The 144,179-nt window shown below is 43.3% G+C and overlaps 1 protein-coding gene across 2 annotated transcripts; it reads right to left on the bottom strand.

The window, feature by feature from the left end:
* Positions 1-25,640: 25,640 nt before the first annotated feature.
* LOC139259842 (integrin alpha-6-like) lies at positions 25,641-136,395 on the bottom strand. 2 transcript variants are annotated; one of them, XM_070875719.1, is made up of 26 exons: positions 136,154-136,395; positions 87,860-87,987; positions 77,056-77,135; positions 76,062-76,317; positions 72,726-72,848; positions 69,821-70,031; positions 65,430-65,623; positions 63,332-63,420; positions 54,882-55,009; positions 52,127-52,222; positions 49,801-49,862; positions 49,551-49,717; positions 42,183-42,323; positions 40,472-40,590; positions 39,929-40,118; positions 39,311-39,391; positions 39,060-39,139; positions 38,409-38,483; positions 38,180-38,282; positions 37,794-37,967; positions 36,985-37,095; positions 36,787-36,903; positions 36,587-36,685; positions 33,488-33,613; positions 31,994-32,131; positions 30,178-30,266 (listed from the first exon to the last, which is right to left on the bottom strand). In XM_070875719.1, exons 1-25 carry the CDS (start codon positions 136,327-136,329, stop codon positions 32,021-32,023), a joined length of 3,237 nt encoding a protein of 1,078 aa, XP_070731820.1. In that variant the 5' UTR covers positions 136,330-136,395; the 3' UTR covers positions 30,178-30,266; positions 31,994-32,020. The 2 variants fall into 2 exon arrangements, with proteins under 2 accessions (XP_070731819.1, XP_070731820.1); XM_070875718.1 differs by lacking the exon at positions 31,994-32,131 and having other exon boundaries at positions 25,641-30,266.
* Between the last annotated feature and the right edge of the window lie 7,784 nt (positions 136,396-144,179).

Raw genomic sequence — 144,179 nt, 5'->3', positions numbered from 1 at the left:
ATAACTATCTCATGCGGTGACAGGCCTGTTGTTCTGTTGGTTGTAGATCACATTACCATCAAAGATAAGGGCAGCAGTTCTGTACATTTCAGTCCAGTGTCATTGCATAGTTTTGCCAGCTTATTTTTAAGCATTCCATTATATCTTTCAACAAGTCCAGCTGATTGTGGATGATAACTGCAATGAAAACGTTGATTAATCTGCAAAGTTTTACACATTTCTCTTATAACAATTCCCGTGAAATGTGACCCGTTATCACTAGAAAGCTTAGCAGGGATTCCGAAGCACGGTACGATTTCTTTTAACAAACATTTAGCAACAGTAGTGGCATCGGCCTTTTTACATGGAAAGGCTTCAATCCATCTAGAGAACACATCTACAATAACTAATAAATACTTGAATCCCATACACATAGGTAATTCAATAAAATCCATTTGTAAATGTACAAAAGGCCCGACTGGATTTGGGTGGGAGGCAGATTCTACTTTTTCCGTCTTACCCAGATTCATTGTCTGACAGGTAACACAATTTTCACACATTTGTTTTGCAATTGCCGAAATACCTGGTGCATACCAAGTTGCCAAAATATAATCTGCCACCCCCCTTTGCCTGCATGTGTGAATGTATGAACACATCGGGCAATCCATGGAAGTAAGGATCTGGGGGCCACCACACGGCCGTCGTGGTGAACCCATATTCCTTCTGGATTTTTATAACATTGATCCTTTGTCCAGGTCACCACCTCCTCCGTACTGGCCTGTGTCTGAAAAGTCAGCACGTCATTAATAGGTGGCGGGTCTGAGCAATTATTGTTCCTTAGTGGGAACAATGACACCTGCATCCCCCCTTTTGACAGAGCTGCTGACTTAGCTGCATTATCAGCTCTGGCGTTCCCAAGTGACATCTCATTCGACTGGCCTGTATGTGCTTGGCATTTGATAATGGCAAGTTTCAAGGGGCATTGAATGGCTCGCAGAAGATTTTCCACTTGTTCTGCATTTTTGATAGGGGTTCCTGAAGAAGTCAGGTACCCGCGAATCTTCCAAATTTGTCCATAGTCATGTGATACCCCAAAAGCATACCTGGAGTCCGTGTAGATATTAACTGTTTGTCCTTCAGCCAGAATACAGGCTCGAGTTAACGCAAACAATTCGGCTTGTTGGGCTGAAAAGGAGTCTGGAAGAGAGGCTGTTTCGACAACATTAAACTGGGTTACAATTGCATAAGCCGCTCTAGGTTGGCCCCTATCATTTCGTAGGGCTGATCCGTCAACATAGTACACTAGATCAGGGTTACACATTGGTACATCTGTTAGATTGATACGTGGTTTAGTCACTAATTCGGTTACCATTTCACATGAATGGGGTTCGCCGTCGTCTTCCGTGGGGAGTAGAGTGGCTCGATTTAAGGTAGTGCATCTTTTGATGATAAGGTTCGGATTTGATAACAGTTCGACCTCATATTCAGTGGTTCTTGCGGAGGTTAGGTGTTGGGTGGCACATTTAGTAAGTAAAATCTCGACAGAGTGTGGGATATACAAAATGGTCTGATGATTTAGAGTCATTGTCTGAGCCTGTTGCATAGCATAATAAGCTGCTGCCAACGAAGGAAGACATCCTGGTAGTCCGCGTGCCACTGGGTCTAGTTGGGTACTGAAATACGCTACCGGTCGCTGCCTGTCCCCATGTAACTGAGTCAAAACAGATTGTGCAAAACCCGACTTGTGATGCACAAATAAGTTGAATAGCTTAGTGTAATCTGGTAATCCCAAGGCTGGTGCTGAAGTGAGGGGCTGCTTAAGACTCTGGAAAGCATTCCGGGATACTTCATTCCAAATCCTTCTTTAAGCATTGTGAGAATATAGTAGATTCATTCACAGCTCGTAGGTCATGGACACACCTCCATTTGTCACTATTGGGCTTCTGAACCGGAAGAATCGGTGTGTTACACGGACTTCTCATTTATGCTTATAGTGATTCACAGATCACAGAATGTAAAGTACTTGTTTTCTAATTTTATTAAAAGGCTTCCAAACCCAAGATTTTTCCAATACACCCAAAATGTTGATCAAGGAGATCACCTGAAATATCTCAAAATCCCAATTCAAATATTGTACTGCCACTCTTTATCAAAAAAAAATCCTCTTACTGAGCTAGAAGCTTTTGTACCAAGATTTTACACCAAGGACAATGAGAGTGTACTCCCCCAGCCTGCACCTCGAGAGACCCACAAGGGCTTTTTTTTAAAAAAGGCATTACAACTTCCCAAGGCATTACAACTTTTAACCACCGGGACCATGTCTCAACAAACCTATCTTTTGTGCATTTCCTAGCTCCGTAACTTCTCATCCGAATAAATCCACACCTGTGCTTCTAACTTAAAATGTCTTAAACTTCCCACATACAGGACAACACTATGAAGGGTTAAAAAACTTCACTTTGTTTGAAAAAGTGGGTGGAGCTAAAACAAACAGGCAGCTCCACAACCTTTCCAAACAGGTTTCCAGACACAAGGAAAAAACACAGAAGCACTCTCATTCAAAGACAAGACATTCACGCACTCTCATTCAAAGACAAGACATTCACAAAAGTCTCTCTCCATTCAATAAAGCTTTTTTTTTGCTAGCTTTATTTTTTTTTGAATCCATAAGTCACTTTCAGCTTCTCTTTTTTTTAAATTTTACATTTAATTTACTTCCTCTGTTAATTTTACATGGGCTTCAAGAATCGGAACCCAGGCCTTTTCTATTACTTTCCTTTTTTTTTCCTCTTCTACCTGGATCTCTGTTTATAAGACACTCCTCTAGACATGTTGTTCTCTCTAAATTAAATGAACCATCGGATGGAAATGGCCTGTTTTCACCCTTAGTCCACTTTACCGTTTTTGTTTCTTTGGTCAATTGAAGACTGACCACAATTCTGGAGCATGACATAGGCTGGTGTGCCTTTTGTGGTGTTTTAACTTGCTCCGGCACCCATTCTGGATGATTAAGATTTTCCAGTTTCTGATCTCACAATCCTTTCGGCCAACCAAGTTCTCTACGCCCACTTCTCCTAGCCGTTACGTGGCCTGAAAAGGCTCTTAATTCGGGCTCAGTCTGGGTGTGTGAGATATGTTGGCACGAACCAACCGTAGTTGATCAATCAGTTACTGTTTCTTTTCTTAATCAATCCTTGTGGGTTTTTTTTTCCGGATCACAATTTTCCCTAGTGACTCTTCCCGTTTCTCTAATGGCAATCTCTCACAAAGGTATTGCACACAACAGTATAACAAGGACAACAAACAATATTCTCAGTTTGCGTTGTACGCCACTACAGACCGAGTCCTTAACTTATCCTAATAAAAAAACTGATAAAACTTATGGTTCCATACCCAAACTCTTATCACATAAGAACCTTTGATCGATTGCGCTTTCTTTTCTTTTCTCTACTCTTATCACATAAGAACCCCTTCCGAATTAAAAACAATAAAAATCTTATCACATAAGAACCTTCGATCGATTAGCGCTTTTCCTTTAAAACAATAAAAATCTTATCATATAAGAATCTTCAGGAACCTTTTTCGATCGACTAGCGCTCCCTTACCAACTGAAACCTTCCCCGGGCTGTTTCGAGATTTTTTCCAGAACCTGTTCTCTTCTGCTGGCGAGCTGAGAAAGAAATGGTTATAAAAAAAATAACTTCGCTTTTAAATGTCGAGTCTTGTAGATTGCAGTACCTCCCCTGTGGACAACAGATTACATATGCGATTCAACAGTGAAGAAACCTCTTGTGAGCAAAAGGCTCACCTTGTTTGGCCACTGAAGCCTTTCACTGGAGAGGCACTATGCCTGCATCCGTTTTACTCACAGGACAGAGAGTATGCAATCTCGGTGGAACCTCCAAGAAGTAACTGTCGAAATCTTGCCCTCCGAAAAGAATGACTCCGATACTTACAGCTCCGGCAGAAGTTTCTTTAATTTACTTGCTAGCAAGGGGCAGGTCACACTCAGTCAAGGGCTAAGTGAACACCCCCGCAATGGTACAGTTTCACGATATTTATACAGTAAAACCCAAGTTATGGCCTCTCCCTGTGTATTGCTCTGTCTCACAGTCAGTGAATACAGATAAAGAGTTAATTACTATATCCTGGTCGTGACATGGTTTACAGATATTTCCTTTTGTCAGGGTTATCAGTTGGCCAGCCGGCCATTACTCCATGAGAATGAGGTAATGGGCTATCACCTGTCTTGTATTGTGTCAGGATTGTTCAATTTCCTGGTCAGTTTATCGTTTACATCAAAAGGATGAGGTCTCTACAAGAGATAGTGGCTTGTGGTTTGAGTACATAGAAAAGGGTGGGGTGACATGGAACTCTTGTCATGTAGACAATAGGAGAGCACCATGGGGGATACTTGTCTCAGCATGACTTGTCTCCTAGCTGTCTGATGGCCATCAGCCATCTCAAACCAGGTTTAGCTGTTTACGCAAGCTGACTGATTTTATGCAGAAAGTTCTGGAAGGACCAGGACTCCCTCTTGTAATATATTGCAAGGGGCATACAAATACCGTATGGTATCAGCTTAGATGCAAATACATTTCCACAGGTCCCAGCACTGAGCCCTGTGGCACTCCACGAGTCACTGCCTGCCATTCTGCCCGTTTATCCTGACTCTCTGCTTCCTGTCTGACAACCAGTTCTCTCTCCATGTCAGTATATTACCTCCAATATCATATGCTTTGATTTTGCACACCAATTTCTTGTGTGGGACCTTGTCAAAAGCCTTTTGAAAGTCCAAATACACCACATCCACTGGTTCTCCCTTATCCACTCTACTAGTTACATCCTCAAAAAATTCCAGAAGACTTGTCAAGCATGATTTCCCTTTCATAAATCCATGCTGACTTGGACTGATCCTGTCACTGCTTTCCAAATGCGCTGTTATTTCATCTTTAATAATTGATTCCAACATTTTCCCCACTACTGATGTCAGGCTAACTGGTCTATAATTAGCTGCTTTCTCTGTCCCTCCCTTTTTAAAAAGTGGTGTTACATTAGCTACCCTCCAGTCCATAGGAACTGATCCAGAGTCGATAAACTGTTGGAAAATAATCACCAATGCATCGACTATTTTTAGGTCCACTTCCTTAAGTACTCTGGGATGTAGACTATCAGGCCTCGGGGATTTATCAGCCTTCAATCCCATCAATTTCCCTAACATAATTTCCTGCCTAATAAGGATATCCTTCAGTTCCTCCTTCTCACTAGACCCTCGGTCCCCTAGTACTTCCGGAAGATTATTTGTGTCTTGCTTCGTGAAGAAAGAACCAAAGTATTTGTTCAATTGGTCTGCCATTTCTTTGTTCCCCATTATAAATTCACCTGAATCCGACTGCAAAGGACCTACGTTTGTCTTCACCAATCTTTTTCTCTTCACATAACTATAGAAGCTTTTGCAGTCAGTTTTTATGTTCCCGGCAAGCTTCTTCTCGTACTCTATTTTTCCCCCTCTTAATTAAACCCTTTGTCCTCCTCTGCTGAATTCTAAATTTCTCCCAGTCCTCAGGTTTGCTGCTTTTTCTGGCCAATCTTTATATGCCTCTTCCTTGGATTTAACACTATCCTTAATTTCTCTTGTTAGCCACGGTTGAGCCACCTTCCCCCGATTTATTTTTATTCCAGACAGGGATGTACAATTGCTGAAGTTCATCCATGTGATCTTTAAATGTTTGCCATTGCCTATCCACCGTCAACCCTTTAAGTATCATTCGCCAGTCTATTCTAGCCAATTCACGTCTCATACCATCGAAGTTACCTTTCCTTAAGTTCAGGACTCTAATTTCTGAATTAACTGTGTCACTCTCCATCCTAATAAAGAATTCTACCATGTTATGGTCACTCTTCCCCAAGGGGCCTCGCACAAAAAGATTGCTAATTAGTCCTTTCTCATTACACATCACCCAGTCTAGGATGGCCAGCTCCCTGGTTGGTTCCTCAACATATTGGTCTAGAAAACCATCCCTAATACATTCCAGGAAATCCTCCTCCACCGCATTGCTACCAGTTTGGTTAGCCCAAACAATATGTCAATTGAAGTCACCCATGATAACTGTTGTACCTTTATTGCATGCATCCCTTATTTCTTGTTTGATGCTGTCCCCAACCTTACTACTACTGTTTGGTGGTCTGTACACAACTCCCACTAGCGTTTTCTGCCCCTTGGTATTCCGCAGCTCCATCCATACCAATTCCACATCATCCAAGCTAATGTCCTGTCTTGCTATTGCATTAATTTCCTCTTTAACCAGCAATGCCACCCCATCTCCTTTTCCTTTCTGTCTATCCTTCCTAAATGTTAAATACCCCTGGATGTTGAGTTCCCAGCCTTGGTCACCCTGGAGCCATATCTCCGTGATGCCAATTACATCATACCTGTTAACTGCTATCTGCGCAGTTAATTCGTCCACCTTATTCCATCATCATATGGCATCAGTTGTGTATTGCAACAAGCTAATGATTTCGGGAAACTGCAACCGGTTGCTTATGCATCCAGGAGTCTGTCGAAGGCTAGAGAGCCGACAGCACAATTGAGAAAGAAGCGTTAGCGTGTGTCTATGAGGTAAAGAAAATGCATCAATATCTTATTTGGGCTAAAATTCGAATTGGAAACTGACCATAAGCCACTTATATCCCTGTTCTCCGAGAGTAAAGGGATAAATACCAGCACATCGGTTGCATCCAGAGATGGGCGCTCACGTTGTCCGCATACAACTACGCCATCCGCCACAGGCCAGGCACAGAAAACTGTGCTGATGCTCTCAGTAGGCTGCCATTGCCCACCACGGGTGGAAATCACACAGCCCGCAGATCTCACCATGGTTATGGAAGCATTTGAGAGTGAGGAATCACCCGTCACTGCCCGGCAGATCAAAACCTGGACAAGCCAGGACTCCTTATTATTCTAGTCAAAAGCTGTGTGCTTCACGGGAGCTGGTCCAGTGTCCCAGTGGAAATGCAGGAAGAGATAAAGCCGTTCCAGCGGCGCAAAGGTGAAATGTCTATACAGGCAGACTGCCTTCTGTGGGGCAATCGAGTAGTGGCCCTCAAGAAGGACAGAGACACCTTCATCAATGACCTCCACAGTACTCACCCAGGCATTGTAATAATGAAAGTGATAGCCAGATCCCACGTGTGGTGGCCCAGTATTGATGCGGACTTAGAATCCTGCGTGCACAGATGTAATACATGCTCGCAGTTAAGCAATGCACCCAGGGAGGCGCCACTAAGTTTATGGTCTTGGCCCTCCAAACCGTGGTCTAGGGTACACGTCGACTATGCAGGCCTGTACTTGGGTAAAATGTTCCTTGTGGTTGTAGATGCGTACTCCAAGTGGATTGAATATGGCCCTTACGGCTAAGGGGATCAAGGGATATGGAGAGAAAGCAGGAAAGGGGTACTGAGGGAATGATCAGCCATGATTTTATTGAATGGCGGTGCAGGCTCGAAGGGCCGAATGGCCTACTCCTGCACCTATTTTCTATGTTTCTATAATGTCGGCTAGCACATCCGCTACCACTATTGAAAGCGTGTGGGCCATGTTTGCCGCACACGGCCTACTCGATGTCCTGGTGAGCGACAACGGGCCATGTTTTACCAGTGTTGAGTTCAAAGAATTCATGACCTGTAACGGGATCAAACATGTCACATCTGCCCTGTTTAAACCAGCTTCCAATGGTCAGGCAGAGAGAGCAGTGCAAACCATCAAGCAAGGCTTGAAGAGGGTAACTGAAGGCTCACTGCAGACTCGCCTATCCCGAGTCCTGCTTAGCTGCCACACTAGACCCTACTCACTCACTGGGATCCCACCTGCTGAACTGCTCATGAAAAGAGGACTTAAGACAAGGCTCTCTCTTGTCCACCCTGATCTCCATGATCACATGGAGGGCTTGTGGCATCAACAAAGCATGTACCATGACCACGCAAATTTGTCACGCGATATTGAGATCAATGATCCTGTGTTTGTGCTCAATTATGGACATGGTCCAAAATGGCTCACTGGCACGGTCACAGCCAAAGAAGGGAGTAGGGTGTTTCAGGTCAAACTGACCAATGGACAAATGCACAGAAAACACTTGGACCAAATCAAATTGCGGTTCACCAACAGCTACGAACAACCCTAAGAGGACACCAACAACTTTGGCCTTCCTACACACGCACATAAGTGGCAGCTGACATCATCGTTGACCACAAAACCAAACTCATCATCCCCAGCAGCCCGGCAAGGCTGGCTGCCCAACAGCCCAGTGAAGAACTGACCAACCCACCCACACCCGCATTTATACCGAGATGATCGACAAGGGAGCGCAAAGCCCCAGATCGCCTCACCTTGTAAATAAGTGTACTGTTGACTTCACAGGGGAGTGATGTTATGTATTTCACCCTTTGTAACATGCATCACACCTGACCACCAGAGGGCCCACCTGTTGGAGTCCCAAGGGATCCCAGCATCCCTTGGGAGCACAGTATATAAGCAGGCCGCCCACGAGGTACCTGCACTCTGGAATTGTAATAAAGGAGCTAAGGTCACACTTGCTCATTACACACAGTACTCAGTCTCACCATTTATTGTGAGTGTAACAGATTTATTCCAGTGAGAAATAAAGACGCCAAGAGAATGAACCAACCCTGGCTAACTAAGGAAGTAAAGGATGGTATAAAATTGAAAACAAAGGCATACAATGTTGCAAAGAACAGTGGAAAGCCAGCGGGATTGGGAAATTTTGAGAAACCAGCAAAGGATGACTAAAAAAATGATAAAGACAAAGAAGATAGCATATGAGAGTAAATTAGCAAGAAATATAAAAACAAACAGTAAGAGCTTCTACAGGTATATAAAAAGGAAGCGAACACCTAAAGTAAACGTTGGTCCCTTAGAAGATGGAACTGGAGAATTAATAATGGGAAACAGGGAAATGGCAGAGACTTTGAACAAATATTTTATATCGGTCTTCATGGTAGAAGACACTAAAAACATCCCAATAATTGATAATCAAGGAGTTATTGGGGGGGGGGGGGGAACTTAAAACAATCACTATCACTAGAGATAAAGTACTAGGCAAACTAATGGGACTAAAGGTGGACAAGTTCCCTGGACCTGAAGGCCTGCATCCTAGGGTCTTAAAAGAAGTGGCTGCAGAGATAGTGGATGCTTTGGTTGTAATCTACCAAAATTCCATGGATTCTGGGGAGGTCCCAGCGGATTGGAAAATCGCAAATGTAACACCCCTATTTAAGAAAGGAGGGAGACAGAAAGCAGGAAACTATAGACCGGTTAGCCTAACATTTGTCATTGGTAAAATGATAGAGTCCATTATTAAGGAAGTGGTAGCAGGACATTTAGAAAATCATAATACAGTCAAGCAGATTCAGCATGGTTTTATGAAAGGGGAATCATGTTTGACAAATTTGCTGGAGTTCTTTGAGGATGTAATGAGCAAGGTGGAAAAAGGGGAACCAGTAGATGTCGTGTATTTGGATTTCCAGGAAGCATTCGATAAGGTGCCTTATAAAAGGTTACTGCACAAGATAAAAACTCATGGGGTTGGGGGTAATATGGATAGAGGATTGGCTAACTAACAGAAAACAGAGTCGGGATAAATGGGTCATTTTCAGGTTGGCAAATTGTAACTAGTAGTGTGCCGCAGGGATCAGTGCTGGCGCCTCAACTCCTTACAATATATATTAATGACTTGGATGAAGAGACTGAGTGTAATGTAGCCAAATTTGTTGATGATACAAAGAAAAGTTAGTTTGAGGACAAAAAGTTAGTTTGCAGGTGCAGCAGGTAATCAGGAAGGCGAATGGAATGTTGGCCTTCATTGCGAGAGGGATGGAGTACAAAAGCAGGGAGGTCCTGCTGCAACTATATAGGGTATTGGTGAGGCCGCACCTGGAGTACTGCATGCAATTTTGGTCACCTTACTTAAGGAAGGATATACTAGCTTTGGAGGGGGTACAGAGACGATTCACTAGGCTGATTTCGGAGATGAGGGGGTTACCTTATGATGATAGATTGAGTAGACTGGGTCTTTATTTGTTGGAGTTCAGAAGGATGAGGGGTGATCTTATAGAAACATTTAAAATAATGAAAGGGATAGACAAGATAGAGGCAGAGAGGTTGTTTCCACTGGTCGGGGAGACTAGAACTAGGGGGCACAGCCTCAAAATACGGGGGAGCCAATTTAAAACTGAGTTGAGAAGGAATTTCTTCTCCCAGAGGGTTGTGAATCTGTGGAATTCTCTGCCCAAGGAAGCAGTTGAGGCTAGCTCATTGAATGTATTCAAATCACAGATAGATAGATTTTTAACCAATAAGGGATTTAAGGGTTACGGGGAGCGGGCGGGTAAGTGGAGCTGAGTCCACGGCCAGATCAGCCATGATCTTGTTGAATGGCGGAGCAGGCTCGAAGGGCTAGATGGCCTACTCCTGTTCCTAATTCTTATGTTCTTATGTTCTAGGTGGGAAAGCAAGTTGTGAGGATGATGCAAAGAATCTACAAAGGGATATAGACAGGCTCAGTGAGTGGGCAAAAATTTGGCAAATGGAGTATAATGTGGGAAAATGTGAGGTTATACAGTTTGGTAGGAACAATAAAAAAGCAAATTATTATTTAAATGGGGAGGAATTACAAAATGCTGCATTCCAGAGGGATCTGTACATGAAAATCAAAAAGTTAGTATGCACGTACAGCAAGTAATCAGCAAGGCAAATGGAATGTTGGCCTTTATTGCAAGGGGGATAGAGTAGAAAAGTAGGGAAGTCCTGCTCCAATTGTACAGGGTGATGGTAAGACCACATATGGAGTACTGTGTACAGTTTTGGTTTCCTTATTTAAGGAAGGATATACTTGAATTGGAGGCAGTTCAGAGAAGGTTGATTCTTGAGATGAAGGGGTTGTCATCTAAGATAGGTTGAGCAGCTTGGGCCTATACTCATTAGAGTATAGAAAAATGAGAGGTGACCTTGTTGAAACATATAAGATTCTGAGGGGGTTTGACAGGGTAGATGCAGAGAGGATGTTTCCCCTCATGGGGGAATCTAGAACTAGGGGGCATAGTTTCAGAATAAGGGCTCGCACAATTAAAACTGAAATGAGGAGGAATTTCTTCTCCCAAAGGGTCGTGAATCTTTGGAGGTTGTGAAAGCTGGGTCATTGAATATATTTTAAGGTGGAGATAGACAGATTTATGAATAAGGGAGCCAAGGGTTATGGAGAGTGGGTGGGGAAGTGGAGTTGAGGCCAGGATCAGATCAGCCATGATCTTATTGAATGGTGGAGCAGGCTTCCGGTGCCAAATGACCTATTCCTGGTCCCATTTCTTGTGTTCTTATGTCACTGACTAGAACTGGGCAGAGTATGCAAGGTACAGTGTGACAAGAGCATTATCCCACTTACATATAAATGCATAGAATGGCTTGCATTTCTATAGCGCGTTTCACGATCACCAGACGTTTCAAAGCACTTTACAGCCAATGAAGTACTTTTTGGAGTGTAGTCACTGTTGTAATGTAGGAAACACGGTAGCCAATTTGCACACAGCAAGCTGCCATGAACAGCAATGTGACAATGACCAGATAATCTGTTTTTGTTATGTTGATTGAGGGATAAATATTGGCCAGGACACTTGGGATAACTCCCCTGCTCTTCTTTGAAATAATGCCATGGGATATTTTACGTCCACCTGAGAGCAGACGGACTCGGATAGAGGTTACATCAGCCCAACCAGTCCTTGTCAGTAGTTAACTTTCAAGCAAATAGTTCTAATCACATTTACCCACCCTGTTCTCATAATCCTTCAAGCCCTTTTCCTTCATCTATCCAGTGTAATCTTGAATGTTGACAGTTGATGCCTCAACCACTAACCCTGGAAGTGAATTCCACAGCCTCACAACTCTGTTCTAAATGTCTTGCATTGCATTGTGTACCTATGGCTCCTTGTTCTTAACTCGCAACTACTGAAAACAGTCTGGTTCTAGCTATCCTATCCCACTAGAGTCATAGAGTCATTACTGCACAGGAGGCCGCCATTCGGCCTGTCGAGTCCAATTCGGCTCTCTATAGAGCAATCCGGTCAGTTCTATTCCCCCGCTCTATCCCCGTAGCCTTGCAAGTTTATTTGCCTCAAGTACCTATCCAATTTCTTTTTGAAATCATTGATCATCTCCGCTTCCACCATCTTCATCGGCAGCGAGTTCCAGGTCATTACCACTTGCTACATAAAAAAAGTTCTTCCTCACATCCCCCCTGTATCTCTTGCCCAAAACCGTAAATCTATATCCCCTAGTCTTTGTACATCAGCTGATGGGAACAGCCTTTCTCTGTCTATCTTACCAAACCCATCATAATGTTGTAATAATTCAAAATTTAAAAAACTTCTATTACATCGACTCGTAATCTGTGTTTTCAAATGAAAAATGACACCTTTTTCAAGTTAATCTTCCTACTTGCATTTTATCATACCGGACAGGATCCTAGTGAATCTGTGCTTTACCCTCTCTAAAGCTCCCTGCACAGTTACATCTGGACTTCTCCAAGGAGCTATCCTTGGTCATCTCCTCTTCTTCAACTATATTCTGTCCGTTGACAATACCACCTGCAGACCTGGGATCAGCTTCCGTATGTATGTTGATGACATCCAGCTTTACCTCTCACTGCCTTTGTAGTGTCAAATTGTTTGTCTGACATCCAGTCTTGGATGAGTTTCTCCAGTTAAGCACTGAAAAACTGAAGCCATCGTTTTCAGCCCTTCTACAAACTCTGTACCCTTGCCACTGTTTTCATTCCCCTCTTCAGCCACTGTGTCAAGCTGACCCAGATTATTCACAATCTTGGCATCCTATTTGATCCCATATCCTCTCCATCACTAGACCTCCTACTTCCACTTCTCTAACATCACCTGTCTCCACCCCTATCTTAGCCCATCTACTGCTGAAACCCTCCTTTGTCACTTAACTATTCCACTACTGTCCTGCCCAGCCTCCCATCCTCCACCCTCCTTAAATTTCAGAAATTTTAATCCCTGTCTGTTGGAATTGGGGTGGGGTGGGGTGGGGGCAGGAAAATATAGCCTAATCTACTCTTTATCCTTTTTGTAGCATCATTCCACCATTTGGATCATCATTCCACCAAGTTCCCAATTTTTGATTAACATAATGTAGAAATGATGATTACCTTGTGAATTATTCAAAAACAAATTGTTTATTTATGCAGTCTCTAAGTTTGAATACAAACAATTTACTTTTATGCCATGAAAATGGTTCTCTCTCAAAAGTAACTCGGGTGGGGCTGGTCATGATTGACACACATAGCAGCTAATAAGGAGAAACCCAATCATTTTAATTTATCCGCCAGTTACCATGTAAATCACTTGAAAAAACAAACCAACATACTATTCAACATTTGATATTTAGAGAAAGATATATTCTTGATAAACAATCTTTATTTTGTGTTGTCAATGCTTAGAAATCCTCCCCCCACCCACAGGTGCTATTAATCATGGGTGTTGCCTGACTAATATAACATTTAAGAAGTTCGTAATAGAAACAGGACCATTTGTTAATATTTAAACGTGAAACTTGCCTAAAATAAAGCTGGAGAAAATATTTGTAATTAGAAAACTTCAGGTTTAATCAGTAAAAGAATTTTAGATTGAACAAAGAAAATGTTTTAAATAAACTCTGACATGGTCTTCACAAAGTGTAGTGCTAAAAGGAATTGACATGCAGCATTAACTTTGTGCCTTTTCCACCATGAAGCTACCTGTAGCTGACACAGACAAGTGAAAGTGCATTCCAGGGTGGTGTTACCTGGTGATACAGGGAAAATGAAGTCCGACCTGCACCAAACCAGGAAGATAATTAGCCATATGTTAAAGTTAACATTTCCAGGATTTATTTGGTTTAAATCTAATTTTAAAATGTATCTAACATTTAATTACCCAGTTTAATCCAGTTTAACCCTAGAATAAGGCAAATTCTGTAAAATGGACAGGTAATGATATTTGAAAAGTGTTCTCAAACAAAGCTATTTAGGGTGTGATGTAATTTCAGGAGAGTGATTTCATTAGAGAGGGTTTGAGTATCTCTAATGAGGGTGGAACACGGAGCTCTGAAAAGCTTCCTGAAGTCTGATATCGGTTCCCAGGCAGTTGAACAGAAGCTGTTCTTGGCATGTTATCTGGCAAAAGCTTTTCTTTTGTGACATTTGCCAACCTCATAGGCAATCCTGAACATAAAGAAATCCTTTCAAAGGCATTTTCAAAAGCCACAATACAGTAGTTGTACTTTCTTTCACACAAACACACACAATGAGGTCCTCTGCATAAAACCTCCCTGCGGAGGGAATCGATAGTGTTCAAGTTATTCAAAAAGCCACAATTTTATAACAAGTATGGACATGCAGACATCACTGTAAACGAGATGCCCCTAATTTTCACAAATAGTGTGATTATTTTAACAGACGCCATCTGTTTAAACTTGTCATCTATATTATCTTTTCCTCACAAATCGATCAAAATGCATTAAATACATTTTTATCTGTCTTTTTTTAAGGATTTAAACAACATTTTAAAAATACATATTTTACGGTGACATGATTAAACTTATCCATTCAATTGTCTTTTAATGTCTTCATTGAAGTCTTTACTTGAGACTTTACTCATCTCAAAAGCTAGGATATGGCCCTGAGATTCCCAGAGTTGTGGTGCTGTGGGTTAAGTTTAGATTGCAGTCTGTGCATGTACAGTGTGGCTAGTTTTCCAGGATGCATTGGTGTCATCTAGTTAGCTGTACTGGTGGGATAGTTTTCTTTATACTCTAGCAAAATAATTTGAAAAGCTAGAGGATTCATTTAAAAAGTTTTATCAAGTAAAGTTTGTAGAGAGCATTTTTAAACAGAGATTGTGTATGTGAAGAAGAATAAGAGAGAAAAAATGTCACTGATTATAGAACTTTGTGTATTGAAATCAATGGAATGAATTTCAGGTCAGTTGTACATGCAATCCGTTTTGCCAGATTACTATCCAGGTGAAGATGAAAATGTATCCCAACGAGCTAATGATAGCGTGTTTATCTCTAGATCAGATTTGTATCCATATTAATAATGAGAAATGCTGAACTTTAAAAAAAAAATTATGTAGAATCCAGATAAACTCATAAATTAATTATGGAAAATTTAAAAGTAATTTGTAAGTTGCACATCACAACCAGGCTTCAGATATTTGTGTCACTATACATTATATCTTCCAGAAGTTTCACCAAGTGGCATATTTGAATTTCCTTGAAATTCAATTACTCCATGTGCAGCATGTTTGATCATTTACAATTCATGGACAAACCCATTCTAAATCTATTGTAACTGTGTCATGACCAGCAAGTGAACATTCAGGTAATTGTAGCAGGAGACTATAATTACCAGTAAAGATAGTAATCCCTTATTTGCCTCCTCTACATACCTCTGAATGGAGAAACTGCTGAAAACATGTTTTAATAACACAAACACCTGAAGCCTGGTTGTTGTGACAGCTCATGAACATAAGAAATAGGAGCAGGAGTAAGCCATTTGACCCCTTGAGCCTGCTCCACCATTCAATAGGATCATGGCTGATCTGATCCTGGCCTCAACTCAACTTCCCCGCCTGCTCCCCATAATCCTTATCATTCAAAAATCTGTCTATTTCCACCTTAAATATATTCAAAGACCCAGCCTCCACAGCTCTCTGGAGTAGAGAGTTCCAAAGATTCACGACCCTCTGAGAGAAGAAATTCCTCATTTCTGTTTTAAATGTGCGACCCCTTATTCTGAAGCTATGCCCCCTAGTTCTAGATTCCCCCATGAGGGGAAACATCCTCTCTGCATCTACCCCATCAAGCCCCCTCAGAATCTTATGTTTCAATAAGATCACCTCTCAGTCTTCTAAACTCCAATGAGTATTGTTATATATGTAAACTTGTATTTACTCTGTACAGCGACCAGAGGGTTCATCCCCTGGAGTCCCAAGGATTCCATAATCCCTTAGGAGCACGGGTATTTAAGGAGGCCTCACAGGTTGGAGAGGCACTCTGGAGACCTGCAATAAAAGACTAAGGTCACACGTTACTTTGAGCTCACAGTGTTCAGTCTGACTTTTTCTCCATACATAACAACTGGCAAAGCGATACAGATAGCGAACCCAAAGATGCAGAGAACAGTGGGCATCCTGGAAAAGTTCTCGGAGGGAGATGATTGAGAAACTTTTGTGGAGCGACTCGACCAATACTTCGTGGCCAACGAGCTAGATGGGGAAGAGAATGCTGCCAAACGATGGAATTTGATGGGATTGAAGGCCGATAAATCCCCAGGCCCTGATGGACTGCATCCCAGAGTTCTTAAGGAGGTGGCCTTGGAAATAGCGGATGCATTGACAGTCATTTTCCAACATTACATAGACTCTGGATCAGTTCCTATGGAGTGGAGGGTAGCCAATGTAACCCCCCTTTTTAAAAAAGGAGGGAGAGAGAAAACAGGGAATTATAGACTGGTCAGCCTGACATCAGTAGTGGGTAAAATGATGGAATCAATTATTAAGGATGTCATAGCAGCGCATTTGGAAAGAGGTGACATGATAGGTCCAAGTCAGCATGGATTTGTGAAAGGGAAATCATGCTTGACAAATCTTCTGGAATTTTTTGAGGATGTTTCCAGTAGAGTGGACAAGGGAGAACCAGTTGATGTGGTGTATTTGGACTTTCAGAAGGCTTTCGACAAGGTCCCACGCAAGAGATTAATGTGCAAAGTTAAAGCACATGAGATTGGGGGTAGTGTGCTGATGTGGATTGAGAACTGGTTGGCAGACAGGAAGCAAAGAGTAGGAGTAAATGGGTACTTTTCAGAATGGCAGGCAGTGACTAGTGGGGTACCGCAAGGTTCTGTGCTGGGGCCCCAGCTGTTTACACTGTACATTAATGATTTAGACGAGGGGATTAAATGTAGTATCTCCAAATTTGCGGATGACATTAAGTTGGGTGGCAGTGTGAGCTGCAAGGAGGATGCTATGAGGCTGCAGAGTGACTTGGATAGGTTAGGTGAGTGGGCAAATGCATGGCAGATGAAGTATAATGTGGATAAATGTGAGGTTATCCACTTTGGTGGTAAAAACAGAGAGACAGACTATTATCTGAATGGTGACAGATTAGGAAAAGAGGAGGTGCAACGAGACCTGGGTGTCATGGTACATCAGTCATTGAAGGTTGGCATGCAGGTACAGCAGGCGGTGAAGGCAAATGGCTTGTTGGTCTTCATAGCTAGGGGATTTGAGTACAGGGGCAGGGAGGTGTTACTACAGTTGTACAGGGCCTTGGTGAGGCCACACCTGGAGTATTGTGTACAGCTTTGGTCTCTTAACTTGAGGAAGGACATTCTTGCTATTGAGGGAGTGCAGTGAAGGTTCACCAGACTGATTCCCAGGATGGCGGGACTGACATATCAAGAAAGACTGGATCAACTGAGCTTGTATTCACTGGAGTTCAGAAGAATGAGAGGGGATCTCATAGAAACGTTTAAAATTCTGACGGGTTTAGACAGGTTAGATGCAGGAAGAATGTTCCCAATGTTGAGGAAGTCCAGAACCAGGGGTCACAGTCTAAGGATAAGGGGTAAGCCATTTAGGACCGAAATGTGGAGAAACATCTTCACCCAGAGAGTGGTGAACCTGTGGAATTCTCTACCACAGAATGTTGTTGAGGCCAATTCACTAAATATATTCAAAAAGGAGTTAGATGTAGTCCTTACTACTAGGGGGATCAAGGGGTATGGCGAGAAAGCAGGAATGGGGTACTGAAGTTGCATGTTCAGCCATGAACTCATTGAATGGCGGTGCAGGCTCGAAGGGCCGAATGGCCTATTCCTGCACCTATTTTCTATGTTTCTATGTTTCTATGAAGGGCGATCCTCCTCACCGTCTGTGGGGCACGAACGTATGGCCTCATGAAGAATCTGCTCACTCCAGCGAAACCCACGGAGAAATCGAATGATGATTTGTGCACACTGGTCCGAGAGCATTTGAACCCGAAGGAAAGCTTTCTGATGGCGAGGTACCGGTTCTACACCTACAAAAGATCTGAAGACCAGGAAGTGGCGAGTTATGGCGCCGAGCTAAGATGCCTTGCAGGACATTGCGAATTTGAAGGACATTTGGAGCACATGATCAGAGATTTTTTTCGTTCTTGGCATTGGTCACACAACCATACTTCGCAAACATTTGACTGTAGAGACCCCAACCTTGAGTAAGGCCATAGCGATAGCCCAGGCGTTCATTGCCACCAATGACAATACGAAGCAAATCTCTCAGCACAAGTGCTGCTACAAGTACTGTGAACAAAGTGATGTTATTTTCGAATTGTAACATACAGGGCAGGTCACACATGCCTGCAGCTGCATGTCCGCAGATGTCTCAGAGTCCACCATCAAGGGTGATGAATGCAAGGCCATTAACACCTTGTTGGCGCTGCGGGGGTGATCATCATTTCCATTCATGCCGATTCAAAGTGTATGTTTGCAAGGGCTGTGGACACCTCCAACATATGTGCAGGCGAGCTGCAAATCCTGCAAACCACTATGTTGCAGAGGAGGACAGATCCACGGAGGATCACGACGAACCAGAGCCTCAAACCAAGGAGGCAGAGGTACATGGGGTGCACACATTCACCATGAATTGTCCCCCAATAATGCTGAATGTTGAACTAAATGGACTCCTGGTGTCAATGGAGCTTGACACAGCATGAGCCAGTCCACCATGGGCAAAAAGACTTTCGAAAGATTGTGGTGCAACAAGGCCTCAAGGCCAGTCTTAACTCCAGTTCGCACGAAACTAAGAACTTACACGAAAGAACTGATTCCCATAATTGGCAGTGCTACCGTCAAGGTCTCCTACGATGGAGCAGCGCACAAGCTACCACTCTGGGTGGTACCAGGTGATGGTCCCACGCTGCTCGGCAGGAGCTGGCTGAGAAAGATATGTTGGAACTGAGACAACGTCCGAGCGCTATCGCCCGCTGACGACACTTCGTATGCCGAGGTCTTAAACAAATTTCCTTCGCTGTTCGAACCAGGCATTGGGAAATTCAAAGGAGCTAAAGTGCAGATCCACCTAATTTCGGGGGCGCGACACATCCCATCAGAAGGCGAGAGCAGTACTGTACATGATGAGAGAAAGAGTAGATATCGAGTTAGACCGGCTGCAAAGAGAGGGCATCATTTCACCGGTCGAGTTCAATGAGTGGGCCAGTCCTATTGTCCCAGTCCTCAAGGTAGACTGCACTGTCAGAATCTGTGGCAATTACAAAGTAACTATCAATCGTTTCTCCCTGCAGGACCAATACCCACTGCCAAAAACCGACGACCTTTTTGCAAATGCTGGCGGGAGGAAAGGCGTTCACGAAGCTGGAACTGACTTCGGCCACCATGATGCAGGAACTGGAGGAATCATCGAAGCGGCTCACCTGCATCAACACGCACAAAGGTCTTTTTATTTATAACAGATGCCCGTTTGCAATTCGATCGGCAGTGGCGATATTCCAGAGAAACATGGAAAGCTTACTGAAGTTGGTCCCGCACACCATGGTCTTCCAGGACGACATCTTGGTCACAGATCGGAACACAGTCAAGCAGCTGCAGAACCTGGAGGAGGTACATAGTCGACTCAACCGTGTGGGGCTCAGGTTAAAACGCTTGAAGTGCAATTTCCTGGCACCTGAAGTGGAGTTCTTGGGAAGGAGGATTGCGGCGCACGGCATCAGGCCCACCAACGCGAAGACAGACGCAATCGAGAATGCACCAAGGCCACAATGCGGTCGTTTCTGGGACTCCTGAACTACTTTGGTAACTTCTTACTGGGTCTCAGCACACTCTTAGAACCACTGCATGTCTTACTATGAAAAGGGGACGAATGGGTTTGGGGCAAAAACCAAGAAAATGCCTTTGTAAAAGCGAGAAAATGGTTATGTTCAAACAAATTGTTTGTGTTGTATGATCCATGTAAGCGTTTGGTACTAGCATGTGATGTGTCGTCATATGGTGTCGGGTGTGTATTGCAACAAGCTAATGATTTCGGGAAACTGCAACCGGTTGCTTATGCATCCAGGAGTCTAAGGCCGAGAGAGCCTACAGCATGATTGAAAAAGAAGCGTTAGCGTATGTCTGTGGGGTAAAGAAAATGAATCAATACCTGTTTGGGTTAAAATTCGAATTGGAAACTGACCATAAGCCACTAATATCCATGTTTTCCGAGAGTAAAGGGATAAATACCATCGCATCGGCTCGCATTCAGAGATGGGCGCTCACGTTGTCCGCATACAACTACGCCATCCGCCACAGGTCAGGCACAGAAAACTGTGCCGATGCTCTCAGTAGGCTGCCATTGCCCACCACGGGGATGGAAATGGCGCAGCCCGCGGATTTAGCCATGGTTATGGAAGCATTTGAGAGTGAGCAATCACCCGTCACTGCCCGGGAGATCAAAACCTGGACGAACCAGGACCCCTTATTATTCCTCGTCAAAAGCTGTGTGCTTCATGGGAGCTGGTCCAGTGTCCCAGTGGAAATGCAGGAAGAGATAAAGCCATTCCAGCGGCGCAAAGATGAAATGTCTATACAGGCAGACTGCCTTCTGTGAGGCAATCGAGTAGTGGTTCACAAGAAGGGCAGAGGAACCTTCATCAATGACCTCCACAATACCCACCCAGGCATCGTTATGATGAAAGTGATAGCCAGATCCCACGTGTGGTGGCCTGGTATCGATGCGGACTTAGAATCCTGCGTGCACAGATGTAATACATGCTCGCAGTTAAGCAATGCACCCAGGGAGGCGCCGCTAAGTTTATGGTCTTGGTCCTCCAAACCGTGGTCTAGGGTACACGTCGACTATGCAGGCCCGTTCTTGGGTAAAATGTTCCTTGTGGTTGTAGACGCGTACTTCAAGTGGATTGAATGTGAGTTAATGTCGGCTAGCACGTCCGCTGCCACTATTGAAAGCCTGTGGGTCATGTTTGCCACACACGGCCTACCTGATGTCCTGGTGAGCGACAGCGGGCCATGTTTTACCAGTGCTGAGTTCAAAGAATTTATGACCCGTAATGGGATCAAACAAGTCACATCTGTTCCATTTAAACCAGTGTACAATGGTCAGGCAGAGAGAGCAGTGCAAACCATCAAGCAAGGCTTGAAGAGGGTAACTGAAGGCTCACTGCAGACTCGCCTATTCCGAATCCTGCTTAGCTACCGCACGAGACCCCACGAGACTCGGATCCCACCTGCTGAACTGCTCATGAAAAGAGCAGTTAAGACAAGGCTCTCGTTAGTTCACCCTGATCTACATGAACAGGTAGCGAGCAGGCGGCTTCAACAAAGTACATACCATGATAGCGCAACTGTGTCATGCGAGATTGAAATCAATGATCCTGTATTTGTATTAAATTATGGACAAGGTCCCAAGTGGCTTCCTGGCACTGTCGTGGCCAAAGAGGGGAGCAGGGTGTTTCGGGTCAAACTTTCAAATGGACTCATTCACTGAAAACGCTTGGACCAAATCAAACTCAAATTTACAGACTATCCTAAGCAACCCATCTTGGACCCTATCTTTTTTGATCCCCCAACATACACACCAGTGGCAACCGGCACCACGGTTGACCATGAAGCAGAACCCATCATCCACAGCAGCCCAGCCGGACCCAACACACCAGGCAGCCTAGCAAGGCCACCTGCACAGCAGCCCAGCGAGAGCCCAACAAATGATTCAACAATACCAGCTTTCACACCGAGACGATCAACCAGGCTAAGAAGGGTCCTAGATCGATTCACATTGTAAATAGTTACACTATTGACTTTGAGGCGGAGATGGGGGGGGGGGGAAGAGTGTTATCCCTTGGGAGCACAGATATTTAAGGAGGCCTCACAGGTTGGAGAGGCACTCTGGAGACCTGCAATAAAAGACTAAGGTCACACGTTACTTTGAGCTCACAGTGTTCAGTCTGACTCTTTCTCCGTACATAACAAGTAGAGGCTCAACCTTTCTTCATATGACAACCCCTTCATCTCAGGAATCAACCTCGTGAACCTGCTCCAAAATGCCGCCAGTGCACTTATATCCTTCCTTCGATAAGGGGACCAAAACTGTCGCAGTACTCCAGGTACCAACGCCCTGTACAGTTGGACCAGAAAGTCCCTACTTTAATACTTCATCCTCTTTGCAATAAATGGCAACATTCCATTTGCCTTCCTGATTACTTGTTGTACCTGCATGCTAACCTTTTGCGTTTCATGCACAAGAACCCTCAGATCCTTATGTACTACAGCATTTTGTAATCACTCCCCATTTAAAAAATAATGTGCTTTTTTATTTTTCCTACCAAAGCGGATAACTTCACATTTTCCGACATTATACTCCATCTGCCAAATATTTGCCCACTCACTGAGCCTATCTATATCCTTTTTGTAAATTCTTTGCATCATCCTCACAACTTGCTTTCCTACCTATCTTTGTATCATCAGCAAATTTGGCTGCTTTACACTCGGTCCCTTCATCCAAGTCATTAATATCAATTGTAAAAAGTTGAGGCCCCAACACTGATCCCTGCGGTACCCTACTAGTTACAATTTGCCAACCTGAAAATGACCCATTTATCCCGACTCTCTGCTTTCTGTTAGCCAAATCTCCATCCACAATAATATATCCCGTGAGCTTTTATCATGTGCAGTAACCTTTTATGTGACATCTTATTGAATGCTTTCTGGAAATCCAAATACACATCCACTCTTCTCATTACGTCCTCAAAGAACTCCAGCAGATTTGTCAAACATGATTTCCCTTGCTGACTCTGCTTGATTGAATCATGCTTTTCCAAATGTCCCGCTACTACTTCCTTAATGATGGGCTCCAGCATTTTCCCAATGACAGATGTTAGGCTAACTGGTCTATAGTTTCATGCTTTCTGTCTCCCTCATTTCTTAAATAGAGCTGTTATATTTGTGGTTTTCCAGTCCGCTGGGACCTCTCCAAAATTCAGGGAATTTTGGTAGATTGCAACCAATACATTCACTATCTCTGCAGCCACTTCTTTTAAGACCCTGGGATGCCGGCCATCAGGTCCAGGGGACTTGTCCACCTTTAATCCCATTAGTTCACCTAGTATTTTATCTCTAGTGATAGTTTTAAGTACCCCCCCCCCCAATTATTGGGATGGTTTTAGTGTCCTCTACCATGAAGATTGATACAAAATATTTGTTCAAAGTCTCTGCCATTTCTGTTTCCCATTATTAATTCTCCAATCCCATCCTCTAAGGGACCAACATTTACTTTAGCTACTCACTTCCTTTGTATGTACCTGTAGAAGCTCTGACTGTCTGTTTTTATATTTCTTGCCAGTTTACTCTCATATGGTATTTTCTCAGTCTTTATCATTTTGTAGTCGTCCTTTGCTGGTCTCTAAAAATGTCCCAATCCTCTGGCCTTCCACTGTCCTTTGCAACATTGTATGCCTTTGTTTTCAATTTTATACCATCCTTTATTTCCTTAGTTAGCCAGGGATGGTTCATCCTTCTCTTAGCATCTTTATTTCTCACTGGAATAAATCTTGCTGAGTTATGAAATATTTCCTTAAATGTTTGCCACTGTATTTCTAGTCTTACCCTGTAATATATTTTCCCAGTCCACTTTACCCAACTCTGCCTTCATACCTTTGTAGTTACCTTTATTTACATTTGGAGCTCTAGTTTGAGACCTAGCTTTCTCACCCTCAAACTGAATTTGAAATTCTACCATGTTATGATCACTCTTCCCAAGAGGATCCTACACTACACGATCAATAATTAATCCAGACTCATTACACATGACCAAATTTAAAATAGTTTGCTCCCTGGTTGGTTCCACAATGTATTGCTCCAAGAAACCATGCCACATATACTCTATGAGCTCTTCCTCAAGGCTACCTTGGCCAATTTGATTTGTCCAATCAATATGAAGATTAAAATCGCCCATGATTATTGCTGTACCTTTCTTACAAGCCTCCATTATTTCTTGATTTATACTCTGTGCCACAGAGTGGCTACTGTTTGGGGGCCTGTAGACCATTCCCACCAGTAACTTCTTATCTCCACCCAAACTGATTCTACATCGTCATCTTCATCGCCAGTATCATTTCTCACTACTGCACTGATCTCAACCTTTATTAACAGAGCTACCCCATCTCCTTTTCCTTTCTGCCTATCCTTACGAAATGGCAAATACCCCATAATATTTAGTTCTCAGCCTTGGTCACCTTGCAACCACGTCTCTGCAATGGCAATCAGATCTTACCCACTTATTTCTATTTGTGCTGTCAACTCATCTGTCTTTTTACGAATACTTCATGCGTTCAGATATAGAGCATTTCATTTTGGCTTATGTGTATACGCTCTGGGCCTACTTGTCCCGCTCTGGTTATCATTACCCCTATCACTACCCTGCACTTTTGCCTTCTCCTTTCTCTTTGACTTTCAAAATTTCCGCTCACCAGATCCCTCCTGGGGGATATCTGGGGTATCTCTTCAAAAACAAAAGTGGATCATTTCGAAATGAATTGTCACATCAACTTTTAACTATTAATTAGTTCTCAGTTCATTGACTTATTGACCATTTCAGTGTTGATGAGCTTAAGAAGCTGAAAGCACTTAAATCATTTCACATTTCATCTGGAATTCTTCCTAGATTTCCAGAAATTTAAATTGTGAAGAGACTGCTCTAAACAAATCTCCAAATGTTTTTAAACAAAAAAAAAATACTGGGGACTATAACAAAAGAGATATTCAGCTATCATCAAATTGCAGAATGAAAGTCAGTTTGAACCAAGACTCATTACTGATTGAAGCACTCCTATTGCATGTTCTTTTTATTCATGCTTTGCATACTAATTAGTTTTTAAAATCCAAAACATTTCTAATGATAGGTAAACATGTAAAAAATATGAATAATGTTAATGACAATGGAATACTAATAAATCACACTTTTATTTGAGACCAGGAAATGCAATGTATAATTGTCTCTGCCATATTGTATGTTTGTGGTATTGTGCTGAAGCCTAATGATGTATGTTGATAGATCTGTGGTCAGACTGTTGAACAATTTTGATCCTATTTCCCACTTCCAAAGTGTCAACCTTTGTTCAGTGGTAGCACTCTTACCTCTGAGTCAGAAGGTTGTGGGTTCAGTCCAACTTGAGCCTGGAGCGTGTAATCTAGGCCGACACTGCCACACAGTACTGAGGAAGTGTTGCATTGTTAGAGGTGTCGTCTTTCAGATGAGGCGTTAAAGCAAGGCTGCATCTATGCTCTCAGTTATCTCTCAAGCAACATCACAGATTATGTGGTCATGCATCTCATTGCTTTTTGTGCGATCTTGCTGTGTGCAATTGGCTACCGCATTTCCCTGCATTACAACAGTGACAACACTTCAAAAGTACGTCATTGGCTGTAATGCACTTTAGGACGTCCTGAGGTTGTGAACGGCATTATATAAATGCAAGCCTTATCCTTTCCATGCGGAATAGATTTTCTATCCAATGCGTCTTTAAGAAATGCACAAAATGCAGTGAATGGATTTACAAAACTTTATTTCAAATTTGAAAAAAACAGGCCAATCTAACATTTTTTGGAAGTCTGTTGAAGTAATCGTCGGAGTGAGTTGAACGTTGGGTTAATCCACAAATCAAACTGATGACTTGAAAGATCATCATAACACTGCATCTACTAATATTGTTCCTCAATGGCAATGTTGTATTAGTGTGCTGTAAGCAGCAAGTCCATGTTAATTAAAAAAATTGGTAAGCCTAACATGCAAAACTGCCCTGCAATAATACTATACCATGTACAGAGCAAATTTTGTCCTGTTCGATTTAAGAGGTTGTAGAGAACTGTACCAGCTACAAATCGAACGTACAGTTGTGAAAAGATTGGCTTTTTGAGGAAGAAAAGAAATGATTAACAAAATATTCATAAGTTATTGCAAAAGAATAGCAGTGCCCGTGATTTTCAGAAATCACAGGAATTACTTTTTTTAAGAAAAAGAGAAAATGCTGTTTTAAAAAAATGTAACTTCATCAAAATTATTTAAAAAAACATTTCTAATTCAGTTTGTCATACAGCTCCCTGTCCAATTCCCAGTCTGTGCCCAGTTTGGGTGACAATTGGTCTTAGCGTCCCAGGGTTAGGAAAGGGAAAATCATCCAGGGTTCACACTCAATTGCTATCCAGTGACCCATGCTGGAAAGTGCATATGTATGGACGTCAGGTGAGAATAGACCAGGCTTAGCTGTGCCCATTGGGTAATTTATTTCATGGAAGATGACTAGCAATCATGGAACCACACCTCAGCAACAGTCAGTATCTTATAGAGGGGAAAACCAGGGGCAAACAAAAATTGCAACTTGCATTGTGGAGTGGCATAAAATATTAATTCACAAATAAAACTGGAAAAGAGCTTGAATTTCTTATAAAGTCATGTTTTGCACTGTAAAAGCAGATTTATGAAATAAGATATGTGCACAGCTTCTCCCAAAATTATAGTAGTCAACATCTGCACCTAAAAATCAGTGCTTCTTTAAACATAAATCAGCGCCATAAACCAACTTTTAAAATGTTACCCTTTGTCAATAAGTCAGTGTGCTGAACTAAATCAGTGCCGTCTTATCATGCTTATACTAGTTAAATAACATATATGGGGCTATATGTTTCTTTGCTTGGGAAAAATAAAATATCCATATTTAATTGGGGAGAGGGAAGGTATCAGCCAATAATACAAATATTGAAAAGTTTATTTTTACTGCAATGGCGTGTGCAATATTTTTAGTTATTAAAAACATTTAAAAAGTTATTTTTGTAATAAACTGCCCCTGAATGCACTGATCACCACTGCAATGCAGAAATGGATGCACATTTATGGAAGGAAGTCTCCAGTCCCAACTATGCAAAATGAGGCAACAGACAAGGCTATATGTCATGGAAAAAAACAACACGTATCATGTTGCAAACGTATAAAAATAGGCATGAATATTGCAGAAAAGTATGAGCACAGAGCACATAAAGGAATGCAGCAGTAATTAAAGATGTATTCAAAAAATATTACTGACAGAAATGTTAATAAGGATCCTGGAATAGTTCGGCAAATAGTTATTTGTGCCGCAGCTTGCCATTAGGCACATGACATGCCAGTGGTACCTGCACTGGTGACAGCAGTTATGCAGGCCACACCTTACTACAGTGGAGTAGTGCTCAAGGAGGATCATTCATGAACATTTTCACTGCTGCTTTGGAAGCTGTGTGATCCAAAGTCCAAGATACAATCATAGCTAGCTTCAATTCTTTGGAGATGAATTACAAGCAATCATGACAGAAATCCTGAGACCTCATAAATCCCCACTGCTCACACATCACAGTATCCATCGTGTCTTCCAGCAGTGGCACATATGGAGCACTCAAGTCATTAGCAGCTCTGTGCCACAATGATTCTGTTACACTAGCCCCATTGCCTGGGTTAGTACCTGCTGCGAGTTAGCATGAAAGAAATAGGCCCACAGCAAAAGAGACTCCTAGTACTAATGCAAAACCATCAGCGTTAGTCATAGATATGGATAACAGTCCTTCTGTATTTCATGCAGATCACCAGTTGGCTATGCAGGCACCCACCTGTGCTGTGCCATCAGCTAGGGGAGGGCTTTGCAGTGGTGCAAATGTACAAGCAATGCGGAGAAGTTCAAAGCACAAGGGACAAAACCAGCAAAGCAGATTACACAAGTACTGAAAACTTCAAAACTAATAATTCACTTTAAATTGGTTTTGCATTCTGTGACTGTTTAATTGTCCAAGAAAAAAATAGCAATTGTCTGAAAGACAAACAAAGTGGCTGACTTCTACACTGTCCTTAGTCGGTGCCTGGAAGGTCCTTGCAATATAAAAGTGGAGGGCAGTGGTGGTCTTCTCTGCTACTAGTAGAGCCTGGTAGATGTTTAACAATCCTCACAGTTCTTTATGGCAGAGGTGTGCCCTTCTGAGCCTGCGTTTCCTCCAATATTCCTCCATCATACCCACATATTTGACTCTACTGCAGTGGACCCTACTATCTGGGTTGGTACCTCCTGTTTGTCAGGCACTTCCAATGCCCTTTGCAATCTCATGCCATCCCCCTTCCTCGTCCAATGTGATGTATGCACGAGCAGTCACTACATCCATGCTCGCAGGCAGGAAACACCTCTATACTATTCACTTTTTTCTCTGCTGTGGTGATGCTTCAAAATTGTACCTTTCCTCAAACTTACTAACTCTGTGTACATAAGTTCCTCTGCATATAAAATTGAAGATAAAGACACAGAAGAATGCTTATCTTCAGGTCTAGAAAGGAACAAATTACTCACTTTTTGATTTGATTGTGCAACTACAGAATGCTGCAGATGGTCAACTTTAACAAGCTCAACAAGTTCATTAAAAGTGTTTTTTCTCCTTTCCTTTTCAGTAGCATATGGAGTGTAAAGCTAACTCAGAGTAAAACTACACATAGGCAAATAGTCAGATAGCACTTTCTCCCGATATTAAACATTTCTTAGTCAAGTCTACATCTTCACTAAAAATATTGGAGCGAAATGTAGTCCATTTTTACATCCAGAATTTTTTTTTCTCCCTGAAGGGAAACCTAGCCATCTATGGCTACACTAATGATGACTAAAAGGACACAATTTATGACAAAATAAATACCAGGATGTTCTAAAATATATATAACTATTTACAAAAATGTACAGGGTTTTCTTTCAATCCCAGTTCAAAATGTTGACTATTTTTCTGACTACTCAAACTGGGCCCTGGCAATACTGAAACACATTCATTATTTGAAAATCAATAGTCAGTTGCACAGTTGACTATTGCACATTACTTCAGATTAGAAAAGACTAACACCAAAATGTTACTGAATGGAATTAGAAGTTTTTTTCCACTTATATTCTGGTGCAAATAATGGCCCTGAAATCCTGGCCTCCCCAGGAAGGCATCACAAAAGCCAGTTGTCAGCGCGCGATGCGCATGTGCCGAAAACTGGCTTTTCCGATCTGTCAAGTTCTGGCTTGACAGATCCAACGCATCTCGGCAGCCAGGACATTCGCAAGAGCAAGATTACGGTATTTGCCCATCTCTTGCCCTGCGAATGTCCTTAAAACTCTTGCGCCTGGTAAAAGCAGGTGCACAGCCTACTTTTTACCAGCGTAAGAGTTTTAAAACATACAAAAACATATAAAAATAAAAAGTTTTAAAACACATTTTAATGTTAAAAACCCTGCCCACTAAGGTAAGTTTATTTTAAACCATAATTAAAAACCTTAGAAAAAATATATATTTTTCCGATTTTTTTTTAAAGACATTTATTAACTTTAATTTAAATTAATGTTAAATATGTAATGTTTGTTTTCTATTTTTTACTGGTGTTTTGGTGTTGGGGGGGGGGGGGCGGTGTTTCTCAATCATAATAATGGGCACTCCTGCTTACGGAGTTCCCATTATTATGAATGAGAAAATACTTTATCTGGATTGGCTGCCCAGTGCCACGTGACTCCAGCTCCAGCTCTATCTCCGTCCAGTCATGCACACGCTCTGATGCGCAGGGAGGAGGTGGTATCAGGACCGGGAGCTCTGGTGGGCGCAGCAGCAAAAGGTAAGTGCGTATCTTTTCTCTAGAACTGAGTCGAACGCCCGCGGGAAGGAGGAACCGGGATTTCAGGGCCACTTATTCAATCACATACTGTTGGCCACTCGGTTTGCAAGGCACATCTCATGCACCAAAACATGTCCAGCATGAACAGTCTAAAACCATACACTCCAAAAGGCATTCAGGATGTACTTAAAGGAGGGTAGGCACATTAAGATATGTGCTGTGCAAAACAGAAAATCTCTACATAACCAAGAGCCATTCTCAGACAGTCGAAGAGAAATCAATGCAAAGTAATGCAGTATCAACATAGCATAGGTTACTTTGGAGTCCTAAATTCAATAATTTCAAGAATACAAAGAGAATGTTTCTCAGGAGTAACTCTCATTTTCCTGCCATGTTGTCATCCATTGTTTCTTGTCATGTTTCTTGTTCAATTTTCCATCCTCAAAGGGTTGTCGCTCTTCTTTCCGGATTCGGACTGCATGGTACCGTGGAACACTGTCCTCATAGCGGGAACGTTTAAAAAATCCACACTATGAACAGGGGGAAAGATAGGAATTAGAAGGATCAGTTTATTGTATTGTACCCTCAGACAGGAAACACTGCAATCTTCCAAGACATATTCTATTTGAGAAGCATACCACACAGAAATGAAAAACTTGTGTTAAAGTCACTTATGGGTACTTGTCATCCTGCTGGGAAATAATGGAATAGAATAGCTCAAGTTATTATAACCAGCAATTTATTTTTAGGTTATTTTTAAGTTTAGTACTAAACCATACAGGCCAGAAGGTCTGTGGTGAGTTAACTGGTCTCAGTCAGGGTCGCAATTAGAGGGCTACAACTGATATCACTCCCCAGGATAAAGCAATTAAAAAAGTCAGGTTATTGTTCACTGATCAGTGACTTCTGCTAGAAGTGCATATCTGTGGACACTGGGTGAAGATAACATCGGATTCAGCTACAAAGACTTCCTTAGTCAAATAGCCTGCCAACACATTGTGGTGGCTCATAAACAATCAACGTCGACTTCAATGAGGTAGCAGAAGGCCATCACTGCCCATTAACCCATAGCCCTGTAAAACTCAGGCGAAGGGGAAAAAAATTGGCCATAAAAACTAAACGATAGTTTTCATGACAAAAAGATCACTGTTAACCTCCTCTAAAAACACTCTAGAAAATTCTGCCCTGAGGCCAGTTTGTTAATCAGATTTGTTTTCAGCAGAAATTTCTCATGTTCACAGGTGAAAAAAATAACTATCTAATTTATTCTAAACTAGACTTTATGCAGCAGTGTAGTTATATGAAATTTAAGGGATGAACTGTTTCTTGATTAAATAAATCTAACTCCATCAAATACTATGTTTGCAACAGAACATCCTGCAGGGTCACTCTTTCCCACACTGGAAAGGTTTTGGTTCAGTATTGACTCTAGAAAACTAGCTTCATTTTAAAAATACTATATTTTGGATCACAAAAGAAAAGAAATACAGACTATAAATACCTCACCAATAATATCAATTAGTAAACAGATAGCTAACAGTAATTCAAGACCTAAAAGGTGGTTCAATAATGGCCACTACAAAAAGTACAATGTAGACATGCAACAAATCTATCAATTCTATACAGAGTATTTCAAACAACAAGTGAAGCTATAGAAGGATCTTTCAATTCTGAAAGCTGGAACCTGCAAAAGAACTGAAGAGTGAAAGTTCCCATTTCCAGTAGCTTAAAAGAGTAAGCGCCATTTCCCACGCAAGAAGCTTCCATGCAAAGACCACCATTAAAAGGCTGCAGTGAAGTTGTAAGAGAACCGAAAATTCCAATTAACGTAATAGCAGTTTTGTGTTAGAGTATCTAGTGTAGAACAGAGGTGCTATTTATTTTTGACTATTCTTCTTGGTGAAGAGTGATATTATAAATTCAGGTATTGTTAATAATTGCACGTTGAAACCAGACCCTAAACTAACCGAATAATTGTACAACTTTGAATAGGGTAAGTGATGCTAACTCATCTATTCAAAATTATTTTCTCTTTTTTTTTAACATCAGAATAATCGGTCTATTTGTATTGTCCCCCTGATCCCCGATCCAAGATAATAAAGTAACTAAATGATCAAAAAACGGGATTTGGTTAGGTGTTAATTATGTCAATGTATGAGATTGTGTCTCCTTTTGAATAAAAGGAGGATTAAAAGATGCCAAGCTCCACAAACCATGCCTCTCCAAGCCAAGAATCGGAGACTAACGAACTATTTACCAAATCAATGAGTGATGTGAGTCAACATTATGCATCAGTAGTAAGTCTTTCTTTGTCAGATGGCTGAACATGGATCTCAGCCTTGTGATACCTGGCGTCATAGTGGGAATCTTTTCTGCTTTTCCTGAAGAAACCAAACTACAAGGAAACAAGTTGTGTAATAATCAAGATTTTTTTTAAGCTACTTATCAGTACACGCCATAGTTAAAAGCTTCATAATTAACGGTAACGTGTGCAATTTTACAGAATATATGTTGATCCAATACATAATCCTCAAATGTTTTTAAAATGCAATTAAAAAAAATTGAGAATAGAGGAAATGTCTACTTTGCACTGACCAATAAATGACAAGTTCATCATATTCTGACTCATCACACAGTTTATTAAACTTACTGTATTCAGATCATCCTTTAAACCCTGACACGTGACCTGAAAAGCAGTGGTTTGTGTACAATGGTACACCTTTCTGCATTTCAACAAGGTCTAATCAATTACAGTAACGTTTTCATTATCTCTCAGTACCAAGCACCGTGATGTAAAGGTGCACAACAGAACGCAATGAAGTATGTAAAAAGTCAAAGGCATCACTCAGCAATTATAACCAGAAAGGTTCCAGCTCTGTGCTGAATTATTTGAACTCAGCTGAAGAAAATTATGTAAAACTTCTGAGTTAGGGAGGTTGAAAAAAATAAATCAGCCAAGGATCTTCCTGGAGTGAGCATGTGTGGACGTAGGGTGAGGGCAGGATTGGGCTCAGTTGTGAATTCCCCCTCAGTTGAATAGTCTGCTGCCAATAACTGTCTAGGCTCACAAATGAAGAATGGCCATTTAAGTGAGCTACCTAAAAGCTGCCAGCATTCTTAGAACTGTACTCTAGTGAACAGTCAGCACCTTAAGAGGAAGGAAAAACAAGGGAGAATTTAAAATGTCAAACTAGGCCATGCACACCACAAAGATCCCAGGTTCGATTCTCAGTCTGTGCAAAGTTGGCTTCTCTCCGTCGCAATAACTGGCTCTTGAGTCTCCTGGGCTTGGAAAGAAACAAACCAGCCAGGGTTCATGCTTCCGACTGCCATCTAGTGACCCCTTTGGGAAAGTGCATGTTTATGGAAGTTTGAGTGAGAACAGAATCAAACTCATCTGGGACTGGATGAATGTAATTCCAGTACTCAGCGCCAGGGCTCACACATAAAGAATGACCACATGGGTAGAAGGCTGCGAGCACCTATAGAACAGATCCCAACAAGAGTCAGGTCTGTCAAGGAAATGGGGAGAAAAGGGAGGGAAAAAACCTAGATCCTGTTGTGTACTCTTTATATAGAAATACAATCTACTTAACCAGATGTTTGGTGCGCTGGAATCTTTTCATACTTTATAAGTTCAAGCTGTACCTCATCCCAACCACCACATGTGGTATGCTGCATGAGGAACAGGTTGAGATTTTCTAATTTCTTTGAATTTAGCTCCACTTAAATCATCCCCAATGTCACTCACCTTCCATAATAAAAATACTAGAAGTGCCAACATCAAAATTCCAGCCAGGATAGCAACAAAAATGATCCACCAAGGAACTCCAAAATAATGACTCACAGTTTTTTCAGGGAACACTGTGACTCGCACCTGAAGGAACATTTAACAAAGTTAAACAACAGTAAAAAAATGCTCCTGTTTTACACATGGTTAGCATTTGTAATGGCACAAATCAAACACATGGGACAACAATATAGCATTTAGATCTATTGAAGACAGATCATTAATAAACATGAAAGAACCAGCCAATTCCCTATGAACCATCTCCCAGCAAAGCCAGTAACTCCACAGAAGCTACCACTAAACCACTTCCACAGTTTCAGATTACAACTTCAAATCACAAATATATACAAATTATACAAGACACTCTTTTTGCTGTCAGTGTCCATTTGAGTAAGTAGTACTCATGTTTGAAATGATCAAAATCTTGTGTCATGAACCTTTAGCTGAAGGCCTCAGAGGAATTACTTTTTGTAAGCTTTTTCCCTTCATTTTCAATGCTCTGCTGACTATAAAGACGGGGCACAAGTTTGCTTTTAACTAAGTTAAAAAAATATTCATTAAACTCTATTTAAAATTTATTGGAAATTCTTTATAACTAGATTAAAATATATACTGAATGTGGGAGGCTCCCTTTTAAGGACACTTACAGGAATCAAAGTGCAACTTTCTGAAGTTTTAAAGATTCTTAAAAATGAAAATGAAATATAGTTCAATGCTAAATGTAATAAATGAGAACATTATTAGATTGATATTAAACAGCAACATCTGATAATCATTTAACAGCCATTTTATAACTTAAAATTGTAGTGCTGGGATCACATCCGATATGCTGGGATTTAAATCGGCAATGTCACATAGAAATTGCAGCATAGAAGGAGGCCAATCAACACATATGCTAGCTGTTCAACCAGAGTTATCTACACAAATCTTACTTCCTGCCTTTTCCACACAGCCATTTATATTATTTTTTTCCAATTGTTTACATAATTCCCTTTAAATGAGGTTATAGAGGTTAATAACAAGTATGTGTTGGCAGCGCATATTGGAAAACTGCAGGCCCACGATTTTTCAGTGTGTTGGCTGTGTATGTTCCCCCTGCTGCCAATGCGTACATGGCAAATTTTCCCAATAGCCTCTGCCTCAACAGTTACTGGTGATGAAAAATTTACACCTGGAATTTCTGCAAGGGTTCTTCAGCAAGAGATCAGCAGAACCGGAGAAACAGCTAAAAATGGCTGTCTATGCCGTTTCTTCAGGGTACTGTTGAATTTTTGCCAAAATTACAGCAGATGATTGAAAGAACTCCGTGGAAATTCAGGGCCTCTATATCTGAATATTCTCTTGTTGTTTTTCCTATTCCATTGGGAAAGTGATAAAGGGGTTTTCGCTGGTAAACATGACATCAGTTACTTGTTTTATACAAGAATGATCAGTAGACTGGCTTATCAGACAGATGACCGTGCAATTATCTGGAAAGATCTTGTTTAGTAGTTTAATACCACAGTGATCTTCAAAGCTATAACAGGATCCGCCTCTGTCCTTGAAGTTGCCTTTAAATCAGTTACTTTTCTAACTTTCCCCATCATTCTCCTAGTCCATGTCCCCTCAAAAGAGAGTTAGATGTGGCCCTTATGGCTAAAGGGATCAAGGGGTATGGAGAGAAAGCAGAAATGGGGTACTAAAGTTGCAAAGATGATCAGCCATGATCATATTGAATGGTGGTGCAGGCTCGAATGGCCTACTCCTGCACCTATTTTCTATGTTTCTATGTTATCAATTTACCAGCTAATGGCAATAATCTTTCACTATTTATGTTTTAAAAATCTTTCATAATCTTGAAAACTGCTGCTCTTTGATCATCCTTGAACCTTGTCTTTTCCTGTGGAATAAAAAGCCCAATATTTTGAGCTTTCCTTGATAACTGCTGTTTTTCTGGTGCATCTTCTTTGTATCCTTTACATGGCTTTAATGTCCCTCCTATAATGGGGAGCTCAGAACTGCACACCATACTCCAACTGTTGTCTAACCAATATCTTATAAAATTCAACACCACCTCCTTGCTTTTATATTCAATATGCATATGTATAAAATGCAGTCTCTCATTTGCCTTTTTATGGTTCTTTCTACCTGCTCTCCCAATCTTTAAAAATATGTGCATTTAAACCCCCAGATCTCTGATCCTACACTTTTAAGAATCTGTACTGGGCGAAATTACGTATCACCCCATTTGGGGGCGGTAACCTTGATGAGGCGGGACTTCCTGCGGTCAGCACGGAAGTCCTGCTCCCCCGACCTAAATTCGGGTTACAAAGCTACACAGATTGATATTAGCTTGGCCAAAGAGATAGGTTTTACGGAGCATCTTAAAAAGGAGAGAGAGAGAGTTAGAGAAGCAGAGCAGTTTGGGGAGGGAATTCCAGAAATTAGGGCAGCTGATTCTTTGCACCTACACTTTGCTCTCTGTATCCTAGCCACCTCTCTAACCATATGGTTACATTCTATCAATAGCATGTGCCTTAATTTATGTAACACGTCTTTTATATAGCACTTTACATACACATGCATACACACACACACACACAAAAAAAAAATCCACCTCATTCTCTTTAACTAAACACATCTCTGCTTTCCTCAAAAAAAATCAATTAGTAAAGCACATCCTGCCCATTACAAATCCATGCTGACTGTCCTTTGTTAGCCCATTACTCCAAGTGTCTACTAATTTCAACCTATATTATGCACTCTTAGACGATTACCCACAACAAGATTTTTGCCAAATTATGATTAATACGTCTGTTGTCTACTCGCCAACCTTCTGCAGTGTTCTGGTATGCATAACATCTAGGTCTGGTGACATCTTTCATACAGTTCAAATACTCTTTTATAATAAGTAGATATTACTCAGTAATGACATGTTAATATTAATTTTACTTTTTCATACAACATTGCATTTAAATTAATTGGAGAAAATACTTTTCAAAAGTTGTCGATTAACAGCTTTTCTCTATAATCTGAATTACATACTTCATTATTTCTTAATCACTACAATGAGTAAATTACCTCAGTTTCAGCATTTTTAATCACTATGTTTTTGGCCTCGGATTCAACAGTTATCATGGCTTTAACAATGATATCAAGATAGTTCAGTTTGGAAAATTCCTGTAAGACAAGGCATATTTAAAAACAAGTTTAATAATCAATTTCAAAAAAGCTCACATTTACAAAAGATTAGCGCACACAATTCAGAGAATCATATTTACCTCGAGGAAAGTGGTGTTCCATAGCCGTGAATGTAGAACCAAGAATGCATTGCTATCAAGCCCTCGAAGGGGACACTTTATATTAACGCATCTAGTATTTTTGTGCTGGCCACACTCCTGCAGAATGCAAAAGTAAACGGTCAGTTTTGAAACAAAAGGAATTAGTCCAAGTTCAGGTCTTGAAACAACTGCACTTACCAAAGTTGTATATTTTCTTTTATCGGAGAAGAAAGAGGAAATCACTCCTGGATTATTTTTGGATTCATTGTCCTCAAGCTCCCTTCTTTTTCTTGTTTGACTAGAAACTCCCTGAAATAAAATAACTACATGTAGATTATATGGAGGTCACAAATTGCTCCACGGATGTCTGTAAATAGGGAAAGAATGTCAATAGAAACTTAGATATAAGAGCTAAACAGACAAAGAAGATAGAGATTTTGATTCCCAAAGTGTGCCAAGTTAACTGATCTCCGCCAGTGCAGCATTTGGGTTGCTACAACTGCCTTCACTTACTTCCCAGCTAGGGAATGGGAAAAAAAATACATCGTGGGTTCCACCCTTGATCACTATCAGGTGATCAACATGCATGTATGGGCCTTGGAAAGAATGTCTACTTGGGCGAGGTAGTAGAAAGCTGCTGGCCTCAAAGATGTGAGAATAAATAATTTGTGTTGGGTGAAGGGAACTAAATACACACATTTCACAGCCAATATGACAAAACACTCATTTTTCATTTTTTTCCCCTGTGTTACTAAGATGTGGTTTTAAAAAAGAAAGGACAAAATAAAGTAGCACAATATTTATTTACTTAAAATCATTTTTAAACAAAGAAAAGTTAAATGCTGGCTGCTGTAAATAACCAAATAGACATTTTAGGCTGTTTCTATGTCAAACACACAACTTAATGTCGTTGACAACACAACTCACCTAGAAAGCAATGCATTAATTACAGGACAAGACCTTTTAAGTCAATCTCGGCTTTGAGTAAATAGTCAATTATTAACTACCTTTAATTGTAGAATGTTAATTTCATTATCAGGCTGGCAGGATACATGATCGATGCCTTTTGAGTCAATTTTCATCAAATAGAGCAGTCGTTTTCCATTGGCTATTTCCTTTGGCCACATGATTTGTAGCCAAGCAGTGCCCAGAGTTTTCAGTGATCTGCCCAGATTAATCATCTGTGCGGAAACAGAACATTCCAAAGTATAAATCAATATAATGCCCTCTTGCTAACTTAATCAATTGCAGTCAATCTCTGCATTATGAACAGAATTATATTAATCTAGACAGTGTTTTAAAATAACAGCACTTTACACATTATTTGGAATTGCTTGAAATAGGAAGCCAAGTTCAATTATATTTTTTAAATAAAAGATGTTGCCACACTTACCCTGAACTCATACTGAATCAAACTTCCCACATCCTCTTCAGTCTTCATAGCACTCTCACCTACCTTTGAACCACCAAAATACACCTGAGATGGTTTTGCAGCACTGTTCAAACAGAATGACCATTACTTATGTTTCCATTTTTCTAATATTTCTTTCCCTCTACCCACCACACACAAATACAATATTTAGAATATATCCACATCAAAACCACTAGCAAATTTTACTTACCCAACTATAGACAAAAGCAGTTCAATCACCACTTGAGCAGTAGCAATAGATGACCGATTAACCTGTTCACTGGTCCTATAAATGGAAATTAAAGCCTCAATCACAAAATAACAGATTAATCAAAATGGTTCCCTGACAGCTCAGCTGGTCAAGGCAGTAAGTAGCTAAGCCAGACAGATCAGGAAGATCACAAGTTCAGTTTTGAGATAGTTGATGTTAGCTAGAGCTAATAGGCCATAGCATTTGATCTTTGTAACCACTGTTAGGGAGAAAAAAAAAAGATCAGCCATAGTTCCTACTCCTGATCACTATCCAGTACTCACTATTAGAAGCACATATATGTGGCCATGAGGTAAGAGCATGGAGTAATGAGCAACTCAGGGAATTAATGTCGGTTCCTCTTTAAGCTAAATGTGCTGGAAGTAACAGCTACCACTTCAGTTACAGTGGCACTGCTTATTTTACTAATTTGTTAACAGAGGTTATCTTGTGGATAAAATGCTTTCTATTTCTAGATACAAATGCTCAGAATATGGAATTGTGTTTTGGTAGATCTTTGGAAATAAAAGTCCTGATCTTATTGCATCTTCAATGGATGTAATTTTTAATCTATATTTATATAAATAAAGTAGAAATGTTAAGTTGGCTTACGTTTCCAGCTGTAAATTGATACTAAGGTTTCTGGTATCCAATGTAATTCCAGCAGTACTCATGATCAAGTGGAAAGTAACCTAGAAACCAAAATATTAGATTTATACTCGGCACACATCAGAGCCATGTACAAATTATACTTGCTCAACTCAGGAAACAGACAAATATTAATTGTTAGATTTTACACTGAGAAGCATAAACAAGTGAAATATACATATTAGAATAACACATTGAAATAGAGAATAGCTTACCTCTGATCCTCTCTTTAAGGGATTTCCCAGTTCACATTCTACTTGAGACCCATTCTGATTTGCTGTACACAACATTTTGTCCTAGTTTAAAAAGAGCACAACATACATCAAGGTAAAATATCTGTGTTTGTGGCATTAAATAATCAATCAAAGAAAATGTTAACAAAAGTCGGCGCCAAATAAAATTAAGCAATCAGCTCCCCTAATGGGTTATTGGGTGCTGTTCTGTGTAGCACTAACTGGTCTAGACTAGAATGTCCTAGGTCCAATTCCAAGTCTGTGATGAGCTAGCTGCTTTCACTTGGAGCGTAACAATATGCTGGGATCTTTTTGGAGCAGCAGGCTGGAGGGAGGGAATGTCATAATTCCCACTGATTGCTATCAAACATCCCTTGCTCAGAATTACATCCATGTGGATATTAGATAAGGACAATACTGAACTCCTACAATGCTAAGTTGAATAACCTATGTACACTTGCTGTCTAGCTCACACGTGCTAACTTGGATACGGCAATGTAGGACAACTGGTATCCATGCAACCACTTATCAACAAGAGTCAGCACCTTTAGGACAGGAATGGAACAAAAAAAGATCAGGAAAAAAAATGTAAGCACTTACCTGATTTAGTGTCAAGACTCGATACGCAGAGTAGGTCAAAGTGTCTGGAAAAGTTGCAATCAGGCGAGCTTCATGTGCATCATCCCCGTTTTTTTCTGGCCTTTCTGGGTCTGACTCCTTATTAGTAACAGTTATTTCCAGTACTATGTCCTTCTGGTCACTTAATTTAAATACTGGAAATCTATTCTCCCTAAAGAAACAGAACAGCACAAATAATTTACCGAATTGATAACTTCAACCAATGAACAAAGTAAAAGCTTCTCAGTTATGCATGTCTAAGGGAACACTTTTCTGGAATGCCTATGTTAAGCATAACTTTTTTTTCATTAGTTCTTGTAAAACTTTTTTTTTTAAATGAGCTTCAATTTACTTGATTGGACTATCATATTTGAACTATTTCTGAGCTCACACAGGTGCTGAAGGGGAAAGGGTTCCTATCCTACAACTACATAATTCTAGATCTAACCAAATAGGTCTACAGTGCTACTCCATGCTTAACGTTGATTGAAAAAACAACAATAGGTCAAATAAAAACAGACTTACACAGGTAAAGGAACAAACTTATCCTGCTGGTTTTCAACCCTGGAGCCAAATTGGTATTTTAATTCAAGGTTACTCTGACAAATGTGGTCATCCCCACAACCTTCCTTCAAAAATTGGACCTGTATCAAAATATTAATAAAAATTAAAACAAAAGAAAGACTTGGATTTATATTGCGCCTTTCACGACCTCAGGATGTTCCAAAGCACTTTACAGCCAATGAAGTACTTTTTGAAGTGTAGTCACTGTTGTAATGTAGGAAACGCAGCAGCCAATTTGTGCACATGAAGCTCCCACAAACAGCAATGTGATAATGACCAGATAATTTGTTTTTGTGATGTTGATTGAGGGATTAAATATTGGCCAAGACAATCCGTGACAATATTATCCAGTAACATTTGCATGAAACAAGCCTAATGAAGCTACATGGTGAGCACCCAGAGACCTCAGCCTTGTCCATGGTTGATTAAATTAAATATCGGGAAGACCGAAGCCATTGCCTTTGGTCCCCACCACAAACTGTGTTCCCTAACCACTGACTCCATCCCTTTCCCGAGCATCTATCTGAGGTTAACCCAGACTGTTCACAACCCAAGCGTTATATTTGACCCTGAAATGAGCTTCCGGCCACATATCCACAGCATAACTAAAACCACCTATTTCTGCCTCGGTAACATTGCCCATCATCCTTGCCTTAGCTCATCTGCTGCTGAAACCCCCATCCATGTCTTTGTTACCTCTAAACTTGACTACTCCAACGTACTCCTGGCACATTCTACACTACGTAAACTTGAGGTCATCCAAAACTCGGCAGCCCATGTCCTAACTATCACCAAGTCCTGATCACCCATCACATCTGTGCTCGCTGACCTACATTGGCTCCTGGTTAAGTAATGCCTCGATTTCAAAATTCTCATCCTTGTTTACAAATCCCTCCATGACCTTAACCCTCCCTATCTCTGTAATCTCTTTAAGCCTCACAACCCCACGAGATGTCTGCGCTCCTCAAATTCTGCCCTGTTGAGCATTCCTGATTATAACTGCTTAACCATCGGTGCCCGTGCCTTCAGCTGCTTGGGCCCTAAGCTCTGGAACTCCCTCCCTAAACCTCTCCGCCTCTCTTTCCTCCTTTAAGATCCTCCTTAAAACCTACCTCTTTAACCAAGCTTTTGGTCATCTGCCATAATTTCTTCTTATGTGGCTCGGTGTCAAATGTATCTGTTTTATCTTATACCACTGCTGTAAAGCGCCTTGGGATGTTAAAGACGCTATATAAATAACATTTTTTGTTGTTGTTGATTGGGAAGCTGAATCTAATGGAGTTCAAATGTGAACATTTCTTGCAGCCAAGACAAAATGAATATACAGGAATACCAAAGTATTTTGCCTGTGGAACTGGCATTTTCAGTTCAAATTATGGGGAGTATCACACCTGTCGAATTGTTGTATGTAAATTTGATTTGCTACACACTTGCTATTAAGAATAAAATTCAACTGAGGAATATACCATCAATGCTTTGTAAGATATATTTTTGTTTAGAATATGGAAAGATTCACACAGAAGACAATACTTTTTGATTGCTTCTTAAGACTGCTGGTTACACAGGCAAAATAAGATTGAATTGTGATTCCAGTTCACAGTGCTGAGTACATTGAAGGAAACAACAAATCCTTCTGCTTTATAAACGAGATAAAAACAAATCGAACCCTAACCTCTGTACGCTGAGGCTCACTTTCACGGAGAACAGGAAGCAAGTCGATTAAGTTAGGATGCTGCCTTTTCTTGCGCCGAGACTGTTTGATCTCGACTCCAACCGATACCAGAATAGGACGCAGCTTATCTTTGAAACTGTCCTGAAAATACAAAATAAAATGGATTAATTTAGATTTGGATCCTTATCGCCACCTTTCTAGAATTTCATAGTCTAGTGCTGATAAGGTACACAGATTGACTGACCACTGTCGTACATGTGGAAACAGTTAGCTGGTTATGATATATGTGGGAGCGTAAGCCCACATTTCTGAAATGCTTTGCTTCAGTCGCGGTCTGGAGATATCGAAAGGGTTAAAAGTTGGACGATTCAAGATCGGATTAAAACAGGCTGTTATATGATAGGATGCCATTTAGCCATTGAAATCTATATGTTGAGTATTTGAGTGTACCTTGTTACTATGCGAATAATAATCTAATGACATTGTCTGTATGTTAAACGATCTGGTTTGTGTATAGTAATTCAGAAAACAGTAAGCCGTGATTTCAGGACAATGCCATTTGAGTCTACATCCTCTGCATGTTAATTGTCTGTATGTACTATGCAAGGAAACAAGAGTTCAAAGGCTTTTTTGGTATAAAGATGAGATTGACACACAGACATGAGACACTAGACACTGGAATCTCAGAAAGTGTGTGTCACAAGCAGCCATGGAAATTGGAAGAGCTGCCTTTGTGAAGTGTCTCAGTAACTTTCATTATTGGTTTGTATAGTATGTCTGAATAAAAGACCTGATCCTGCCTTTACTACAATTGAGTGTGTGTGTAATTCAATGTTTAAAGCAACAAAGTGAAAAGAGCAAGAAAGCTGTACAACAATATACACCACAATGTGCCAATCAACCTGCAGACAGTTTATATCTTATATTTTGAAGACTGGTACAAGGATCATAACCTGCCATTATGTGACTGAGTATTCAAAACTCTACAGGGATGTATAAAGTGAAGGAACATCAAATGGCTAAAATGTAGACTCGAGAGACTTATGCCCCAACAGCACAAATACGAGAACTCCATGAGTTTAAGAAAGGGGCATCAGATGAATGACTGTTGCTCAATGAGGAGAAGTAAGTGGAGGTGGCATGAGAGAAAGAACTGTTTTAATGCAGCCCAGCACTGAAAGGTCCTATAAGGCAGCATTCTCTCAAGGAGTCTATGGTCCAGCCAGGAATCTCAGAAGATTGAAGAACTGCTGAAGAGTGAGCAAGCACTGGGAGTCACTGTGTTGTCAGACATGGCTTCAACTGTTGCATCATTTCTGATTCAGAGGTTATAAGTCACAACCAATAAGTCATGCCAATACGTCACACACTGAATAGTAACCTGTCACCATAGTTACTCCTCCCACTCGGGGTATTTCAACACACTCAGGTTAAGGACTGGAACAAACACGTTATGTTGTCACCCAGCAAAAGCATAGGACTTGGAGCACATATTCACCGTTAACAGCTCTAAATAAAAATAGTTCTTTTATTTATCCTTTTCTGAACAGTGTCTGTAAGGTAGGGAGCAGTTCTGGGATGGACCTCAAAGACTGAAGGTCAGCATGAGTGGAGGAAATATGTGGTATGTTTGTTGAACTGTACATGTATGGGAGTTCATGGAGAAAACCAAAAGTTGACCAATAACAGGAAGTGTGCAATACTGTAAGTAGTTGTCCACCTCCCTGCCAGGGCATCATCTTCATTGCCCTCCTCCATCTCTATTGCATGTTCACTCCTTTTTGCATCGCAGAATTGTGCAACGGGAAGCAGACAGTAAATATTTTTGAGACTTTGGCTGAACTGCAGAGCAGCACCCTGCAAGAATGACCTAAGCATCAGAATTGTTGTTTCAGCTTCCAACTGTACGTTCCCCGGATGGTGGCACGGGCCTCAATACTTCTGTGTGAAGATTTCGGATTGAGGTCTTCAGCCATCTGTTCATTCTCTTAGGACCATTAAAAATTGAAGGCATTCTGGCCTGTTGCAAAAGGGTGGTTGCTACCTGGGTAATGGGCATCAACATACAGGATCATATATGAAAGCACTATGTCTGGAATGGTATCCCTTCCAGTTGTTTCATGCTTTTGTTGATGCCTGAAGTTCTGCTGGCAACATGGGTTCCATCTATAATGTCCTGGACACTCCGAGGCAATAAAAATTCTGTGCCTTCGCCAATTGTTTTCTCCATTCCTTGGCCTTTATTGCAAAGGGGGTGGAGTATAAAAGCAGGGAAGTCTTGCTACAGCTATACAAGGTTTTGGTGAGGCCACACCTGGAATACTGCGTGCAGTTTTGGTTTCCATATTTACGAAAGGATATACTTGCCTGCCTTGGAGGCAGTTCAGAGAAGGTTCACAAGGTTGATTCCAGAGATGAGGGGGTTGACTTATGAGGAAAGGTTGAGTAGGTTGGGCCTCTACTCATTGGAATTCAGAAGAATGAGAGGTGATCTAATCAAAATGTATAAGATTATGAGGGGGGTTGACAAGGTGGATGCAGAGAGGATGTTTCCACTGATTGGGGAGACTAGAACTAGAGGGCATAATCTTAGAATAAGAGGCCGCCCATTTAAAACTGAGACGAGGAGAAATTTCTTCTCTCAGAGGGTTGTAAATCTGTGGAATTCACTGCCACAGAGAGCTGTGGAAGCTGGGACATTGAATAAATTTAAGACAGAAATAGATAGTTTCTTAAACGATAAGGGAATAAGGGGTTATGGAGAGCGGGCAGGGAAATGGACCTGAGTCCATGATCGGATCAGCCATGATCGTATTAAATGGCGGAGCAGGCTCGAGGGGCTGTATGGCTTTCTCCTGCTCCTATTTCTTATGTTCTTATGTTCCACTGGAAAAGTGATAATGGTGTTTTCCACTGGCAAGCATGGCATCAGCTACTGTGTCATACAGGAATGATCAGTAGACTGGCCCTGCAGTGATCTGGAAGGATCTTGTTTAGTAGTTTAATGCCACAGTGACCTTCAAAGCTATAGCAGGAGCCGTGCTTGCCCTTGACGTTGCCTTTAAGTCAGCCTGCATCAGATGGTAGGTCTCGGTCACAGCTCCTACAGTGGAGTGAGGTAGGTTTCCTCTGACATACTCACGTACGCATTTTGTGAAAACACAGGTCTTTGGATATTGCCTGGAGTGACCATGCTGTCTTAGGTGTTGACCGAGCAGAAGAATTGTGCCCTTATGAATTGATCCTCTTCATGCAATTCATACAGCACAATGGAACAGCCAAAGGGATTCCCACCCTCCCAACTTTGTTAGCTGCAACTCATGCTGTAGCAGTAATTATCCAAACTCCAGAAATGTCCACCATCAAGAGTGGCTCAGTACTACCATCATGACTGTCAAGATTATAGCCTGGATGATCCTACTGTACCTCCTCCAGTGGACCCTACCATCATAGATGCCAGTGTCCAGCCAATTTAGTTCACTCCATGTGAGATTAAAAATCAACTGAACGCATTGGACACAAGAAAGGCTATGGGACCTGACAACATCTCAGCTGTAATGCTAAAGACCTGTGCACCAATATTAGGAACGTCCTTAAACAAGCTGTTCCAGTACAACTAGGACACTGGTATCTACGCAACAATGTGGAAAATTGCCCAGGTATGTTCTATCCACAAAAAGAATAAATCTAACTTGGCATATTGCCACCATTTCAGCTTCCTCACAATCATCAGTAAAAAGTGATGGAGGGAGTCATCTATAGTGCCATCACTGATGCAAGAGCCACTCAACCTCCAGCCTCACCACAACTTTGAACTAGACATGGATGCAAGAATTGAATGCAGTTGCTTCATTAATGACCTTCCCCCCATTATAAGGTCAACTGTAGGCCTGTTTGCTGATGATTCTAGTGTTCAGCTCTATTCACAACTCCTCAGATAAAGAAGCTGCCTATGCCAGCCTACAGCATGACAGGTACAATATTCAAGCTTTGGCTTGGCAGGTAACATTCACACCACATCGGTGCCAGGTAATGATCATCTCGAACAAGAGAAAGCCCAGTCATCTTCTAACAACGTACAAAAGTACCATCATCGCTAAGTCCCCCACCATCAACATCCGGCGGGGGGGGGGGGAATGGGGGAGCGAGCAATCACTGGCCAAAAGCTTAAATGGACAAGTCATTTAAATACTGTGGCTATGGAGAGAAGGGCAGAGGCTGGGTACTCTGATGCTCTGACAGGTAGCTCACCACCTGACCCCTCAAAGCCTCTCCACCACCTACAACACCTAAGGCTAGTGTGTGATGGAATATTTACTGCTCACCGGATGAGTGAAACCGAAACAACACCCGAAGCTCGATACCATTCAGGACAGCTAACGTTGCTCAAACAGCCCCTGTGCCACTGGACTCAGTATTAACCCCCTCCATCACTATAGATGCAGTATGTACTAATTACAAAATGCACTGCAGCAACTCACCAAGGTTAAGAACGTAAGAACATAAGAAATAGGAACAGGAGTAGGGCATATGACCCCTTGAGCCTGCTCCGCCATTCAATAAGATCATCGCTGATCTGATCATGGACTCAGGTCTACTTCCTCGCCTGCTCCCCATAACCCCTTATCGTTTAAAAAACTGTCTATTTCTGTCTTAAATTTATTCAATGTCCCAGCTTCACAGCTCTCTGAGGCAGCGAATTCCACAGATTTACAATCCTCAGAGAAGAAATTTCTTCTCATCTTTGTTTTAAATGGGCGGCCCCTTATTCTAAGATCATGCCCTCTAGGTCTAGTCTCCCCCAACAGTGGAAACATCCTCTCTGCATCCACCTTGTCAAGCCCCCTCATAATCTTATTATGTTTCATAGAAAACATAGAAAATAGGTGCAGGAGTAGGCCATTCGGCCCTTCGAGCCTGATAAGATCACCTTTCATTCTTCTGAACTCCAATGAGTAGAGGCCCAATCTACTCATAAGTCAACCCCCTCATCCCCAGAATCAACCTTGTGAACCTTCTCTGAACTCCAAGGCAAGTATATCCTTTCGTAAATATGGAAACCAAAACTGCACGCAGTATTCCAGGTGTGGCCTCACCAAAACCTTGTATAGCTGTAGCAAGACTTCCCTGCTTTTATACTCCATCCCCTTTGCAATAAAGACCAAGATACCATTGGCCTTCCTGATCACTTGCTGTACCTGCATACTATCCTTTTGTGTTTCATGCACAAGTACCCCCAGGTCCCACTGTACTGCGGTACTTTGCAATCTTTCTCCATTTAAATAATAACTTGCTCTTTTATTTTTTTTCTGCCAAAGTACATGATCTCACATGATCTTTCCAACATTATGCTCCATCTGCCAAATTTGTGCCCACTCACTTAGCCTGTCTATGTCCTTTTGCAGATTTTTTGTGTCCTCCTCACACGTTGCTTTTCCTCCCATCTTTGTATCATCAACCAACGTGGCTGCGTTACACTCAGTCTCTTCTTCCAAGTAGTTAATATAGATTGTAAATAGTTGGGGTCCCAGCACTGATCCCTGCGGCACCCCACTAGTTACTGGTTGCCAGAGAATGAACCATTTATCCCGACTCTCTGTTTTCTGTTAGTTAGCCAATCCTCTATCCATGCTAATTTATTACCCCCAACCCCGTGAACTTTTATCTTGTGCAGTAACCTTTTATGTGGCACCTTGTCAAATACCTTCTGGAAGTCCAAATACACCACATCCTCTGGTTCCCCTTTATTCACCCTGTTTGTTATATCCTCAAAGAACTCCATTAAATTGGTCAAACATGACTTCCCCTTCACAAATCCATGCTGACTCTGTCTGACCGAATTTTGCTTATCCAAATGTCCTGCTACTGCTTCTTTAATAATGGACTCCAACATTTTCCCAACCACAGATGTTAGACTAACTGGTCTATAGTTTCCTGTTTTTTGTCTGCCTCCTTTTTTAAATAGGGGCGTTACATTTGCAGTTTTCCAATCTGCTGGGACCTCCCCAGAATCCAGGGAATTTTGGTAAATTACAACCAATGAGTCCACAATCCCTGCCGCTACTTCTCTTAAGACCCTAGGATGCAAGCCATCAGGTCCACGGGATTTATCTGCCTTTAGTCCCATTATCTTACTGAGTACCTCCTCCTTAGTGATTGTGATTGTGATTCCTCCCCCCTATAGCCCCTCGACTATCCACTGTTGGAATATTGTTAGTGTCCTCTACCATAAAGACTGATGCAAAATATTTGTTCAGAGTTATTACAGCAATTCTCTCCACATGACCTCGACCACTGAGAATGACTAAGGCAGAATATCGTGGGAACATCACCTCCAAGTCAGGCGCCATTCTGACTTGGAGATGCATCACCGTTCCTTCATCGTCGCTCGGTCAATATCCTGGAATCCTCTTCCCAACACCATTATGACAGCACCATCACCACCTGTACTGCAGAGGTTCAAGGTTAAGGCTCAACACCACATCGTCGGGGCAACTAGGGATGGGCAATAAATATCACCCACATCCCAGGAACAAATTTTCAAGAAACTTGCTTTAAAAGGCACTGCAAGGGCAGTTTCCTGGTTATGGGCCAGCTTTATAAAGATGAGCTGCGTGCAGCAATGGAGTCTCGTTCAAAGATGTAAAATTAAGTTTGGGATCTCACTTCCCTAAAAATTTCATATTGAGGTTCCTGCATGCCTGTAGCACATCCTCTGATTCTCTCAAAACATGTATGGGAATATTCGGCTCACTGTGAATCAATTGGACGAGGTCACAAGTTCCAATTGTATGACCAACGCCCACCACCAGCAAGGATCCACATTGCCAGCAGAGCCTTGGTAAATCAAGGCCCTCAAGCATCAAATACACACAGATCAAGTATAGCATAGGCCAGAGAGCGAATAATGCTCCCTCTGTTTTCCCAACACCATCACCGAACCTCAGAAGAGGACCCACTATTGCACCAGTGCTGGTTTTTCTCAATTTCCTATACCAGCCACCCTCGAAGTCAGACTGCCCATTTGAGTAGTTTGGATCAATAGACGCAGATGCATTCAAGACTGAGTTAACACTACAGAAATACAATTCAGATAGATCCTTTACAGCTGAAAGCCGGGTCACAGAAATGAAAAGGCAGTGTATTTGTTCAGTGCATCACAGAGCCTCCAGTATTTGTGGTCTTTCATTCATTAACTGAAGATCTAACAAATATACTGGATGAAAAGCTTACTTTGAATGTGCTGCAGTTCATTTCTAGGATGGTTTAACACATTTAAGGTGTATGTTAAGGTTATTATAATATGGCTGTAGCCCAGTCACTAATATAAAAAGATTGACTAAAAATGTAATGTTAAAAAGTTCTCACGTGTAGCTTCAGTATCCCGATGATACACTTCTCTTTGTTTTGCATGTCTAATACGATATTGCCAGAGAGCTGATAATCATGATCAAGGGTTTGATTAATAAATGAAACTCTTGATTGCAGACCCATTTTTTTTCTTTCAGTGTCAGCTTCAAGCAGGTAGCCTACAGCTAAATAGGGAAACAGTCATATTAATAACAAGAACTAAAAATAAAAATACAAAAAAGGTGTGGAAGATTTTTCTTTCACTTACTTATCCTGGGATTGAAATCACTGGGATGAGCGGTGTACTGAAAGCATGCCGTGACAGTCACACTGCAAAGAAAAACATATTATATAGGAAACAAAGAAACCGAGAATAATGCATCAGTAAATTACTACTGGAATGGGGAGTTAAAGACAACACATCAACACATTAGAAAACAATCTAGATTCTGGAGTCACAGTATGGATCTAACTTCATATTTGGCAAATGGGGAATATATGGGATGAAAGAAGTGCCTTTTTTAGACTTTTATTTAGACTGGTAGAACAAATATTCAATTTCTACCCATTTTCCAAATATGAATCTATCCATAAAAACTTTGCGAGAGCGTGCCTGTAACATAGTAATATTGCAGTTAGCCTTGAACATCCAGCTTTACTGATTACTCCATGCTAACCACACAACATCAGAGAACATTCAGATCCTCAGCAGAGCATACAAAACAGCCATTTTTTTTAAAATTTAATTATTTTTTTCAGTTTTTCCCCCAAGTTTAATTGATCTCTTCCAATTGCTCAGTCCCAATCCACACAATCTCTGCTCTGCCCGGCTTGAATCTTGATTTGAAGCATGGCTGCATCTCGAAGTATTGATCTGCTGAGCTTCTATGTCTGTTCCAGTCTTTCTGGCCTACCAAACTGGATCCCGATCCAGCCTCTCTGCTTAATCCATCCCCAACTCTATAACTGTTGCTAGCCAATCTCCCTACTATCACACTCTGTCTGACAGTTTCCAGTCTGATTTTCATTTTTTCTCCTCATTTGGTATTCACAATCTTTCAAGTACCAGGGAGTGTGACACTTGGTAACATTTCAGTTTCCATTGTGTGTCTTCCTTGATTTGACAGGTGAAATCAACAATCAAGTCATGAAGGACCTACGACAGAAATTCATGCACGTCCTTGAGTTTAGTGAAGTGGATTGCAAAAGGTAAGGGCTAATCTCTTTTCAGTTACCAAAGTACAAATATGCTGAAAAAAACTTATTAAAAAAAACGTGACATTGAGTATGTTGTAATGGATGGAAGATCTGTCTTCTTTCAAATATATTTTAAAATATTTTCTCAGTATATTTTGGGAGTTGGTCAGTTTGTCGCCACTTTAATTTGATTAAAGGGAAGCAACCTGCTTGTATATAAAATAAATATTATCTGTCTCACAAGCCTGTGTAACTTCAGAAACAGATGAATCACCTCTAAAGGATCCTGTAATGCAAGGTTCACTCAAATGTTAGAAACAGTAAATATTGGTCACCAGGCCATACATTTCAGTCCATGACCTTTGCAACTATACTATCAAGGGGTCCTGCAAGCAAGACTCTCACAGTCTAGCTATACCTGAAGGATTGTGATTTATTGGTTGATATCTTGTCATGCAGTGACACCTACTTGTGATAGGCAGGTGTGGAAGCAGCCTTTTGATCTTTCTTTGTCTCAGTTCAAACTTCAAAGTATATAACTTGCCTATAATCAAGCAGCTTCAGCTATCACTCTGGGAACGCTCTAGAAACTAGAAACTGGTTGATGCCGTGTCCGTTTTACAGGTGTAAACTGGGCACCAAAGCATCCAATATGGCGGATGGCGTGCGTGTGCACATTCCTCATTGAAATTAGCCGACTGCCATATTGGTAAAGGCAAGAAAAGATATTAAACAGAGATTCCATACATCCTGCATCTGCCAGGCACCACCTGCAGCCTGAAAGCCATCTGTGGACAGCCAATCTGTAGCCACTCCCCACCCCCCCACCCCCCCACCCCGCCACCCCTCCCCCTCCTCCTCCCCCCGCGACTAGCTGCTGCTCCTCACCTCGATTCTGTACCACCCCAGTGTATTACACAACAGTGCGCAACACGAGGGGAGTTCAGAAGAATGAGAGGGGATCTCATAGAAACGTTTAAAATTCTGATGGGTTCAGACAGGTTAGATGCAGGAAGAATGTTCCCAATGTTGGGGAAGTCCAGAACCAGGGGTCACAGTCTAAGGATAAGGGGTAAGCCATAAAGGACCCAGATGAGGAGAAACTTCTTCACCCAGAGAGTGGTGAACCTGTGGAATTCTCTACCACAGAAAGTTGTTAAGGCCAATTCACTAAATATATTCAAAAAGGAGTTCGATGTAGTCCTTACTACTAGGGGGATCAAGGGGTATGGCGAGAAAGCAGGAATGGGGTACTGAAGTTGGATGTTCAGCCATGAACTCATTGAATGGCGGTGCAGGCTCGAAGGGCCGAATGGCCTACTCCTGCACCTATTTAAAATAAATAAATAAATAAATAAATGTAGATAAGGTGCTTTTTGTTGTTTTTAATTACTTACCAAAATCCTTGGCGATTCGGGCAATTTTTTTCATTAATATCAATATTCTGGGGTGAAGTAGTGACTGTCTTCATGATTTCTATTACAGGCCGTGACCTAAGTAAGAAGAAAAGAACAAATTAAATGCTGAAGTAAAATCAACAACTTTTATATAAAATGAGATGGAAGTCCTATACAGGCTAAAAGGGCTCAAAAATAAATCACCAGGGATAGATGGTATTTATCCCAGAGTGCTGAGAGAGACTTGGGAGGAGATTTATGAGGCATTGATGATCATTATGATTGAGTCAACAGACACTGGAAAGGTCCTAGTAGATTGGAAACAGGCTAGCATGGTGCCAATATTCAGAAAAGGTGTGACAAAATAAACTCAGACAACTGCAGACCCATTATGCTCACTTCACATCTGTGTAAAATAATGAAATTGATTATCAGGAGTGAACCTGAGGGTTATCTGTACAATAATAATCTAGCAACCAGTCACCAACATGGATTCAAAAGAGGAAGATTCTGCCAGACCAACATCGGTGACTGCTTTGAAAAAGTAACATTCGAAGTGGACTGTGGAAAGCCCTACGATGTAACTCAATTTCCAAAAAGTGTTTGGTAAAGTTCCACATGAAAGGCTATTAGTGAAAATAAAAGCAGTACAGGTTGTACCTCTCCAGTCCTGGTCTGGCATTAGTCCTGGCGTGGACTGCCCCTTTAAGCGGTGTTACAGCGTGCGGGCTGGGGTGGTGCTGCGGGGTATGTGTGCAGCGATTGGCTGGAGCGGCTGTCAGTCAGCAAGTGTGTGCGGCGATTGGCTGGAGCGGCTGTCAGTCAGTGCGGATTCTGCTGGTGCTGGGGACTACGCCCACAGGCTGCAAGCGGGAGCCACAGACACAGAGCGCGCGCGCACAATAGCGCTGTTTGCAGCTCGCTGTCTCTCTCGGGAGTGGAGGCCTCTGACCTGCCCTGGGGTGGGCTGGGGGTCGGTGAGGGAGGCAGGCTCAGATTCTCAGGATCCATCACACACTCCACGTTGCAAGAACCGCTGTGTGTGTGGACCGCCGCGGTCTCGGGGACGGGGTGGATGGGTGGTGTGTGTGTGTGTGTGTCTCTCGGTGCAAGGAGGCTGCCGCTTCCACCAATCAGGCTCTGTTCGTGGCTTACACACGGACTGGCACCGGGAGTAGAATTGTGGGTAAGGGTCGGCGTCTCTCCTTGACTTTATCCTCCACTTTATCTCTGAACTCTAGTTTTTTTTGTGTGTATGTTTGTGGTTTTGTTGAGGTATTGGTGTACATTGAGGTAAGCGGGCCGGGCAAGAAAAGGGAAGGGCAGGCGGCTGACTGAGGTGCCGAAGCTGGGCCTGAGGATTTAAACAAAGAGTGATTCTGGACGACTAAATGCTGCGCAGTAGGCTTCCGGGTCGTTGTCAGCAGCGTTGTCACCAGTTGACCTCCCATGTTTTGGAAAATTCTCTGGTCTGGCATCGGTCAAGGGTGCCGGACCAGAGAGGTCCAACCGGTACTCGTTAGAGACGTTATATCAGAGTACGGGGGAAGTACTGAGCGAGGTGGCCTATGGATCAGTGCTAGAACCACTGCTGTTTCTAATTTATATAAATGACCTGGGTTCAGAAACTCAATGCAAAATAGTCAGATTTGCAGATGATATCAAATTTGGAGGAGCATTGGAAGTGGATGGGGCAGCCCAGGAGTTGCAGAATGAGCAGGATAAAATATGTATGTGAGCAGAACAATGGTAGATGAAATTTTAAAGTACTGCAAAAAGGAAGGAAAAATAAGTGAAATATGAACTCCATGAATGCTGTTGAATTAGCTATGGATGAACCGAAAGTGAACTTAGTAGTCTCAATGCTTAAGATGTCCAACTAATGCAGAACAGCAATCAACTAGGCTCACACAATATTGAACTAAATAGCCAAAACAGTAGACTATGAAAGTCAGAGGAAGTCATGAGCAGACTTAATAATACTCTGGTCAGACTGCACCTCGAGCACTGTCCAATTCTGTTCACTGAGATACAAGAGTTCTGGTGGCAGTACAGACAAGAGCTATGAGGTTGATCTCTAGGGTTGAATTATATCCTCCCATTGATAGGTTAGCTGTGGAGTGGGACTAACTCCCACCCATGAGATTCCGCTGCTAACCCAGTACAATTTCCGACTGGGGCTCTCATTATGTATGCAGGGCAGTTTTGTAGTAATATTGCTCCCAATACATTTATTGCCACAGGGAGAGAGGGAAATTCAGGAGGTATAGTATTTAAAACATTGCAGCCATTTATAGGGACACAGGTGTTCCTGGAGGGCAGAAGACAGCATAAGATACCACTGATCACCAATCAACCATGCTGATGTCTGGCTGTCATGAGGGCTCATACGGTGGATTGTTGTGTAATGAAGGAATCATGTTAGCTTTCTGGGTATCTGGCATTCATGTGCAGGGAAAAGGCAATTGGCATTGCACACCAGCTGAACATGGATAGAATGAAAGTGTTTGATCTCGTGAGTTGTTTTGGGCTGGACAGAAGTTCTACATGCTCCAGGCCCATCTGGAACTGCTAGCAGAGGATCTTCTGGGCAGAGATTTAACATTTCCGGGTCTTGCCCGAATCTCCACCCTGTTAGCCGGCTAGTGTCCAAATTCTGCCCCAGTATACCAGAAGCTGAAGGTTTTTCAAAACCAATATTTTTTTAGAATTGCAGATATTATACTCTTAACAAAGCTACTGCAAAATATCTCACCTGTACATAAAGACTGCATCACTAAGTGATCCAACAGCCAGGTCAGGATAGTGGTTTTCATCTAGATCCAGGTTGCCCGCAAGAGAGTAGCCGAAATGAGTGACAGGAAATTTGTTTCCATCAAGAACCTGGAAGGAAGGAGGAAAGGAACCGAAGAAAGGGACGGAAGGTAAGAAAGAAGAGAAAAGTAAGTACGATTGATTACATTTTACTTTTAAGGTTGTCAACTAATGAAATAAACAATGGGCTCAATTTTCCCCAGTGATTTGCGCCGTTTTTTTGGAGCAGGCTGCTTTTATTGGCCTAAGTTTAAAAAAAACACAGTTTCCCCAATCAATTTGCACCAGCTTTAGTTACGATTTTTTTTTAAGTTCGTTTTTTTTTCAGCTAAAGGTGGCATAACCAGCCACCCGTGCCAATTCTGGCCATTTAGGCAAGTTTGGCCAGCTGAGAGTTACTCCAGTTCTGCTTAGGCCAGCGTATGTGGCCTCTGCAGAAAAACCTTCTGGAGAGTTAAATTGGCGCAGGTACGGAAATCGGCACAGGTAAGTGCAGCAGATGCCCGGCCAGCAGCAGCAGGAAATGTAAGAGAGAGGTGGGGGGGCGGGTAGAGAGTGGGTGAGGGGATGTGGGGAAGCCTTTCGGGTGTAGTTAGGTGCAGTGACTGGGAGAGAGGAGGCCATTCGGCCTAGGATAGGGGCGGGGGATCGGACTGGCAAGCCCTTCGGCTTGGACTAGGAACGGAGGACCGGGACCTGAAAGGCACTCGGGGCCAGGGTCGGGATCGGACTGGCAAGCCCTTCGGCTTGGACTAGGAACGGAGGACTGGGACCTGTAAGGCACTCGGGGCCAGGGTCGGGCGGGGGATCGGACTGGCAAGCCCTTCAGCCAGGGCTGGGAGTGGACCGGCAAGCCCGTCGGCCAGGGCTAGGGGCAAGGGACTGCCAAGGCACTCGGGGCTGCGCGGGACCGGCATGCCCTTCGGCCAGGACTAGGGTGTGGGACTGCCAAGTCACTCGGGGCTGGGGGTGGGGGGGAGCGAGCTGGAGCTGGACCGGCACAGACAAGGGGCTTGGGGCGGGCTAGGCAAGCAGACCTGCAAGCCCTTCGGCCAGGGCTAGGGGCGGGGAGCGGGAGCAGCTTTAATAATTGGAGAGAAGTTGCTGCAATATATTTTAATGTGTTTTTAAGTTGATGCAATATGTTTTAATGTGTTGGGAGCTGGCTGTATGTTTCACTTTGCAGCCTCAGCTCGCATTGTATCCCTGGTTACCGTGGCAACCCAATCTTTTTGGTGCAGATCAAGGCTTCACCCCCAAAACTAAAGGACAGGTTAAGCCATGCCAAAATGAAGAAATCCAACGGGGAAACTTAGAACATTTTTTTTGGCATACTTGAGTGCCATAAAAACGGGCCTAACTCTTGAAGTACGCCAAAAGCAAGCTTTGGGGAAAAGTGAACCCTATATATCTAGAACAGCAATAGCTGGCAAGACTCAAAAAATACCGTGAGCTGGACATCTAAAGCTGAACAGCACTTGGATATAACAGTATCGTCGCAATCCAAATGTGTTAGCAAATGCAACATGTAAACCTTACACTGCAAAAGGATTATCATTCAAACATTCTGCCTTTTTTTGCTGCAAAAGCCGTCTAAACTGTGCATAAATCCAGAAAATAACACAGCAACTAATGTTCCTCATCTGCCATTTCCAAATAGTTTTTAAGTTCAAAATTGAAATTACCAGCAAACTAGCAATATATAGTTATGATTTTTGACAAAAACAAACATTTCAATCTGTATTATGAGAATATAATTTAGCTGTAATATCTAGTATCTATTTGTCATGTTTCTGGGCTGTTACACTAGTTTTTTTTTCAACATCATGAGAGAGGATACAGGGGAGATTTACGAGGATGTTGCCTGGACTGGAGAATTTTAGCTATGAGGAAAGATTGGATAGGCTGGAGTTGTTTTCTTTGGAACAGAGGAGGCTGAGGGGAGACCTAACTGAGGTGTATAAAATTATGAGGGGCCTAGATAGAGTAGATAGGAAAGACCTATTTCCCTTAGCAGGGGGATCAATAATCAGGTGGCATAGATTTAAAGTAATTGGTAGGATGTTTAGAGGAGAGTTGAAAATTTTTTTCATCCAGAGGGTGGTGGGAATCTGGAACTCACTGCCTAAAAGGGTGGTAGAGGCAGAAACCCTCACCACATTTAAAAAGTACTTGGATATGCACCTGAAATGCCATAACCTACAAAGCTACGGACCAAGAGCTGGAAAGTGGGATTAAGCTGGATAGCTCTTTGTTGGCTGGCACGGACACAATGGGCCGAATGGCCTCCTGAGCTGTAAATTTCTATGATTCTATGATCATTAGTCACTCCAGTAAGCAAACCTTGTATCCCTTACCATCAGGAGCATAGCTTTTACTGCCCAGTATCTAGGTAAGCATTAGTGAGACCCAGAGATCATAACAGAATCCTTAATCTGCACACTGCTTACTAAAATGTAACACATGCAGCCACAGGATTCTCCTCTCTTTAAAAATGGACAATATATATTCTTCCCAGACTGAGAGTCAGGTTTTGAACCAAGAATTGGTTTTATTTGCACAAGACAAATGATCAGTAAAAAAATGCAAGTGCAACGTATATTACGCGATGCATAAAATAATAAAGCCGCCACTCACGTACAGCAGATTGGAAAACTGCAAATGTAACGTCCCTATTTAAAAAAGGAGGCAGACAAAAAGCAGGAAACTATAGACCAATTAGCCTAACATCTATGGATGGGAAGATGTTGGAGTCCATTATTAAAGAAGCAATAGCAGGACATTTGGAAAAGCAAAATTCGGTCAGTCAGAGTCGACACGGATTTATGAAAAGGAAGTCATGTTTGACAAACTTGCTAGAATGCTTTGAGGATGTAATGAACAGGGGAACCAGTGGATGTGGTGTATTTGGACTTCCAGAAGGCATTTGACAAGGTGCCACATAAAAGGTTACTGCACAAGATAAAAGTTCACAGGGTTGGGGGTAATATATTAGCACGGATAGAGGATTGGCTAATGAAAAGAAAACAGAGAGTAGGGATAAATGGTTCATTCTCGGGTTGGCAATCAGTAACCAGTGGGGTGCCGCAGGGATCAGTGCTGGGACCCCAACTATTTACAATCTATATTAACGACTTGGAGGAAGGGACTGACTAAGTGTAACATAGCCAAGTTTGCCGATGAAACAAAGATGGGAGGAAAAGCAAATGTGTGAGGACACACAAAATCTGCAAAATGACATAGACAGGCTGAGTGGGCAAAAATTTGACATGGAGTATAATGTTGGAAAGTGTGAGGTCATGCACTTCGGCAGAAAAAAATCAAAGAGCAAGTTATTATTTAAATGGAGAAAGATTGCAGTGTGCTGCAGTACAGTGGGACCTGGGGTACTTGTACATGAAACACAAAAGGATAGTATGCAGGTACAGCAAGTGATCAGGAAGGCCAATGGAATCTTGGCCTTTATTGCAAAGGGGATGGAGTATAAAAACAGGGAAGTCTTGCTACAGTTGTACAGGGTATTGGTGAGGCCACATCTGGAATACTGCATGCAGTTTTGATTTCCATATTTACGAAAGGATATACTTGCTTTGGAGGCAGTTCAGAGAAGGTTCACAAGGTTGATTCCGGAGATGAGGGGGTTGACTTATGAGGAAAGGTTGAGTAGGTTGGGCCTCTACTCATTGGAATTCAGAAGAATGAGGTATAAGATTATGAGGGGACTTGACAAGGTGGATGCAGAGAGGATCTTTCCACTGATAGGGGAGACTAGAACTAGAGGGCATGATCTTAGAATAAGGGGCTGCCCATTTAAAACTGAGATGAGGAGAAATTTCTTCTCTGAGGGTTGTGGATCTGTGGAATTTGCTGCCTCAGAGAGCTGTGGAAGCTGGGAAACTGAATAAATTTAAGACAGAAATAGACAGTTTCTTAAACAATAAGGGAATAAGGGATTATGGAGAGTGGGCAGGGAAGTGGACCCGAGTCCATGATCGGATCAGCCATGATCGTATTAAATGGCGGAGCAGGCTCGAGGGGCCATATTGCCTTCTCCTGCTCCTAGTTCTTATGTTCTTTCCAAATATTCGGGGTAACTTTGACTTTGTTCAATAGTGAACAAAATGGAAATAAAAATCGGGAGATGTAAAATGGGCTGCCAATTTGCTGTATCCACATTAGTACTATCGAACAAAGTTAAAATTATCCCACTGACTTCAAAATACAGACTCACTTTTACCATGTAGAACAGGCTACCATTTGAAATCTGGTGCAACTATTTCTGCTGGTTGGCCTGAAATCTTAAAACACAGGCAGCCCTTAGCTCTTGCAAGACTGAAATTCTCTGTCGACTGACTCGTGACACCTGATATAATTCTGTAATGGCAGACATTTAGAGACCGTATGGATGAATTACAACAATTGTACATTCCTGTCTGGCATAGAAATAAAAAAGGGAAGGTGGCTCAACCGTGGCTATCAAGGGAAATCAGGGATAGTATTAAAGCCAAGGAAGTGGCATACAAATTGGCCAGAAATAGCAGCGAACCTGGGGACTGGGAGAAATTTAGAACTCAGCAGAGGAGGACAAAGGGTTTGATTAGGGCAGGGAAAATGGAGTATGAGAAGAAGCTTGCAGGGAACATTAAGACGGATTGCAAAAGTTTCTATAGATATGTAAAGAGAAAAAGGTTAGTAAAGACAAATGTAGGTCCCCTGCAGTCAGAATCAGGGGAAGTCATAACTGGGAACAAAGAAATGGCGGACCAATTGAACAAGTACTTTGGTTCGGTATTCACGAAGGAGGACACGAACAACCTTCCGGTTATAAAAGGGGTCGGGGGGTCTAGTAAGGAGGAGGAACTGAGGGAAATCCTTATTAGCCGGGAAATTGTGTTGGGGAAATTGATGGGATTGAAGGCCGATAAATCCCCAGGGCCTGATGGACTGCATCCCAGAGTACTTAAGGAGGTGGCCTTGGAAATAGTGGATGCGTTGACAGTCATTTTCCAACATTCCATTGACTCTGGATCAGTTCCTATGGAGTGGAGGGTAGCCAATGTAACCCCACTTTTTAAAAAAGGAGGGAGAGAGAAAACAGGGAATTATAGACCGGTCAGCCTGACATCGGTAGTGGGTAAAATGATGGAATCAATTATTAAGGATGTCATAGCAGTGCATTTGGAAAGAGGTGACATGATAGGTCCAAGTCAGCATGGATTTGTGAAAGGGAAATCATGCTTGACAAATCTTCTGGAATTTTTTGAGGATGTTTCCAGTAGAGTGGATAAGGGAGAACCAGTTGATGTGGTATATTTGGACTTTCAGAAGGCGTTCGACAAGGTCCCACACAAGAGATTGATGTGCAAAGTTAGAGCACATGGGATTGGGGGTAGTGTACTGACATGGATTGAGAACTGGTTGTCAGACAGGAAGCAAAGAGTAGGAGTAAATGGGTACTTTTCAGAATGGCAGGCAGTGACTAGTGGGGTACCGCAAGGTTCTGTGCTGGGGCCCCAGCTGTTTACACTGTACATTAATGATTTAGATGAGGGGATTAAATGTAGTATCTCCAAATTTGCGGATGACACTAAGTTGGGTGGCAGTGTGAGCTGCGAGGAGGATGCTGTGAGGCTGCAGAGCGACTTGGATAGGTTAGGTGAGTGGGCAAATGCATGGCAGATGAAGTATAATGTGGATAAATGTGAGGTTATCCACTTTGGTGGTAAAAACAGAGAGACAGACTATTATCTGAATGGTGACAGATTAGGAAAAGGGGAGGTGCAAAGAGACCTGGGTGTCATGGTACATCAGTCATTGAAGGTTGGCATGCAGGTGCAGCAGGCGGTTAAGAAAGCAAATGGCATGTTGGCCTTCATAGCAAGGGGATTTGAGTACAGGGGCAGGGAGGTGTTACTACAATTGTACAGGGCCTTGGTGAGGCCACACCTGGAGTATTGTGCACAGTTTTGGTCTCCTAACCTGAGGAAGGACATTCTTGCTATTGAGGGAGTGCAGCGAAGGTTCACCAGACTGATTCCCGGGATGGCGGGACTGACCTATCAAGAAAGACTGGATCAACTGGGCTTGTATTCACTGGAGTTCAGAAGAATGAGAGGGGACCTCATAGAAACATATAAAATTCTGACGGGGTTAGACAGGTTAGATGCAGGAAGAATGTTCCCAATGTTGGGGAAGTCCAGAACCAGGGGTCACAGTCTAAGGATAAGGGGTAAGCCATTTAGGACCGAGATGCGGAGGAACTTCTTCACCCAGAGAGTGGTGAACCTGTGGAATTCTCTACCACAGAAAGTTGTTGAGGCCAATTCACTAAATATATTCAAAAAGGAGTTAGATGAGGTCCTTACTGCTAGGGGGATCAAGGGGTATGGTGAGAAAGCAGGAATGGGGTACTGAAGTTGAATGTTCAGCCATGAACTCATTGAATGGCGGTGCAGGCTAGAAGGGCCGAATGGCCTACTCCTGCACCTATTTTCTATGTTTCTATGTTTCTATGTTTCTATGTTACTTCTGACCACCGAGCGGTGTCTGTTAAAAAGGGCTAAAGTCAGTAAATGAGCCTGTCCCCTTCTTAAAGCTCTCAAATACAGGTGATAAAACAAATCCACTATCCCAGGCTGGTATTTGGGCCTTTGTTCTGCATCAAGATGACATGGGACCACCTTATAGTTGAAACAAAGGGTGGTCAACAGTTACATCTCTCATAATTACATCAGATTAAACAGCTACTCGCCCATAATCAAAGAGATAAACAATCTTTGACAATGGCAAATATGCTTATGATGCTCTGGTCAATTAGAAGTTAACAGCTCAGATAACCCATCATGTTAGTTGTAGAAACTTGCACATTATAGAGTTCTTGCAGCCAAACTGTCTGTTCTTAGCTGATGGCTTTGCTGTTGAAAAATGCTTTGTGTGACCTTGTATTTTGTATTGTTAGAAATAGCATGTGAAAAAGAAAGAAAAAAAGACTTGCATTTATATAGTGCCTTTCACGACCACCGGATATCTCAAAGCGATTTACAGCCAATGAAATACATCTTGGAGTGTAGTCACTGTTGTAATGCAGGAAACAGGGCAGCCAATTTGCGCACAGCAAGCTCCACAAACAGTAATGTGTTGATGACCAGATAATAATGTTGATTGAGGGATAAATATTGGCCAGGACAGGGGATAATTCCCCTGCTCTATTTTAAAATAGTACCATGGGATCTTTTATGTCCACTTGAGAGAGCAGACGGGACCTCGGATTAGCGTCTCATCCAAAAGATGGCACCTCTGACAATGCAGCACCTCCTCAGCACTGCACTGGAGTGTCAGCCTAGATTTTTGTGCTCGAGTCCCTGGAGTGGGACTTGAACCCACAACCTTCTGAGAGTGAAGAACCAAGGTGAGAGTGCTACCCACTGAGCCACAGTTGACACTGCAGTGTTAACTTAGGTGTTGGGTCGTGACCCCCTGACCTGCGAGAGAACACCTCCGCAGGTCGGGCTATAAAAGAGCTGGAGCATACCACTACAACTTCCAGCGCAAGCTGCTCCAAGTGTGCGACGATTTTGAGGTGGGCGACTGGGTGACATCATCAAAACCCAGGTTGCCGTTTGGAGCGTGAGCAGGCATATTGGCCGGGCCCAGGTACAACGGAGGAGTGGGAAGGTCGGGGTGCATGAGCAGTGAGAGATCGTGGCGGGTGAGCGGTGAAAGATCGTGGTAGAGGTGCGGTGAATGTTTTTTGTGGTGGAGGAGCGGCGAGAAATTGTGGCAAAGGAGTGGTGTGAGATCGCGACGGAAGTGCGGCGAGAGATCGTGGCGGAGGTGCGGCGAATGTTTGTGGCGGAGGAGGGGAGAGAGATCGTGGCGAAGGTACGGCAAATGAAGGTACGGGGCCCAGGGGCAGCGTGGGCCAGCCCACACTGCGATATGTGCATGCACTAGGTCCGTGCAGCAGAGCAGGTCTCCAGTCGTCCTGGTTTACCCTTGCCACTGAATAAAGGCCGAGCTCTGTCAAGCCCGTGTGGTGGCTGGTGTGCAACGGTCACCAGATGTTAAAAATATCCACGCACAGGCATCTTCCACCCCTTCAACTGGAGTTCAGGACTAGAATATCGCATCCTTTATTGAAACATCTGTGAACTCATGTGGAAGCAAGTCATCCTCGTTCAAGGGATCGCCTATGATGATGAACGTAGGTGTTAACTTTAAAAGGGTTAACACCCAAGTTAAAAATTCAACAGACCAAAAGTATATGTTTGTCACAATTTTGTTGTACAATTAAGTAAACTGGTTTTCAAACAGTTTTTCCTATCAGTAACAATACTTTATGTATAAACTACAAAACCTCTACAAACGTGCAACTTTGGCGATAGTTCTTACCTGAGCAGGTTTTGTATTTATTCCAGAACCAGATCCGTGATAAATGAAAACTTTGCCATTTTCATCATAAGGTGCTCCAACAGCAATATCTGGGTGGATACACAGAACCATTAACTACTTTACAAACACAGATTTATAATAACTACTAGCAGATCTGTCATGGCACAGCTCACGGTAAATTGAAGGATATACTGTTCTACAAGAATGAAGGTGTTTATGCTATGTCATGGATAACATCATGACATGGATTTACAGTAATTGAATAAGCCAAGTTCTATTTTTACTGGCGCAATGAAATCTGTGACTGTCCATTATTTTATGAAAACTGTAAATAAAGAGTCTTTACCTTACCTATTTAAAACTGATGGATTAAATTAAAGTTGAGAATACACATCATAATGGAGTCAAGATATCTGGGCCCCAAGTTATCATGCACCATCTGGTGCTCTCCTGCCATTAACCTAGGAGAGTGCGCAGCAAAAGGGCCAAAAACACTCGGTCCAAGATGCTGCTTTCAATTTCCAGGGGTCTCGTTTGGGACAGAACCTCTGTCCACCCCAAACAAGCTTATCTGTATCAGGAAGGAACTGCCAGGCTGGGCGCTACCTTGGTCCCAGCCGAGGAATCCAACATCAGGGCATAACATCAAGTGAGAAGAAGTAAAGCCTGAGAATGGGATTTAGTCTGGGCCTCTGAAGATTTTGACTGATATTTAGATTTTTTTGGTCCCTTTATAAAGCAGATCAATTGCAGCTCTTCTTGGTTCCTTGCAGGCTGAGTGTGGTGGCAGGCCTCTGTAGGCTGCTTGCCAGAGCCACATGTCCGTTCCCTTTTTTCTGGCAGACTTCCAAGATGCACTCCTGGGTGGCAGCTGGGACTATTTGAATTGGAGAACCTCCCCTGGCCCTGCATAGTTTGGTGGGTCAGCAGCAGCAGACGTTCCTAGTGGGCACTTATAGCATGAAGTTAGCCCTGTGAAATTAACAATAATGGGTAACGTTGTGAGATTTTGCTGCATTTGGGGCAATTGCATGTTTTGGTAGCACTGTTCCCCAGTGCTAGGATAGATTTTCATCTTCATCAAATGGGCAGTAATCTGACGGTATGGATTGTATGCCCTTTACAGAACCCACCTGACGATCATTCCATTGAAATTCATAGAATGAAAATCAAGCAGGTTCTCTAAAGGGCGTGCGATCCATGTGGCCAGATTACTGCCCAGGCAGTGAAGACCAAAACCTACTCATCTGTCTCTCTCAACCTAATATACTTTCCGAAGTTTATACAGAATTTAGAATAGAGACTATTTACAATATGAACATAACTTAAAACTACAAGTGTCATTTTTGTCTCTGTCTCTCCCACAACAAACACGTACAGCCTTGTATTTTAAAAATACTCTAATAATACTTTTTGAAATTTGTCCTCTGGCTCCTAAATAATTCTGAAAAAAACAACTGAATAGCTTTTATTAGAGAATGAGAGAGGAATATTTTATCATTTGGCTTAAATGCTACTGATGCAACCTGAGAAATTGTGCATAGTGCAGGATCTGCTTTCTGGACAAAATTATCAAGTCAAAGCCCTGGTTTTTAGAAGAGGCTGAGGCTTTCAAGTAAACACTTTAATGAAGGAATGAAAGTATTAAAAGAAACACAAACAAATTTAATTGATCATATTATTGTGAAATAAGTCATTTGTTTGAATTTGTATTTTATTTAAAATCTTATTTTGGACGTCTGCATTCTGGTTACTGAGGAAATAAGACAGATTTTTTCCCCCCCAAAAAAGCATTCTGAGTGACTTGATTGCTTTATCAACACATTGTGATGGCACAGTATTTCCATTCAGTTTTCTCATAAAGGATGTTTACAGAAATGCTTAGAGTCCCATTATAAATATTTACATAGGAAATTTCTATTAGAATTGTTGACGTAAAAAGTATTATAGGAAGTAATATTTGTGGACCCAAAACTAAGTTTTGAATGTGTTTTCAGGCTACCTACATTTGTTTACACCCATAGAAAGCACAACAATATTAACTAACTTATTTAAATACAAACTATTTCTTCAGCATGTACAACAGTTACAGTCTTACCTGGATACCCATCCTGGTTAATGTCACCTATATTCTCGACAGACAGTCCAAACATGGAATCTTTGGTACCATTTAAACGAATGAGCTTCGCTTTATCCCAGTTCCCTTTTTGATTAATGTAAACATATGCAGCTCCACCAATTTCTGCTTCTCTGTCAAAAAACTGTGGGGCTCCAACCACCAGATCCAACCAGCTGGAAAAAAAGATTATCATTTAAAGTGCAGAAACAAAATGTAGACATTTTTTGATAATTTCTCTAGCACACCATCACTTCAATAATAATACACATTTATACCACTGAATTTAACTCTTTCAGCTACACAGAACTCTTGTTAAGACATTCCAGCCTCTGCCATTGTTGCAGTTGGTTGCTATCATGGAACATGCCTTACATAAAACACATTGGAGGCAACTGCAGGATCCCATCATCTGCAGGTGGAGGGATATATATTCAGAATTTATGCTGACACCTAGATTAGAAAACCCGATTTTAAATTTCCATTCCATGAGTTATCTTTGTCAATTAATAACTTAGCTCAACTTGTGACACAGATACTATTCACAGAATCATAAAATGTTACAGCACAGAAACAGACCGTTTGGCCCATTAAGTGTTTTTCTCCCTATGAGGCAGTCGCCCAGTCTAATGCTAATCTTCAGCTTGTTCCCCAGGTCTTTTCAGATTCCTCTTTTTCAAGCAACTATCCAATTCCCTTTTAAAAGAATTTGTGGCATTACGTTTTTATCTTCCCCACCTCAGTGGTGGTTTGACAGATTCTACAATGAACAGGTGATCCACTCCACCAGATTACTGCCCAAGCAGTAAAGGCAAAAGTTTAACCCATGGACTCTGCATCAACAACAGTTTGCAGCACAGAATTCCATGTTCTAATCACCTTCTGTGTAAAAGTTTTCTAACCTCCCCTTTAATTTTGTGATCATTTTAAATTTGTGCTCTCATTATCATTTTGCCAACCAGTGGAAACAATCTTATCATAACCCTTCATAATCTGAAAGCCTCAATCATGACTCTCCTTAACCTTCTCAGATCTAAAGAAAAAAGCACTAACTTCTCAATTCTATCAGTTAGTTTAACCACTCGTTTATTTGTGATGGCTGACTGTTCCATGCCTCAATCTCCCTACCACTGCTGAATTTCCTTTCCTCTCCTGTCCTCTCCTTTCCTTCCCTTCCTCTTCCCATTCTCCTGCATCATCTTCTTCTATTTGCCTCCTCCCTTTCCCCCACTCCCCTATGTTGGTTCCATTATCCTCCACCCTCTAACTTGACTGCCAATGTGCAATACATCAACCAGTAATATTATAAATGATGATTTGGTCTCAAAATTCCATCTCAAAATGCATCAAAAACATGTCTCGTTTCCTACATTACAATAGTGACTACACATCAAAAAGTACTTCATTGGCTGTAAAGCACTTTGGGACGTCCTGACATTTAATGGTGCTAAAAGTATCAATATTTATCTACAGTACCAGGTGTGTCTTTAGGTGGTGCTGTGATTAGTACAGGTATTTAAGAACAAAAGAAATAGGAGCAGGAGTAGGCCATTTGGCCCCTCGAGCCTGCTCCGCCATTTAATAAGATCATGGCTAATCAGATCGTGGATTTAGCTCCACTTCCCTGCCCGCTCTCCAGAACCCTTTGTTTCCTTATCGCTCAAATATCTGTCTATCTCCGCCTTAAGTATATTCAATGACACAGCCTCCACAGCTCTCTGGGTCAGAGAATTCCAGATTTACAATCCTCAGAAGAAATTCCTCCTCATCTCAGTTTTAACTGGGCAGCCCCTTATTCTGAGATTATGGGCCCAAATTTGCCCAGGAGTTGCTCCGTTTTTTTTTGGAGTATCTTAAAAATCCCCATTCTGCACATTTAATTTGAGCCAGAGTAAGTGAGTTCGTTCGGATTTTTTTTAGTGTAGCATTTTTTTTCAAAAGGGGGCATTACCAGCCACTTATGCCTGTTTTGGCCATTTAAGCCAGTTTGGACAGCTAATAGTTGCTCCAAACTAACTTAGGCCAGCGTATGTGGCCACTTGTGGCTGCACAGAAAACCCTTGCCGAGAGTTGAGAAATCAGCACAGACAGCCAGAGATGGGGGGGGCAGGGAAGTGGAGAGGACCTTGCAAAGCACTAAACACCTTCACAACAACATTCAAGAAGCATAAAAACCATCAATAATAAATAAAAACAAAATAAATAAAAAATAAAACTTAAGTCCTACCTTCATAACTCGGCCCGAGAAGTCTGCGGGCCGGCCGGTGCGGGAAGCCACTTGGCCGGGGATAGGTGCGGGAGAACTCACCAGCAGGAGAACGCACTGGCAGGCAGGAGAACTCCGAACGCATCGGCAAGCCCTTCGGCCAGGGCTAGGTGCGGGAGAACGCACCAGCAGGGGAATGCACCGGCAAGCCCATTCCAGCCGCGGCCGCACCGGACAGCGAGAAATAGCCGATCGAAGTTTTCCACCCGCTGGCTGGCTGGCTGCTTGCTGCTCCACTTTTAACTGGCCGGCCAAGCTGACTTCCGAAGAAAGGTGCTCGGCTTGCCGGCCCCCCCTTCCATCCAGCAAAATGATTGCCCAGCACAGTGCGCATGCGTTGAGGTGCCGGCACTCTTTTGAGCACAGGGCCCTAGCTCCGCCCCCCACTGTAATTGCTACGCCGCGCCAAGCATAAGGACAGTCGACAGAGTGGGGAGAATATGGCAATATCCTTTCGGCCCCATTTTGAGAGTAGAAAGTCGGCACAACTCACGCAAATGCACCGAAAAAAACCGGAGGGCCAAATTTGGGCCCTATGTCCCCTAGTTTTAGTTTCCCCAATGAGTGGAAATATCCTCTATGCATCCACCTTGTCAAGCCCCCTCATTATCTTATATCTTTCGATAAGATCACCTCTCATTCTCCTGAATTCCAACAATAAGAGGCCCAACCTATTCAACCTATCTTGATAAGTCAACCCCCTTATCTGCGGAATCAACCTAGTGAACCTTCTCTGAACAGCCTCCAATGCAAAGATATCCTTCCTTAAATACGGAGACAAAAACTGTAAGCAGTATTAATTTCTAATGTTAAAAAGTCTGTTGCGTTAACCAAATCCAGTACTGGAATGTATTTTCCCGTTTAGAATCAGCATGTGTTCAACATGCAATTCTATATTAAAGGCACAAGGTGGCAGTGCTGAAACCCGTTTAGCATGGCATCTCAAATTGAGATAAAGGTAAGAGTGTCTTTTGTATTTATTGATTCTTTACAATAAACTAATTGCAATTTGCATACTTTTATTCTTCATTTTTTTTATTCCTCACACTTGCTTCCTTCAATGCAGCATGAATTTTGAAGCCAACTTAAAACATAGCTTACACAAAAACAAAATACTGCGGATGTTGGAATCAGAAATAAAAACAGAATGCTGGAAATTCGGCCCATCATCCCGTTTGCTCTCTAATCTCTCCTGCCTTCCACCCTATCACAGATCTTCCCTTTTGTTCTTCCTTCCCCTTTCAGTGCTTAAGAATGTGCTCTTTTCGAACATTCGACAGTTGTGACGAAGGGTCGTCGACCCGAAACGTTAACTTTGTTTTTCCCTCCATAGATGCTGCCTGACCCGCTGAGATTTCCAGCAATCTGTTTTTATTTAAAACATAGCTTCATGAAACTCCAATGCTTATTGACAGAAATGCTCAACTCTGCTGCTCAATTCAAAATCTCCCTCACTCTCCCACATTGGGCCCATGTGTAAAGATTCCTCTGTCTGGACCAAAATTAATCTGTCCCTCACTCTCTCAATATAGCTATAATGCCCATACCAAAGCAATCATTTTTGTAGCAAAGTCTTTATGAATTTGGCATGCCCAGTAGCCATTCCCCATTTAGCTGTTTCTGGAATGCAATGTTCATCTTTGCAGGCAAGGCTAGTTCAGAACTACTTTGCTGAGCACTGTCAGCATTTACTGTACTTTCAATTTCACCTGCTCCCAACCCTTGCAGAGAGCATTTACTGCCAGAAGTCTGTCCTACTCTTTAATTAGACCGGACCCAGGAAAATCGGCTGGATTCATCACGTAGTTGAGCTGTAGGCAGAAGTCCCATGCCAACCCACCTCTGCTGGCAAAATTTCCCTGGAAGGAAATCCAGTCCAGATTGTCTGTTAATGTAAGAGTATAAAATCATGTTTGATTTATCAGAAAGCTAATATTAAGGCTGAAAGGGTAAGGGTTGCTGTGGAGGAGGGGGGAGCGAGGACGATAACAAGCTGAGAAATTCAATCATGTGCAGAAGTAACCTTTAAAAGATTGGAAGTATCCAGATCGCAGAATGAGGAGGTACTGCTCATACTCTTTGCTTTCCAAACTAGGACATGCCTCACCTGTCTTGGTTAAGATCCACCACAGCAATGTCATATCCAAAAGACGATGCCAGTCCTTCTCCATTCAGGACGTATTCAGTCGTTAGGTTTCTCTTAAGTTTCTGCATCTTTAGAAAAACAACAGCTCCAGCATGGTTGGCTCTTGGTGCACCCGATACAAAGGTCAATGTGTTCTGGGATGTGATCCCCTTGCCCGAGTCCAAAGAGAAGCCTGACACAGAATAGAATCAGACGGCATACCCAAATTAACAAAATATCCATGGGCACACTGATGAATAAAGGCATTATAGAAAGGCAGGATCTGCATTATATCTTGCCTATTTCATCAATATAGAGGAGTTTCAGAGCTTAGTATTGGCTTGCTGCTGAGTTGAGTGGGCATTAAGGGCTGGATTTTCAATTGGAGGCTTCTTAAGGCGCTAGTGGCGGTGGGGCAGTACATTTTGTGCCGGGAAATGGTTCGTGCCGGCATCCACAAAATTCACCAGCTGGGCCCTGAGAGTGGAGTGGAGTGCTAAGGGAGGCCTTCCACACCTCTCTTAGGGCGCTAGGCCGGGTGAGCATCTGAAAATCTGTTGCTAAAGAGCCGGCTTCGGAACGCCCTAAGAGAGGCCTCCCTGACAAAAAAAAATTGGGACACAAATCACAGAAAACATTCCCAATATATTATTACTGACTGGCCCGAAATAAAGATAAATTGCAAAAAGAAAACAAAAAAAAAAAACAATCACACTTACCCCATGCAGTTATTCCTTCCCTCACCGCCACCGGAACAGCTCGGATAGCCCGCTTTCCCAGGCAGTCCCAAAACGGGGCACTACAGGTGCTGCTCCAACCAAATTTCACAACGCAATCGAAACCAGGAGCATTGCACACCGGCACGACGCTCTCAGGCGATACTGCTCAGCGCCGTCGCAAAACCGGCACCAAATGTCCCGGCGGGGTGCTGGAAGCTGGCTGTCCGGGCGGTAACCATTTCCAGAGCAATTACCACCCCTCTGGGGCGCCAACAGAGGCAGAACCAAAATGAAAATCCAGCCCTAAGTGTACTACAATTGGCATAAGTACTCGTGGATTTAAGGGGGGGGAAACTGCCAGGACTCCTGCTGGATTGCATGATTGGGCGTCAGGTGAGGACAGGATTGGGCTTGGCTACAATTCGCTGTGGTCAAAAGTCCTGCCAATACTATCACATGAATAAAGGCCAATTAGGCACAGACTGGAGGTGACCAGCATCCGTTGAACTGTATCACAGCAAGGAATCATGCTTTCAAAGAGTAGGGGAAGTTACTTAGCCACAAAAAAATGTTTGACATAAGTTTTACAACTATAATCAAAATTACAGCAATTACATTTTGTGAGGCCAGAGACAAGATTTCATCCTCGGGGGCAGGAATTTGGGTCAGTACCTGGTTCTGCCCCATTTCAGTGCTTTCAATTCCAGTTTGTGGTGGAAGGTATATTTGCCATCTGTCCCTGATATCAAGGGGACATGACTGGGGCAGATCCCAACTTTCCCTGGGAAAATTCTGTTCATTACATATTTGGTAAGCCTCAGTGGAATGCATGCCAGCTGAGAGCTGGAATAATTCCCATTGAGGCCTTTAAAAAGGCCCTAACTCTTTGCTTGACTAAGGCAATCAAATCCAGAGGGGATTAATTATCTTAGACTGCAAGGACAAAGGCTCCACTGGGAACAAAGCCTTTTTCTGGCCCAATTTATTTTTCTTTGGCCCAGGCACGCATGGGGGCACCTCAGGCAGAACAGCAGTGAGCCATTCTGTTGTCTGCTGTGCATATCGGGATGGGCATTGGTGAAGTACCTGCCCTGGTTATACAAATGATCCCACCCCCAGGATTTGAGATGCGTTCTACATCTTCAGTCTAGAGTAGACAGGGTTCCATGCCACTGCACTTGAGCAGGACCCCAGGAATTTCAGAGCTAAGGTACACAAGACTTAAAGCCCTGTTCACAGTTATTTTATTTAAATGCTTTGTTTGTGTTGAGAGTTGCTCACATTAACCAAATCCCATCGGTTAATCCTTCTGTATTTAAAACGCAGCATGGTTTAATCAAAATGAAAGACATCACAGTCACAAAAAAAACATGAACGATACCAAGTCTTTCACTTCTGATAGCCACCTTTCAAGTAGATTTTTCTTCCCTTGTTTTCAAAATGATACTAAAAAGAGCCTCACCCAAGGTAGGCCCCAATAAAACTGCTTGAAGGGCACTCAGGAAAGAAGTAGTTCCTTACATGTGACAGAACCCGATTAAAATAGAACTATTTCATAGAATTATTGGTCCTTTAGTTTTAATTTTCTTCTTTCTGTGGGAAAATGCCCAACCTCCACATTGCTCTCTGCTCTTATAAGTATCGCTGGTCATCAGGCAGAAATGCCCAGCAGCTGGAGGCATAGCAGGAGCAGAGGCAGCTTTTTTTCTATAGTGACCATACATCTACCCAACCCAGTCCTCCCCTTCATAGTATTGAGAAAATGCCAGAGGGCAGTCCGTAACAGCCACTACTTACCAGACATGGCTCTAGCTGTATATGTAGCATCTCATAATAGCTTTACCCAGAGATACATGCACATCCAGACATATATGCCCATCTCCATCACCTCAGCCTGCCAGCACATTTGCTCCTCTCACTCAGGGAACACTTAGACTTAACGTTAGGTGAGGAAGTAAGCAAAACATGAGAAGCACGCCTTACATGGTCATCAAGGGGAAGACCAATGGCAAACTATAGAACAGAATAGCAAAGAAGAAGGCTATTCAGCCCAATGCTGGATCTCTGAATGAATTATCAATTAGTCCAATTTCCCTGCCTTTATACCCCTTAAAATGTTTATTTTAAAAATATTTATCCTCTTCCCATTTAAAAGTCATTATGCCTACCTAAATAGCTGTTAGCGGGAACAGGTATCCATTTTTCTTCTCTGGCATTTTCATCACCAACTTCATAGGGTCCATCATCAAAGTTTATCTCCTCAATATCTCTGGACTCTACGTGTACAATTCCTGAGGGGACAAACGGTTAAGTGTCAGCATCAGCAGCTCTGGCAGGGACTGGGAGCAGGTTACCTCAAAGTGAGTTTGTCCCAAGGTACGTAGAGCATCAATTGAGATAGAATGGGAGTTCTTGTTCTATCAACACTTAAAAATGATACTAGTCACATGATTAAATGAGTTTTGAAATATCTGTAAATGATTGCGTTACTTAGATAGCTTTTCAAATTCCAAGATGAAAAACCACAATAGTTTTTGACACCAATGAGAATTTTACAGGGTAATTTCACTGCATATTCCCGCTTTTTCCTGATTGTAACTACAACATCATTGGAATTTTTACTTCTCGATGCTAGATAAATGGACAGGGTCTATGGGCTGAATTTTCGTCACCATTCTGCGCCGTTTTTTTGGCGTCTGCTGTTTCTTTTGGAGCAAACTAAAATCTGCAAGTTTCGCCAAAGTTTCTGTGCCATCGTAAACTACTTACGGCCGATTTTTTGACGTCACTGGGGGTGCCGACTGCCGGCAATCCCATTTCTGGCCATTGAAGCGAGTTTGGCCAACTAGGATTTTTTCAAAAACGGCGCAGTGCACCGTTCTGAAAAACCTTACCTGAACTTAAGAAAATCGGTGCAGAGAAGACGCATTGTTTTAGCAGTGCTGAATTAGATTTTGGAGGGAGGGAAGAAGACATGGCACCGGGGGGCCTTTCGACCCAGAATAGCAGTGGCACCGGGGGCGGGGGGTCATTCAGCCCGGGATAGCAGCGGCACCGGGGCTCTACAATTGCTTATATCTTGCTGCATCTTGTATGTTTCACTTTGCAGCCTCAGCCCTTCAGTGTGTCTCTCGTTACATAAGAACATAAGAATTAGGAACAGGAGTAGGCCATCTAGCCCCTCGAGCCTGCTCCGCCATTCAACAAGATCATGGCTGATCTGGCCGTGGACTCAGCTCCACTTACCCGCCCTCTCCCCGTAACCCTTAATTCCCTTATTGGTTAAAAATCTATCTATCTGTGACTTGAATACATTCAATGAGCTAGCCTCAACTGCTTCCCTGGGCAGAGAATTCCACAGATTCACGACCCTCTGGGAGAAGAAATTCCTTCTCAACTCGGTTTTAAATTGGCTCCCCCGTATTTTGAGGCTGTGCCCACTAGTTCTAGTCTCCCCGACCAGTGGAAACAACCTCTCTGCCTCTATCTTGTCTATCCCTTTCATTATTTTAAATGTTTCTATAATATCACCCCTCATCCTTCGGAACTCCAACGAGTAAAGACCCAGTCTACTCAATCTATCATCATAAGGTAACCCCCTCATCTCCGGAATCAGCCTAGTGAATCGTCTCTGTACCCCCTCCAAAGCTAGTATCTCCTTCCTTAAGTAAGGTGGCCAAAACTGCATGCAGTACTCCAGGTGCGGCCTCACCAATACCCTGTACAGTTGCAGCAGGACCTCCCTGCTTTTGTACTCCATCCCTCTCGTAATGAAGGCCAAAATTCCATTCGCCTTCCTGATTACCTGCTGCACCTGCAAACTAACTTTTTGGGATTCCAAAAAGAATTTCATGCACAAGGACCCCCAGGTCCCTCTGCACCGCAGCATGTTGTAATTTCTCCCCATTCAAATAATATTCCCTTTTACTGGTTTTTTTTCCCCAAGGTGGATGACCTCACATTTTCCGACATTGTATTCCATCTGCCAAACCTTAGCCCATTCGCTTAACCTATCTAAATCTCTTTGCAGCCTCTCTGTGTCCTCTACACAACCCGCTTTCCCACTAACCTTTGTGTCATCTGCAAATTTTGTTACACTACACTCTGTCCCCTCTTCCAGGTCATCTATGTATATTGTAAACAGTTGTGGTCCCAGCACCGATCCCTGTGGCACACCACTAACCATCGATTTCCAACCCGACAAGGACCCATTTATCCCGACTCTCTGCTTTCTGTTAGCCAGCCAATTCTCTATCCATGCTAATACATTTCCTCTGACTCCGCGTACCTTTATCTTCTGCAGTAACCTTTTGTGTGGCACCTTATCGAATGCCTTTTGGAAATCTAAATACACCACACCCATCGGTACACCTCTATCCACCATGCTCGTTATATCCTCGTTACCCTGGCAACCTCAGTTTCTCGACGCAGACCTTAAGCTCCACCCACAGAGCTTAAGGACAATCCGCGCCTCTCTAAAAAGAAAGTTTATTCCGGCGAGACTTGCAACATTTTTTTGCCGCAATCGGCCACTAAATAATCGGACGTACTCTACAACTGCGCCAAAAATTGGCAATGTGGAAAATTAGCCCCAAAATATTTTATCTGCTATGAAAAATGCCCTTGGGAGTTTTACACCTGCATATTAGTACTCAGCGACTCTGACTAAAAAGTACGATGGTCTAAGACATGGCCTATACATTTATCAGACACTAACTGGCCTGTTAAGCCCCCAACCTGGTGGGCAAGACACACATGTACATTTCTGGCTGGAATGCATCACCTGCCATATTGGAAAAGGTAAAAATTAGCCTTCCAGAGCTCAATCCTGAAGCAGGTGTTAGGTTCCTTATTTGCATATGCAAAGCACCTAATGCCCATTTGAGACCCCCAGCTCAGGACTGGTTTGCCCGCGCCAACGTCAGCTGCACTCAGTAAAACCAGACTTTGCGACCTACAAGGTAAGTTTTTCGCATTTACTTACCTGAATGTGGAGCCAAGAGGAACAGGAGTGCTCCTCCCGACACCACATTTAAAGAAAGCCATGCAGACGGACAAACTACCTATAAATGCGGGTCTCTTAAACTCTCAGTCGGTCTTACCGAACTGCCTGACACATGAAAGATTTGAAAACGATTCTGGTTTTATTATGTAGAAACATTATTATCCGACAGAGATGAGGGGCTTGTTTTATACTCTTCGAGCTCAGAATTTTCCTTAAAGCTCACCTTTCGGATATGAAACACTAGACCTTACCAGCAAGGAAAGTTGGATGCACTCAGTGGAGGCAAGTGCCCCATGGAATCTTAATATAATCTTTAAATGACTCTTGCAATACCGTCTACAGCTGCTGACTGCTAATTCTTTACTTACATCATCATTTTAAAATGAGGTGAATTATTGCAACCAACTGGGTTGGTTATACTTATTTTATGGATATCATTACGTACCTCAAGAAAACTCACAATATTATTACAAAGTTTTAAAAATAAATTACAAGTTACCTTTCCAGTTGTAGGCACCTGGAGCCCCATACACAGAATAATTAGCACCCTTGGTAAAAGCACTAGCTACACCTTGCTGACAGATACCAAATTTTTCATGACCCTGAGGTCGCCCAGCACAAAGTTTCACATTTATATCGGTTTCATCTCCCCGGAAAACTAGGTCCTGGCTCAAAATATAGCACTGTCCAGTCACGTCGCGAGACTCCTCTGATTTATTCACATGTCGTCTTTGCTCATATCGATGTGCGCAAACCTGAAATTACAAAATATTTTAGACTTTTAATGCTATGGGTTAGCCAATAATCATAGCAATTTTCCATTGATTTATCTATTTAGCCCTCCATTAAATAGCACCCTGTTCTACTATGCTAAGCTAAAGATTATTTTTCCATACTCTAATGTAGTTACATAGCAACATCGGAACCAGTCATAGAAAAAAACAATAATTTATAGAAGGCATCAGTGCTGAGCTTAATCCATCCTCACCTGACATTCACACATATATACTTTCCCAGTAGGGGTTGCTGGGTAATATCAGCAGTGGAACCCTGATTTATTTTTTCCTATAGCTAACCCAAGGGGTCCTTAAATTAATCTATAGCATGCCAGCAGCTAAATCAGCACAAATTGGCAAGATGAACTTGGAGCATTCCTGTTTTCTAATCCAACAGAAGGAATCAGTAAATATTGATTAACACTTTCAGCCATGTTTTCAATAAGGTCATACTAACTTATCATAAAATTATGAGGAATAATTTATTAATAATTATTTTAAAATATTTGTAACAAAACCTACAAAGTGCAAATGGGGGACAAATGTTGGGGGTGGGGAGCGGGGGAAGGAAGAGGAAGCTATTGCAAGGCCTACAGGGTGTGAAGCCTCTATGAATCAACCACTGGCACCAGAGTTAAAAAGTCAGTAAAGATCACAGATTTTATATTTGTATATATTTAAAAAGGAGGTACCATATAGAAAGAGTTCAAAACCTACCATGACTTTTCCTCCTGGTCCCTGACTTTCCACAGATACACCCATCCATTGATTTTCTTTACTTTCCTGTGCCAGGTCAACTATAAAAAGGGTGAAAATAAAATGTTCAGTGACAAATACATCAAATATTTTCCATTAGTTGTTTTTAATGTGAAATGAAGCAGCCCAATATGATTCCACAATCCAGCTCCTCCAATGGCAATTGCAGAAAGGGCAAGTTAGGGAAGTGCAGACACTGAGTGCCACTCCCCACTGGGATCATACAATGGCTCCGAATGGTTCTAGCTTTAAATTAATAAACCCCTTCACATTAACACTCATAACAATGGTTGGCTAACCTTCATTTAATGCATATGTTTTTAATACAATGGGAAGGACAAGATGAGAAGTGTAATTTACACAGTACAATAGTAAGAAAAGGTAAATGGATCTATACTTAGCATCAACAGCTGGGGAAGGGGAAGCAGAGACAGATAATACTGTAGTGGTTGAATACAAATGAAATGGCAGGCAAGGAACCACCTCCAAATGGTTTAACGCTCTAAAATTAAAGATTAATCTCCTGGACACTGCTTAGCAACCAGGAATATAACATCATAGGGGCAATAAAATAAATTCAGTTTTTTTTAATTTTCAGTTTCTTTGAACACCTCCTGCCTGTTTCCAATGGGAACATTGGCTGAATTTCAGGGTAGGCAGTAACTTGGCAGTAAATCAGTTATGATTTGGTCCTGCTACCACCCCGTTTTTTGGGGGGGCAAGGAGGGTGGTGGAGACACGGAAATCGCCCCTACACTTACCATATGTCATTATTAAAGTGTTCTATTACTTTGGGTAATGTTTCATCGGGGGGAAAGAAAGGGATAAATGGAATTCAAGACACAGTATTGGCCAATATTGGAAATGCTGCAGTTGGCCATTACATGAGGCATATGACTGTTCACACTGGGGACCATGGTATGCACATATGGGCAGCGGACGGAAATATGTGCGCATCGCCCCCTGTGGGTGTCTGGAAGAATCCTGAAGTACAGAAATTCAGGGAAACTATGATCATCAGTACCAGTGGCACAGCTGTGTCTCTGGTGGAACATGGCTAAAGATCTTCTCTAAGCAGGTGACACAGCACAGTCACAACAGCCTTAAGCACTACCTCCTGTTCCTCAAAACTAATTGTGGATCGATTTACTCTGCCTACATGTGGTTTAGAGAGTAATAACTGTGATTAATGTGCCTCTGGTGTAACCTAACCTGTGGGTTTATCGCCTCGGCTCCTCCAGAAAGCATAGATACAGTGGATTCCCCTTGGGGATTCCCATTATAGCACTTGTAATAAACTGCAAAGAAATAGATGCAAATTGCACTTTAACACTCAGCAAAGTTTCAATATCCAAAAAATATATTCTTCTGAATGTATCTCCTAAGTTAATGCAGTTTTCAATTTGAAAATGGGGAATGCAGCTTTCAGTGAATCTTACAACACAGGCTATTCGACCCATCATGCAAGCGTAGCCCTTTGAAAGAGCTGGCCCATCTAGTCCCACCCCCTTAACCTTTAACCCCCATAACCCTGATAATCAGTCCTCTAAACTTGTTCACAATGGGCAATATACTTCCGGCCATAAAATGTGAATGTATGTGTGCTGCCATTAGCAGGTACTTATACTGTTCATTATCATATTAAAGTTAAATACCCACCAAGACCATCTTGCACACATTCTATGCCTGTGGGTAGGCAGCACAAAATGTTGGGGAAAATCAGCATTGCTGGTTTTCGCCCATACTTCCAGTCCAAACATTAACTTGACCGAACGGTGCTGGCATAAAGCATTAGAAAGTTCTGACAGGGGAAGAGCTTTTGCTTTGGCCAGAGAAATCAATAATCACAACCACAGCTTTATGATCATTTTGGACTGCGTTGCGAAGCAAAACATCGCTGGTGGCTTTTCTGTTTACCAAGACCAAGGATCAGATGGAATCTAACCACACTAAGAGAAAATACAAGACGGTCTAAGATAGGTTTACAGTGCATGTATGTAAAGTGTGGTAAACAAGGTTGGTGAGTTGCAGGCGTACATGGGAATATGATGCTGTGGCGATAATGGAGACATGGCTCAAAAAAGGACAGGATTGGGTACTAAATATTCTTGGATACAAGGTGTTCAGGAGAGATAAAGAAAGAAAGGAAGTGGGGTGACAGTATTGATTAAGGAGAATCTTACAGTGCTGGAGAGAGAGGATTTCCTGGAGGGATCAAGGATAGAATCTATGTGGTTAGAGTTAAGAAACAATAGACTGCCATTACACTACGAGGTGTATTCTATAGGCCACCTACTAGTGGGAAAGATATTGAGAAGCCTATGTGCAGGGAAATTACAGAGAGGTGCAAGAACTATAGAGTAGTGATAATGGAGGACTTAATTATCATAATATAGACTGGGATAGTAATACAGGTTGAACTTCCCTTATCCGGCACCCTCGGGACCTGGCCTGCGCCGGATGAGGGATTTTGCCGAGGGGAGGTCATCGGTCCGAGGGTGAGGGGGTGGGAGGAGGAGGTCGCCTGAGGTCGAGGGGGTAAGAGGTCGGTGGCCCCAGTGGGCCCCAAAGTGTCGGTGGGCCCCGAGGTGTCGGCAGGTCGAGCGGGCCCCGAGGTGTCGGTGGGCTGTCGGGCCCCGAGGTATCGGTGAGCTGTCGGGCCCCGAGGTGTCGGTGAGCTGTCGGGTCTCAAGGTGTCGGCAGGTCGAGCGGGCCCCGAGGTGTCGGTGAGTTGTCGGACCCCGAGGTGTCGGCAGGTCGAGCAGGCCCCGAGGTGTCGGTGAGCTGCCGGGCCCCGAGGTGTCAGCGGATCGAGCGGGCCCTGAGGTGTCCGTGGGCTGTCGGGCCCCGAGGTGTCCGTGGGCTGTCGGGCCCCGAGGTGTCCGTGGGCTGTCGGGCCCAGAGGTGTCAGCGGATCGAGCGGGCCCCGAGGTGTCGTTGGGCTGTCGGGCCCCGAGGTGTCCGTGGGCTGTCGGGCCCCGAGAAGTTCTAGGGGGTTGAGGGGACTTCTGCTACTGCTGATCACTTTTTTTCTAGTAAGTGTGTTGATTTTCTGTTTAGGTGAATGATTTAATCAAATCATATAGGAAAGGTATCACCGTTGTGCCTAAAATTGGAATGGGAAACCTGGGGGACGAGGGTTGGGTCGGAGTTCTGCGCATGCGCCACCCGGCGGCCGGGAATGGTGTCGGGCGAGGGGTGCTGCCGGATAAGGGAGTCCCGGAAAAGAGAGGTTCAACCTGTAGTGTAAAGGGCAGAGAGGGGGAAGAATTTCTAAAGTGTGTTCAGGAGAACTTTCTTAATCAGTACATTTCTGGCCCAACGAGGAAGGAGGCATTGCTGGATCTGGTTCTGGGGAATGAGGTGGGTCAGATGAATCAATTTTCCAGAGGGGAACATTTAGGGAATAGTGATTATAGTATTATAAGGTTTAGGTTAGCTGTGGAAAAGGACAAAGAGCAAACTAGAGTCAAAATACTTCATTGGAGGAGGACCACGTTCAGTGGGTTGAGAACAGAGCTGGCCCGAGTAGATTAGAATCAAAGATTGGCAGGCAAAACTGAAGTCCAACAATGGGCTGCCTTTAAAGAGGAGCTGGTTCGGGAACAGTCGAGGTACATTCCCACGAGGGGGAAAGATAGGGCAACCAAAGTCAGAGCTCCCTGGATGACGAAAGAGATAGCGATTAAGATAAAGCAGAAAAAAGGGTCGTATGACAGATGTCAGGTTGAGAATACAAGAACCAGGCTGAATACAGAAAGTACAGAGGGGAAGTGAAAAAGGAAATAAGAGGGGCAAAGAGGGAAAATGAGAATAGGCTGGTAGCTAACATAAAAGGGAATCCAAAAGTTTTCTACAGGCATATAAATAGTGAATGGGTAGTAAGGAGGGGTGGGGCCAATAAGGGACCATAAAGGAGAGCTACGCATGGAAGCAGAGGGCATGCCTGAGGTACTAAATGCATACTTTACATCTGACTTTACCAAGGAAGAAGATGCTGCCAAAGTCATAGTGAAAGAGGAGGTAGTTAAGATATTGTATAGGATAAAAATTGATAAGGAGGTATTGAAAGGCTGGCTGTACTTAAAGTAGATAAGTCACCAGGACCGGATGGGATGCATCCTAGGATGCTGAGGGAAGTAAAGGTGGAAATTGCGGAGGTACTGGCCATAATTTTCCAATCCTCCTCAATATGGGGCTGGTGCCAAAAGACTGGAGAATTGCAAATGTTACATCTTTGTTCAAAAAAGGGTGTAAGGATAAACCCAGCAACTACAGGTCAGTCCGTTTAACCTTGGTGGTGGGGAAGCTTTTAGAAATGATAAACCAGGACAAAATTAACAGTCACTTGGACAAGTGTTGATTAAATAAGGAAAACCAGCATGGATTTGTTAAAGGTAAATCATGTTTAACTAACTTGATTGAGCTTTTTGATGAGGTAACAAAGAGGGTTGATGAGGGCACTGCTGTAGACTTCCAAAAACCGTTTGATAAAGTGCCACATAATAGGCCTTCCAGCAAACTTGATGCCGATGGAATAAAAAGGACAGGTGGCAGCATGGATATGAAATTGGCTAAGTGACAGGAAACAGAGTAGCGGTGAACAGTTGTTTTCGGTCTGGAGGAAGGTATACAGTGGTGTTCTCCAGGGGTCGGTTCTGGGACCACTGCTTTTCTTGATATATATTACTGACTTGGATGTGGGTGTGCAGGGCACAATTTCAAAATTTGCAGAGAACACAAAACGTGGAAGTATAGTGAACAATGAGGAGGATAGTGATGGACTTCAACGGACTGGTGGAATGGGCAGACCATGTGGCAGATGAAATTTAAAGCAGAAAAATGCAAGTTGATACATTTTGGTAGGTAGAATGAGGAGAGGCAATATAAACGAAAGGGTACAATTCTAAAGGGGTTGCAGGAACAGAGAGACCTGGGGGTATATGTGCACAAATCGTTGAAGGTGGCAGGACAGGTTGAGAAAGCGGTTAAAAAAGCATATGGGATCCTGGGCTTTATAAATAGAGGCATAGAGTACAAAAACAAAAAAGTTATGATGAACCTTTATAAAACACTGGTTCGGCCTCAACTGGAGTATTGTGTCCAATTCTGGGCACCGCACTTTGGGAAGGATGTAAACGCTTTAGAGAGGGTGCTGAAAAGATTTACAAGAATGCTTCCAGGGATGAGGGACTTCAGTTACATGGATAGACTGGAGAAACTGGGGTTGTTCTCCTTAGAGCAGAGAAGATTGAGAGATTTGATAGAGGTGTTCAAAATCATAAGGGGTCTCGACAGAGTAGATGGAGAGAAACTGTTCCCATTGGTGGAAGGGTCGAGAACCAGAGGATACAGATTTAAGGTAATTGGCAGAAGATCCAAAGACGACATGAGGGAAAAACATTTAGCAAGTGGGGTCATGATCTGGAATGCATTGCCTATGGAGGCAGATTCAATTGTAAGGGAATTAGATAAGTACCCTGTACCTGAAAAAAAAATTGCAGGGCTATGGAGAAAGGGAGGGGGAGTGGGACTAGCTGAAATGCTCTTGCAGAGAGCTGGCACGGGCTCGACGGGATGAATGGCCTCTTATTGTGCTGTAACGATTCTATGATTCTAAAACTCCATTTCTGCTAAATAGTATTAGTATTTCTACGTCAGATGCTTATGAACGAGTTTATCTAACAGGCCAACATGATTGTTTATTAGTGATAAGATCTCGTAATCTAGTAAAGATAAACCATACCAAAATAACTTTGATGAAGGGCTAACCATTGAGTAATGGCAACAAGCGAAGAAGAAATATAATTATAGGAGTTTGAAAGTATCAACAAATTGTAGAATGTCACCACTCACAGTTACTTCAAATTGAGATAATTGAGTCATGTCTCATCTCAGGCCTATAAATCCAGGATGGTCCCTATTCATTTTGAGATTAACAGGACATTTTTTTTTAGACCCACACTCTTGTGGAGGGGGAGGGAGAAAAAGAGGCAGAAGTTTTACTGACACCATCACTGGTTAGTCAGTGAATGAGGATTAAATCAGAGGGACAGCCCTTCACTTGCTGAGAACACAGAGAAAAGGACAAAGGGAAGGGACACAGTCAGTCAGCTACTTTTGAGGAGAACGCCCAACCATTTGATGGCCAGAGCCAGTCAGGGTCAGAACGAAAACCTAAACTAACTTGCCAATAGTGATAGTAAAGGTTTATTTTATTATTTTAGTTATTTTAGGAAAGAGTGGTACGCCCACTGCTAAACATGCAGTTAAAAATGCCCAATCCAGAAGAGCCAGGTTCTAACTCCGCATCAACCCTCCCTCCCCCTGAAATAATCTTTTGTTGCCTCCGTGCCCTCCCCCAACAACTCTTCAGGGGGACGGCTTTTATTTATTAAAAAAAATAGACAACCCTTTTCTCTTCTGCAATTCAGGCACCGATTGTCCACACAACTGTCAATTATTGGGGAAGCATGCCTTGTCTAACCAAGCATATCTTCCCCAATACTATGTCAGGTCGCACTGAAGGCCCAGGATTCAGGAACTTCCCAAGTTAGAAATCCCTGCCTATGTTGATGGCCTTGTTTGGGGTATTGGATACTCCACTCCAAAAGGCCATCCTGAAAAGTTCAACAAAAGGCTGGGACCCAGTGTATCTGGTTCCAGGCCTATTTTCTAACCCCTGCAGCACTGAGATACCACAGATTTTCTGGGCCACTGTCTTTTGTGGAACACAATAGTTACCGCCAGGGCACTGTGAATAAGAATGCTTCCAGCGCTGCATTAGGCATTCAGAAAGGATCCTGCATTTACATGCTAATTTTCTGAATGCACCATTCTTTTGAAAAACTAATGGCCCATTTATCCTGAAGTGATTCTCTTATGGTGGCTTGCAGCCCTGCTGCTGGAGGAACTGTTCCATGTTTACGGCAGGATAGTTTCTATAGCAAAAGCAAGATACTGCGGATGCTGGAAATCTGAAATAAAAACAGAAAATGCTGGAAATACTCAGCAGGTCAGGCAGCGTCTGCAGAGAGAGAAACAGAGTTAACGTTTCAGGTCGATGACGACTGCATTCCTAACAGAGTTGCTAATTCAACACCCACCCACACAACTCAGCTCATGTTTTTTGGTGTCATTGCAATCAATTTGATGGCCCTTCCCAGAGTCCTCATCCTCCCCACAGGAAGCCAGTGCTTCAAACTTGTTAGAGGATAATGTGGTTCTATCCCTCTTAACTTTCCCTGATAGTCACCACTCCATCCTCTACCACTGCTACCCCCTATCTCCAGAAATGTTTCTCCCTCCCCAATATGTTGGATTGTCTACAACTCTGCCTCAAGTTTTGACATCTTGAGCTCAAGTAATCCAAGTTGGAGATATTTTCCACAGATGTGTTTGCCCAAGTTTCTGCTACTCCAAACTCGCACATCCTGCAGGAACCGCACAGTGCTGCCCTGTGCTGACATTTTTACGAGAAATGGTAATTTAGTTTATAGTCGTTATCTTCTTATGTCAAATAAACAAATCTGCACTCCCTCCACTTTTACAACATTCCCACCCGCCCAAATTACCATTTTCAAAGCACTGTTTTCACTCTGTTACAAGCTCATTTTTTATTTTATTTATTGGTTCATGTGATGTGGATATCGTAAGCAAGGCCAGCATTTATTGCCCATCTCTAATTGCCCTCGAGAAGGTGGTGAGCTGCCTTCTTGAACCGCTGTTCTTTGTACTGGTTTTGGTACAACTGAGTGACTTGCTAGGCTATTTCAGAGGGCTGTTAAGAGTCAACCACATTGCTGTGGGTCTGGAATCACATATAGGCCAGACCAGGCAAGGGTGGCAGATTTCCTTCTTTAAAGGACATTATTGAACCAGATAGGTTCTTACGACAACCTGATGATGCCATGGTCATCTTTACTGATACTAGCTTTTTATTCTAGATTTATTTGATTAACTGAGTTTAAATTCCACAGCTGCCATGGTGGGATTTGAACTTGTGTTTGCAGATCATTCGTCCAGACCTCTGGATTACTAGTTCCGTAACTTAACCACTATGCTACTGTTCCCATATTTAAAAGAATGCCTTTATTGTACTTTCTGAACACTGTACTCACACTAAGAGACTGTTAACTTATGGCAAAAATGTTCATCTACTGTCTTGTAACAATACAAAATTTCATTCCCAAAACCAAAATACTAATGTATTAACTCAGTGATACGAGATTTGAGATACATAAGCATCACATTGACGGTATTCAGGAGTATAGAATTCAAAAGGGAAGGAGTCATGTGACAAAAATGAAGTCTTTTTGCCTTGTTTTAGTTTATAGATATTGCTTTAACTCAGTGACAAGGTATAAGGCTAAAATTTCCTATCATTTCCGGCAGGTTCTCGGTGATTTTCTTGGCAGTACAGCTCTTTTTCCGCCCAGCAAAAGTTTCCCCATTATTTTTTTCGTGGTATCGCCCAAATCTGAAAACGCCCGCTGGGACCAAACCGCCGCCATGCAACACCGAGAAAAATCGCCAGGGCGTAAGTTTGGTCTCAACGGAAGCCCGTCCAAATCGCCGAGGGAACTGCCCTGTAAAAGCTGCTTAAACAGGGCGGTAGGTGAGTACACTGCAAAGAAAGGTAAGTTAAAGGTTCTTTATTTTTTTTTAATTATAGAATGGTGATTAGGTGTAAAAGTGTCTTGGGAATGCTTTTACGTTTTTATTTTTTTTAGTGAATGTTTTTTTTAATTCACTGAACCGCAGTCTCAGACTAAATTTTTTTAAAACGCCCGTTTTACTTAGTTTCCCTTTAACCGTCGAGAAAACCGCCGAGAATAAAGGTGCAAGGCCAATTTTCTCGCCGGCTCATTAGTTTTAACATAAATGTGTACATTTTCGCCAGTGTTACTTACCAAACGTTAGCGTTTTTTCTGAGCAGGCAATTGGGCGTTGAGGGGCTCTCAGGAAAGTCTAGCCCATAGGAGTTTTAAAATTAGCTGCAGTTAAAATTCATGTCCCATTTTAGCGAGACACAAAAGTTGTGGACAGGGTCCAAAAGCTAACTTTCTAACAAAGGCTGGAAGGAGGAGCCAAGCCACATTGGAATAAGATACATACTAGGAGATTTTCCTGGGTCTGTGCCTGAGCACAGTTGGCATCGGGGAATTGGATGGGTTAGACCTCAAGCCTGTTGAGTAGCCTGCCTGATTTTCCTCCATTAATTTAAATGGATGGGAAATCGGGCAGATTCCTTTACAGATGTGTGCTCTGATCCACCCAATTTTCTGATATTTGTTGCGTTTAGGTCTGGATACAGACCCAGGAAAATCTCCCATCTATACTGTGTGATTTGCTCAGTTACGTATGTGACCACTGTTTACTTTTGAATGTAGTGGACAGTTATTCAGATGTAGGAAATGCCAGCAACTGTTTTCAGCCTCATTTAATAACCGGAGTACAGTTGAGCAGAGAGTTTGAAGCTTCATAGAACAGAGGCAGAAAAGGCACAAAAATGTAACAGTGAGTTGAGGTCAAGTGTTTCGAACCATATAAACACATTGAAAAGAAAAGCATGGAACTTCAAAGTCAGTGTTTAATGATTTCCTAGGTTTTATTTGGGTGTTAAATCAGTAAAAACTCAGTTCCATCCAAATTGAAGAAAACCCCCCAAATTTTCCATTGCTTTCTTAACAAAAAAAGTCTGATCCAAGTTCCACTTCATAATTTTAAAAGATATGCAACGTGGTCCAGGGCGCTAACCAACGCCAATTTCCGCCGGGAGCACAGGGCCCTCCCCTTCCATTTAAAGGAGAGGGCCACACTGCCGACTCTGCAGGAGGAAGAAAGGGCCACTGCCAGAACACTAGGGAGTGGGGTGCCGTGGCAGCAGTCCGGCACAGAAGCAGAGTGCCGGGCTGCAACATCGCGGCACGGACCCCGTGATCTGAAGTTGAGATGGCCATGACTGGTAAGTCGGTCATTTAAACATTTTCAGCGCCGCACCTCCCATTTAATTTTCACCCCGTGAGCGGCCTAAAGCCTGACACACGCCCTGTGAAGATGTCGCGGGCATTGCCTGCAGCAGCCTCACAGGGCACCACCGAATTTTCACTCTGGGGCAAAAACTGGTCGCTGTGCATGGTGTTGATGTCGTCATTGCTGGCGCAGTGGCCCAGCCACAGTGAAACTCCCGCGGTGCAGATCCCGCGGTGCAACTCCCGCAGTGAAACTCCCGCAGTGAAACTCCCGCGCCGCGCCTGGGCGAAAAGCCGTTTAACGGGAGATCCAAATGACCCAAATTTTTCCCCCTAAGACTTTATTTGGAATTACAACATCGCCAATAAACTTAATTAACAATCTCAAATCAATGGAGCAAATTAAAGCTCCAAATATTCAGGAGTATTTTAAGAGAACTATAAATCATGTAAACGGCCACAGAAAAAGCTGATTGCATGTGCAAAACTTGACCTGTTGACAACTTTGATTTTGTCCATCACTAAAACATGGGGCAAGGAATGGGGGCGGGGTGGGGGTCTGTGGATTGCTGTATAACTTGTCAAAGTTTGGCTCGTAAAGAAAGGGCAGGAGTTTTTCATGTTAATTTACATACTGTGTCTGGTACAATACACGGAAATTTATGAAATTCTTATCAACCCTCCTGGTGGTTAAAAAATTACCGACAAGTCTTGTTAAAACATTTTCAATGGAGTTGTCCATATCGTTGGCTACCATGACAGTGAACTCGCTTTAATAATAAAACACTCACCCTCGTTGTCAAAAATGGCACGCTCACAGTCATTTTCTTGGGATGTAATGGGGCATTTGTACAATCCTCCTGCTATAACAGCTTTTTGTTTTGGAAGTCCTTTTGCTTTCGGAGCACCAACCAATAACCTGTTTAGAAGAAGATGTTTTTTTTAAGTTAAACATGAGACAATACAAAACCATAGCTCAAATAAATTATAACATGATGTAGAACAACCCAAAACTGAGAACTTTACTGGAAATAAAAGAAAAATGGTTTTGTGTCACCACACCTTTGAGAGGTCTGAGCCTGGAATCTTCTACTCGTTGGGATTGATTCCCATAGATGTCTATGCAGAAGCTGTCCTGAAAGCATAAAAATATGCTAGGCCACTGCCAAACTTCTTCACATCAAAACAAGTGAGATCAGCACATACTGATGGAATCTTCTCTTGTGCTGGCCACATGTATAATTGCAAGCTGGTTTCTGAATATGCCTCGACACAAATCAAATTGTTTGCAGAGGTGTAACGATTCATGATTATTCATTGGACATTGTGGTCTTTGCAGAGCACACTTGCTTAAATTTGGACCTGCATTTCCTGTAAAATTGGATTTTTTTTGACACGATTGAATATTTTTCCATCTAATATCACCAGCCATGCCAGCAATCGCATGGACAAAAGCAAAATACTGCGGATGCTGGAAGTCAACATAGAAACATAGAAAGTAGGTGCAGGAGTAGGCCATTCGGCCCTTCGAACCTGCACCACCATTCAATAAGATCATGGCTGATCATTCACGTCAGTACTCCTTTCCTGCTTTCTCTCCGTACCCCTCGATCCCTTTAGCCGTAAGGGCCATATCTAACTCCCTCTTGAATATATCTAACGAACTGGCATCAACAACTCTCTGTGATAGAGAATTCCATAGATTCACAATTCTCTGAGTGAAGAAGTTTCTCCTCGTCTCGGTCCTAAATGGCTTACCCCTTATCTTTAGACTGTGATCACTGGTTCTGGACTTCCCCAACATCGGGAACATTCTTCCTGCATCTAACCTGTCCAGTCCAGTCAGAATTTTATATGTTTCTATGAGATCCCCTCTCATTCTTCTAAACTCCAGTGAATACAGGCCCAGTCGATCCAGTCTCTCCTCATATGTCAGTCCTGCCATCCCGGGAATGAGTCAGGGGAACCTTCGCTGCACTCCCTCAATAGCAAGAACGTCCTTCCTCAGATTAGAAGACCAAAACTGAACACAATATTCCAGGTGAGGCCTCACCAAGGCCCTGTACAACTGCAGTAAGCCCTCCCTGCTTCTATACTCAAATCCCCTAGCTATGAAGGCCAACATACCATTTGCCTTCTTCACTGCCTGCTGTACCTGCATGCCAACTTTCAATAACTGATGTACCATGACACCCAGGTATCGTTGCACCTCCCCTTTTTCTAATCTGCCGCCTTTCAGATAATATTCTGCCTTCATGTTTTTGCCCCCAAAGTGGATAACCTCACATTTATCCACCTTATACTGCATCTGCCATGCATTTGTCCACTCACCTAACCTGTCCAAGTCACCCTGCAGCTTCTTAGCATCCTCCTCACAGCTCACACCGCCACCCAGCTTTATGTCAACTGCAAACTTGGAGATATTACACTCAATTCCTTCATCTAAATCATTGATGTTTATTGTAAATAGCTGGGGTCCCAGCACTGAGCCTTGCGGCACCCCACTAATCACTGCCTGCCATTCTGAAAAGGACCCGTTTATCCTGACTTTCTGCTTCCTGTCTGCCAACCAGTTCTCTATCCACGTCAATACATTACCCCCAATACCATGAGCTTTAATTTAAGTCAACTGTTTCTCTCTCCACAGATCTGCTGAGTATTTCCAGTATTCTCTGTTTTTATTTCAGGAATGGCATGGGTTAGGTGCGAAATAAAGATAGTTTAAATCTGCCCCAACAATTCAGTTTCACCGAGCCTCAGAAGTGCATTCAATGGGAAACAAGGCCGCAACAGTGTGAAGACCAGGTAGCTGGAGTTCTATACGGTACAGTTTTGTTAATTATTACAACCTTTAAGGCATTAAAGGTGCCTTAAGCCAAAGATGGGCAGAGGAAACGTTACAAGGACACCCTGAAAGCCTCCCTGATAACGTGCAACATCCGCACTGACACCTGGGAGTCCCTGGCCAAAAACTGTCCTAAGTGGAGGAAGCGCATCTGGGAGGGCGCTGAGCAACACGGGTCTCGTCGCCGGGAGCATGCAAAAATCAAGCACAGGCAGCGGAAAGAGCGTGCGGCAAACCACCCTTTCCCTCAACGACAATCTGTCTCACCTGTGACAGGGACTGTGGTTCACGTATTGGACGATTCAGTCACCTAAGGACTCATTTTTAGAGTGGAAGCAAGTCTTCCTCGATTCTGAGGGACTGCCTTTGATGATGATAAGGCATTATATTAATAAATAATATGTACACTTCAAAGTGAAAGTATTATTGAGAAGAAATAAAACAAATTTAAAAATAGAAACAAAACTTTTCAGTCTTGGGCAATATCAATTTTAAGCAGATTACTTAAGTTTCTAAATATCATAGCTTCGAATCTTGCCTTAGCGGAAGAAGGAGGCAGCTTCGGCGCAACAGAAGTCCTGTCCAATTTTGCGGCCTCGGCGGGCGGGGGGTTATTTGCCTGATTTGGGCGGCCCAAGGCCCCCGCCGAGGATCTGCCTGCAATGGGCGGCGGAACAGATCGGCCAGTCCTCAGAAGTTCGGAAATATCAGAACATTTTGAATTTGGTGCCAAAGCCTGTGCACAGGCTTCCTGGATTTAAAAAAACAAATCCCCTCCACTGCCCCCAACACGCTGCATTCAGTGTTACTGTGGCAAAAATGCCAGGAAACATATTGGGTGACACTTTCCCCACATTTGCATATGTTTACAATCTGCCGCCACATTAATGCCGAGCAGCACGTCCCTGGTCCATGTTCCGCCCGACTTCTGCTGGAAAACAATCAGCGGAAGGCGGAGGGAAATCCCGACCCGCATTTCCCAAACTAATCTCAAACTCCAAAAATGACTGAAAACAATGATTCCTTAAAAAATAAGTACCAACTATTTAACAGACGTTCTTCCGTTTCAACGAATACCTTAAAGCAGCCAGTCAGAAACGTCAACAGGTTGTCCAGTTCATGTTCATTCACGAGTATCGGACGTATTGAGCAAAACCCCCAACAATCTTGTTTCTCCTGACTTTAAAGCGAAATTGGTCGCCAACTACCAACATTGTAAAATGTCAAACCTTATGTAAAATGTTTTGGTTTGCTAAACAAATTTAAGAATACACAGCATTACATTATCCCAATACTTTCAGACATAAACAGTTAATATATTTCAACAGGGTCACAGTTTAAATTATAGTGGTTTCTGAATTGGTTGCAATTCATTAAAATCTCACTTTAGCTTATTTTAAATTATTTGGAAATGTGCATGGGGGTATGAGGGAGAGGAAAAAAGATACACATTTAAATAATCGCAACTCCTAAGGATATCTAATCTTCTAAATACAGTAGTTAATCTCCGCTAATTTGGCACACAAGGGGATCATTTTGATTTTAGAACATAAGAATTAGGAACAGGAGTAGGCCATCTAGCCCCTTGAGCCTGCGTAGCGTAAAATGCGCAATAGCGATAGCGTAAAGTGGGCAATTATACAATTATACAGTGGCTATTATATATCTCTTCTGATTTAATTTCCATTGACTTCAAACAAAAATCAGGAAGTATCGCCCAAAGTCAAAATTACCCTAGAGTCAAGACCAAATGCAGTATGCAGGTCAAAGGGGGTTAATGATGAACGAGAGGGTGATACAGGGAAAAGAGAGAAGGGAGGGGAGGACAGAAGCAATGAAGGTTCTTTAAATAATGCTGCTAGGCATACACCATGGGGAAAAGTTCATGATGCTATAACAAAAAGTTCAATGATCATATGCACAAATCAGGGAAGCACAAAACTATGCTTTAGAGAAAAAAATGCTTTTTCTTATTAACAAAAATATTTTTTAAAAACCTAAGGACTTACTAATACAGCAACCCAGTGGTGAAGATAAGAATACAGATGCAGCAACTAGTTTTTTGATCTAACATTACATGATTGTTTAATATGGCACAGCCCTATCACAGTACCAACTACAAGCTTCACAGATATTGCAGGTAGATGGGTCACTTTTAAAATGGAACATGGTGACCCACCTGCCGCTTTTAATACATTATAGATGTTTAAATCTGGCAACATCAACTGTACTGTAATGCTGCTATATATTTCTTTACAGATGTGCTAACACAAGGACATGATGTACAGATTCATCTTGTACGGCAGTTGTATAGAGCTTAATAATTGACAATCCCCAGATGCTAGTGTTTCATTCAAAATGAAATTGAACAGAAGTTAAAGTAGTGCAAGATGCAAAGAAAAAAAATAATGAAATTCTGACTGGACCACTTGTGCTTGGCAGATACTGGGCCAGATTCTTTAAATGCCAGCATCAGCAAAGATATCAACATTTTGTAAGAATGCCTTCCCTCCCCCTTTTTCTTTTAAAGAACAATTACTTGCTTTCATTTCATAAAATTAAGCATGGGGTGTCAAACAGCAGTAGCCACAGGCCATTATTAGATGCCTGTGTATGACGCTTCTGAAACCATCAGTCATGAACTTGAACAAAGGACAAAAGATTGATGAGAAGCTTGAAAACTTCTGAAAAGGAAAAGCACAAAGAACCTTTCAGCAGCTAAAACGTGAGGGTTAGCAGAACTGCACAACAATGGCACAACAAATAAAAGCTCCCTGACTCCAACTCGAACTTCTCCATTAAATGCATTTCTACTTCCCTCCCAGTGTGGTTTTATAGTAGTCATGAATCAGTTTTAGAATAAAAAGAAGAACATGTACAACAACAAAAAAGAAAATTAGTCATAGATGTACCATACATTTCTAGAAAATCCACATTTTCTTTTTAAATCTAGTTCAAGACTAGAAAAGATCTATATTTAGAACAGAACAATTGAGTGCAAGTACAAATAATAGCCAAAGTTTAAAACAAGTAAATACTAATACAGGTTCTAAAATTCCACATGTTTTTCAGCATTTATTCTGTGTAAAATCAAGGCACTAAACTGGGGCAGAAGCTATTTGTTCTGGTTTCCCACCCAGATTCAACTACTCTCATCCACCTACAAGATTTTCAAAATGCAATTAGGCCCTTCACATAATCAGCCCTTCAAGTACCCAGCACTGGATATAATAAAATATTATTTAGACCTCCAACACTGCATTCCCCCAAAACTACATTCCTCCAAAACTATAGTCCACCAACACTGCAGTCATGCAACTCTACACTCCTCCAACAGTACAGTTGTCCAGAAGAAGTTGTTCAGAATTACCATCATCCAGAAGTACAGTCCTCCAACACTACAGTGAGCAAAACTATAGTCCGACAACAAACACTACAGTCCTACAACACTTCAGCTGCCTAGACAGGTCTGGCAAAGCACTCTAGTATGCCCCAGTTCCCGTGTCCTGCATGGTTATAACCTGCTGTGCCGAGTACAACTTCACCATACAAAATAGTTTTCTCCTTTGAAGAAGCCACTGCTGGCTGCATATCTGGAAACATAGAAACATAGAAAATAGGTGCAGGAGTAGGCCATTCGGCCCTTCGGGCCTACACCACCATTCAATAAGATCATGGCTGATCATCACCTCAGTACCCTTCCCTGCTTTCTCTCCATACCCCTTTAACCCTTTAGCTCTAAGGGCCACATCCAACGAACTGGCATCAACTAATCACTGTGGCAGAGAATTCCACAGGTTAACAACTCTCTGAGTGAAGAAGTTTCTCCTCATCTCGGTCCTAAATGGCTTTTCCCTTATCCTTAGACTGTGACCCCTGGTTCTGGACTTCCCCAACATTGGGAACATTCTTCCTGCATCTAACCTGTCTAAATCCATCAGAATTTTAAACGTTTCTGTGAGATCCCCTCTCATTCTTCTGAACTCCAGTGAATACAAGCCCAGTTGATCCAGTCTTTCTTGATATGTCAGTCCCGCCATCCCGGGAATCAGTCTGGTGAACCTTCGCTGCACTCCCTCAATAGCAAGAACGTCCTTCCTCAGATTAGGAGACCAAAATTGAACACAATATTCCAGGTGAGGCCTCACCAAGGCCCTGTACAACTGCAGTAAGACCACCTTGCTCGTATACTCAAATTCCCTAGCTATGAAGGACAACATGTCATTTGCCTTCTTCACTGCCTGCTGTACCTGCATGCCAACTTTCAATGACTGATGTACCCAGGTCTCGTTGCACCTCCCCTTTTCCTAATCTGCTGCCATTCAGATAATATTTTGCCTTCATGTTTTTGCCACCAAAGTGGATAACCTCACATTTATTCACATTATACTGCATCTGCCATGCATTTGCCCACTCACCTAACCTGTCCAAGTCACCCTGCAGCATCTTAGCATCCTCCTCGCAGCTCACACCGCCACCCAGCTTAGTGTCATCTGCAAACTTGGAGATATTACACTCAATTCCTTCATCTAAATCATTGATGTATATTGTAAATAGCTGGGGTCCCAGCACTGAGGCACTCTACTAGTCACTGCCTGCCATTCTGAAAAAGACCTGTTTATCCCGACTCTCTGCTTCCTGTCTGCCAACCAGTTCTCTATCCACGTCAATACATTACCCCCAATACCATGTGCTTTAATTTTGCACACCAATCTCGTGTGTGGGACCTTGTCAAAAGCCTTTTGAAAGTCCAAATACACCACATCCACTGGTTCTCCACTGTCCACTCTACGAGTTACATCCTCAAAAAATTCTAGAAGATTTGTCAAGCATGATTTCCCTTTCATAAATCCAGGAGCTTATTCCTGGGCAGCTTGGGGTCACCTCATACGTTCTACTGGCATGGTGCTCTTGCAGTAGGGTGTAGGTGGAAAGGATGACAACAGGCTCAGGCTGATGACCTCCAGCCGCCACCATTCTGCTGGGCCTCCTGGTCAGCAGACTCGCTGGTCTAATGGCAGTTATCATATCCTGAATACTCGAGAGAGAAGGCAGCCTGCACGCAGGTTACTGTCCATTCTGTCCCTAGCTGCCACCAGGCAACAGTTTGTGGAGGTGGGAGTGGACACTCATTAGTTGGGGGCTGCTGTAAATTCCAATGAAGCTGCCACACGCTTCAATGCTGTCTGGAAAGAAGAAGAAGCATTTCTGATGTTGCTAAAATGAGAGCTGTAGACTCCAGAGTAACACCTGTAAGTTGCTGCACATTCTTAGAGACTGATCTAATGAGTCTGTATGTACACGTGTAATGGTCCTCGAACATCCTTCTTTTCAGATGAGTACCCATGAGATCTGTGTCTCACAACTCTGAAGCCACTGGCAACCTCCTTGGTCTCACCCAATTCTCTGGCTCTCTCGTGCTCTGTGACTCACCTGCTGCCACATCTTCACTAAAACAATTAACTGCCCTCAGTGTATAGGTGTCTGGGCTAGTGCGTGGTAGGGAAAAAACAATGACACAGGGTGAGCTTGAAGGGGTTGTGGCAGAGGAACACGAGGTAGGAGGTCATTGCAGAATTTCTTTCTTTGGCTTGATCCGGACGACTTTTCCCTCTTCATCACCATCCTCACCATTATCCTCATAATTCACAATGAAGGAGTTTCATCTTTCCTCTTCATCATAATATTCCTATTCTTTCTCATCCTCTGTTCCCTGTTGCTGTGATGGAAAGGGGGGGGGAGGGGGGGGGGGGGCGGTACAAGCCAATAATGGGTGAGCATTACTCCCTTAGGATTAAAAGAGACAGAGAAGGACATGGAAGCTTATGGTTGTGTGGTGTTTCACAGGGATGTCACGATTGTGTTGGTGTCCAGTCACTAACATGGCGCTGGCACTAAGCCCCCAAACTTACGATCTCTGAAAGCAAGAACAATTATCGCCCCATCAACTTAATGTCCTGCTCCTCAGGGAGTATGTTGTCTTTAAAGTCAGGTTGCCCCCTCTGCAAGCCAGCTTCTTGCAGGCATTGTGTGACAATTTCTCCTACAAGATTAAATTAATTCGGTGAAATTTGGCAATTGAGGAGTGTGTACCAAGTGACATGAGACAGCTTAAGCAATTGCTTTGGGGAGATGGTTACCCATACTCTTAGATCCCAAGTTTGTGCCCCCTTAACCAGAATACCAGTGCCACCATCCTCTACATGACACAAGAAACATTTTTTGAGGCTTTCTCCCAGGAGTCTCTCCTCTGCTATATTCCATCAACAAGGGTTTTCAGGTCCGGCTCATTGCAAGTTGTGGGCTCTTCTTTTTTGCCTCTGTACACTGCCCTTGTCCCTTCTTCGGCTGTCTCTGCCAGCTGCTCCTGTGGTCGACATTCTTGGAAAGTGGCACAAAGATAATCACGAGACATCCAGTCAAGCTATCTGATGTGAACTGAGTGAGCCAACCACTTTGGCACTTACCTGCTGCTCCAATCGTCAGCTAGAAGTGTTTTTCTACGGTTGTACTCTGACCATCAACAGGAACAACCCATGTCTCATTGAGACAATTGCAGTGCAACTCACTGTGTGGAATTTCAGGGCAACAGTTATTGTGAACAGGTTAATGCTCAATTCTAAGCCTCAGATGGTGCATAGCCAAGAGATGCAAGGGGAAAGAAGAGGAATAAGTTAGTCTAGATCTTTTAAATTACCAGGTAGATCTAGCAGTACTGAGTTGGTCTGATAGTCTGTATGTTTGCATTCCAGCTTCAAGTAGCATTGCACTATTTTAATTGCACTTTATTCACTACAGTGGGCAGTTCCAGACAAGCTAATTTCCTGGAGTAGGCAAGGCTTGCCATGTTTGCCATTGGAGTAAGGTCATACTACAGCAGAGACCTCACCTGATGAAATGCATCTTTTGTTGCTAGTTAGAACGTCAAGGGGGCGAAAGTCGGTAGCACCCCGTTTGGGGCAGTAACTTTTCACTTTTAGGTGCCTGATGAGATGCCTTGCCTAACTGTGTGAAATTTGGCGTTTTCGGAGGTGCTAATGGCCTCAGCTGGACGCTGCAGGGGCGCAATTCAGAGCCAGTTACCCATTTTCAGCTGAGTTCTATTCAGCAATCAACCTTCAATCCTTGACTCCAGCTCGATCTGGCTCTTAATGGGGAGGCCATTTGAATCTGCTGCTGCTTATTTTCAGCATTGCTGCATTTGAGTTAGTGATCTGTGGACCTGAGGAACATTCTGAAATAGCTGCTGCTAATCCCCTATCAAGAGAGAGGGCCACATATTTTAACGATATGTCTCTGGAGGCATTGGTGGGGGCACTGGAGACAAGGAGGGAGGCGCTGTTTCCTGCATCGGGAAGGAGGCCACCTCCACAGGTTTTCCGGGCCATGTGGCGACAGGTGGCCCAGGAGTTGTCGGCCAGTACAGTGGTGCAGAGAAGCCTCACCCAGTGCAAGAAAAAATTAAACGGCCTCTTGTCGGGATCACAGCATTCCTGAGCCTACCACTGCCACTGCACTTGTCGCTGGTGGTCACCTAGCCAGCCCAGACTGCCGTAACCCAGCCCGAGATGTTGCAGTCCACAGCCAGGCCTTCCAGGCCCTATTGCAAGGCCATCTGTCGTCTTTGGCCCTGACAAACAGCAGCTTTCCACCAGCCATGCGACAGCCACAAGGGACACACTGTGGAGGAGCACTAGGTTAGTTAAAGCAAAGAGGGGATATAAGGAAATGCACCAAGGTGATTATTAAATACATTATGAAAGCGTTTATTGGTGTGATATAAATTTTGATTGGAAAGTTTAATCTTTGCTGTTGTCTCTCATTTCAGTTTTGGGGCTTCGGTATGGAAGGGGAAATTGATGTGGTGATGGGGACATCCAGAGGAACTGGGAAGTGGGATGGAATTCACTGGAACCGAACTCTGATGAGATGGTCGCAGACCGCCCTTGCAGAATCACGATTAACTCGCTGCCTCCTCCGTCGCTGCTCCTCCTCCTCCTCCTGAGGTGGGGCGGCTATGCCTGGTGGCAACGGCTATGCCCTCATGATGGCGAGGTTGTGCTACATGCAGCAGATGACGATGAACAGGGACACCTGCTCAGGCAAGTACTGGAGGACTTCTCCTGAGCAGTTCAGACAGCAGAACCTTTGCGTCAGCATTCCAATGGTCTGCTCAATGATGTTCCTGGTGGTGGCATGGCTCTCACTGTCGGAGTGCTGGGCAGGAATGTTGGGGTTGCGGAGGGGAGTCATGAGCCAGATGGAGAGCGGATAGCAAACCACGAGCTTGATGTGGTGGCTGGAAGACTTGTATTTGTTCAATTGGTCTGCCATTTCTTTGCTCCCCATTATAAATTCACCTGAATCTGACTGCAAGGGACCTACGTTTGTCTTCACTAATCTTTTTCTCTTCACACATCTATAGAAGCTTTTCAAGTCAGTCTTTATGTTCGCAGCAAGCTTCCTCTCATACTCTATTTTCCCCCTCCTAACTAAACCCTTTGTCCTCCTCTGCTAAATTCTAAATTTCTCCCGGTCCTCAGGTTTGCTGCTTTTTCTGGCCAATTTATATGCCTCTTCCTTGGATTTAACACTATCCCTAATTTCCCTTGTTAGCCACGGTTAAGCCACCTTCCCTGTTTTATTATTACTCCAGACAGGGATGTACAATTGTTGAAGTTCATCCATGTGATCTTTAAATGTCTGCCATTGCCTATCCACCGTCAACCCATCTAGCCAATTCACATCTCATACCATCGAAGTTACCTTACCTTAAGTTCAGGATCCTAGTCTCTGAATTAATTGTGTCACTCTCCATCTTAATAAGGAATTCTACCATATTATGGTCACTCTTCCCCAAGGGGCCTCGCACAACAAGATTGCTAATTAGTCCTTTCTCATTACATATCACCCAGTCTAGGATGGCCAGCCGTCGAGTTGGTTCCTCGACATATTGGTTCAGAAAACCATCCCTAATACACTCCAGGAAATCCTTCTCCACCGTATTGCTACCAGTTTGGTTAGCCCAATCTATATGTAGATTAAAGTCGCCCATGATAACTGCTGTACCTTTATTGCATGCATCCCTAATTTCTTGTTTGCTGCTGTCCCCAACCTCACTACTACTGTTTGGTGTTCTGTACACCTCTCCCAATAGCGTTTTCTGCCCTTTGGTATTCCGCATCGCCAACCATACAGATTCCACATCATCCAAGCTAATATCCTTCCTTACTATTGCGTTAATTTCCTTTTTAACCAGCAATGATACCCTACCTTCTTTTCGTTTCTGTCTATCCTTCCTGAATGTTGAATACCCCTGGATGTTGAGTTCCCAAGCCTTGGTCACCCTGGAGCCATGTCTCCGTAATCCCAATTATATCATATTCGTTAATAGCTGCCTGCGCAGTTAATTTGTCCACCTTATTACGAATACTCCTCGCATTGAAGCACAGAACCTTCAGGCTTGTCTTTTTAACACACTTTGTCCCTTAAGAATTTTGCTGCCCTTTTCGATTTTTGGGTTTCTCTGCCCTCCACTTTTACTTTTCCTCTTTTTATCTTTTGCTTCTGCCCCCATTTTACTTCCCTCCTTGCATAGGTTCCCATCCCCATGCCACATTAGTTTAACCCCTCCCCAACAAAGAAATGGCAGAATACTTTGGTTCTGTCTTCACGAAGGAAGATACAAATAACCTTCCGGAAATACTAGGGGACCGAGGGTCTAGCGAGAAGGAGGAACTGAAGGAAATCCTTATTAGTCAGGAAACTGTGTTAGGGAAATTGATGGGATTGAAGGCCGATAAATCCCCAGTGCCTGATAGTCTGCATCCCAGAGTACTTAAGAAGTGGCCCTAGTAATAGTGGATGCATTGGTGATCATTTTCCAACTCTGGATCAGTTCTGATGGACTGGAGGGTAGCTAATGTAACACCACGTTTCAAAAAAAGGAGGGAGAGAAAAAAACGGGGAATTATAGACCAGTTAGCCTGACATCGGTAGTGGGGAAAATGTTGGAATCAATTATTAAAGATGAAATAGCAGCGCATTTGGAAAGCAGTGACAGGATCGGTCCAAGTCAGCATGGATTTATGAAAGGGAAATCATGCTTGACAAATCTTCTAGAATTTTTTGAGGATGTAACTAGTAGAGTGGACAGGGGAGGACCAGTGGATGTGGTGTATTTGGACTTTCAAAAGGCTTTTGACAAGGTCCCACACACAAGATTGGTGTGAAAATTAAAGCACATGGTATTGGGTAATGTATTGACGTGGATAGAGATCTGGTTGGCAGACAGGACGCAGAGAGTCGGGATAAACGGGTCCTTTTCAGAATGGCAGGCAGTGACTAGCGGGGTGCCGCAGGGCTCAATGCTGGGACCCCAGCTATTTACAATATACATCAATGATTTAGATGAAGGAATTGAGTGTAATATCTCCAAGTTTGCAGATGACACTAAGCTGGGTGGCGGTTTGAGCTGTGAGGTGGATGCTAAGAGGCTGCAGGGCGACTTGGACAGGTTAGGTGAGTGAGCAAATGCATGGAAGATGCAGTATAATGTGGATAAATGTGAGGTTATCCACTTTGGTGGCAAAAACAGAAAGGCAAAATATTATCTGAATGGCAACAGATTAGGAGAAGGGGAGGTGTAGCGAGACCTGGGTGTCATGGTACATCAGTCATTGAAGGTTGGCATGCAGATGCAGCAGGCGGTGAAGAAGGCAAATGGCATATTGGCCTTCATAGCTAGGGGATTTGAGTATAGAAGCAGGGAGGTCTTACTGCAGTTGTACAGGGCCTTAGTGAGGCCTCACCTGGAATATTGAGTTGAGTTTTGGTTCCCTAATCTGAGGAAGGACATTCTTGCTATTGAGGGAGTGCAGCGAAGGTTCACCAGACTGATTCCCGGGATGGCAGGACTGACATATGAGGAGAGACTGGATTGACTGGGCCTGTATTCACTGGAGGTTACAAGAATGAGAGGGGATCTCATAGAAACATATAAAATTCTGACCGGACTGGACAGGTTAGATGCAGGAAGAATGTTCCCGATGTTGGGGAAGTCCAGAACCAGGTGTCACAGTCTAAGGATAAGGGGTAAGCCATTTAGGATCGAGATGAGGAGAAACTTCTTCACTCAGAGAGTTTGATGATGATTTTAACCTGTGGAATTCTCTACTGCAGAGAGTTGTTGAAGCCAGTTCATTGGATATATTCAAGAGGGAGTTAGATATGGTCCTTACTGCTAAAGGGATCAAGGGGTATGGAGAGAAAGCAGGAAAGGGGTACTGAGGTGAATGATCAGCCATGATCTTATTGAATGGTGGTGCAGGTTCGAAAGGCCGAATGGCCTGCTCCTGCAACTATTTTCTATGTTTCTATGTTTCTAAGACAGCTGGCACACCGTTCTGGTGCAGAAGGAAGGCATCGTGGCTGCTGCCAGGATAGCGGGCTTCAACAGTGAGGATGCTGCATGAGTGGTTGCACACCAGATGCAGAGTGAAAGCTTTTGCGGTTACAGAAGACCTCAGGTGCCTGCAAAGCAACGTGGGTGCAGTCAATGGCACCCTGTACCGTGGGGAAGCCTGCTATCCTGATGAAGCTACATGCACGCTCCCCTGCTGTGTCTCTCTGGTCATGGGGAAGGAAATGTATTCCCTCCTTCTGTACAGAGCATCTGTGACCTCACGGATGGAGCAATGGATCGCAAACTGGGAGATGTTGGAGATGTCTCCTATCGCTCCCTGGAAGGATCCATTGGCGTAGAAATTGAGCACAGTGATGACCTTGACTGCCATTGAGAGAGGCGCCCTCACCCTGATCCGAGACTCGAGGTCTGGTTGCAGCAGATGGCAGAGCTCTGTGACCATGTCCTTTCTGAAGCACAGCCCTCAAACACACTGTTTCTCAGTGAAATTGATGTAGGAGAACTGCTGCCGGAATACCCTGGGTGGGTATGGTCTCCTGTTGCCATCCCTGTCGTGCCTTCTCCCTTTGGCTACATTGGTCCCTGTCATGCTGCCTGTCTTGCTCCCTGTGCTGCTCCCTGCATTTGTCTCTGCATTTGTATTCGCCTAAGGTGACATCGGAGTTGGAGATCGTGTGCCAAAACAGCCCCCATGAAACGAGATAAATGTTGTGGTTTCAAATCTGCCTTCAATGATACAAGAGAATAGTTAGGAGGCAGAACAGTCCTTGAAGTGGAAATCATTGAAGAATGTCCACCAACCACTCTGCCTATGCGTTCGCAAGCTGCAAAGAGTAATGGACGACAAAAATTGTTTTTCAAGATGGTGCCTTTAAATATCACTCCTCCAGCTGACTCCCAACTCCAACTCAACAGCTGGAGCTGCCGTCACCGCCAGGTGGTAAGTGAGGAGGCACAGCAAAATTTCACTTCCGGGGCAGTAACAGGGTGCTGCGCACATCAATGATGTCATCATCACCGGATGCAGCTGAGCGGGGTGCTTCCGACAGAATTCGACCCATAAGTTTCTAAATTTATAGCACCATATATGATGATGTACCACATCACAGCTTTTTTTTTAAATCTGGGATGTGGGCGTCGCTGGCAAGGCCAGCTTTTGTTGCCCATCCCTAGAATATATCACCTGCTATCAAACGTGACAGAAGCTTCTCAGAAACACTTTACCATTACAAGAATTACCTGCATTCCTTCACTTCAATAAATGTACTTTTGTGTAAAAAAAAAAGCTGTATCCAATTATATAGCCACAATTGCACACAAGCCACTTTATGAAGGCAACATTTGTAATTCATAGTCCAGTTACCTCAACTTAGATTCAGTCCCTTTATTGCCTTTGGAAGCCCAAGGTTTTAAAGCAGATTTTAACAAGTGCAAAAATTTACAATTGTTCTGTACTCCCCTTCTTTCTGCTTCACTGCGGCTACAAGTACTTGGTTTTTACAGCCAAGAAATATTGGCTATTTGACAGTTGGCTCTGCCCAAAAATGTAAAAAAAACAATTGAACTGGAATCTGAGCTTAATTTTGCAATTAGCTTTCCTGGGTTTCAAATCTAAAGTGACCAAGTATTCAGAAATAACAAATTCAATTTACACCCTATTACAGAAATGCTTCCACTCGATATACTACTGAAATATAATCTGCAGCTTGCTGCTAAAAGTGCAGTCTTTAGAATCGGCAACTCGACCCAAGTTTCTTCAAAGTTGAAAATGAGAATCAAATGAGACTGCATGCATATGTTATAGCTTTAACGCTACTGAAGAAGGGCAAATCTTGGCACGGACATTTAATACATAGTCCCATTCTTGATTTTGACAGTCTTCCTTCTTCAAATGTTGACTGTTGCTTGTGTTTGGACAATGGGGCATCTCTTGTATCTCACTTAAAGCCATTTTTTAATTGTGAATCAAGGCAGCGACTGATTTCAGGCTATTAGAATCATAGAATGGTTACAGCACAGAAGGAGGCCACTCGCCCATCGAGCCTGTCCTGGCTCTGTGCAAGAACACTTCAGCTAGTCCCACTGCCCTGCCCGCTCCCCAGATCCCTGCAAATGTTTTTCCTTCAAGCAGTTGTCCAATTCTCTTTTGAAGCCAAAATATAATTTGTTTCCACCACCCTTTCAGGCAATGAATTCTGGATCCTATCCACTCACTGCGTAAAAAAGTTTTTCCTCGTGTCTCCTTTGCTTCTTCTGCCAATCACCTTAAATCTGTGCCCTCTGGTTCTCGACCCTTCTGCCAATGGGAACAGTTTCTCTCTATCTACTCTGTCTGGACCCCCTATGATTTTGAACACCTCTATCAAATCTTCTCTCAACCTTCTCTGCTCTAGGAAGAACAATCCCAGCTTCTCCAGTTTATCCACGTAACTGAAGTTCCTCATCCTTGGAACCATTCCTGAAAATCTTTTCTGCACCCTCTCCAAGGCCTTCACATCCTTCCTAAATGCAGTGCCCAGAATTGGACACAATACTCCAAGTGAGGCTGATCCAGTGTTTCATAAAGGTTCATCATAACCTTCTTGCTTTTGTACTCTATGCCTCTATTTATAAAGCCCAGGATTCCGTATGTTTTTTTAAATTGCTTTCTCAACCTGCCTTGCCACCTTCAATGATTTGTGCACATATACCCCCAGGTCTCTCTGCTCCTGCACCCCCTTTAGAATTGTACCCTTTAGTTTATATTGCCTCTCCTCATTCTACATCCCAAAATGTATCACTTGGCACTATTCTGCATTAATTTCATCTGCCACATGGTCTGCCCATTCCACCAGCCTGTTTATGCCTTTTAGAAGTCCATCATTCTCCTCCTCACTGTTCACTATACTTTCAACTTTTGTGTCATCTGCAAATTTTGAAACTGTGCCCTCTACACCCAAGTCTAAGTCATTAATATATATGTATCAAGAAAAGCAGTGGTCCTAGTACTGACCCCTGGGGAACACCACTGTATACCTTCCTCCAGTCCGAAAAACAAATGTTAACCACTTCTCTCTGTTTCCTGTCACTTAGCCAATTTCATATCCATGCTACCACTGTCCATTTTATTTCATGGGCTTCAACTTTGCTGGCAAGCCTATTATGTAGCACTTTATCAAACGGCTTTTGGATGTCGATGTACACCACATCTACTGCATTACCCTCATCAACCCTCTTTGTTACCTCATCAAAAAACTCAATCAAGTTAGTTAAACACAATTTGCCTTTAACAAATCCATACTGGTTTTCCTTAATTAATCTACATTTGTTCAAGTGACTGTTAATATTGTCCCGGATTATCATTTCTAAAAGCTTCCCGACTACCGAGGTTAAACTGACTGATCTGTAGTTGCTGAGTTTATTCTTACACCCTTTTTTGAACAAGCGTGTACTAAGCTTAAATAAAAGAGACTATGAAGGTATGAAGGCAGAGTTGGCTAAAGTGGACTGGGAAAACAGATTGACATGTGGGAAGTTGATGAAGAGTGATGTACATTTAAAGAGATATTTCAAGAAACTCTCAAGAAAAATATATTCCAGTGAGGAGGAAAGGATGCAAGAGAAAAGAAAGTCAACCGTGGCAAACTAAAGAAATAAAGGACGGTATCCGATTTAAAAATAAGGGCATACAAAGTGGCCAAAACTAGTGGGAGGACAGAAGATTGGGAAGCTTTTAAAAGCCAGCAAAGAATGACTAAAAAAATGATTAAGAAAGGGAAGATAGACTATGAAAGTAAACTAGCACAAAATATAAAAACAGATAGTAACAGTTTCTATAGTATTTAGAAAGAAAAAGAGTGGCTAAAGTAACTATTAGTCCCTTAGAGGACGAGACCGGGGAATTAGTAATGGGGAACATGGAGATGGCAGAAACTCTAAACAAGTATTTTGTATCAGTTTTTACGGTGGAGGACACTAACAATATTCCAACAGTGGATAGTTAAAGGCCGAAAGGGGGGGAGGAACTTAACACAATCACAATCACTAAGGAGGTGGTACTCAGTAAGGTAATGGGACTAAAGGCAGGTAAATCCCCTGGACCTGATGGCTTGCATCCGAGCGTCTTAAGAGAAGTAGCGGCAGGGATTGTGGATGCATTGGTTGTAATTTACCAAAATTCCCTGGATACTGGGGAGCTCCCAGCAAATTGGAAAACTGCAAATGTAATGCACCTATTCAAAAAAGGAGGCAGACAAAAAGCAGGAAACTATAGACCAGTTAGCCTAACATCTGTGGTTGGGAAAATGTTGGAGTCCATTATTAAAGAAGCAGTAGCAGGACATTTGGAAAAGCAAAATTTGGTCAGGCAGAGTCAGCATGGATTTATGAAGGGGAAGGCATGTTTGACAAATTTGCTGGAATTCTTTGAGGATGCAACAAACAGGGTGGATAAAGGGGAATCAGTGGGTGTGGTGTATTTGGACTTGCAGAAGCATTTGACAAGGAGCCACACAAAAGGTTACTGCACAAGATAAAAGTTCACGGGGTTGGGGGTAATATATTAGCATGGATAGAAGATTGGTTGACAAACAGAAAACAGAGAGTCGGGATAAATGGTTCATTCTCTGGTTGGCAATCAGTAACGAGTGGGGTGCCGCAGGAATCAGTGCTGGGACCCCAACTATTTACAATCTATATTAACGACTTGGAAGAGGGGACTAAGTGTAACGTAGCCAAGTTTGCTGACGATACAAAGATGGGAGAAAGGACAATGTGTGAGGAGGACATAAAGAGACTGCAGAAGGACATAGACAGGCTAAGTGAGCGGGCAAGAATTTGGCAGATGGAGTATAATATTGGAAAGTGTGAGGTCATGCACTTTGGCAGAAAAAAATCAAAGAGCAAGTTATTATTTAAATGGAGAAAGATTGCAAAGTGCTGCAGTACAGCGGGACTTGGGGATACTTGTGCATGAAACACAAAAGGATAGTATGCAGGTACAGCAAGTGATCAGGAAGGCCAATGGAATCTTGGTCTTTATTGCAAAGGGGATGGAGTATAAAAGCAGGGAAGTCTTGTTACAGCTGTACAGGGTATTGGTGAGGCCACACCTGGAATACTGCGTGCAGTTTTGGTTTCCATATTTACGAAAGAATATACTTGCTGCGGAGGCAATTCAGAGAAGGTTCACTAGGTTGATCCCGGGGATGAATGGGGTTGACTTATGAGGAAAGGTTGAGTAGGTTGGGCCTCTACTCATTGGAATTCAGAAGCATGAGAGGTGATCTTATAGAAAAGTATAAGATTATGAGGGGTCTTGACAAGGTGGATGCAGACAGGATGTTTTCACTGGTGGGGCAGACTAGAACTAGAGGGCATGATTTTAGAATAAAGGGGTCGCCCATTTAAAACTGGAATGAGGAGAAATGTCTTCTCTCAGCAGGTTGTGAATCTGTGGAATTCGCTGCCTCAGAGAGCTGTGGAAGCTGGGACATTGAATAAATTTAAGACAGAAATAGACAGTTTCTTAAACGATAAGGGGATGAGAGGTTATGGGGAGCGGGCAGGGAAGTGGAGCTGAGTCCATGATCAGATCAGCCATGATCTTATTGAATGGCGGAGCAGGCTCGAAGGGCCTTATGGCCTGCTCCTATTTCTTATGTTCTTATTTGCAATTCTCCAATCCTCTGGCACCAGCCCCGTATCCAAGGAGGGTTGGAAGTTTGTGGCCAGTGCCTGTGCAGTTTCCACCTTTACCTCCCTCAGCATCCTAGGATGCATCCCATCTAGTCCTGGTGACTTATCTACTTTAAGTACAGCCAGCCTTTCCAATACCTTTTCCTTATCAATTTTTATCACATCCAATATCTGAACTACCTCTTCTTTCACTACAACTTTGGCAGCATCTTCTTCCTTGGTAAAGATAGATGCAAAGTACTTATTTAGTACTGTTTAAAAAAGGGGGCGGACAAAAGGCAGGTAACTATAGGCCGGTTAGTTTAACATCTGTAGTGGGGAAAATGTTTGAAGCTATCATTAAGGAAGAAATAGCGGGACATCAAGATAGGAATAGTGCAATCAAGCAGACGCAGCATGGATTCATGAAGGGGAAATCATGTGTAACTAATTTACTGGAATTCTTTGAGGATATAACGAGCATGGTGGATAGAGGTGCACCGATGGATGTGGTGTATTTAGATTTTCAAAAGGCATTCGATAAGGTGCCACACAAAAGGTTGCTGCAGAAGATAAAGGTACGCGGAGTCAGAGGAAATGTATTAGCATGGATAGAGAATTGGCTGGCAAACAGAATGCAGAGAGTCGGGATAAATGGGTCCTTTTCGGGTTGGAAATCGGTGGTTAGTGATGTGCCACAGGGATCGGTGCTGGGACCACAACTGTTTATAATATACATAGATGACCTGGAAGAGGGGACAGAGTGTAGTGTAACAGAATTTGCAGATGACACAAAGATTAGTGGGAAAATGGGTTGTGTAGAGGACACAGAAAGGCTGCAAAGAGATTTAGATAGGTTAAGCGAATGGGCTAAGGTTTGGCAGATGGAATACAATGTCGGAAAATGTGAGGTCATCCACCTTGGGGAAAAAAACAGTAAAAGGGAATATTATTTGAATGGGGAGAAATTACAAAATGCTGCGGTGCAGAGGGACCTGGGGGTCCTTGTGCATGAATCCCCAAAAAAGTTAGTTTGCAGGTGCAGCAGGTAATCAGGAAGGCGAATGGAATGTTGGCCTTCATTGCGAGAGGGATGGAGTACAAAAGCAGGGAGGTCCTTCTGCAACTGTATAGGGTATTGGTGAGGCCGCACCTGGAGTACTGCGTGCAGTTTTGGCCACCTTACTTAAGGAAGGAGATACTAGCTTTGGAGGGGGTACAGAGACGATTCACGAGGCTGATTCCAGAGATGAGGGGGTTACCTTATGATGATAGATTGAGTAGACTGGGTCTTTACTCGTTGGAGTTCAGAAGGATGAGGGGTGATCTTATAGAAACATTTAAAATAATGAAAGGGATAGACAAGATAGAGGCAGAGAGGTTGTTTCCACTGGTCGGGGAGACTAGAACTAGGGGTCACAGCCTCAAAATACGGGGGAGCCAATTTAAAACCGAGTTGAGAAGCAATTTCTTCTCCCAGAGGGTTGTGAATCTGTGGAATTCTCTGCCCAAGGAAGCAGTTGAGGCTAGCTCATTGAATGTATTCAAGTCACAGATAGATAGATTTTTAACCAATAAGGGAATTAAGGGTTACGGGGAGCGGGCGGGTAAGTGGAGCTGAGTCCACGGCCAGATCAGCCATGATCTTGTTAAATGGCGGAGCAGGCTCGAGGGGCTAGATGGCCTACTCCTGTTCCTAATTCTTATGTTCTTATGTTCTTAGTACCTCAGTCATGCCCTCTTCCTCTATGCATAGGTCTCCATTTTGGTCCTTAATCGGACCCACCCCTCCTCTGAATACCCGATTACTATTTATATGCCTATAGAATACTTTTGGATTTCCTTTTATGTTAGCTTTGGAACATGGCTGGGGGTGGGTGTGGGGAACATGGGGATTGGGGGGGGGGGGGGGAGGGGCATCTCAACAAAACCCAATCCTGTCTTCACACAACATTCATATGTCTCTTTTCAGCAGATCAGGTAACTCAGTACTGTCTAAGCATTGAACCCGAAATCTTCTGTATGGGTCAGCTGCACACACTCTTACTACTGAGTCATCAAGAAATCTATTCATCCACATTTTAAGTGGATTAATTCACGAGCACATTACCAGTGGTGCATGAAGGAACAAGAGTACCATCACCCACTATCTCCACCCTCATCTTCATAAGTGTACACTGGGAAAACACGTAGCTTTAATAAGACATGCATAATGATCTAATTCACCCCATGAAGCAACCCTGATACCTCCACAGAATTCTGAAGATGGCACAAAAGGACCTCAGTGACTTTTATAAATGACGGAAAATGGAACAATGTCTACAAAATAAAAATGGGAGAAGTGAAAAACGACATTGATGTACACTGCTGGAGCTAAAACACAAATAAACTGGCAAAATAAAGGCAACCAACTTCTAACAATAAAGATTTCATGATTTTTGTCCCTTCAGAGGGACAATTGGTATCCTAGTTAATCCTTAATCCAGTAACTCCATTAAATTCTATTTGCACAAAAGAGATGTGACAAAATGAACAATTTGAAACAAAAGTGCCATTTCGGTTGAAATAACCTTCAGCAGCACTCAACCACAAGAACAGTTAACAATCCATGATCATCTGGTCTATACCTTTGCCACTGCACTTTTGGGCAAGTGGCATCAGATAATTATATTGTTGCAGTGGATCCAAAAGCTTTGGAAAAAAACAAAAGCACTGAGATAATTATAGCCATGGACAGATGTGGATTCTCACCTACACACCCTTCTGAGGGCATTTCAGACAGAAATGCCATGGAAAATCACGGGTGTAACAGCTCTTCTGAAAAAGCATAGAACACTACCTATCAACTAGCAATAGCTGTTAAACCCCCCCCTTCCATTTTCATCCCAAATGCAAACAAAAAATAGCACAAGAGCAATGTCTGAGCGAGAAGAGAAAAGAACTTTTAGATAGCATCTTTCATATCCTCAGAGCTTCCCAAAGTGCTTCACAGCCAATGATGTACTTTTAGAAGGTTAGTCACTGTTGTAACGTAGGAAACATATGGCAGCTAATGAACCACAGCAAGGTCTCACAAACAGCAATGAGACAAATAACCAGTTAATCTATTTCAGTAGTATTGATTGAGGGATAAATATTGGCCAGGACACCGGGGAAACTTCCTTACTCTTCTTTGAATACTGCCATGGGTTGTTTACGCACCTCAGCAAGCAGACAGGGTTTTGGTTCAACATCTCATCTGAAATGCAGCACCTCTGGAATGCATTACTCCCTCAGTACTGCACTGAAGTGCCAGCCTATGTGCTAGATTATGTGCTCAACACTCCAGATTGAGACTTGAACCCACAGCCTTCTCACTCAGAAGCGGGAGTGCTACCAGAAGAGTTGAGTGTGTCCTCCTGGCACCACTGTTCCTAACTGACATTAAAATGAAACCAAATGTAAGCACATGAAATTTGTTGACAACAGTAAAATAGGGAGAAGTAGTAGAGACAAATTATGCAGAAAAACATAGATTTTGCAACTGGGAATAGACAACAAAATTAAATTCAACACTGAAAGTTTCAAGCTCAACTTAAACTTCAAAAACAATATATCTCATCTTTCTGCTGGGCACCCTACAACCCTTGGTTCTCAATAACTTTAGACTTTAGCAATATCCTCATTGTCAAACCTGTTTCAACTCACAACTAGGTTTTCCATCTTTCATTTTTTAAATGGCTTAATGCTTCTGTCCATTACTTGACTGATTATCTATTACATCATTCCATTCCTAATCCTTCTCTGATGTCGTCTATTTTATATATTACTTCTCTGTGCATTTGCCCGTTTTGTTTCTTTCTCTCCCTCCCACTTCCCTTCCTTTCTGACTCTATTAATATGCTTGTTTGTCACTTATTTCTCAGTTGTGAAGGAAGGCCCTGCCTGAAAAGCTGCCTTGTTTGTTCTCTCCACATATCCTGACTGACCTGTTGTATGCTGCCAGCTTTTTTGGTTTTGTTTCAGGTCTCCCATAGCGATGTTCATGCTGAGTTGGAGGATGGTTGTTTTATAACAATAGGGCTATTATCAAGACAGTATGATGGGAAACAATGTTACAGGAGGTGGTCGCTATGTGTGAGTCTTTGAATATATTATAGATGGTCAATAATAAAACAATCCTTTTAGTTTAATTTCATCACGTAAAAATTGATACCTCAGCTCTTGAAATAGCCTGTGAGCATGAAACCATACAGACCAGCAGGTTGCATGTTTGATCCCGAGTCTGTCCTGGATTAGCTATCCTTAGCCAGAGCCAGGGCCTCACTAATCTTCTCCAGTTATACATTTTTGCACAAACATATGAAAAAGGACAGGAAAAGAGCAGCTGGTCCATAATGCCTTTACCATCCTGGCATTGTGCAATTTCTGCACTTCATCACCCCCATCCCCTCCCCCACCCCACCCCACAAGCAGCCATGCAATCTCCTGGGAGAGAAAAAATAACTCATGTCGATTTTCACACTTGCAAAATTCCTCTCTGACCCCCAAAGATGATCAAGCAATCTTCAGGAGACCATGGGTGATTGGCAGACACAAACTGCAATCATCCACCATATGCAGGTATGTTAGCCATTCTCAGGAACTTGTTGAGCTCCTTTTATGAATGCTTGCAGTGAGTCTATGAGTTGTGCTGGCAATGTATTCCAGAGGTTGACGATTCTTTGCGAAAAGACATACCTCCGACCATCTAATCTAGTTCTATGATTTCAAAGCTTGTACTTAAATTCCGTGGTTCTCCCTAACCTGTCCAACCCAAATAGCCAATCCACTTGAACTGGAGTCTGATGCTTTCTTTAATTTTAAAGATCTCAAATCAATTCTCCTCAAAGTCTACATTTTTCTAAAATTAAATGCCCCGACTTTCTTAGCCAAACCTGCTAACTGGGTATCAATTTACTAGCCATATTATGAACCTTTTCCAGGGCCTCAATAGCCATCTCTCTGTGAGGGGTCAAAACTGGGCAGAGTATTCTATATTTCGCCTGACCAAGGCCTCATACAAAGAATACGGGGCCAAAATTGCCCCCCTCCGTAAGGTCCATTAGAGGTGGTAATGGGGTGGTAAGGCCTTTCCTGGGGGCAAGTGTTTCCGACCCACCCGTGTTCCCACCCTGTTGGGCATGCGCTGACACCTTACCGCCCAGCGGCAACACCTTTCTGCTCCATGAGGGAAATTGCCCCGCAGGAGTGCAGCCGTTGCCGCTCAACTTTTCCCGGCAGGAAGCTGCCAGTGGCTGGGTGGCATGTCCGCCCTTAAAGGGGAGGGCGCACCACCGCCTTTTATTTTAATTGTCGGCCGACTCTGAAGTCGGCCCGACAATGGTGGCCACAGGTTCGGCTGGGCCGCCAACAGGCAACTCGGCATCACCTCTTGGGTGCTGTACCGCTGGCCCGGCCAAAGCCCTCCCTAGTGGCCCAGTGGGCACCACTAATGTGGCTGCAGAGCTTGCAGCTGCCCTCCCTTTTAACTGAAGGGGAAGGACGGTGTGATGCGTCAGCGCGATGCGGCATGCCCGGTGTCATGCAGACGTGCTCAGCGCGGCGATGAGGACACCACCTGCCTTCCACCCCGCAGCTGCCCAAACACACTGAAAAAGAAAAACAGAGCAATTTCGCAATATTCTCCGCCCCAAGGATTCGGGCGGAGAATAAGAACTCAATTCGAATTATCCGCCCTGTTTGGGCCGGAGGGCAATTTCGGCCCCGTTTTTTCTATTCAAATATCCTAGAAATATATCCTAAAACCCAAATTGCTTTTACAGTAGCCTTGCAGCACTGGTCAAGAACCTTCAATGACTTCTGCACTAAAACCCATACGTCCTTCTCCCACTCAGCAGGAAACCCTGCATGGACCCTTATGTTCCTTTAACACTAAGTTGCTCTTTTGTTTCTCCATTTCAACGCTGATGAGCAGCTCATAATTTGGGAGTGTAGGATATTTGGCGCTCCTGACCTTTATTTACAGCAAACTTTTGCCTTTTAAAGCATATGTGTCTTTTCACTGGTGCTAATTAAGTTTTTTTTCCAGAAGAATGACTAATGCCAGGAATCTGTTTCTGTGATACTGCAATGGAGGTGCTAGGAGAGCAGGTCAGGCCAGGTCAACCTTCAGATGGCAGATGGGCACACAAACAACTCAGCCAACAGGACTGGAAAGAGAGAGTTACCCATGTGAACACCTGCAGCATAATTTCAAGAACTTGGCTAAAAGCTACAAAATATTCAATGACTTTATGCGGACAACAAAGTTGAAATAGTTTTCTGTCTTTTTCTCTGAATGAAGCCTTGCAGCACCACACTTTCCCCACAGCATTCCCAATTCTTCACTCTACTGCTACACATGCCTCTGCCCCACATCACAATGTGCCATTGTAAATAGAAGGTGTGGTACCTCAACAACCACCAACATTCCAAGGCGCTTCACAGAAGTGTTATCAAACACCAAGCCACACAAGGAGATATTAGGGCAGATGATCAAAAGTTTGGTCAAAGAGATGGGTTTGAAGGAGTGCATGAAATGAGGAAAGAGAGGTAGAGAGGCAGAGGTTTAAAGACGGAATTCCAAAGTTTAGGGCCTCGGCAGCTGAAGGTAAAATCGCACAGTTACCTGCTACAGGACCATTACCAAACACGGAGCCACACAAGGAGATATTACGGCAGATATTCAAAAGCTTGGTCAGAGATGGGTTTTAAGGAGCATTTTAAAAGGAGGAAAGAGAGGTAGAGAGGCTTAAAGAGGGAATTCCAGAGTTTAAGGCCTCGGCAGCTAAATGCAAAATTGCACACTGGTACTGGTCTCAGAATTGGCACAAACTACATTCTGCTATTACCTGGGTACAACTGGAATGCATTTCACGGTTGTACTAATTGCTTTCATACTTCATATTAGATGCTCTTTCTTGCACACAAGCACATCCCCCTATTGCTCATAACTTGTTGCTTGTCACTCAGTATCTATAAATTGTCTTACACATCCACGCAACTCGTTCAAGGGCCATACACTATTACCCTCCCACTCTTCTTGCAAGCGAGAAAAAAGGACCAAAACCAGGAGAGGTGAAGCCAACATCCAAGCCTTCACTCCAATCAAAGAAGGTGCCATGGACTTAATAGGCAGAGGGAGGACGTGTAGCAGAAATGATGTGCCTGGAGGCCAAGTACAGTAGGGTGTTTGGATGCTTCTTGTGTCTCTTTCCTCAAAAAGAATCACATATACAAACAACATAGCAACCTAATGTTGCATTGCACTGTAACTCATCTGCTACTCATGTCAATATGTGGTAAGCCTTGGCTTTTCCTCCCTAAGGTCTGCAGATTACGCAGACCCTGCAGGCACACTGGCTGATCTCCCGAAGATGCACCATCACCAGCACAGAAATAGGTACCCTACATGATATAGATAATGAGTTAGAGGGGTCTGCAGAAGGTGATTCACTGAACAGAAGTGAGCAGGAGCAGAAAAATCCCAGACTTACTCACTCAGCAAAAGCATTGTTTCAGCACTGCAAGCATCTGTTCGATGATAGTTCTTGTGGACTTACGGCTGTGTTTATGGCTATTGCATTTCAGTCAACATGTGAGAGTTTGGTAGAGGTGTCATGAGTCAGGTGTGAAGAGGATAGTGCTTGTCGATAAAACAGCCAGCCACTGATGTGCAGTGCTGGGTCAAGGAGGAGTGGGAGATAGGGCAAGTGTCTGGAGGACTGGTTCATGAAGCTATTATGACAGCTGCCAAGAAAGCAGCACAGATGATCTGATCCTGGTCGTCATCACACAACAACAGCTGAGCATTAAGATTATGATTCAAGAAGGCTACTGACAGGAGCTCCGATAGCTATATTGGTGCAGTCACTGATACCCTGTATTCTGGGGAAGCCTACAATACGTGCAAAGGCAAGAGCTCTTTCCAACTGGTTTCGAATGTCCACAGGAAAGTATGAATTGACTGGCTTTAGCAAACAGGGTATCAGTCACCTTGATCCAGGCATGGACTGCAGACTGACTAATGGTACTGATATTCCTTGCTGGGGCCTGGAAGGAGCCCGAGGCCAAAAAGTTGAGGATTGTTGTTACTTTCACTGCCCAAGGCAATGCCGTGCTTCTTAAAAGTAAAAACAACTTTCATTTTTAAAAAAATGCAGATTTACGGATCACCATGCCAACCTCCACCTGACAAATAATAAAATAATTCAGACCTCCACGTCCATCACAAGGCCACTAGTGGTGCTTTTCAATACTGTCTGTGGAATTTTGCAGGTCAATGAAAGGCATCATTAACGTTTACATGCAAGAATTCAGGCTGTACTACCATTCTCTAGGACAATATAAAAACAAGCATCGTTTAACTTCAAAATCACCCATCTTATTCTTAATCCGATAATAAGGATTAGATCAATTGAGGTTTATTAGGACATTTTATTTAATGATTGCGTGTACAGTCTACAACTTTCCTCCTCAATCAGAGTGCCATTTTAAAACTCTCATACTACTGTAATGGTCTGACTGTTTCTAGATAGCAGTGAGGTTAGGTTTTCTTATGAAAGACATGATTGTATTAGATGTCTGTCTTCCAGTTACTGCACTTATCTGTAACTGCTTTGAGTTCCTGCAGCACCCTCAGCTTATTAATGCTGCAACAGATATTAACATCTTGTAGCAGTGCATTTAGCAGCAGACTGAAATCATTGGCAAACATTAGTGCAGAATTAACAGTATTTTAGAAAATTTGAATCGACCAGTATTTTAAAAACGTTTGAAGCAACCAGAAATATCCTAGATTTGAATGCCGGTTAGCTAATTTGGAGTTGCTGCGCATGCTTCACAGTTAACCTCAGTACTAGGGAAGGAAAAATTGACTACAATTCCTAATCTGATCAGTAGTCAGCAATCCCTGTTAGAAGTATACATTTAATACATAGAAGTTACAACATGCAGATAGGCCATTTGGTCCAACCAGTCAATTTGATGTTTACTCTCCATACAAGCAAATAGTCGTATTTATCGGCCCTGTTACTATTGTTATGTCTTGAATAAAGAATCTGAGCAGATACTGTAAGCTTAAAGTAATGTGTGACCGTAGTCCTTTATTACAGGTCTCCAGAGTGCCTCTCCAGCCTGTGAGGCCTCCTTATATACAGGTGCTCCCAAGGGATTGTGGGATCCCTTGGGATTCCAGGGGATGAAGCCTCTGGTGGTTAAACAACGTATTTACAGGTTTACATATATAACAACTATAGCTCATCAACCCCTTTTCCTTCATTCATTTATCCAATCTAACCTTGAATGTTGAAGTTTCTTCCTCAATCACTAACCCTGGAAGTGAAGGTCTGCAGCCTCTCAACTCTTGGAAGAGGTTCCTCCTGCATTCTGCTCTAAATCTCTTACATTTAATCTTGTACCTATAACCCCTCATTCTTGAGTCCTCAATTAGTGGAAACAATCTGCTAAGGTTTGCTTTGTCCCATCCTTTCATAATTTTAAACACTTCTATTTTAATAACCTGTATTCTGTGTTGTTCGAATGAAAAAAGCCTTAATTTTCCAGTCTTTCTTCGTATTTGAATTTCCAGACAGCATCTAAGTGAAACTGCATTGTACCCTCTCTAAAGATTCAAGAGCCGAAATTGCCCTCTGCCCCAAATGGGGCGCACCTTTCGAAATAAATGATTATTCTCCGCCCCAAGGATGGTGGAGAATGGAAGCATTTGCCCACTTTTTGTTTGAGTTTTGGTCGGGGCAGTGTTTCGGGCGGCTGCAGGGTGGAAGTGGGTCAGGAGTGGGGCGGAAGGCGGACGATGTCAGCAACACGCTGAGCACGTCAGCGCGAAGCTGATGTCGCACTGACGTGTAGCAATGTCCCTCCCCTTCTGTTAAAGTGGAGGGCCGCTGCGAGCTCTGCAGCCACTTTAGTGGCTCTCACTGGGCCACCAGGGAAGGTTTCGGCCGGGCCAGCGGTCCGGCACCAAAGAGGGGGCGTGAGGCCGGCCGAGCTCGTGGCCGCCATTGTCGGGTCGACTTCAGAGTCGGCCGACAATTAAAATAAAATGGCGGTCGCGGCGGTGCGTCCTCACCTTTAAGGGCAGACATGCCGCCCAGCCATTGGCAGCTTTCCGCTGGGGAAAGCTGTCGGGGGCATTGACCGGCGGCCACTCCGCTCCCGCGGGGCAATTTCCCTCATGGGGTCTCTGCCGGGTGGTAAGGGATCGGCACATGTCCGAAGCGGTGTGAGCAGAGGCGGACCCGCCGCCCCTGGCCTGGGGGTATTTTCTGATGGATCTGCCCATCCGCCTGCCCTTGGTCGGAAAGGCCTTACCACCCCATTAGAGGAGGGGGACAATTTTGGCTCCTCAATGTCCTACCTATAGTGTGGGTCCCAATACTGCGCACCGTACTTAGCCAAGGTCTTTAGGCTAATCATTATCTCTTGGCTTTTAATTCTATATCTAAAACCTGGAATTCCATTAGATTTTTTTATTACAGTCTTATCAACCCGAGGTGCTGTCTTTATTGTCCTGTGAACCTGCAATCCCAATTCTCCCTGCTCAACATTGCCTACTTCTATTGAGTACAATTACTGCAGTTATGTTTTTACCAAAATGCATCAACTCAGACTTATTGACATTGAATTGCATCTGACACTTTTCATCCCATTCTTCTATCTTATCAATATCCCTTTTGTACATGTCAGGTGAGCACAAGATCAGGTGTGGTTGTGATGGCCTCATTGGATAAATAATCCGAAAACAGGAGTTCACATATAAAGGACAATTACTTGAATGAGGTACTGGAAGTCTGCTGATACCCACAGACCTGTGCCTCAGCATGAATCATCAGCTCCAAGATAAGGGCTTTTGGAGACATTAATATTACAACTACACCATCACTGAAAAATGCTTTCCACTTACCAACATTAAAGTTGTAATATAAATCCACATTCAGGGTCTGACCCGACTCTAGAGAGAAGCAGAGTGAGATCCCATGTGCAAGGCAGTCTCACTGAATGCGGGGTTGATACCAGAATGTAACTCTAATGTGGTGAGAAACCAAGTTCAAAAAAATGCTCAGGGATCCCATGGACCTCTTGCCACACTTTTTTAACCTCCCTAGAGTTGATTTGAATGTTCAGACAGTGTGAGCAATTCCATCCATATTATCTAAAACAGTTCAATTTTAACTGGAACTCTGCACACATGTATACCAATCGTGGACTGCTGGCTGTGGTATTAACGCAGCATTTGGGACTTGTATTAAGTGACATTATTTTGAATTAAAAACTTTTAGTATGATTCTTTCATCTTGTGAAAGACCGGATCCTCACGATTGAGATTGTAAAACCTCAGAACATTCAACCGATTGGTTGTGCATAAGTTAAACCTAATCAGATGGTTAAAGTGTATGTGCAACATATTGCAAGCTGATGGGAGAATGTTCCTTCTGTTACCTTTTCACACTAATATGACAGCTTACAATTCATTAAAAAAATAAAATTCATAGAAATTAGTTCCGCTTCACTAGAAAAGCAACTAATGCTCAGCAGAAGGTGCTATTGGAACCTGTTTATACTCAGATTGTCATCTTAACAGTTCACATCCAACTTCCAAAATACCTTCCCCTACCCTAGATTTTAGATACAACTTAAATAGTACAAATTAAATTGAAATAACAACATCTGCTTCTTCAGACCATCAACCACCACAAGCTCGTTTATTCACAGTTCAACAATGACAGTCTGGCACTGTGGTTTTGTATCAGGGAGCAATGCTCAAGATAAAATTATGTGGCCTGTATTCCATTAGAGGATCCAAGTGACAGTTCACTGTGAACACTTCCAGATGTTTGCAGTTTCCTTACAGCTTTTGGTGTAAAAAGTAAAAGTAGAGAGCAGCTGCCAGTTTGAGAAAAAAAAGATAAACCTGATACATGACCTCTTGTTCATTTTTTTTATTTAAAGGAAGAAAATAATAACCCTTACATTTTGATCCAAAAACACAGACCATGCAATTATTAATCCCTTAAGTATTGTACATTCATGTTTTTTTTGGGACTCAACTTAGGAGAAAAGCCGCAAACACATTTTTAAAGAGATAAGATAGATAACCACAATTCAAGGGGGCTCCATTTCCTATGTGACTGGTTTATAGTCCAGCCTTGCACAGCTAGTTCATCTCAAAGCTGGACAGGGTGACACTGTCATTTTGTAACTGCAGAAGAGGTCTATGTGTATTGCAATTACAAACACAAGTAAAATTCTAAAATGCTCTTAATATGAACTATTACATTCAATAGTGTTGAATAATTTCAGCATTCAGTGAAATAGTTAACATATCAATGGTCAATAAAACACATAACTAATTGTCACCCAAATTACTTTTAAAGCAGGCCGTGCAGGTAATTTGCACCAACTTACTTCTTAGTTGCTGGGATACTTTACAGAGGCCATGGCAAAAAAAAATAATTTAGCAGGCTCATCGGTAGTTTATTCAAAAGCAACCAAGTACAAATCCCACATTTCACTAGCTTCAAACAAGAAATGTTAGAACAGCAATATGTTTGTCAGAAGACATATATACAGGTCACAATGGTAAACAAGCATCACATACAGAATGACAAGTTTCTGCCTCGAACAATCAGGAATTCCATCACTAGTGGTTCAATGAATATGAGCACTATGTAGTGCAGTACTGTGCCATATGGGCAGGAATGTCCAACGTCCCTGAACAATGCACGTGTGTGGATTTTAGATAAGAAAAGGATCAAGTTCAGCTGCAGTAACCCTCCCCTCCCCCAACCTGACTGAATAGCCTTTCAACGCTCATATCTAGGCTCACAGAAAGGAGGGCCACTTTGGCAAGGCATTGGAGGGCTACAGACACCTGTGAAACTTCATCTTTGCAAGTGTCACTACCTTCAGGAGAGAAACTGCAAAGTGGAAAAATAAGCAGGAGAAAAATTATTGTTCTTCCAGAGTTTATGCCTCCGCTGGGCGATATGCTTTAATCTTCCAAAAAAAAATCCACCTAATAAATCTGCATGCACAGGAACTCAAAAGGAGAGGAAAGTGGGAAAATGACAAAGCAGAGGATTTTTGTGAAGAGTGGGAAATCACGAAGAATCCAGTCGCCTGCACTATACAGATGTGCGATCATTTATGTTCCCTACTAGTATTGTACCAGGCCAGTGGGCGGAAGCTGAAAGAATATGCAGCTGTGAACCCTCACAACCACCCGGTTCAGATCATTGATGTTCTGTCGATCTCTAGAGTACGCATACAGCTTTTGCAGCAGGAAATTATGTCGGAAAGCACACTGCCACATCAAAAAAGTAATTTCTAGACAGGAAAGTTCTGAAGTCCAAAATTATTTTAGCCCACCTTTATGTACTCAAAATTTAAACTTTCTTTTAAGGGGCTTTTGCAACGCAATTAGAAAGCTTCCACGAATTCTACAGAAGTTCTACAAGGATCAAGTTGGTGATGCGAGGCCCCATGGAACAGACATACACTGATAGCGAGGCGTAACATTTCAAGCAGAAGTCACTTGTAAGATCTACACTTGTCACCTGACGAATGCGTGGATCGGAAATCCGAGCAGGGAAACCGCACCTAAACACTGATGCTCTTACATTTTCCAGCGAATGCACCGGTTTCACAGTCTACTGATCGATGCTCCCGGAAACAGAGACTCGCAGAAATTACCCCGAATGTCCCCATTCGATGTCACAAACATCACAGCCCTGAAATTCTTGGGTGTAGCAGCACCACAACGCCTTAACCCCAGAGATTGGGTGCGGGCCGGATCCAGCCCCTGACCCAGTCCGTGTCCTTTCACCCCTATCATAAACTACACCTTAAGTGAGGTGGGTGCATAATACACCTACATATGGGATATTGTATTCGGGCATCTTACAAATGAGGGAACATCATATGGTATTATCCCATCATTTGCACCCTAATTACAATAGGCATAGCCATGCTCAAGGACTCTGGGGGATTTCAATTTTTAAAAAGGCCAGTGTTATGAAAACCACCCTTGAGAAATGTGCTCCTTTTTGAACAAAACAAATTATTACGCCCCCCCTCCCCCATCCGAGATGAGTGCCCCACCAGCACTGTGAATAGTGCAAGTGCAGTGGCTAACTATAGAAATAAAGGACGGTATCCAATTAAAAACAAGGGCATACAAAGTGGCCAAAACTAGTGGGAGGACAGAACACTGGAAAGCTTTCAAAAGCCAGCAAAGAATGACTAAAAAAATGATTAAGAAAGAGAAGATAGACTATGAAAGTAAACTAGCACAAAATATAAAACAGATAGCAAGAGTTTCTGAAGGTATATAAAAAGGAAAAGAGTGGCTAAAGTAAATGTTGGTCCCTTAAGAGGACGAGACGGGGAATTAGTAATGGGAGAAACTCTGAAAAAATATTTTGTATCAGTCTTTACTGTAGAGGACACTAACAATATCCCAACAGTGGATAGTCAAGGGGCTATGGAGGGGGGTGGGGGGAGGTACTTAACACAATCACAATCACAATCACTAAGGAGGTGGTACTAAAGGCAGATAATTCCCCTGGACCTGATGGCTTGCATCCTAGGGTTTTAAGAGAAGTAGTGGCAGGGATTGTGGATGCATTGGTTGTAATTTACCAAAATTCCCTGGATACTGGGAAGCTCCCAGCAAATTGGAAAACTGCAAATGTAATGCACCTATTCAAAAAAGGAGGCAGACAAAAAGCAGGAAACTATAGACCAGTTAGCCTAACATCGGTGGTTGGGAAAATGTTGGAGTCCATTATTAAAGAAGCAGTAGCAGGACATTTGGAAAAGCAAAATTTGGTCAGGCAGAGTCAGCATGGATTTATGAGGGGGAAGTCATGTTTGACAAATTTGCAGGAATTCTTTAAGGATGTAATGAACAGGGTGGATAAAGGGGAACCAGTGGATGTGGTGTATTTGAACTTCCAGAAGGCATTTGACAAGGTGCCACATAAAAGGTTACTGCACAAGATAAAAGTTCACAGGGTTGGGGGTAATAAATTAGCATGAATAGAGGATTGGCTAACTAACAGAAAACAGAGAGTCGGAATAAATGGTTCATTCTCTGGTTGGCAACCAGTAACTAGTGGGGTGCCACAGGGATCAGTGCTGGGACCCCAACTATTTACAATCTATATTAACGACTTGGAAGAAGGGACTGAGTGTAACGTAGCCAAGTTTGCTGACGATACAAAGATGGGAGGAAAAGCAATGTGTGAGGAGGACACAAAAAATCTGCAAAAGGACATAGGCAAGCTAAGTGAGTGGGCAAAAATTTGGCACGTGGATTATAATGTTGGAAAGTGAGGTCACGTACTTTGGCAGAAAAAAGTCAAAGAGCAAGTTATTATTTAAATGGAGAAAGATTGCAAAGTGCTGCAGTACAGCGGGACCTGGGGGTACTTGTGCATGAAACACAAAAGGATAGTATGCAGGTACAGACAGTGATCAGGAAAGCCAATGGTACCTTGGCCTTTATTGCAAAGGGGATGGAGTATAAAAGCAGGGAAGTCTTGCTACAGCTAAATAAAGTATTGGTGAGGCCACACCTGGAATACTGCGTGCAGTTTTGGTTTCCATATTTATGAAAGGATATACTTGCTTTGGAGGCAGTTCAGAGAAGGTTCACTAGGTTGATTCTGGAGATGAGGGGGTTGACATATGAGGAAAGGTTGAGTAGGTTGGGCCTCTACTCATTGGAATTCAGAAGAATGAGAGGTGACCTTATCGAAACGTTTAAGATTATGAGGGGGCTTGACATGATGGATGCAGAGAGGAAGTTTCCACTGATGGGGGAGACCAGAACTAGAGGGCATCAGCTTAGAATAAGGGGCTGCCCATTTAAAACTGAGATGAGAAGAAATTTCTTCTCTCGGAGGTTTGTAAATCTGTGGAATTCGCTGTCTCAGAGAGCTGTGGAAGTTGGGACATTGAATAAATTTAAGACAGAAATAGATAGTTTCTTAAACGATACGGGGATAAGGGGTTATGGGGAGCGGGCAGGGAGGTGGAGCTGAGTCCATGATCAGATCAGCCATGATCTTATTGAATGGTGGAGCAGGCTCGAGGGGCCGTATGGCCTACTGCTGTTCCTATTTCTTATATTCTTAGGTTCTTATGTCCCGCCCCCCCCCAAATTTGTTAAATGTCCCGAATCAACAAATAGGGGCTGAGGTCACAGTTGCAGCCATGGGCCAGATGGAAGTTTCTTCCCATCCAAAGTGGTTCCACAGAAATTTCTAGACTCTTATTTTGTTGAACCTTTTGGCAACACAACTGAGTCAATTCCCTGCCCGTTACCTAAACTGATACCAAGGTCAATGCTCTGTACTGTAACATTTCAAGCAGAAGTCACTTTACAATAAAACCTCATTTTCGGAAAAAAAACTTTTTTTATGCTCTTTACGGACTTATCTCCATTAAATTTATATTACAGATGAGAATAAAGTGCAATCTGATTGGATTTTGGGGTGACAACCAGGCAAGCCAACAGAGTGCAACCAATGGAGAAAGTAATTTGCAACTGAGAACAGAACGAAAAGCACCCAACAATTTTTTTTTCTGTTTATAGTAACTTAAGAATAAGATTTGTGCCTTCACTCACAAAAGCAAAACATGAATGTAACTTACTGCTTTAGACATGAAGTAGCTGCCTTATTTAATTCAAATGTTTGCTGAGCAACAGTTGTTTTCCTTTTCCTGCCAGAGTAAGAGCAGGTAGAAACTAACCACAGCACAGCTGGCTCTGCTCCATTTACAGTTTACCTACTAGGTTATTGTACTTCTTTCCAGCAAAGGCAGTAACTTGCTGTTTATTTAATAGCTACACCCAACCTTGTCTGAGGCAGACACTAACTCCTTTTATATTTGCTAAATATACTGGGGGAGTCGGGCTCAAACAGAATCCCATGATCTCTGTTTGCTGCTTTCCTGGTTAATTTACCTGGTGCTGCTGCTCCCAAGGAAGACCCATTGGAAGCTCCAGGCTGTTGATTTCCATTGCTTGATCTTACTTTTAAATTGAGACCCAGCAAGACCCACAGAGAAAAAAAAGTAGGTCTCTACTGCCATTGGAACAACAAAACTCCAAAAGCAGGAGGACCAATGGATCCATCACAAACCCAATCCACGTCCGGACTGGGGTCAAGCAGGGCTTCGACATCGCACCAACCCTCTTCTCGATCTTCCTCGCTGCAATGCTCCACCTCACACTCAACAAGCTCCCCGCTGGAGTGGAACTATTCTACAGAACCAGTGGGAACCTGTTCAACCTTCGTCATCTCCAGGCCAGATCCAAGACTGTCCCAACCTCTGTCGTCGAACTACAGTACGCGGACGACGCTTGCGTCTGCGCACATTCAGAGACTGAACTCCAAATCACAGTCAACATCTTCACTGAAGGGTACGAAAGCATGCGCCTTACACTAAACATCCGTAAGACAAAGGTCCTCCACCAACCTGACCCCACCACACAGCACTACCCCCCAGTCATCAAGATCCACGGCGCGGCCCTGGACAACATGGACCACTTTCCATACCTCGGGAGCCTATTATCAGCAAGGGCAGACATCGACGACGAGGTTCAACACCGCCTCCAGTGCGCCAGCGCAGCCTTCGGTCCCCTGAGGAAAGGAGTGTTCGAAGATCAGGCCCTCAAATCTGCCACCAAGCTCATGGTCTACAGGGCTGTAGTGATACCCGCCCTCCTATATGGCTCAGAGACGTGGACCACTTCAAATCACTGGAGAAATACCACCAACGATGTCTCCGCAAGATCCTGAAAATCCTCTTGGAGGACATCATCATCGTAGGCACTCCCAAAGTGAGTTCTTTGATGGCCGAACAGTTCGATACGAGAGCCACAGACCCTGTTACAGGTGGGACAGACATTCGTCGGGGGAAGGGGTTGGTAGGGCTGGTATGCCGCGTGCTCCTTCCGCTGCCTGCTCCTGGCCTCTTCATGCTCCTTGCGTCGAGACTCAAAGAGCTCAACGACCTCCTGGATGGATTTTCTCCACCTCGGGCGGTCTACGGCCAGGGTCTCCCAGGTGTCAGTGGTGATGTCGCACTTTACCAGGGAGGCTTTGAGGGTGTCCTTATAACGTTTCCGCTGTCCTCCTTTGGCTCGTTTACCATGAAGGAACTCCGCATAAAGCATTTGCTTAGGGAGTCTCGTATCTGGCATGCGTACTATGTGGCCTGCCCAGCGAAGCTGATCGAGTGTGGTCAGTGCTTCAATACTGGGGATGTTAGCCTAGTGGAGGACACTGATGTTGGTGCGCCTGTCCTCCCAGGAGATTTGCAGGATCTTGCGGAGACATCATTGATGATATATCTCCAGCGACTTGGGAGGACAGACGCACCAACGTTAGCTTCCTCAATCAGGTCAACATCCCCAGCATCGAAGCACTGACCACACTCGACCAGCTCCCTTGGGCGGGCCACGTTGTTCGCATGCCTGACACAAGACTCCCAAAGCAAGCGCTCTACTCGGAACTCCTACACAGCAAGTGAGCCCAAGGTGGGCAGAGGAAACGTTTCAAGGACACCCTCAAAGCCTCCTTGATAAAATGCAACATCCGCACCGACACCTGGGAGCCCCTGGCCAAAGACCACCCTAAGTGGAGAAAGTGCATCCGGGAGGGTGCTGAGCACTCGAGTCTCGTCGCCGAGAGCATGCAGTAAACAAATGCAGGCAGCGGAAGGAGCATGCAGCAAACCAGTCCCACCCACCCTTTCCTTCAATGACTGTCTATCCCACCTGTGAAAGAGACTGTAATTCCCATATTGGACTGTTCAGTCACCTAAGAACTCACTTTTAGAGTGGAAGCAAGTCTTCCTCGATTTTGAGGGACTGCCTATGATTGATGATTTATCTTTGCCCACAACTACATAAGAACATAAGATATAGGAGCAGGAGTAGGCCATTTGACCCCTTGAGCCTGCTCCGCCATTTAATATCATGGCTGATCTGATCATGGGCTCAGCTCCAATTCCCTGCCCGCTCTCCATAACCCTTTACTCCCTTATCGCTCAAAAATCTGACTATCTCCGCCTTAAATATATTCAATGATCCAGCCTCCACAGCTCTCTGGGGCAGAGAATTCCACAGATTTACAACCCTCTGAGAGAAGAAATTCCTCCTCATCTCAGTTTTAAATGGGTGGCCCCTTATTCTAAAACTATGTCCCCTAGTTTTAGATTCCCCCATGATTGGAAACATCCATTCTGCATCTACCTTGTCAAGCCCCCTCATTATCTTATATGTCTCAATCAGATCACCTCTCATTCTTCTGAACTCCAATGAGCACAGGCCCAACCTGCTCAACCGTTCTTCATAAGTCATCCCCTTCATCTCAGGAATCAACCAAGTGAACCTTCTCTGAACTGCCTCCAATGCAAGTATATCCTTCCTTAAATAAGGAGACCAAAACTACGCAGTATTGTAGGTGTGTCCTCGCCAATACCCTGTACAGTTGTAGCAGGACTGCTGCTTTTATACTCCATCCCCCTTGCAATAAAGGCCAACATTCCATTTGCCTTCCTGATTACTTGCTGTACCTGCATAGTAACTTTTTGTGTTTCATGAATAAGGACCCCAAGTCCATCTGTATTGCAGAATTTTGTAATTTTTCTCCATTTAAATAATAATTTGCTTTTTTATTTTTTCTGCCAAAGTGGATAACATCACATATTCCCACATTATACTCCGCCAAATTTTTGCCTGCTCACTTAGCCTCACTTACCCATTCTAACCTAAAGGCATTAATTGAAGTACCTGGAAAATATATTTTTCTAGATCAATAGAATAAGGAATATTTGTTGTACAATCTGTACTGCTATCAATGTAATACTTTGCACTTGGTGTGTTGTCTTAGCTCAACAGGGAGAACATATCTAATGAACTGCACTTTTCTTGACCTCATATACCAACTTACTAAAGTGCATTAATGTAATGTGTTGCAATCACCAACTCATGTTCCAATGTTTAATTATGAAATGTACATTATTTACCTAAAGAAATAAGGTTACACTTGAGGTCTATAAATCACTCATGGGCTTTTTTAATATAAACACACTCACAATAAATATCTTAAGCCTTCATCACAAATGGTGCGCTTACAGTGCGGAACAGCTTTACAAAACAGTTTTGTAATACAGGCTGCTATCATACATGCCATATAAACCATCCCATCTATATTGCAGAGCAGATTCCATAGCAACTAAATAACAATACTGTTTTTAAAAGTTGCATTTGTACCTGTTTCTAGCTGTCATACCTTCACTAGTTCACTGCTGTATACACGTGGAATGAGCCAAATTTTCAGGTACAGTGCTCCTCACTTACTTTATAATGCTGCTGCCGACAAAGGGGCTTCCATAAAGACTGGTGTGGTAAAAGGTTGTTGTGAAGTTATCAATAAATTATGCTTTTGGCAACTTTTATATTTAGTCTAAAAACCTTATCATTTCACTCAAAATGTAAACATAAAGCAATACAAACAGAATATGGTATCCACCGACAACTATCCTGGGCACAGTTTATTCAAATCTAGACAGATGTGTGAATTAAACAGTTAGCCACAACCCATTAGTATTACACATACCCCATAAAAAAACATTCTATAGGAATGCATCAGATTATATTTCAGAAGTGTAATGTCAGCACTGTGCTTACAAAAATAACAATTCATTCAACATGCACAATTGGGGTTTTGTAACCAGCAATTTTACAGTTGGCTAGTTATGAAAGTTAATTGCTTAGCCAACTAGTCTCTTTGCCCTAGTTAAACCTTTGAGATCTGAGAAGGAGAAAACAATCATAAAAAAGAGGCTGTTAGTATGGTATTACAGGACTACAGACATAGATATAAAGAGACTAGGCAGTTACCATCATAACTTTATCTAAACAAGAATACTGCACATCGTAACTTAAAATTAGGCAATCATGAGACCCAAATCTTCCAGCAAAAGATTTGTTTTGAATCTAAAGAATGTGGGTGTGGTATGATGGGGGGGGGGGGGGGGGGAGGGGAGGGTTTTACTATACTGGTGCGATTATAAAATCCAAATTCACTCAAGGCTGAGAAACTTGCATGACTACTTTCCAAGCGCATGCATTAAAAATTAATATCAGGGATAGGCTACATGTGATCACTCTGCAAAACTGACCTTTTCATTACTTTTGATAAAGCAAGTACAGTATGACCACCTTAACTGAAAGATGTGTTCCCTGTCAAGGAGAGAATTCAGCTTTTATAATACTTATTTTTCAGACCAGTCTATAGAATGTTCTGCTTTCATATCCAGGAAATGATTCAGTCGTCGTTCGGTGGAACTAGCTCAAGTATCAGTATTTAATATTCATTAAATTTTATAGCTGCCACAATTAAACACCTATTTCTGGTGTAAAGAAACAAAAATTTATTTTGCCCAAGTCTCAACTAACAACTCCTGCCTCACCCCAGGTTATGTAGCCTAATTGAACGATTATTTAAAAATAGACAGAAACATAATGAAACACTACTATATTTATCATTACAACTGCGAAATTCAATTCAAGTGAGAAGAACATAGTGCATTTCTATTGCTTTGGGGTGAAATTTTGCATCTTATGTAACAGATGTCAGTGCTGAGAATGGAACATTATCCATTTTTTTGTATTCAGTGTTAGCATCACTTGCTCCTAGGTCAGTTACAGAATGAATTAAGACTAAAGTTTCCTTTACACAGCTAAAACAATGCAACCAAAACCTCATCCTCAATACAGTATCGCAACTGCAACAGTGCTTTCTTTGTTGCCCACTTCAGATGTTTACATGATTTCTTTTACTGAAACTGTTAAATTACAATTGAATTAAAGGCTGCACTCTGCCCCATACTGCAGGTGTGTAGGTATTGAGAACTAGTTTGAGAATGCGTAACTCACTTCATGTCGGAGAGAATTTCAGTCCATCAGCCTAAGACTAGGCTCAAATCTAGATGCTGGATGTGAAATGACAGGGGTTTTCACTGCTCCATTTATCTCCCATTCAGGTCCTACACCAACCTGTCCTCGCCGCACAGCACTGCCCCCCAGTCATCAAGATCCACGGCCGGGCTCTCGACAACGTGGACCACTTCCCATACCTCGGGAGCCTCTTGTCACCAAAGGCAGACATTGATGCAGAGATTCAACATCGCCTCCAGTGCGCCAGTGCAGCCTTCGGCCGCATGAGGAAAAGAGTGTTCAAAGACCAAGCCCTCAAATCTACCACGAAGCTCATGGTCTACAGGGCTGTAGTAATTCCTGCCTTCCTGTATGGGTCAGAGACATGGACGACTTACAGAAGACACATCAAGTCGCTGGAGATATATCACCAATGATGTCTTCGCAAGATCCTGCAAATCCCCTGGGAGGACAGATGCACCAACATTACTGTCCTCGCCCAGGCTAACATCCCCAGCATTGAAGCACTGCCCACGCTAGATCAGCTTCGTTGGGTAGGCCACTTAGTTCGCATGCCAGACACGAGACTCCCTAAACAACTGCTATATGCGGAGCTCCTTCATGGCAAACGAGCCAAAGGTGGGCAGCGGAAACGTTACAAGGACACCCTCAAAGCCTCCCTGGTGAAGTGCGACATCCAGGAGGGCGTTGAGCTCTTCGAATCTCAACGCTGCGGGCGTGAGGAGATCAGGCGCAGGCAGCGGAAGGAGCATGTGGTAAATCAGTGCCACCCTCCCCCTTCCCCCGCCGAATATCTGTCCCACCTGTGATAGGGTCTGTGGCTCTTGTGTTGGACTGTTCAGCCACCAAAGAACTCAATTTAGGAGTGGAAGCAAGTCTTCCTCGATTTTGAGGGACTGCCTATGATGATCATCTCCCAAAGGCACCAACTCTTGCTGAGTGCCAGTCTCCTTCTAGTATCTCACCCAAATGGCTATTCTTCATGGAACCCATATAGTGAGTACCAACAGGCTAACTGACCTAGCGGGAATCCGCACAGCTGAACCCATTCTGTTTTCATCCAAGATGCACAAATGTTCACTTTTCAGCAGGGTTCTTTGGATGCCAGTCATAAGTTGGAATTCTAATTGATTTATCTCTTCCTTAAAGCGGAGGCCACATGTAGTTCCCCAAGTGAGACTAAAATTGTGATTTTAACCCTGCCCGCATAACAGAAACTGGGCGGCAGCCAGTAACACAATCTCAGCGACTGACCCCCTCTGACTTCCTGCAGGTCACAATCTTAACCTGCTTATGAGCAGGCGAGAGGTACACGCACTAGAAGGCAGCAGAGTCCTTCGTTAAATATATAGATCAGGCTCTGAGTAAGTCATTGGAGCCCGACTGAAATCTTAACCCAAGACTTATGTGGAGAAGCTGCCATGGCTTCCCCACCAGCTCAACCTAGCGGCAAGGAGCTGGGGCCAGAAGAGGCCCGGAAAAGTGAATTTTTAAAAAATCAATGTTTAATTCTGAAAAACACTCATCTGCAAACAAAACAGTGTAATTTGAGATCTCCAGCTTTTGTTCTGAAATGGACATTTTAAAATAACAAAACTGAACTTGAATATGCGCTACTGACTGGCCATAAGACACAGCACTGATCAAAACTGATTTTGTCTTGCAGTTTTACTAGTTCAACATATTTCAGCTTTCTTTGATCAATTATAGTCAATCAGTAACTTAATGGATAATTAAGCAAGCAACCCCCTAAACTTCTAGTGCATCCCTTTAAAACCTGCAATGCAGTGTAAATATTTCCTCACTGCTATAATAAATGAGGGTTGTAAACTCGGACTGTATTAACTACACAGGTGAAGAGGCCTTTTTGCAATGGACAACGGCACATGACATCACAACAGATATATTTGTGAAAATTTTGAAGGAGAGACAGTGACATGCAGACAGAACACGATGCAGATCGTAAGCATCGGTAATTTAACTAATCTATTTGAATCCTTGCAAACAATGAGATCTAGTTTTACATTTGCTGTTGATGTAATAAATAGTGATCTTCAGTGGGATATCTATTTCATCACAATTGAACATAAGAACATAAGAAATAGCAGCAGGAGTAGGCCATTCGGTCCTTCAAGCCTGCTCTGCCATTTAATAAGATCATGGCTTATCTGATCTGATCTTGGGCTCAACTCCACTTCCCTGCCTGCTCCCCATAACCCTTCACTCCCTTATCGTTCAAAAATCTGTCTATCTCCACCTTAAATATATTCAATGACCCAGCTTCCACAGCTCTCTGGGGCAGAGAATTCCACAGATTTACTCATCTCAGTTCTAGATGAGTGATGCCTTATTTTTAAACTATGCCCCCTAGTTCTAGATTCCCCTACGAGTGGAAACATCCTCTCTGCATCTACCTTGTCGAGCCCCCTCATTATCTTATATGTCTCAATAAGATCACCTCTCATTCTTCTAAACTCCAATGAGTATAGGCCCAACCTGCTCAATCTTTCTTCATAAGTCAACCCTTTCATCTCAGGAATCAACCGAGTAAGTCTTCACTTAACTGCCTCCAATGCAAGTAAATATCCCTCCTTAAATAAGACCAAAACTGTACGCAGTACCCTAGATGTGGTCTGACCAATACCCTGTACAGTTGTAGCAGGACTTCTCTGCTTTTATACTCCATCCCTCTTGCAATAAAGACCAACATTCCATTTGCCTTCCTGATTACTTGCTGTACCTGCATATTAACTTGTTGTGTTTCATGCACAAGGACCCCCAGGTCCCTCTGAATTGCAGCATTTTGTAATCTCCATTTAAATAATAATTTTTTTAATTTATTTTTCCTACCAAAGTGGATAACCTCACACTTTCCCACATTATACTCCATCTGCCAAATGTTTGCCCACTCATTTAACCTGTCTATATCTCTTTGCAGATTATTTGTGTCCTCCTCACAATTTGCCCATCTTAGTGTCATCAGCAAACTTGCCTACATTACACTCGGTCCCTTCATCCAAGTCATTGATATAGATTGTAAATAGTTGAGGCCCCAACACCGATCCCTGTGGCACCCCACTAGTTACTGTTTGCCAACTGGAAAATTACCCATTTATTCCGACTCTCTGCTTCTGTTAGTTAGCCAATTGGTTTTACCTTGAAGATCAGCTGTAAACTTCAACACTGCACTTGTGCATCTGCACAACTGGCTGCACCTTTTGACCAGTGCACCCTCGTATAAATGTCGGGATTATGTTCAGAGCATCTGCATGGAGAACAGCTACACCACATGAGCATCAAAGGGGATGGGGGTGGGGGAAGGGCTGCTGTACAGCATAATAATGCAACCTTTAATGTAAAAGAGCGAGCGAAGTTGAGTTGGGTCATTGTTTTTAGTGAAGTCCCAAAGATTGGCAGCAGCCAGGATGAGCCAGTAAGTGACTCCTCCCCAGCTGCAGGCCTGAACAAACTGCTGAAGCTGTGCAAGATCCGTGATTTGGAAGCCAACTGAATTAAATCAACATAAAAGCAGCTACTGCGAAGAATCCCAATGTCACTTAAGTCAACCACATGTTCTGCTACTCATGAATTACAATGGTTGCTGGAATGAAGAGACATGCACTACTGCCTGGGGTTACTTTTGGTGCAGAGCTTCACACACTCAACAAAAATTAGTATTTTATAGCGCATTTAATGGAGTAAAGCATCCCAAGACGTTTTACATGAACGTTATCAAACTAAATTTGACACCGAGCCACACAAGGAGATATTAATGCAGATCTTGGTAAAAGAGTTAGGTTTTAAGGAGCACCTTAAAGTAGGAGAGAGAGGTAGAGAGGCAGAGGTTTAGGGAGGGAATTCCAGAGCTTAGGGCCTTGGCAGCTGAAGGCACGGCTGTCAATGGTGGCGCGATTAAATTCAGAAATGCTCTGGGGGCACTAATGATAAAAATGTACCCTTTGGTTTCAAACTATAAATCTCTCCCTTACAAAGTAACACCACTTCTACGATAGGTTTAAGGTCTACAGCAGGGTTTTGTTTCCCAAGAGCAACCATGTAAAAAAAACACTCAGCTGCAAAATGTGCAAGGAGTTCCTAGAACTTTTCATCCCAAAGATCAAGAGTATTCCCTCAGCCTTTCAACCTCCCTTTCTCCCAACATTGATCTTCTCCTGCCCTGTCCATACGCCACTTCCAACCTCAAATCACTCAGTAACTCATTAAGCTCATCTCCATGAGACCCACCATCTGTGCCACTATCCCCTCCTGACCCAACTCCTTGCCAAATAATGACCTCTCCTTGGCCTAATGCTTTCTCACATCATTAACAGCTCCATTTCCTCCGGCTGTTCCGCCAACCATCAAAACTGCCATCACCCAACTCTTCAAACTTCTCCAATTACCACCCTATCTCTCACCTCCCTCTCCTCCCATATGTCCTCAAACATGATGCCACCCAACTCTGTGCCTATTTTTCCTGTCACTTCCTGCTCAAATGCCTTCATTATGGTTTCTGTTCTGCCCACAGCACCAAGACCAGCCGGGTTAAAGTCAGCAAAGACATCCATTTTGATAGCAACCACAATGCACTCTTGCTGTCTTTCTCAACATCTCTGTGGCTTTCAGCAGTTAACCACTCTATCCTCCTCAATCATCTTTCCTCTGTAGTCCATTTTATGGCAACACCATAATTTTGTTCCACTTCTAACTACACCCAATAGTCATGAGATCTTCTGCTATCATTTCCAACCTCACCCTCACACGGTTGCCTTGGGAGTGCCCCAAATTCCCAGTCTCAGCCTCTCCTTTAATTGTCTACAGCTGCCCCTCAGTGACATCATCTGTAGGTATAGGATCAACTTACATATATATTTATATATGCTGATCAAATTCAACTATTTCTTCTCCATTACCCTGCCACCTGACTGTTTGACATCAAGTCTTTAATGACAGACAAGAGTGAAGCTAACAAGTCACAACACCAAAAATTTTGCACCCCAATCCCTGATTCTATCCTCCGCCCCAACTGCTCAGGACCTCCCGAGGTCATGAAAGCACCAAATAAATGCAAGTTTGTTTTTCTTTGCTCACGGCGACTGAACCCAAGGGTGTCGTAAGCGTTAATGAGGCTGACCATTTCCACCATTGTCCATTTTTACTTCACCTCCACTGCCACTGCAACCCTCCCTGATGCTCTCCTTACGGCCTCCTAAATTCCATCCTATATAAACTTTTGACTAGTCAGAAACTGCCACCTTCATTTTAATCCACGCTAAGTTTCCGATCCCATCACCCTTATCCCCATCTTCCATTGGCCTCCAGTTCTCTTAACACACTGAATTCAAAATCTTCATCCTCATTTAAGTCCTTCCAGAATTTCACCACTCCTCACTTCTGGAACCTCTTCCAACCTCATATACAAGCACACACATCCTTCACTCTTCAGACTCGGGTCTGTATTGTATTCCCCCTTCTCTTCAATCCACCTTAGTTTGCAGAGCTTTCGGGTGTCTTGATCACTCTGGCATACTCTCCCTGAACCATCCCCTGGGTGCCTCCCTCCCCGCTTTCAAAAGCCACCTCCAAGATCTTCATTTTTGACCATTTCTGCGGTCACCTCCTCTAATTCTTCGACTATTGTTTGCCGTCTATTTTTACCTTTAAATCACCTTGGGATATGTTCTCACATTAAAAGGCGCTATATAAATAGAACTTGTTGCCCTTGTGAAACTGAATCAAGCCCAATCATATCACAAACATGATAATATGTGCATCGCTCCACATCTAAAATATATTCTAATTATGATAAACATAAAACAACTTTCAAATCTGTATAAAAACTTTTAATTGAATAAACAGAATAGAGCAGGTTCATGGATAATAAACTGCTTGGTGTAAAATGAAGAATACTTGCTAATGGCATTCTCAGAAATCGGACGTTTCAAAGACATGCATCATGGCGATTTGTTCGAGGGTCATTAATTCCAGAGGAAAGAAAAAAGGCATTCACCAGTTTTTAATTTTTAAAAAGAAATTCCGCTGTCGTCGCCGCCCCCACGTGTACCCTCTGCACCGATTGAATGGGGCGGCAGGATTACTGTGGACTTACGTCAGGGTCCATCAGAACAGTAACATACCATAGCAACCAGACACCGCCACCCGCGTCTGAGCCAATGGCACCCACCCCACCCCCACCCAACACATTCACAACAAAGTTTGTATATTGCAGTAATGCATGTTGAAGAAACTTGCTATCACTGAAACAGTCGTTGCACGGAATTGAGCGAGACGTGCAAATAATTAAAGAGGTTACAGCCACAGACATACTTGTGGAAACTTTTCAGGCTATTGTATTTGCTCGGAGAACAACCTGCTTTGACGCTTCTCCGGTTAAAGGACTGCAGTTGAATGGTAATAAGGCTTTTCGGGTAAATCTCTGACCCTTTCACTGCAGACAATCGGGATCAACTCGGACGACACTGCAACTTTTGCAGATTGTCTGATCCCGCCCCCGCAGACTCAGCGGTGTGTCGGCCGGCAACAATCCGCGCTGCCCTGAATACCAATCATCGCTTCGCCCTCAAGCTCTCCTTACAGGAGGTCGCGACACACACTGTTGCACTTCTCAATCAATCCCTTGGGGTATTCCTATTTGTAAAAGGATTTTAAATATTAAAACGCTTTGCGGTCAATACTAAAAGCCGCATAAGCGCCTGGCATAAATCAATAGGAATTACAGAACAATAAAGCGCTATGTTGGCAGCCGAGCGCATGGCGCTAACGGGCAGCGCCTCCGTGGATTTAACCCGCTATGAGTGTTTCGGTGTGAAATGTGCGGTCGGGAGGGACACCGGGAGGCGGGCGTGACCTTTCTGCACCGACCGACAGCCGCCTGGTAGTAAAGTTCACTCCAAGCAGGTACGGCAGCCGCAGACGGAAACTTCTTGCTGCAGTTAGCTGGCTAACATTTCGTTACAAGCTTAAAGTCCGATAAACCTGCTCGAATGGAATCACTTCAGCTGAAGTGTGCGGGGCTGTCCTGGCTTACAGCAAAGCACACAGGAGACTTGCTCTTGCATTCCTCTGGAGTCTGAAAGTACTGTCTTCATTTAAAACAAATCAAATATACAGATACTTACACTATTTGATCCGATGGTGTTAGCTGCCTATGCATAGCAAGAGAAAACCCAAACAAGCTGGATGCGTCCCCGGTTTTCTTAATGAAATTTTCGGTATCCAGATTAAAAGCTAAAGTCCATTTCTTGAGGGAAAACAAAGACAAGTAGATAAGAAGCCACTGCTCCGCGGCCGCCATATCGGAAATGCCTCCTGATCTCTCTAAAGTGCTGCTAATGGTATGTCTCCTCTCTGGCTCTTATTCTGAGTAGCCGCCTTGTGTTGGAGATGAGATTATAAAGTGACGGTGACGCCTTGTCCCGCCCCTCTGCCACCTTCAATGCCTCACCAACTTCAGACAGGAGAACTCGCCGCAAGTAACCTGACCCCAGCCTCCCCACCCTAGTCCAACCTCGATCTCTTCCACCTACTGCCAGACGCTGCTCAAACTTGCACCACTCCAACAAAACAAGAGCCTCTCAAAGCACTACAGGTATTTCAAACACGAATCAGTAGCCCAGTCAGTCAGCTAATCATGGAGAACATGCCCATGGAGGCTTTAAGTGTTTTTATATTTTCTTCAATTGAATGTTGGGAAGACCGAAGCCATTGTTTTCGGTCCCCGCCACAAATTCCATTCCCTAGCTACTGACTCCATCCCTCTCCCCAACTTCTGTCTGAGGCTGAACCAGAATGTTTGCCACCTTGGTGTCATATTTAACCCTGAAATGAGCTTTCGACCACATATCCACAGCATAACTAACACTGCCGATTTCCACCTCTGTAACATCGCAAGTCTCCGCCCTTGCCTCAGCTCATCCGCCGCTGAAGTCCTCATCCATGCCTTTGTTACCTCTAGACTTGACTAATCCAACGCACTCCTGGCTGCCCCTGTCCTAACTCGCACCAAGTCCTGCTCACCCAACACCCCTGTGCATGCTGATCTACATTGGTTAAGCAACGCCTTGATTTCAAAATTCTCATCCTTGTTTTCAAATCCTTCCATGGTCTCGCCCCTCCCTATCTCTGTAATCTCCTTCAGCCCCTGAGATATCTGCGCTCCTCTAATTCTGGCCCTGAGCATCCCTGATTATAATCACCCAACCATTGGTGACTGTGCCTTCTGTTACCTCGGCCCTAAGCTCTGGAATTCCCTGCCTAAACCTCTCCGCGTCTCTACCTCTTGTTCCTCCTTCAAGATGCTCCTTAAAACCTACACTTTGACCAGGCCACCTGCCCTAATTTCTCTTTATGTGGCTCGGTGTAAACATTTTTTTTCATAATACTCCTGTGAAGCGCCTTGGGATGTTTCACTACGTTAAAGGCGCTATATAAATACAAGTTGTTGTTGTAGCTGAACTACACCAATCAGGAAGGTCCTAAGCTCAATCCCTACTCCTACTGAGTTAACTAATCTCAACTGGGTGTTGGTAGTGGTGCTACATTTAGCATCCCCCCTCCCAGGTTAGGAATGGAGAAGTTGGTTAGGGAATCTTCTCCTGATTGCTACTCACAACCCCAGCAGTGGCACATGCGTGCATTGGATTCGTCTTTTATCTGCCATCTTCCAGTGATTGAATAGCCCATCAAACTAATTTCGAAACTCACAGACAGTCACTTAAGTGAGGGGTCAGCAACTGAATGGTGAGCATGGATCTGTGCCCTAGCAAGGAGTCCATACTTCAGAAGAGAAGGACGAAAAATTGATGATGAGAAACAAAAACAGACTGTAAAAGCTTCTTTAGGTATGTAAAAAGGAAAAGATTAGCAAAAGTAAATGTGGGTCTCTTATAGGCTGGGACAGGCTGCCCACTGCCGCCCACTGCCGTCGACATTCCTCTGCTCGAACCGGCCAGTGCCATTTTCGACGTGGCCTGGAGCGGGCGGGAGGGGAGAACCGCCGGGAAGCGCCCACTGTCGTCAGCGGACGGCCGATGTGCGTAAGTAGACTCCTGCCTGCCGAAATGCCATATTCTTGCGGGCGGGAGTTGGCAGGACGGCGGTGGACCGCTACGTGGAGGCTGCTTTGTCCTCAACGGTAAGTGTGAAGATGGGGGAAAACACGTTAATGACATTTTTTAATTCAGGGACTTACCTGTATGGGGTCCCCTGAAGGTCGTCAGATGTTTTTTTTACTGCTTTTTATTTTTAGGTGTTCAACCCACTGTGGATCCGACTCCATCCTCGGCGGCACTTGGGCAGCAAGCGCATTTGCTGCCGAGAATGAGAGCTCCTTCCGGCTCCCGCACAGATTGGCGGTGTACATCGCTGCTTTGCTGCCCGCCGACCTTTGAGGGACCTGGGGGGTCCATGAAAACCCCGCCCAAAGAATCGTCAGGGACCTCGGTGCCCATCGGCGGTCCTTTGGGCGGCACTTGTCGGTCAGAGGCCATCATTAAATTCGGGCCCAGGGTGTCTGACTCCACGGGAGAAGACGCAAAAAACCTCCCGGAAATAGTGGAGAACCAAGAGTCTAGCGAGAATGAGAAACTGAAAGAAATTAGTATTGCTAAAAAAAATTGTACTGGAGAAATTAATGCGACTGAAAGCCGATAAATCCCCTGGACCTGATGGCCTACATCCAAGGGTTTTGAAAGAGGTGGCTATAGAGATAGTGGATGCATTGGTTGTCATCTTCCAAAATTCCATAAACTCTGGAAAGGTTCCCATGGATTGGAAGGTAGCAAATGTAACCCTGTTATTTAAGAAAGGAGGGAGAGAGAAATCAGGGAACTACAGACCAGTTAGCCTGACATCAGTAGTAGGGAAAATGCTAAAATCTATTATTAAGGACATGGTAACAGGGCACTTAGAAAATAATAATAAGATTGGGCAGAGTCAACACGGATTTATGAAAGGGAGATCATGTTTGACAAATCTGTTTGAGTGTTTTGAAGTTGTAACTAGCAGAATAGATAAAGGGAGACCAGTGGATGTGGTGTATTTGGATTTTCAGAAGATATTCGATAACATGCCACACAAGAGGTTATTAAAAAAAATTAGGGTTCATGGGATTGGGGGTAATATACTTGCATGGATTGAGGATTGGTTAATGGACAGAAAACAGAGAGTAGGAATAAACGGGTCACTTTTGGATTGGCAGGATGTAACTAGTGGGGTGCCGCAAGGATCAGTGCTTGGGACTCAACAATTCACAATCTATATCAATGATTTGGATGAGGGGACCAAATGTAATATATCCAAGTTTGCTGATGATGCAAAGCTAGGTGAGAATGTAATTTGTGAGGAGGATGCAATGAGACTTCAAGGGGATATAGACAGGCTAAGTGAGTGGGCAAGAACATGGCAAATGGAATATAATGTGGAGAAATGTGAAGTTATCCACTTTGGTAGGAAAAATAGAAAAGCAGAGTATTTTTAAAAGGTGAGGGATTGGGAAATATTGTTGTTCAGAGGGACCTGGGTGTCCTTGTGCACAAATCACTGAAAGTTAACATGCAGGTACTGCAAGCAATTAAGAAAGCAAATGGTATGTTGGCCTTTATTACAAGAGGATTTGAGTATAAGAGTAAAGATGTCTTACTGCAATTATATAGGACCCTGGTGAGACTGCACCTGGAGTATTGTGTACAGTTTTGGTCTCCTTACCTAAGGAAGAATATCCTTGCCATAAAGGTTCACCAGACTGATTCCTGGGATTGGGGGGGAGGTTGTCTTATGAGGAGAGATTGAGCAGACTAGGCCTATATTCTCTAGCATTTAGCATTTAGAAGAATAAGAGGTGATCTCATTGAAACATACAACATTCTTACAGAGCTTGATAGGGTAGATGCAGGGAGGATGTTTTCTCTGGCTGAGGAGTCTAGAACCAGGGGTCACAGTCTCAGAATAAGTAGTTGGCCATTTAGGACTTCCTCACTCAGAGGGTGGTAAATCTTTGGAATTCTCTACCCCAGAGAGCTGTGGATGCTCAGTCATTGAGTATATTAAAGACAGAGATTGATACATTTTTGAATATTAAGGGTATCAAGGGATATGGTGATAGTGCAGGAAAGTGGAGTTGAGGTAGAAGATCAGCCATGCTCGAGGGGCTGAATGGCCGACTCCCACTCCTATTTCATATGTTCTTATGTCTTATGTTACTGCCTTGCCAAGCCTCAGCGATAGGACACCCAATCCCCACCCTTCCGATCTCCCATCGATCTCCCCCCCAAGACCTCCAAACTCCCAACCCCTCCAACGATCTGCAGACCCAGACCCCTCTGACAATATACAGCCTCCGACCCCTCTGACGATCCCAAGCCTTCTGATCCCCCTGATTCTTCCCTCTATCCCTCCTCTCTCGGGCCTGGTGCCTTAGGCCCACCTGTCCGACAGCCAGCCAGCCATTCCATCTGGCTGGCTGCAGGCAGGAAACAGAGATTCAAAATGTTAATCAGACCCTGCCGTTAAGTTCAAAAAGGCCTGAGGGGAACCCGTTCTCCCAGGTTTCCTAATGGCATTCCAGCCCCTCGCTCCATACCCACCTCTAAATTAAGATTCCAGCCAATGTACCAGTTAGTCCCACAATTCCATGGAGCTCTAAATTGAACTATCTGCAGTGGACAGGTCAGAAAAGTTTTGTTTTGTTTATCAGGAATTAAATTTAAGGTACATTTCCTTTATAGAGAAAGATAAGGGGCTAGACTTTCCACTTGGTGGCTAAGGGCCCAAAAAATGGGCCTTGTTCCAGCGATGTGGGACGTCTCGGCCTTGCTGATCACTGGCACAAGGCCCATTTTTTTTACGATTTTCCACTCGGCCTTACCCCGGCGATGTCAAATGGGCGATGTGATTTTTCAGCGATCTCACGATCGCCCACCGAAAACAGAAGTAAAAAAAAAAGCTTCCCTAGCAATGCTATTCTGCGCATGTGTGGGATTTTATTTTGGTTGAGTTTCTTTGCCACGTTTTTAGAGGTCAGGGGTCATCACACATGCTCAGAAGGCACAGGGAGGGTCAGAGAGAAAGAGAGAGAGAGTGCAGACAGAGCGAGTGAAGGAAGGAGGAGAGGAAGAGGAGATTTGTTGGGCTGGTTGGAGTGTCACATCGCCCATTTGGACAGGTTAGAGGCAGGAAGAATGTTCCCGATGCTAGGGAAGTCCAGAACCAGGGGTCGCAGTCTAAGGATAAGGGTAAGCCATTTAGGACCGAGATGAGGCAAAACTTCTTCACTCAGAGAGTTGTTAACCTGTGGAATTCTCTAATGCAGAAAGTTGTTGAGGCCAGTTCGTTAGATATATTCAAAAAGGAGTTAGATATGGCCCTTACGGCTAAAGGGATCAAGGGGTATGGAGAGAAAGCAGGAAAGGGGTACTGAGGTTGAATGATCAGCCATGATCTTATTGAATAGTGGTGCAGGCTCAAAGGGCCGAATGGCCTACTCCTGCACCTATTTTCTATGTTTCTATGTAAGAAGGTTGGCATGATGACGCAGCCCTGCTTGACCCCAGTCCGGACATGGAATGGGTCTGTGATGGATCTGCTGGTCAGGATCATGGCTTACATGTCGTCGTGGAGCAGGCGGACGATGGCGACAAACTTTTGGGGGCAGCCGAAACGAAGGAGGACGCTCCATAGTCCCTCGTGGTTAACAGTGTCAAAGACCTTTGTAAGGTCAAAGAAGGCCATGTACAAGGGTTGGTGCTGTTCCTTGCATTTTTCTTGCAGCTGTCATGCCGTAAAGATCATGTCTGTTGTACCCCATAGTGGACGAAATCCGCACTGTGACTCCAGGAGGAGCTCCTCAGCCACAGGGAGAAGACAGTTGAGGAGAATTCTAGCGATGACTTTCCCAGTGGATGATAACAGGGAGATTCCTCTGTGGTCACTGCAGTCGGACTGCTTCCCTTTTTTAAAGATGGTCATGATTACTGCATCTCTGAGATCTCCCAGCATGCTCTTCTCTTTCCAGATGAGAGAGATGAGGTCATGCATTCGTGCCAATAGTGCCTCTCCGCCATACTTTAGTTCCTCAGCGGGGATTCCATCCGCTCCCGTTGCCTTGTTGTTCTTGAGCTGGCGGATGGCCTTTTCTACCTCGTGCAGGGCTGGGGTTTTGCTGAGATGGTGGCGGGCAGCATGCTATGGGATGGAGTCGAGGACACTCGAGTCAAAGGCAGACACTCGGGTTAAGGAAATCTTTGAAGTGCTCCTTCCAGCGGGTCCTGACTGCCTCGGTGTCCTTAATGAGTGTCTCCCCATTCTTGGCCGGCAGTGGGGTGGGGCCTTGGGTGCTTGGGCCATAGATGGCCTTGACTGCGGTGATGAATCCTCGCACATCATGACTGTTGGCCAGTTGCTGAATCTCCTGTGCTTTCTCCATCCACCATCTATTCTTTAGGTCGCGGGTTTTCTGTTGGACCTCGGCCTTAAGCCATCTGTAAAGCTGCTTTGCTGCTCCTGAATTGGGTTGTTGTTTTAGGTTCAGAAATGCCCTGCGCTTGCAATTTATTAGCTCTTGGATCTCCTGGTCATTCTCATCAAACCAGTCCTGGTGTTTCCTGGTTGAGTGACCGAGCGTCTCTTCGCAGGCACTGGTTATGGTGGCCTGGAGGGCAGACCAAGCGCTGTGGGCATTCTGCGTCTCGGGGTCATCAAGGGTCGCCAGGTTAGCAGTGAGGCGCTGGCTGTATAGGGCTCTCTCAGCTGGGTCTTTGAGTGCCCCGGTATTAATTTTTTTGTGGCATTGCTTTTGCTGCGCCGCTGCTTTGGGGCTATATTGATGTTGATGATGGAATGGATTAGGCGGTGGTCCATCCAACAGTCGTCAGCTCCTATCATGGTGCAGGTGATGTGCACATCCTTGCGATCCCTGGCTCGAACGATGACATAGTCAAGCAGGTGCCAGTGTTTGGAGCGACGGTGTTGCCATGATGCCTTGTACTTGTCCCTCTGGTGGAACAGGGTGTTAGTAATGTCAAGATCGTGTTCTAGGCATTTTGTCAGGAGCAGGGTACTGCTGGAGTTGGTTATCCCTACCCCTTCTCTGCCGATCACACCTCTCCAGAGGCCTGTGTCCTTACCGACTCTGGCGTTGAAATTGCCGAGGAGGATCAGTTTGTCATCCGTAGGAACACGGGACAAGGATTGTTTGAGGCTGGAGTAAAATCCCTCTTTGGCCTCATCTGTTGCATCGAGTGTTGGGGCATATGCACTGATAACTGTGGTGCACTGGTTCCGGGATAGGGTGAGCTGGAGAGTCATGAGATGTTCGCTAATCCCACAGGGGGAGTCTCTGAGGTGGTCGACCAGCTCGTTCTTGATAGCGAAACTGACTCCGTGGAGGCGATGTTCTTCCTCTGGTTTGCCTTTCCAGAAGAAGGTGTAACCTCCACCTTGTTCCTTGAGCTGGTCTTCCCCTGCCTGCTGGGTCTCGCTTAGGGCGGCGATGTCGACATCGAAGTGTCTAAGTTCCCGGGCAACTACGGTGGTGCGGTGTTCCGGTCTGTCACTGTTGGAGTTGTCCATGAGGGTCCTGATGTTCCAGGTCCTAAACCTCATATTGAAGGGTGCAAGATGCCTGTGTGTGAGTTCTTTTAACGTCGGGTGGCCATTGCACACTGGCTACCACACGGGCTTAGTTGAGCAAGGTCTTGGTCCAGTGGCAAGGGGGTCCAAGATGACTGGAGACCAGGCATTGCTGTATAAGCCTAATTGCCTATGGCGGGATGTGGGTTGTAAGCTCGACGCTGAGCAGTGCCCTTCGGTGAGATGGTAAGAGATTTGAGGCCTGACTGGGGGCAGGCATTGGGAAGGTCAGAGGTCCATTTTGTGGAACAAGGAGAGGTCAGAGAGGTCAGAGTGACCACAGACATTGCTGGAGGAAGAGAGGCCAGGACATCGTTGAAAGAAGGGAGGCCAGGACACCATCGATAGATGAAGGAAGGCCAGGACGTCGCCGGAGGAAGGGAGGCCCGGATGTTACCAATGGGTGAAGGGAGGCCCGGACGTTACCGATTGTGAAGGGAGGCCTGGATGTCGCCGATGGGTGAAGGGAGGCCCGGACGTCGCTGATGGGTGAAGGGAGGCCCGGACATCGCTGATGGG

This window comes from Pristiophorus japonicus, chromosome 3 (genome assembly GCF_044704955.1).
Source record: "Pristiophorus japonicus isolate sPriJap1 chromosome 3, sPriJap1.hap1, whole genome shotgun sequence".
Classification (NCBI taxonomy): domain Eukaryota; kingdom Metazoa; phylum Chordata; class Chondrichthyes; family Pristiophoridae; genus Pristiophorus; species Pristiophorus japonicus.
This window is presented reverse-complemented; position numbering and strand designations above follow the sequence as displayed.

Coding starts and splice junctions, on each gene's coding strand:
- LOC139259842 (XM_070875718.1), bottom strand. CDS start 136,329: ATGGCGGCCGCGGAGCAGTGGCTTCTTATCTACTTGTCTTTGTTTTCC. Junction 49,718..49,800: donor TGATTTCAATCCCAGGATAA/GTAAGTGAAAGA, acceptor TTCCCTATTTAG/CTGTAGGCTACCTGCTTGAA. Junction 39,140..39,310: donor CCTTAAAGAGAGGATCAGAG/GTAAGCTATTCT, acceptor TTTGGTTTCTAG/GTTACTTTCCACTTGATCAT.